General features: G+C 33.2%; 8 protein-coding genes and 2 long non-coding RNA genes across 22 annotated transcripts; 7 read left to right on the plus strand and 3 right to left on the minus strand.

Annotated features, from left to right (window-relative positions):
• Positions 1-23,904: 23,904 nt before the first annotated feature.
• Positions 23,905-42,180, plus strand: LOC105338484 (uncharacterized). 2 transcript variants are annotated; one of them, XM_011443747.4, is made up of 3 exons: positions 23,905-24,224; positions 34,311-39,286; positions 39,374-42,180. In XM_011443747.4, exons 2-3 carry the CDS (start codon positions 34,536-34,538, stop codon positions 41,397-41,399), a joined length of 6,777 nt encoding a protein of 2,258 aa, XP_011442049.3. In that variant the 5' UTR covers positions 23,905-24,224; positions 34,311-34,535; the 3' UTR covers positions 41,400-42,180. The 2 variants fall into 2 exon arrangements, with proteins under 2 accessions (XP_011442049.3, XP_011441975.3); XM_011443673.4 differs by lacking the exon at positions 23,905-24,224 and adding an exon at positions 24,426-24,589.
• A 15,435-nt stretch (positions 42,181-57,615) lies between these two features.
• LOC105338405 (mediator of RNA polymerase II transcription subunit 31) lies at positions 57,616-62,496 on the minus strand. The gene is made up of 4 exons (XM_011443554.4): positions 62,342-62,496; positions 62,065-62,145; positions 58,260-58,356; positions 57,616-58,106 (listed from the first exon to the last, which is right to left on the minus strand). The coding sequence occupies exons 1-4, from the start codon at positions 62,379-62,381 to the stop codon at positions 57,902-57,904; spliced, it is 423 nt and encodes a 140-aa protein (XP_011441856.3). The 5' UTR covers positions 62,382-62,496; the 3' UTR covers positions 57,616-57,901.
• Positions 62,497-62,515: 19 nt separating this feature from the next.
• On the plus strand, positions 62,516-80,444 carry LOC105338331 (integrator complex subunit 2). The gene is made up of 21 exons (XM_066080629.1): positions 62,516-62,802; positions 66,682-66,820; positions 67,680-67,896; positions 68,220-68,350; positions 68,554-68,748; positions 69,094-69,260; positions 69,609-69,734; positions 69,824-69,895; positions 69,992-70,106; positions 70,241-70,309; positions 70,757-70,891; positions 71,122-71,428; positions 72,735-72,861; positions 73,188-73,321; positions 73,693-73,894; positions 74,210-74,338; positions 76,504-76,729; positions 77,501-77,611; positions 79,262-79,369; positions 79,564-79,669; positions 80,065-80,444. The coding sequence occupies exons 1-21, from the start codon at positions 62,516-62,518 to the stop codon at positions 80,397-80,399; spliced, it is 3,438 nt and encodes a 1,145-aa protein (XP_065936701.1). The 3' UTR covers positions 80,400-80,444.
• A 288-nt stretch (positions 80,445-80,732) lies between these two features.
• LOC105323732 (apoptosis-inducing factor 3) lies at positions 80,733-104,527 on the plus strand. 7 transcript variants are annotated; one of them, XM_034482556.2, is made up of 18 exons: positions 80,733-80,895; positions 87,722-87,843; positions 93,265-93,947; positions 95,453-95,652; positions 95,942-96,161; positions 96,254-96,380; positions 96,651-96,763; positions 97,038-97,124; positions 97,434-97,525; positions 97,789-97,919; positions 100,218-100,333; positions 101,536-101,671; positions 101,757-101,833; positions 102,083-102,200; positions 102,406-102,504; positions 103,049-103,124; positions 103,849-103,953; positions 104,118-104,527. In XM_034482556.2, the coding sequence occupies exons 2-18, from the start codon at positions 87,810-87,812 to the stop codon at positions 104,170-104,172; spliced, it is 2,469 nt and encodes an 822-aa protein (XP_034338447.2). In that variant the 5' UTR covers positions 80,733-80,895; positions 87,722-87,809; the 3' UTR covers positions 104,173-104,527. The 7 variants fall into 7 exon arrangements, with proteins under 7 accessions (XP_034338447.2, XP_034338432.2, XP_034338434.2 ...); XM_034482541.2 differs by lacking the exon at positions 100,218-100,333 and adding an exon at positions 98,839-98,954 and having other exon boundaries at positions 80,738-80,895; XM_034482543.2 differs by lacking the exons at positions 80,733-80,895; positions 100,218-100,333 and adding exons at positions 82,370-82,392; positions 98,839-98,954.
• Positions 104,528-106,058: 1,531 nt separating this feature from the next.
• On the minus strand, positions 106,059-118,470 carry LOC105323736 (probable 18S rRNA (guanine-N(7))-methyltransferase). 2 transcript variants are annotated; one of them, XM_011422822.4, is made up of 11 exons: positions 118,357-118,470; positions 115,238-115,275; positions 115,010-115,102; positions 113,937-114,019; positions 112,708-112,804; positions 111,986-112,082; positions 111,681-111,731; positions 108,555-108,640; positions 107,990-108,091; positions 107,251-107,340; positions 106,059-106,324 (listed from the first exon to the last, which is right to left on the minus strand). In XM_011422822.4, exons 1-11 carry the CDS (start codon positions 118,399-118,401, stop codon positions 106,270-106,272), a joined length of 837 nt encoding a protein of 278 aa, XP_011421124.3. In that variant the 5' UTR covers positions 118,402-118,470; the 3' UTR covers positions 106,059-106,269. The 2 variants fall into 2 exon arrangements, with proteins under 2 accessions (XP_011421124.3, XP_065936704.1); XM_066080632.1 differs by lacking the exon at positions 118,357-118,470 and adding an exon at positions 116,037-116,075.
• A 1,967-nt stretch (positions 118,471-120,437) lies between these two features.
• On the plus strand, positions 120,438-122,511 carry LOC105323738 (uncharacterized). The gene is made up of 2 exons (XM_034482557.2): positions 120,438-120,570; positions 121,108-122,511. The coding sequence occupies exon 2, from the start codon at positions 121,108-121,110 to the stop codon at positions 121,795-121,797; it is 690 nt and encodes a 229-aa protein (XP_034338448.2). The 5' UTR covers positions 120,438-120,570; the 3' UTR covers positions 121,798-122,511.
• Positions 122,512-127,444: 4,933 nt separating this feature from the next.
• On the minus strand, positions 127,445-130,269 carry LOC105323739 (sigma intracellular receptor 2). Of its 2 annotated transcripts, XM_066080633.1 has the most exons (4): positions 130,117-130,269; positions 128,288-128,432; positions 127,610-127,863; positions 127,512-127,528 (listed from the first exon to the last, which is right to left on the minus strand). In XM_066080633.1, exons 1-3 carry the CDS (start codon positions 130,225-130,227, stop codon positions 127,613-127,615), a joined length of 507 nt encoding a protein of 168 aa, XP_065936705.1. In that variant the 5' UTR covers positions 130,228-130,269; the 3' UTR covers positions 127,512-127,528; positions 127,610-127,612. The 2 variants fall into 2 exon arrangements, with proteins under 2 accessions (XP_011421127.1, XP_065936705.1); XM_011422825.4 differs by having other exon boundaries at positions 127,445-127,863.
• Positions 130,270-130,782: 513 nt separating this feature from the next.
• Positions 130,783-132,806, plus strand: LOC105323740 (uncharacterized). Of its 2 annotated transcripts, none has more exons than XR_010712485.1 (3): positions 130,783-130,934; positions 131,901-132,078; positions 132,335-132,806. It is a non-coding gene; the product is annotated as an uncharacterized lncRNA (long non-coding RNA). The 2 variants fall into 2 exon arrangements; XR_010712486.1 differs by lacking the exon at positions 130,783-130,934 and adding an exon at positions 131,022-131,172.
• Positions 132,807-133,271: 465 nt separating this feature from the next.
• LOC105323741 (uncharacterized) lies at positions 133,272-136,894 on the plus strand. Of its 3 annotated transcripts, none has more exons than XM_066080635.1 (7): positions 133,272-133,631; positions 133,763-133,816; positions 134,177-134,305; positions 134,581-134,692; positions 135,028-135,180; positions 135,631-135,783; positions 136,495-136,894. In XM_066080635.1, exons 1-7 carry the CDS (start codon positions 133,532-133,534, stop codon positions 136,892-136,894), a joined length of 1,101 nt encoding a protein of 366 aa, XP_065936707.1. In that variant the 5' UTR covers positions 133,272-133,531. The 3 variants fall into 3 exon arrangements, with proteins under 3 accessions (XP_065936707.1, XP_065936706.1, XP_065936708.1); XM_066080634.1 differs by having other exon boundaries at positions 133,283-133,631; positions 134,581-134,707; XM_066080636.1 differs by having other exon boundaries at positions 133,482-133,816; positions 134,581-134,707.
• A 3,992-nt stretch (positions 136,895-140,886) lies between these two features.
• Positions 140,887-143,245, plus strand: LOC117692942 (uncharacterized). Its single transcript, XR_010711621.1, has 5 exons — positions 140,887-141,233; positions 141,372-141,659; positions 141,994-142,123; positions 142,278-142,327; positions 142,453-143,245. It is a non-coding gene; the product is annotated as an uncharacterized lncRNA (long non-coding RNA).
• The last annotated feature ends 934 nt before the right edge of the window (positions 143,246-144,179 follow it).

Consider the following 144,179-nt stretch of genomic DNA (forward strand, 5'->3'; position numbering starts at 1 on the left):
ATATCTATGACTCTAAATGTGATGTTTACACTGCAAGCCAACATGAAATCTGATTGAGTTCTATGTCAAAATTCATCAACGTTCGCATACTGAAAAAAAGAGAGTCTTCCTTGGGGACAGTGCCTTAGACTGATTTTTCAAAATGTGTCTATGCTGATGAACGTAAAAACATGTTTATACACTATACATGATACGTTACTACACTTTGTTAAATAAATATTTCCTTATATTGATAATGATTGAACAAGTTTTTTCTAGTCTATATAATAAAATATTTTTTAAAAAGGTGCAATTCATTTTTATGACCGACGGTAAACCTATGCATATATAGTTTCGTTAAGTGGCGTTTATTCGTTTTACTTAAACGCCATCGATCATATGACTTATAAAGAGCACGGACTTTGTACCATTATCTACATCACCAATATGCTATTGGCTATGTGCCAACATATTTGTATAAGCCTTGGCTAAATACGAACCTTAATCTATGCATCTGTTTCGCATTTGTAAGCCTTTGATATTATTGCTATGATGTAAGAATGTAAGGAGAAAATACATACATTTATCATTTTCATAAACACAACTGTCTTTGATAAATGGTGAATCAAAGTTGCCATTCTTAAAAAAAAATCCATTATCAAATTAAGATTGATTCAAACTGTTTGAACAGTTATTTCTGACCCTTTTCTAATGACAAACCCCATGAATTGGATATGTATCCATCCTTCATTGTCATCTTATAATCTATAATCGATGTCAAATTTCTTCTTAGAATATTGTTTCTGCTAGAAATTTGACTTATATTTGACTTTTTTTTTTATCGCAATTAGCATTTAAACTTAACTAAGAACAATATCAGAATAACTGCTTAGTTTAATGCCAAACTGTATCCCTCGGGTTATTTTAGATTAAAAATATAACACCTTTCGCCATATTTTTCTAAGTGTAGCTTAGTACCCTTTGTTACCCAATTATTGTTCTTCATGTTATATTTTAATGTAATAAATCAAAAAAGCATAGCTGTTTTTTGCATATCTTTATCACAAATTGAAATGATGTTTTTAAGAAATATCTAAATTAATTAGTTACAAATATAAGCTATATCAGACAAATTTCTAACGAATTTTTCTTCTGAAAAAATATTTTTACAACACCAGTCTTATTTTCACTTTCTTAATTATGACCCCTCTAAATCGGGCTCTGGTTCTTCATTTCAACAATAATAACACCTACAAATACCTTATGACAAGTGCAAGTCTGAAATTGTCCCGCATTTTCAAAGAGGAAGTCGGAAATATAAATTATATAAATGGAAGAAAAACCAATGTTGGACGAAATTTAAAACAAAGCACTGTATTGTATTTATAGTAAAGGTAAGGTGAAATAAGTTATTCTTTTCAAATATTCGCCTTGGTTGAATAATAACAAATCAGCTAAGAACAACAGGAAACAATCATTTAATAGAAAGATGAAAAAAGATAACAATACTTTATCAGGAAATAAACACAAATTTTATACGTTTAAATGTCAAACACGCTCAGGTGGTAGATACAATGTGGTCAATAGATTACACAGTATTAGTTTATATGAAAAATGTCTGCATGCTTACTGTTATGCATTTATATTTTACTTTGCTTCCAATTAATTTTACCATCTTTCTGTAAAAAAGAAAAAAAAACAAACAACAAAGGATATGTGGAATGTTTTATTTCAAACTAATTCTACATTCTTTCAAAGTGTACGCTATTTACGCTGCTTCTGTTGTTCGACGTAATTAGAGCAGCAATGCATTTGTGAATTGCAATCTTTAATGGAATATGTGCGAAGAAATTTACCTTTTATAATAGTTATTTGAGCTTGTTTAGCAATAAACTCGTTCTCTGATTATTGAAAAATATTTAATCATCTCAATATATAAATCAAGTAGATAGGAAAAAAAGACATTTTAAGTTATTTATGCCTTTAATATTCTCAATACATCACGGTTAATGGTTACCCCCCCCCCCCCCAAAATACTTAAGAGGATCTATGGATTGGTTGTATTCATAAAGATAAATTTGCTGCCGTTATGAACCTAGCTCATTTACAAGAAATTATAACGATATTAAACTAAAGAAATGCCTAACGCAATATCAGATGCAAACTTTTGGAATAATCAATAAATAGATAATTAGTTCTAAAGCAACTTTAATTTCTCTACCGTTGATTATGCTGTCTCTTTCCTTTAAACGTGGTTTCGTTGCGATAAACATGTTTTAAGCACATAGTATTGATAACTTGCTTTTGCCCAGACAGAGTTCGTTTTGAAAGAAAATGTAATGGAAAAGTTTGTTTTTTAGAAGCTTTCTTCACGATAAAGTGCTGGTACCTGTCCACCTTTTTAACAAACGATTACAATCGCATTATACACCTTGATAAATAAAATGTAGTGATTATGCGACACTGAAATGAGAAATATACGCGTATTAGGGGTACGTTGAACGTAGCTGGCATATCATGTCGATAAACTAAGCACTTTTTAAACTCTGAAATATCAGTAACATGATATAGTGAAAAGGGCATGGTTACGATTTTGGTCAAAACTCATATTCCTATTGAAGTATCTACAATGTTTCAGAAATGCTTTCCTTAGAGTCAACCACAATTTAAGTGTCATTTGTTGAGTTAAAAGCGAGATACAGAGCTCACAATTACTTGTTTTGTAAACAAAGCTTTGGTCATGGGTTTGTTTTCATCTTGAAGGTTGAAAAGAAAACTTCAAATTTAGACCTAAAATGATTGTGGCAAAATTTAAGAACTGTAATGCTCAAAATGAATGAGCTGATAAAAAATCAGTTAAAAACGAACTTTTACTTGTTTATTAAAACAATGTAAACATAAACATAACACAAGCCTTGCTAAGATAACTAAGTACTTTGAGCATCTTGCTTATATCTCTACGACTGAACTCAAATAAGTGTTGATCATTAGTAAGACATTACTTAAGCATTGTAAACAAAAAATATAGAAAAAATGTGACCAAAATCGTGGCAATGCCTCTTATGCAAATTTCTATTATCTTTAATCTTGAAAATATGTTTAATGATTACGATTCTTGAATCTTGGAAAATTTCCTTTCAATGTTCTGACGAAAATAACACGTTTAATTGTGCCATGAAAACATAATTATACCAAAACTTTGATCTCAGCTAGAATTAATAAATAAAGAACGAGTTTTCGTAAAGATTGCAGAATAACCTCCGAGGTCGAGAAAAGAAAAGATAATGAGAGTTTCCTTTCTATTCTACTAACAGCTCAAATTTTCCACTGATCGTCTCTCCTACAGAGACAGGAACTAACACATTTACGTGGCTGTTCCATGTAACCCCAAAGGTTTTGTAAAAAAGCCTATTTACCACAAGTTTCCAATCTGACTGATACGCAGACGACATATTATTTTCCTCGATTTTATATAAACTTCTCTTGTTTATAAAATAAGTTTAAATCATATTTATTTAAATTTTAAGGGTAACTTAATACCATTACTAATACTGTTCTTAATTTATCTTATAAACAGGCAGTGCAAATATGATAGGGGGTCCGTGGAACAGCCACACTAAGCTCTTCGAAATAAACATTTGATGCAATACTCATTATTTTGGGTGGAATTAAGACCTGAAAATGACATGGTGTTAATTTTTTTTACCGTTTGCAGTTATATACTTTCGTGATTAGTGCGAAAAAAAGGTATTTTAGGCTACACACTCATAAGACATTTGCAAACTGTCTTATTGCTTTTAAAATGTGTCAAATCTTTAAATTTAATTTAATTTTCAAATAGTTACAAATTTTGAGCGTTGTATAATGATAAATTATAATTTGATGAATGATTGAAATTTTGACTGAAGTCTATTAATGTTTCATGATCTGGAGGCCTGATCTCAAAATTTACGAATGACATTCGTGATACATTGGGGAATAACGGCCGCAGTATCTCTTTGATATCAACAATTATTGTAGAAGAATGTCTGTTTTTGATTGATAGAGTATATAAAAAATGCAGGCTTATTTCAATCGAATTAGAATTAGACTAGTCTTCAAACCAAACATTGCTGTGTTACAGTTGCAAACAATTTTCGATGATATATATATATATATATATATATATATATATATATATATATATATATATATATATATATATATATATATATATATATATATATATATATTTTACGATTGTTAATCGGATTTATAAAATGTCAAATTAAATATAGAACAAACTGACTCCTTCACAGATATTTTTGTTTCTTAATGGGAGACAGTTAGTAGCAAAAGGTATTACCATTAATTCTTTAAATTCTTCACGTTATATTAATTGGATCTGTTATAAGCAATTAATATATATTTAGCATTTAAAGCATTGAAAATAAATTCTTGCGTTAGTCATACGAAGCAGTGGATTAAATTTGATATTATGACTGTACAACAATATTACCGAAAAAGTTTAAAGAGCCATAGAAAGGTATAAGAGTTATAACTTGTTATCATTGGTCACCTTTTAACTGGTTGTCGTTCTATACTATCGTTTGTACAATTACCATGTCCCAGTTAATGGCACTTAAAGGAAACTTGAGCATTTTACTTGGCGATTTAAATTGATGATAAAATTGAATTTTAAAACAAACGTAAAAAAATTAAATAAATTTACCTTATCAAAGTGACATTTTATGATTTGATAAAATGAAGAGTATTTAACGATCAGTGATAAGTTTGATTTGAGCAGTACGTGTGTTACGGTAAATCAAATGAAATTAACATTCATGAAAGAAAACTGAATTTTAAAGAAAATATCACAAGGTCAAAACAAATTTTAACTGGTAAGAATAGAGCTAGATTCCTGAAATCGTGTGTTGGCAGGAATGTTATGTACGCATATCCTGTTTGCCGTGTGAATGTTGTAAGTGCGCAGCTCCCACTTACAGGTGCTCTCAGTCATAATATCTCATTACATGAAGTAATTTGATAATGCCTTATTGGACATTTTATTACATTCTTTTATTGTCACATGTATGCATAATTACGCATGAACAATCCGTGGTTTAAGTGAAGCATAGAACAAAAATAGCGTATGCTGATTTGATAGTGCATTGTCTGTGTACAGCTGTGTATATACACAGCCACTTGTAACAGCTTTGCCAGCCTGTTTCGTCACCATGGCAATAACAGGAATCCATGGTTGTTGACGGACATTTACTCTTACTTCCGAGATAACCTCACATATCTGCATGTAGAGAGTATTTACCTCAAATTGATTCAAGACAAATTTGGTCTATCATTGATTGTCTATTTACTGAGTCAATGATCTTTTCGGGAGATTTTATGTTGAACTATCGGTCACGCACTTCCCTAGGCTTTAATAAACAAGGCTATTTATAGCCTCTAGAAGATTGATCACGTTATGTACACCGTGAGGTAAATTTTGGGCTTGTATTCATTGTGTTGACAATGAATACAGCGTTTTGTATTATGTAATTTTGTAAAAAGTACCATAGTTGTAAAGGAGCGTATTTAAATCTCTATCACAATTTATTTGCTCGTAGTTAAATATTCGGATTATAATTGTTAAGATCCGATGAGTCTTTTGGGGATAAGATACATGATAATTGGACGAGAGATTTAGTATGGAATCATTGTGCAACGTTACAATAATCAACTCTTAAACTTAGACTTAAACATGCACTGATAGTTACAAAATATATCTTAGTACATATGTAATAACTTAGGTTATCTTAAATCAACTTGTGGGAATTCAGAGGCGTTTATTTTCTTCAAAATGTTTTTTTGCTTATCAACATTAACCCAACATTAGGGAATTTAACTTTTGTTTAGTTTGTTTGTTTGTTTGTTTTTTTATTTTAAAATTTGAATATTGATTTTTTAATATTCATTATCAAATGCTTTGATTCAGTATGACTTTATATATTTACTCCCATGCTTTGTGATGAAATCTGATTTTTATTGTAAGACCTGTGAGATTTCTTTTTGGAAATAAACAGGTTTTATCTGACAAATGGATTAGATTTATTAACTATGGAAGTTTCTTTTATGACGTGTTAAACCTTCTTGGTAGGATTTTAGACAAATGGGGTTAAGATGCAATAAATATGTATATTATTGTTGCTTTGTTTGATATGTCTTTATGTATCATTTGTATGGGATTTCCCCTCTTGTATGTCTACTAGTAAATAAGAAGCATTTTTGTGAATCAAAAAGTAAAACGAAAACTTTTTTAGGGAAAATGAGAAGAATATATATTTTTTTGATGGACTGTTTGCAATCTTTAAAAATTTCAATGCCTGGCAATTCAAAGCATTCCGGTATCTTAAAGCTTATATCAATCTATCCATTTGTGATTGAAGTGCACTCTAGAACAAAACATCTCACCTCTGTTTCCCTAAACACAAATACATCATATATGACTAACACAAATACATCTTATATGACTAACACAAATACATCTTATATGACTAACACAAATACATCTTATATGACCAACACAAATACATCTTATATGACTTACACAAATATGACTAACACAAATACATCTTATATGACTAACACAAATACATCTTCTATGACTAACACAAATACATCTTATATGACTAACACAAATATGACTAACACAAATACATCTTACATGACTAACACAAATACATCTTGCTTGACTAACACAATTACATCTTACATGACTTACACAAATACATCTTACATGACTAACACAAATACATCTTACATAACTAACACAAATACATTTTGCTTGACTAACACAAATACATCTTGCTTGACTAACACAATTACATCTTACATGACTAACACAAATACATCTTACATGACTAACACAAATACATCTTACATGACTAACACAAATACATTTTGCTTGACTAACACAAATACATCTTACATGACTAACACAAATACATCTTTCATGACTAACATAAATACATCTTTCATGACTAACATAAATACATCTTACATGACTAACACAATACATCTTATATGACTAACACAAATACATATTACATGACTAAAACAAATACATCTTATACGACTAACACTATATAAATAGTGCCTGTTTGGGAGGGTAACAGTTGAAATTGACACCCCCGAGGAAACCATTGTCAACCAACGCGAAGCGAAGGTTGACAATGGTTTTCGAGGGGTGTCAATTTCAACTGTTATCCTCCCAAACAGGCACTATTTATTTTATTATACTGAATGTCTTAATTTTAGAGATTCTTTTTTACTGCTTTTATATAGAAATGACGTGAATTCCACGGCGAACCGTACGCGCATAATTAACGCGCATGTAACAATTCATTGTGTTACCCGTTGCTAAGTGTGTTGCTAACGCTGAGGGTAATAGAACGGATTATCAACTGCGTCTAAACCAATCAGATTTCAGTATTTAACATGAAAGTATAATAAAAATACATCTTATATGACTAACACAAATACATCTTACATGACTTACACAAATACATCTTACATGACTAAAACAAATACATCTTATATGACTAACACAAATACATCTTATATGACTAACACAAATACATCTTACATGACTTACACAAATACATCTTACATGACTAAAACAAATACATCTTATATGACTAACACAAATACATCTTATATGACTAACATAAATACATCTTATATGACTAACACAAATACATCCTACATGACTAAAAAAATACATCTTATATGACTAACACAAATACATCCTACATGACTTACACAAATACATCCTACATGACTAACACAAATACATCTTATATAACTAACACAAATACATCTTATATGACTAACACAAATACATCCTACATGACTAACATAAATACATCTTTCATGACTAACACAAATACATCTTATATGACTAACACAAATACATCTTATATGACTAACACAAATACATCCTACATGACTAAAAAAAACTACATCTTATATGACTACACTTTAGAGTTTAACGCTTCGTTACAATAAATATAGTTGGCCTTTTTCATTTTCTATATCCGCAACTACCAAAATTGCACAATATAAGGAAATATCTATAATGAAGTCACTCTCAAATAAAATCATTGCATAAGATAATGTACACATGCATTGTATTATGAAGATCTATTGTTATGACGTCCTTTCAAATTATTTAGTATAATTGATTTTATTCAACAGTTTGTTTTTTAACTCTACCCAAAATAAACCTAGATCATGAAATTCATAAACAAAAAACACGATTGTAACTCATTTTAAAAATCAAAATCAATAATTCAAAATACTTCCTACATATGATCTAGACAATCACGTGTTGGGTCGATTAAAATTTTGTGTCCTGCTTAATATCATATCCAAAACCTCGTAAATTTTGAACACGTAGAAAATTAAATCGATTATGATAGGAATATTTACTTTTTGTTTAATCTTAGTTTAAAAAAAACTGATTCACCTTTTTATAAATCGAAAGATAACAAGAGGGTGTGGACTTTAATAGATACATGATTTCTTTCCTAATGTTTTGTCAAACTGTTTCAACATGTATATCGTTTAGGAGAGCTAGTGGGTCAGAGCCATTTATACGCTGTATTGATATCGTTTAATAGAATAGCTCTTTAGAAAAATATGGAAAAAAAATCCCGAAATTAAAAATGTAAAATATATGATTTGTTCCCTTACTGAATTTCGAGATTTTGAGACAACCAAATCATATCTCAAAATTGTAGGTAGGTCTGATGGTTAATTTGTTGATCATCCAGCCTCCTTAGTTGAAAAAGCCGATAATAGACGCCTTCCGGAGGATATCCTTTTGGAATAAAAATAATGAATAATAAACATCCACCAACATTAATGTTATTACATCATTAAGGCAATAATGTTTTAAAAAATGACTCTATTTGTTATTACTTGATTTTTTAAATCATTACTGGAAAAAAATATGTGTTCTTTGAAAATTCAATACGATGATATTCTTTTGCTAGTTCAAAAACATTTTACATCTATTCGTCAGGGTAAAATTCATACTTAAAATATACTGCAATGCAACTGATGATAATGGGGGAAAATATTGGCACATGGGAAGAAAATGATTTTTGTTACGTTGCTTATCTACGAAAGCCCAGAAGGTAAAATGTGGGTAACACATTGCTATCTAAATGTTCCTTAAAAAACTACTGATAACCAAACTCATGACAAAAATAAGAAAATACACCTAGTGGCTTTAACTAAATTAAGATTGATGAGCTATTGGATACCGTTTGAATACATTCAAATGGGATACAAATTGGTTGCAACATAGTAGTGCAAGAAACTGTGTTCCTGGCGTATCTACATGATTCGATGTGAGACTTCTGATATTTTGATGGCTTCATTGTTGGCGATTAAATCTCAAACATGTCTGATTAACAGAACTGTTTATTTTTAAAATCATGAAGTTCATTTTGGTTAATAGGTCGTTAAGATTAAGTTTTTACTTTGAGTATATTCAGTGTGATTCAATAAGTATTAAACAGCATACTGAGGGGTTTGAAGATTAATTATCAACTTGCCAAATAGAATTATATTACTTAGTTAAGTCATCACGGAATTTACATTCGACCCTTAAAACACATGAATAGATCAATTGCCTCTGCACAGAGTTTTAAATATGGATGTGTGGCTGATTGCTATCGTCCTCAGATGCAAGAATCTGCCTTGTTTTTCTGGATATACATGTACGATTGCTTAACATCAGAAGAAAGAAGAAAGAAAAGGTGCACTTTTCCCCTTTGTTCACATGCCAATAGTAGTTTGAACCTGTGTCTGTCATAGGTTTGTCGTTTTATATGCCATTATACCAAAGAGCCTGGAAATAAACTGGCTTGGCAAGTCTAGACCAACACAATTTACTTAACATTTTGTAACATGTTCTTGTAAAATTAGGAGAGAGAAAACTTCAGTGCAAATTGGTAACGTTTTTTTATAATGTAATTGCATGATGCCATTCGATTAAGATAACGATAAAGCAAAGATAAATCAATCAAGGGAATAAAAGTGCTCTCTCTGATTCTCCTTTCCTTGGTTTTGAGTGTAAATGGGATATCTGTGTCAAATTGTTTTATTTGTTTGTTATTTTTAATGCACCTAATATAAACTTGAAAAATTGAATAATTATAGATTCAGTAGCTGCATATTAAATTTGATTTTTGATTTTCCATAAATGTAAAACATATTTTTATTTTCTTAAATTGACATGATTTATTTTCTCTTTTAGAAAATCAAACACTTTAATTGAAATATGATATAGTTGGTCATAGAAAATAGACTGGCCACCTCAAATCTTCACGGGACTATGATAAAGATTTATTTGTTTTAAAACTTTTCTGGTATATTGATCTATCATAATGCAATAAAGAAATGGTATATGTCATTAGTTTATTAAGCATACGCATTCTTATCTCAACAAGTTGATTTTGAATGTCAGATGATCTTACCAGGACCTTGGATAAAGTGAAATTTAGATTGGCAAATGATCTTCACAGAACCTTGAATAAGATGAAGTTTAAAATAAAAAGTTATTTACTTTATTGATACTGTTTCCTGAAATATCATTTGTCCTTCTTTTGATAATGAACAAATCTTAATAGCCACAATCATAGGGAGACCACTAGATCAACGTAAGCTAGCCTTCATTCTGTTATCGATGTTTAATGTCAGAGTGATAACACTCAATTTACAAGAACATGGAAATTTGCTTTTGTCTTAATAGTGATGAAATCGTTTTTATTAAAAAGTGTAATAGACATTTTATATATCAAACACAAGTCTTGTAATGAGAAGGAACCTAATTATCTTGGAATGTTTCATGCAACTTGAGCATGTTTCTGATGCAAACTGTTTTTGCTTGTATAATGATTTAAAGTGGATGGATTATTTTTGGGTATTTTGTAAAATTGACAAATGAATCAATAATTGATTCAATTATCTAGAGAAATTTTGCTTTAGTGCATTTTGCTGTGGGAAAAAAATAAACTGTGCATCACGCAGCTGTAGGTTTTTTTTAATTGAACAAGTGTGTTTTATCTTCCGTGTAAATTTGCATTCGTGTAACAGAGTAAGCTGATCTTCTCTGTCTGCGTTCAACAACAGGAAATGGAATACAAGCGGGAAATAAGATTACAATGTATATACCATCCTGTTTTCTCTTGATAACTTATGAACGCACGATAACATGATACATGACAATGTTACACTACATGACGGTGCTTCCTTACTTATTTACTAACATATACTTTTTACACGTACACAATTTCCACACCGTCTTTGCTCCAATTGACCTTGCCCTTTTGTATTCTCCAAAAACAGATAAGCGCCGTTGAGTAAAGAACAATTAGAATTTATGCAAATAAAAAAAGTCAAATATTTCTTTAATATATTAGTACGTCCCTAAAGAAATCTGTGAAAATAACAGACATGAAATAAATTCCTTTTGAGGATATTTAGTGGAAAATGGGGTTTCTATTGTCCATCAAACCTTTTCACAAAACCACCTCCTCCGCCACCATCGTCGTCATCATCATCATCATCATCATCCTCATCATCATCATCATCATTTCACAATTTATCTACATTTTATTCTTCCACAATTTTAAAAACAATATATTTTCTACAATTACTCATTATAATGATTTTTTTACACCTTCTAAAGTATTTTTAACGTATTGACGTTTTTAAACATTATCAATTTAATTTCTATTTTAAACGTTGCTTGCCATCAATCTATATTTTTAAAAGATTATCCTTCCAAATTAATTCTACATAATCATTTTCATGGGTTTTTTTTCAACATTATCAGGTTATAACATTTTATTTTTCAACATTTTCATTAACAATAATTTATATTAACAACAACAACATTCAACAACATTTAACATATCATTCCTCCAAACTTTTTCAACAATAATCATCCTTCCATGATGTTACCAGAGTATCATTCCAAGAGTTTTTAACAAAATTAACCCTTCACATTCAGTTTTTTCCATGTGTTAGCATTATCAACCTTGCACATTTTTTTTTATTAAGTAATATTTTGCATACTTTTCCAATAAACTTACCTTTCATAATTCTGTAACATTTTCATTCTACTCTATTTTTTTTAATATTTATATTCTACCGTATTTTTTTCCATACTATCAACCTTCGACAAATAATAACATTTAAATTCTTTCACACTTTTATACAGTAACATTCTTCCATATTATTTCAACATTATCTTCCTTCCACATTTTCTCATCGTTACTTTTCGGCAAGTTAGAATTATAGCATATTATTATTATTTATTTAGAAATACAATCTTATGTTTTGTCTTTCAACCTGATTTCAACCTGATTTCAGTTATATAGAAAAAGACAGATTGAAAATTAATTTCGTAAGCTGTAGTTCATGAAAATGTTTTGCAACTTTGATCGTTTTGAAACTCTTTGAATGTTATCAACATTTACATTTTTTAACTTCTCGAATTTTTCTTAAACAAAATTGTATTTTTTTAACATAACCATTGCTCATGTTGTTTGCACTGAAAATTCCCAAAACAAAGCTCACAACCATTCAAACGTTTGATACACCTTTAATTTTGCAATGTTAAATTCATTTGTACTATACATTTTTTCTCTGTATTTTGTCACAGTATTCTGTATATGTTTTTCATGTTAATTAAGAAATTTAAACCGAATGTCTTTTTTTAAATAAGCGAATACTGATTAAACGCAGCTTAAACACTCATTGTTTTCGCTCAATGTACTTCTGTCTAATCTTTTGATATCACAGTCCGGCCTAACATCCAACCCCTAAACTCTAACATGGCCACAGCACGATCTTTGCCAATTGTTTGTCAAATCTCTGATTGAGTTTCTCAGCCATCCCCGTTGTAGCTAAAACATTATTTGTTTTTGCTCAAGGTTAACCTACATTGTCTTCTCATTTATATCTCATGGCTCTCCTATGTGACAAATTCGCCGTTAAATGATATTGCAAATGAATCCATAGGATCTGCCATACCATAGTAAGAAAAATCAAAATCAAGCAACAGTTGGCACGATTGCATTCTCAGAGTCAGTCCTCAGGATATCATTGAACACGTTGTATAGGGTTTTTGATTGCGCAATATACCATATGACAACATAAATTATTTTTCCTTACTTAACGTAAATATTGTTGAGACATAAAATTTGTAAGAACAACCAACCATTTGAACAGATTTTGCTTACATATAATATCATATATGTTCGGTTTAGAAATTGTTTTTATTAGGAATATCAAGAATTGTGTCTGTGTTGTAGTTTGACGTTTTATCGGTCTGTCATTTTTTGTGTATTTATCTTCGTATCTTATCAAAAACAAGAACCGTCCGACTTACTCCGTTTAATCACCATTACCCTCTCCGCTTGGTGTGTGCTTCGTCAAGTTATGTTCTTATGACAGGAGTGTATTTTCGTGTACCACTACATTATGCTTCTCACAATCCTGATGACGAATTACTGTAACTCTTATATTAGTTATAAGCTATTGAATATCTGTCAAAATGACCGACTTGTAAAATAAATCAATGCATCGTATTTAATCACAAATGAAAGACTTAACTAACAGTTACATAATATGTTGATCAAAGATCCATTGCACAATTTAATGGATATTTTTGCCGACGTTGGTATATTATTATTCTTCTACTAAACAATTATGATATATTACAAACTTGTGTTAATTAAACAAACAATACCTCTTCGGTGGTTATGAAGGTAGCTAGCAGTTCAGACAAATTGCATAATCAGCGGCAACGGTTTATTTAGATAAAGTACATATAATATTGCTTTTTTCGATCAGTTTACTGCATAATATAGACATCCAAATTTTTTTTTATATTGATCATTTATTGATGTTAGTGTGTATAGTCTATGTCCTTAGTGTTTTTAAGTTCTGATCAATTACGAAATTATCCCCTTAATCAACATTTGAAATAAAACAAAGACAATGTGCATATCTTATTAATTATATAGAATTTGAATATACATTGATATTTATGAACTGATAAAAGGTCATTTGAATGTATAATTACTTTATGGAATTCGTATATAGTTTTGTACGAAGGCAAATCGATTAAAACTTTGAATTCGATTCAGTTTTATCATTAGGGAGTACAACGAAGTCGCGTTTTTCTTAAAATATACCATGCACAAGATCTAAACATAATGCATATATGTAATATTTACAAACACAGATATACATGTATTTGAAAACTCAAATTGAACAATACTGTCACTTGGGGGTTTTCATTAATGAGATGAAAATAATCGAGTTTAAGTAACAGTCGTCTTAATTTGAGTTTTTATAACATATAAACTATAATTGTTTAACAAGGATGTGAACATGTGATCTTATTGTACAGACTGATAAATCAAAGCTGCACCACAATGGTACATGTACCGTAAAGTGGTTATTTACGCGTGGGAGAAATTTACACTAGTTACGCGGATAGTTTAAAATCGCGTGAAATACCCCGGCGCGTACGGTGAAAAAAATTTTTTTTAGTGTTGTTAATCACATATACGCGTATCTATTACCGAATCGTAGTGTTTGACCATAGAATACGGGTACTTAACCCCAGCGTGAATAAACAGTATGTCAGTATGTATAAATTGATAAAACGAAAACAATTGAGTTGAGATAACAGCAATTAGTTATTTGAGTTTTCAAAAACACATACATTCGTAAACTGTTTTTATTTTATCGTAACATGTTTTAAAGAAAACACTTCCAAAATAAAATAAGAAATGCTCACCACATGTATCAGCTCAATGATATAATTTCAGTACTTATTATGCAAGGGATGTAAATCATAATTTTTTTTGGCTAACTAATGAATACACTTTGCTTTTTCATGCGCCATGAGCACAAATATAAATGTCACCACGTGTTTTGAGTATATTAATTTTTGTTATATTAATTGAAACGTTCAACCTTACATAACCAATTTGATTTTTCTCTACAAAGTTTCTGGTACTATATTTTAGCTGCGGAAGCATACGTACTAGATAACGTACATGTTAATATGGTTGCTTCATGTATGTTTCATATCCCTGACTGAGAGCTTATAAAGTGGTTGTACAGCAACGATACACATATATTTCATTAAAAAAACATCATTATGAGTATAAATATAATGAATATAAATATAAGCATTGAATGCTTATTTTGGGATGCCAGAGGACCGACGACATCCAAAAATAGCATTCAATGCTTAAATAAATCACATCAATTAATTAACACACCCTTCCCTTTTGTTACTAATAACAACACCAGAAAACACTATCATATGTTTGCCAATAATATGATATTCAAATTGATGAGAATAGTCGGTAGCAAATAAAAATGGAACAATACATGGTTTTGACAAATTAAACATATTTAATCTTTCTGTTATTGATCCATGAATTTGATGTATATATGTATCAATTATGATAAAAGCTTAATTTAAAAAATGTCCATCAATATGTATGAGTATGATGGAAACAGGTCTTGAAATGTTGTCATTGTCATTTTTATTTCACAACACTGAATGTTTACATATTGTGAATATTGCAGAAGACAATCTGACTCATTGTTAAGGGTTTTCCGTGTAACAGCAGCCAAGGGTATAGCATTATGATCCTCTCGTACTGAGAACAAAAGCTAGACGCTCGGCTACCCACAGCCTTTGTCTTCTGGCAGTGAGGCGCAGCATACGTATTAGACATATGGGAACTATTTACGCCTACTGCATTATCAAATATCAAATAAATGTTTTAGATATGTCGAGTTAAATATTGCATTCACAATGTATTCATTAAATTTCTATTAACATTGATGTTGTTCGATTCTTCGTAATTACCTTGTGAACTTGGCTAGGAACATGGTTTTTTTTTTAACTTAATTCAGTTTAGGTTAGCATTTTGATCACACAGAATTGTGTAACCAGTTACAATTTTGATTTGCTAGCATCATCCATTTTCTTAATTTTTTTTAAAAGTAACTCCATCATATTTATTTGTTGGAAGATTTTAACCGTACCTTGCGCAAGACAACTATATCACTGATTTTGCCCATTATAAACTAAAACGGTATAATTTTAAAAAACCTATCGTTTTTAGTTATATTTATTATAAAGAGAACTTAGAATTCACACCAGTATAGATATAAAACACTGCATGTACAATCACCTAAAACAAACGATAACACAATCTAGGTTATGATCCGACTCTTACAATTCTTATAACAGATTTTAATTGTTACAGCTATGCGAATGTCTGAGTTAAAGTTCAAAACAAACATACAGCATAGCAGACAATGTTATTGATTTAAAATACAGTCTATGCCTTTGTAAACACACACACACAAAAGCGCACACTCAATCGTCAGACTTGTTTCTTGCTAACTTGTGAGAGCTTGTGATAAACGTGTTTTAACACACCGTTATTGGTCGATTCAAATTACTGGTTTTTTAAACAACCGACCTAGGAAAGGGAAGCACTCTACATTTAATAATCGACTAGCCTTAAGGAGCTTTGGTCTTTTTCTTGTCTGCGTGCTCTAAAGACCAAAGAAGTCGCCATACACTGACTGACGAACCTTATTTCATGTCGATGGCGTGGTTACTTACACGACTGGGGTTTTTCTGTATAATTAGGTATATGAACGTTAATGTGGGGCTCCGTCATGCATGGGTGATGTGTAAGATAAGAGTAGGGAAAATACCTTAGACAAGCGCCCGAGGGTATGCTCAATTCAACGTGCTTTTTTCGTTAATGGTATGTAACTGAACTGCGATCACTGCAAAGTGCATAATCTAATCATAATGTATCGTTTTTTCGATAAGTCAATATTTGCCAGTTTGTTTACAGATCATTTAACACAGCCGCTTTTACATTTCAGTTTAAAAACATCATTTATATAATTAAGTAAAATGTAAATCCTTTGATCGAGACACAGATGGCTGACAAATGGTCGGGGTGAATACAACAGTTGTTATCCTGGGAAAGGAATAAAAAGAGGATTATTGCGAGCATCATTACACATACATTTAAATATGTTGTGAATTCATGAGTCATATATTCATAACAACTTTACAACCACTAATTCATGAGACGCACTAATGTAGAAACCGTATAATAATTGATGTAAGTGTGTGTGTGTGTGTATATAATATATGTATACTTTTTGCCCTGCCTATATGGCCGAGTGGTTATAAAGCGGTGACCGCTCACTGCTAGGAGAGTGGGTTCCAGAGGTCGCGAGTTCAAGGTTTGGTCCGGGCGGAAGGTGGAGCTCCAATATAGGGAATTTCCTTGTGCTGTTATATATAAGGAATAAGGAATCATTCTTTGAGTATTATGAGGTGATAATTTTGGTCGGGGCGTGATCAAATCCAATAAAGCCCGAAGGGCTTTATGATAGGTTTGATCACGCCCCGACCGAAATTATCACCTCATAATATTCAAAGAATGATTCCTTATTACTTATATTTATATAATCTTAGGCCATCGTACGATTAAATATTTAAATATAAATAAACAAACCCCGCTGGCGCCTCGATTTGGCGTCGTTTGTATTATGAGTTATATAGTACAAAATCGATAAGTAGTGTTATCACAGGCAAAGACACTGGATAATGTAAATATATATAAATATACAATTCAACCAAATTGATTTTTGATAGACTGTTTAGTAGTAGTTAAAGAATATGTAGATATCTATCCGTATACAAATAGCAACCTTGAACGATTTTGTTTGAAGAGAGAATTCTTTCACATTGGACACGACTGAAAATATTCCAAATATTTCTAAGAACATGTTTGCTCCACTATCACTCTGACAAACATACAATAAACTGTGGTAAGACTCGCCGTAAATTGGATCAAGTTCACGCTGTTATCTGAGTATGCCATTTAGTGTAGGGCAACCTAGACTGTTGATTGCTAGAATATTGCTGAAGAAACATCAAAGGTTCGTGCTTTAATAATAAAATATCAATAAAAATTGAAATCAATATTGCTTGTGGTTTTTACTGATTTTTTAAGAGTTTATGATTCTAAATTTGTCTTTTGGTCCAAACAACCCAGTGGTCTTTAGAACCTGATACTGTTGTTGCCCAGAATGATCTCTGCAAAATATGTAATATGATTGTCGTTAACCTTGTAGAAACATTGAATATGAAAAACATGAAAAATAAATTCGATAGTTAAAATAGCGGTTAAGTGACGAGAAAATAATCGACTGCTAATGCATACATCATTGATAACCATCCATAAACCATAATTTGACCTAGATTCCCATTGAGAGCAACTTGTGGTAATATGCTTTTACAAACATATGATTTAACGACACAATTGGGTGAAATACATACGGAAAAAGAATGAATTTAGGTATATTAGATGGCCATTGCCCTAGATCATACTAAAACTATGACATGATCTATTTTGATTGATCATGCGCGGTTATGAGGTGAACGAATGAAAGAAGCCCGTATGACACACCTTAGAGAAAAATGTATTTTTATATTTTTCTTGGAAACAATAAAAAAAGTAATAAAAATAAAATATTCATTGTTGTCTACCAGCAAATTAAAATTCTTATAAAGACCTTATATATGGAAGTTACCATGGTTACTGCAACTATTTGAAAGTCGTCTGAGGTCAGTCCGTGCTGTCGTTTTGATCGATTTTTAAATATCGACGGATTGCAAACTTCATAACAATGAAACAAGCCACCAATGAAAGATCTAAAATTACTATTATTGGTATTTGAATAAACGTTGAAAGTCAATGAGCTAAATAATGCATTTGAAAGCAGTTTTAAAAAGTCAAAGAAATGCTTATATCAAAACGAGGCCGAGTAGTTCTAAGATCGTGACAAGGCACATTCATGGCAACATGAAACGCAATCAGGTTTCTGAAAAATCAAAGAGTTTACAAAATACGCAGTGAATATAGATATAATTTATGTTGTTGAATAGGGTACTTCACAATAGGTTCACCTGTATGCTTAAATATGGGCACCAAACAATTACATTTATATGAAAAAATTTAACATTTTATTCTTCGCTTTTTAATTTTTTTTTTTAATGTTTCGTATAATTAAGTTCATGAAAATGAGTGTAAACAATCCTAAAGATGAGTACTTAATTAGCCAACATATCGTCTTAATTCAACAATATATTAGTTCAAGATTATGAATCAAGATTAGAAATCTACAGGGTTTTTTTTTATCTTTATTGCCAAGTGCTGTACATTTTTCACAGTGCATGCTCTTGGGCGCTTCGAGATGTCCATCATATATGACAACTTTTGTGTCGATTAAAGTACACCAAATTCAAACTACAATCACCGTTAAAAAAATTCCAATTGCGTAGCATAGAAAATATATATAAAAGTAAAACACTATTTTAAAATTCTTAGAAATGTACTGAATTGTAATGCCGCCATCTGATGCGAACGAAATATTTTGTAGATTAAAAAACAGCTGCCAACGCCTACTTCATTTTTCTACGCAGTTTAAGGACAACATCTTGATAGATAGCTTGTATAAGATTAATACAGATTTTTGTATTTATTTGTTGTAAGAAAAAGTAATATTTTTTACCGCATAGGTACTGCATTGCACTTTTTATTTTCAGAGCGTTTATCATATGGTAAGATTTCTGTTTCCATCATATTTAACTTTGGCTGTTCAATATTGATCGGAACGGGTCGCAATGGCCTTTAACACAGATTTAAAAAAAAATGTATTAATCTGAAAACACGCTGAAAATGATTGCAAGATAGCTAAATACCACACTGTTAAGTCATTTTGGCTGAATGTGATGGCAACGATGGTATTTTTTTTAATAGGCCAAAATAATCACGTTCATTTAAGGTGATATGGGAAACCTCCATATTGTGAGGTAATTCTAATACAAAAACCCATAATAAAATCAAGTAGGATTTTATATTATTTTTTTACTTTTCCAAACTCGCTTTCTATAATGTTTCGCAGTGGGTTAGAGCGTTTACTACGAATCTGTAAGTTATACGTTCGAATCCCGCTAGGTAATAATTTTTATTTGTGCAAAAATTTTAATAACATTTTTTTTTGGTTCAAATATTTTGAAATTTGAAAATTCTAAACCTGTGAAAGTATTTAGATAATGATGTACTTTTATCCACATTGATATCGACAGCTGGCCTATTCCATCTGAATTTAACTGTTTAGCTTTACTGTTTTATAAAATGATTTTATAAAAAGTTTTCCCGAAACTAAATTGTAAATAAATTTGATGAAACTATGCGATCTTCTCTCGTGTTTTAGGAAAGAAGTTATGCTTCTCAACACGTCTCTTATGATCTTTAGATTATACGCATTAATTATTCTCTAATATGTTAATTAGCATGATCAATTTAGAGAGACCGTATTAAACCATCAGTTATAATTCTATACAAGCACTGTGTATTGGTGCTGCTTTCTAAGAATCACCTTAAATATGTTTATATATTGCTGTTACTTTACCAATATGGGAAATCAAGCGGAAAACAACTACGCTTTTGGAATTATGCTTTTTAAGGCAAACTTGTTACGGGTACTACGTTGTTGAATTGATATCAACTACCAGTAAATATGTTGTTACTTGATGAACAATGTTATATTCTATTTTATTATACTTTTAAATACTGAAATCTGATTAGTTTAGACGCAGTTTACAATCCGTTCAATTACCCTCAGCGTTAGCAACACACTTTGCAACGGGTAACACAACGAATTGTTACACGCGCGTAAATTATGCGCGTACGGTTCGCCATAGAATTCAATTTAAAAGCAGTAAAGTTTTCTTTAAAATTAAGACATTCAGTATAATAAATTAAAAAGTGTCTGTTTGGGAGGGCAACAGTTGAAATTGACACCCCTTGAAAACCATTGTTAAACTCTACTTAGCGTCGGTTGACAATGGTTTTCTCGGGGTGTCAATTTCAACCGTTACCCTCCTAAACAGGCACTATTTATATAATGTAGGATATAATCCAACACTAGTTATATATGTCAAATCTAGACTGTATTATTTTTCTACTGTCAAATTTTCCGAGACAAACCGCAGAATATTTACTTGAATCTTACCTTTACAGACAATGAGTATTGTATAAAAAACGCGATGCGTAATATGTGTATACATGTTATAATTGTATTTACAGTGCCATATAGGCCCAATGGGCCGGGTGTTTCATTATCTATTTTGTATAACATTTTGTAATTTGTTATAACACATGTCACTATAAATAAATTATTTACTTGCTTACTTACTATTTTAGTGAATTTGTTGACTAGTATATCAGATATATCTCCCGTCAAAAGTTTGTAGGAGGTAAACAATGATATGTTAGATTATACTTATATATACAATAAATAGATACCATAAATATAGTAAGCAAAAATCTAAATGTATTATCATATATCGCGATCTTGTCTATAAAAATACAAACTTTATTGTTTTTCAAGTGTCATCAATTGTAACGTATAATTTCACAATTACAGAATTGTTTCTCCATTCACATACATTGGTAAAGCCATGGGACGAAATGAAAATAGGCCCTAGTAAAGGCATTTTTTTTTTTTTTAATATTCACATTTTTTTTTAATATCAAAATTTCAAGACCATGTTTTATGTTTATTTTAGAATGATTGACGTCTTGTCCAAAAGAATAACTATGCTTTACGTGAACAGTGCGCAGCGGTCATTAACCGGAAGTCATCAAATTCTCAGACACCACACCAGACCGGTTCTCTCTGTGATTCATCTCCCAATGAACACCAAACGTCTGTCTAACATAGCTCACCGGAAGTAATTTTTAAACGATTTTTAAAACGCTACAATTGTGTACGTAAACGATTAGTTAAAGGTTAGTATATGACATGTTGTATCGTTAACGCCCATTGGACAGACTACAAGATGTCATGTGTTTATGAAACGTCTTGGACATTTGGGAAAATAGTAGATAATCATGTGATTGATTTTTAAAGAACTGTGAATTGCATATTATGAGAACCATTTATTTTCAGAGTCATTTGGTTTAGAGACTACTTTAAGTTAATAATTATTAAATCAAGTAATTTATTAAAATTCAATTAATTTATTGAGACTACTCATAATCATGCAAACTTGACATCTCTGAGAATACTAGTCTGAGTATCTGAGATCCTGAAACGAAAAAGATAACAATAAACACAATGTCAAACGTGTAAAACAAAGATACCAACATGAAAGATTGAAAGTAGTTGGGTTTTTTTAACATTTGAAATTGTCTATTTATAACGAAACGAATACTGTGTATAAGAAGAGAAAAAAAAGCACATAAGTGGCATGTGTAACAACGCTGAAAAGAAATAAAGTTGGTTGGTTTCTTATTTTTTTTTATTTACAATGGAATGCTGAGCGTGTTAAGATATCAATACTTAAATTTAAATTAATCCTGGAGCCACGTTACACGATATTCAGTTCAATTTTACTACATTTACATCGAAAGTTTACGACAAACAAACATTTTTGAAATTCTTTTTAGATATCGAAATAGCTGAAAAGCCAACGTTGTGCGTCTCAAGACCCCCCTTAATCAATAAATGTACAGACTGTACTATTGGATGATTTCGGAACTTGTTGTTCTACGTTGGTTTTGGTGTTGTTCTTTGGTATATGAAGAAAAATCAAATGACACATTTAGACTGGCCTGGTCAAAGCCAAAACAAACAGATCATTGCTTGTATATAAAGACTGGTAAAACGTATGGGGTTATCATTTCTAGCTAACGGTTAATTTAGATTCATCGATCTCGCTATACTACTCGGTTGTTTGATTCATCGATCTCGCTATACTCCTCGGTTGTTTTCACTGTTTAAACCCAAACTCTGTATTCCAATCAAATATAAATTTTGCATTTTTATAATTACACCATGCATCTGTTATCAAAACGATAATGAGGCAGCGTCTCAGTGATGTGAAGTTAATATCATCAGACGAATTTTCGAATCGATTTTTATTAATTGACATTAAATATGTTGCATTCAAGTTTTGATAGTTGTTATGGGACAATAATTCATTTTCAAGTTTGGCCACAAGTGGATCGTTGTATACGTATAGTTGTAAAGAAAACAATAAAATAAACCTGTGTAAAAGCTGTGTAGGACATGTAACTACATCTTTGTAGCTTAAAGTATTGTAGCCGAATGTTTTTTTTTCACGAACCCTGTTTGCTAATTTGCACTACTATTTCAGAGTTGTATTTGTCTCCTGAAACATCGCCCCCTTCATCCTTGTCCTTCATGAATGCTTGTTATCAGGACGTATACATTCCATTCGTTGTATCAATAACGTCCGTGTTGACTGGCCTAATTTGTTTTTCCAGCAAACCTTTCCCCCTGTGTGTATGTTATCCTTCCTCGTTCATATCCTTTCTTATGTTAACTTTATTCTACCCTTCCTTTTTGCTAGTATCCTTTACAAAGCAACCATCCCATTATTATCAAAGCAAAGAACCCTTGTCTTATTGTAGGCATTGTCATGTATATTAAGCCAAACATTTGACAGGATTTTTGTGAAGCGGAAGTTAAAAAATAGCATTTCAAAATATAAGCAATATAATATCGCTAACAGGAAAAAAAACATGTGTAGTGTATAAATTTTGAAACGCTGCCAAATTAATTTTACTGTCACTTACAATTGCTCCTCAAACAAAGGGTTAGATAGTTACAAATCGGATACCGGTTATAAATACTGTTAACAATTTTTTTAAGGTCTATCATAGTTGACTGACGAAACAAAAATGCGTACTTTAATGACTGAGACAACTGAAATGATAATTGTCGGCAACAGACTAAGACACAGGTCACTGGCGCGTTCTATCGTTTTAAAGAAGCATCGCAAAAACAAGAAGCCACAAGTTAAGATTAGGTTGTAGCGACGAGTTAATCCGTGGGCCATATACTTTATCACTCATGAATGTCGAGCGCTAGAAGAGAATAATTTATTTATATCGGGACATGCGACCAAAAATGTTCGCACAGAGTTAAATGTACGGCCAAGCTTGCACGAGGGAACACATAACTGATAGATGGGGTTAGTGATTGCATGCATATCCATACATTAGGAGAGTTTGTTCCTACCACAGGTAAGGATTGCTTCGAAAGGTCAAAACGGAACATTTATATGTGTCTTTAATATATGCCGCTGTTTGGTGTTGGTGTTTATTTGTTTGTTTATCTCTGTTGTTTCTTTCCATTTTAAAAGACCCTTAACCATTGTTCCATTTCTGATTCCAAAAGCACTGTATAAAATAAGGCACAAAAGATTAGAGTGACGTCACACGCACCGACTCGCTTCGCTTGACAGACGGCGACCGCCATTACATTTGATTCTTAGCAAAGAGTGAGCGAGTGTCATGCTTTCAAAAAATCTCTTATTTTCCACTGGAGATGTGTGCAGTAAATAATAACGAAAGACTTAAACTTACATAGGAAAGCCATGGAAGATAAGGTTTGTTCATGATTTTCCCAATAAGCACACTTTTTCCAATTTTGTTTACTTTTTGCGGGTGTGTTGTGATGCTACGCTTTACATCGGGTTCGGTGTACCAGGCGCAATAACTCGTACATTGTCTAGAAAAAATATAAGTTTAATCACGTATTTAATCATCATGTGTTTACTGGAGAGTTGTGTTATAAACGACTATCGCATTTTTATTACACAAAATTAAATATTATAAATTATATATACGCCGACAACCCTTTCATCTCCTCCCCCAGAACAGTCAATAGTGTATTCAAACAAAACAATAACTTAATGTTTATATCGTATACATTTGTCATACAGTTTTTAAACTTTTCCAATGTTGTGTAGACTCTCCAGTAATCCGTGTAATGTGTAAATTATGTGACATCATTGCCAACGTGATTGATTTTAAAAGTAACCACTGATTTGTACCAGTTTTCAATTACCTATTGGGCGAGATATTTTTATGAACGCCACCCTTCCTCTACCCTTCCTTTTTACTTTACATGCATTCCTATTGATAGTAAGAAATATTGTCATTGTACAAGGAAAAGGAAGATGACATGATTACGTTAATTTGCATGCATGTTTATATGGGTATAATTGAACTATTGATTAAACTTGCCAGTGGTGTGGGTCTTGTGGGATGTGCTAATTATTTCCTACAGACAGGGCAACTTGATGCTCAGTAAAGTGCATCTCACATTATACCTGCTACAATTAATCCGCCCATTTTTTTATGAAGATATGTCATATAATAGCATACAAAATCAATATTGTCATACACGATACCAATAAAATTTGATGTTATTGGTAAAAATGGTTAACCTTCTTGACCAGAATTTTTGTTGTGACTGAAATTACAAGTCTCAACTGTAAAACACGGAGGTTTAATTCCTCACGTCTCATCAATAATGTCTTAACAAAATTCTATTAAAAGGTGAAAAGATCCTGACATATTAGGGTAGATATATACATGTTAGAGGCAAATCTATCATTATATCTCACTCATCATAATGGCATATAAATGTTGGTGTATGTAGTTTGAGTTATTACATATTTTTACACTAAAACAGCTGAAGTAATTCAAAGAAAAAAAGCCTGAGTTCCATGCAGTCATAGTCATTATGTTTTACAGTGATATTGCCAACATAGTAATTTAGGTTTTGTAAACATGGTAAAGATAATGAAAAAAAGAGGAAATTTTTTTTTTTGTGTTTGCAACATTTTGAAAGCGTTAAGGTTAGAGATAATTAAGATCTAATTGGTTTATATTGGTTTATACAAAATTTTGTTTCCTTGAAATAATCCATACAGTGTTTTCACAGAGCGCTCAGCCATTTTCAATTTATTCATCATTTACTTAATTCCTCTTAGGTATTGCAAAATTTAACAAATTTAGATGAAAAACATACTCGGTGCGTAAATGAAATTTCCAAAGATTATCAATGAAATGAAAATGGATTGACATATTTATCATCTCAGTTGACAAGGTCACAATTATATAACTAAATTCAAACCTCGTTATCTATAACTAGATGGGACTGGTTAAAAACTTCAAGATATCCAACTATTCGAGATATCAAGGGTAAAATACTTAAGTTAAATTTTAAGTGTTTGGGATTTAAAATCACTTCGACATATCCATGGTATTCGAGATATCGGTGTTCGAGATACCAAAGTTTAACTGTATTATACTATTTCTATGAAGTTGATTGAATGTTAAGAAGATTATAAACAATTAACATAATTCTAAGAAAGTGTAATATTCATATACAGCGTAGATGTCAATTGGAAATATGGCTGCAACATGTGTACCTTGTAACCACTGTATGCAGGGAAATATTTGCCTCCATTTTATTTTTGCCCCTTTTGCCCTCATTGTCGGCAGGCAAATTTAAGACTGGGCGAAGTCTAATGTCTTATATTATCTGTCTTTAAACAAAGCTTAAGCTGGGCGAATTCAACATGGGGTGAAACCATTTGCAAGTGAAGAAGGGCTAAAACAACATGGGGCAAAAATAACCTTGCTTACAGTATATAATTACTAAATAAGTTCATTTTATTACAGATTTATTAAAGTACATACTTTGATACCAGTCTTGAATCCAGGAGCATTTTTGCCCTTTAATTACTTTTTATCTTAGTTTCCCTATTATTGGAAGGTCAGTTTTAAACAGGCTGATTTAAAAAAAGCTATATATTTTTAAAATAAAACTATATTGAATTTAGGCTGATGATAATGTCTGGCCTAATTAATCTAAATGAATTTGGGAATTTTGGGAAAGTTCCTTGTTTTTCAAGTTATGCAAGGAAGAATCCTCTGTTTTAGCACCAGTTGCTATTAAAAAGCCATAAATCCAATCATCTTATTATTATGTCACATTATACTAATAAATCACATCAATAATAATTGTTAATTGCACAAATCATTGAAATTTGCCTCAGAGATTGCTAAACACTTCAGTCATTTTAAAATTTACTAATAACTATCATCTTAATAGTCACAAAAATGATTATCGAACAATTTTATTTTATTTTTTTTCATTTAAATCTGTCCATGCATTGGTCTGATATGTAATTAAGTAATGATTAGTATTAATCACCATACAGTAGTGTACAGTGAACCACAGGTACAGGTAACACCTGTAATGAATTCATTCGTACAGCAAGGTCAGTTTTCAACAGTCATATCATGTAAAAAAGTTAACAGTTATTGCAAGTTACTTTTAAAATGATTCAAAATTGTTTGTTACTAGCACTTCAGTATACAGTACCGATCAGACCCAACCTAACAGAAAGTAAACCCCAACTAAACCCTGGGTTTACTTTTGGGGTTTACTCTCGGTTTGCTCCAGGTTTACTAGAGTGGACCCAGAGTAAACCCAGAGTGATAACAGAGAGTAAACCCAAATCAGAAGTATGTCTTTAAAAGCAGACATTACATGTTTTTTTGGAATATACAAGAGACGGGAAGTACAGACAGTGACATGGTAAGATAGAACTCCAGTCTGCCTCACATTTCAGTGCGTACAGTGGACCCCAAAAGCAAACCCTGAGTAAACCCAAAGAAAACCCTGAGTGGGCCCAAAGTAAACCCCTAGTGGACGCAATTTTTTAAAAGCAGACCCAGAGTAAATCCAAAGTAAACCCCAAAAGTAAACCCATAGTTTGTTGGGGTTTGCTCTGGTGTTGTGTTGGGTCTGATCAGTATTATAAACACTGTGCTTAGTTGTTTAGTGTTATACTAGTCCCCAAGATGGCACCCATATGAGGTGCACTTTGTGAAAAATTCAATTATATTATATGATAGACCATCGGTTGATGAGTTTATAACCACTTTTGATAAGGATGTAATCTCTCCTGTAGGGTGAACTATTTACCTAATCTATATATAGAATATCCTACTAGAATCAAAGAACTTCTTTGTACAGGAATTGAATTCATTCCAATAAGATTTTAACAAAACTCTAATAAAAAATAAAATCTTGAGGGAAAACTTTATTTACAATAAAAACACCTAAATACCTTGGTGAATTCAATTTTTGTAGGGATAATTTCATTCTATAGGAAACATTATTCCTGTACAGTAGGATTTCTTCAATATATCCTACAGAATTTTCTATATACCCTGTACAAAAAACATTTCCCCCATGGTAAATAATATTTTAAAACACACTAATAATTAACCATAAGATATTGACAACATTTAGAATTGAGGTAATGTTGTCATTGTTTGACAGTTTTGAAAATTTGTCAGTACAATAAACAATAACAGCTTTTTGATTCAATAAAGGACAACTGAAACAGATCTGCTTGTGATTTCAGTTACAACTTAATGTTCAACTTAAAAAAACTTACAAAATAATGAAAATGTTGACTTTGCATTTAGGTTTGACTGATTTATGGCAAGGTATTTATGATTACCTTGTTTAAGAGCTTTGGGTGATAGCAAGTTTTTAGATAAATATTGGACATTGAAACAGATTTGCTTGTAATTCAGATAACAACAATTTTGACCAAAAAAAAAAAATTAATAAAAAACTCCAACCCCCACCCCCCCCCCCCAAAAAAAACCACAACAATAAAACCCCCAAATGATAAAACCCATTAAATATTGACTTTTGACTTAGGTTTTTATATTACAGTACATTTTACACCCCCACAGCAAAGAAGTAAAAAAAAAACACAATAAGGGCCAATGGTCAAAGTTAGGGACATTGAAATCTCATGTTTGAATAAAATGATAGTCAATCTCTTGTGCTTTGTTGATGGGTTATACTTAAGCAGAAACAACTTTTATCCATGGAGACTTCATGGAATACTTTTTTAGCTCACCGAGACGAAGTCGGGGGGAGCTTATGCTATACCCTCGGCGTCGGCGTCGGCGTCCGGACCTGGTTAAAGTTTTTGTTGCAGGTCCTGTATCTAACTTATTACTTGTCCTATCTTCACCAAACTTGCATGAATGATGCATCTGGACCTACTAATGGACTTGAGAGACTTGGATGCTGAATCTGGGCCATGAATTTCAGATGCTGGAGGAGGTTAAGGTGTTTTGAGCAGGTTAAAGTTTTTGTTGCAGGTGCCCTTTGATAGCCATTTCTAAGTTACTACTGGTCCAAACTTCACCAAACTTGCATAGATGGTGTGTCTTATGATACTGATGCACCTGACAGGCTTGAATGCTGAATCTGAGCCATAGGTTTCGGATGCTGGATGAGGTTAAGGTTTTTAGAGCTGGTTAAAGTTTTTGGAGCAGGTGCCCTCTGATGATTATATCTTACTTACTACTGGTCCTTACTTCACCAAACTTGCATGGATGGTGTGTCTTATGATACTTTTGCACCTGACAGGCTTGAATGCTGAATCTGAGCCGAAGGTTTCGGATGCTAGATGAAGTTAGGTTTTTCGAGCAGGTTAAAGTTTTTGTTGCAGGTGCCCTTTGATAGCCATTTCTAAGTTACTAGTGGTCCCAACTTCACCAAACTTGCATAGATGGTGCGTCTTATGATACTGATGCACCTGACAGGCTTGAATGCTGAATCTGAGCCATAGGTTTCGGATGCTGGATGAGGTTAAGGTTTTAAGAGCTGGTTAAAGTTTTTAGAGCAGGTGCCCTCTGATGATCATATCTTAGTTATTACTGGTCCTAACTTTACCAAACTTACATGGATGGTGTGTCTTATGATACTGATGCACCTGACAGGCTTGAATGCTGAATCTGAGCCATAGGTTTCGGATGCTGGATGAGGTTTAGTTTTTTTGGAACAGGTCACATGTTTAATATATGTAGGTAATAGCACTATTTCAAACTTGCATATATGATCTAACTATAATATAAATGAATGGCAGAGGTAGCTTCAGATGCAGAGCCTGATCTCCATTATCAAGGATGCTAAAAAATATATCTTAGTTATTTCTGGTCCTAACTTCACCAAACTTGCAAGGATGGTGCGTCTTACGATACTGATGCACCTGACAGGCATGAATGCTGAATCTGAGCCATAGGTTTCGGATGCTGGATGAGGTTAAGGTTTTAAGAGCTGGTTAAAGTTTTTAGAGCAGGTGCCCTCTGATGATTATATCTTAGTTATTACTGGTCCTTACATCACCAAACTTGCAGGGATGATGCATCTCATGATACTGATGCATCTGACAGGCTTGAATGCTGAATCTGAGCCATAGGTTTCGGATGCTGGATGAGGTTTAGTTTTTTGGAACAGGTTACATGTTTTATAGATAATAGCTTGCATAATTGATTTAACTATAATATAAATGAATTGCAGAGGTAGCTTCAGATGCAGAGCCTGATCTCCATTATCAAGGATGCTAAAAATTCTCCTACCTCACTCAAACCTGCTTGATAGATGTGTTTGTTGTTAAATGATTTAACATGATTCCTATGATATAGTATTCTATGATATGATACACTATTGTTTTATATGATACAATGTAATATCATACATTATATTGTAAAAAGTTATATGATATGATATGATATTGTATCAATTTTTTTGTACATTATTATATGATATTGTATTATGATATTGTTATGTATAGTATTGTATATTATTATACAATATTGTAGAATATGATATTGTATAATATATTATTTTATCGAATGATATTGTTTCATATTATATTGCAATATATGATATTGTATCATATGATACGATATTGTATATTATAATTATAGCATATCGTATGATACAATATTGTATAATATGATATTGGTTTATATAATATATTGTTATATAATACATGAAATTGTATTATATGATATTATAAGATATCATATAATATGATATTGTATAAAATGATATTGTATCATATGATATGATATTGTATAAAATGATATTGTATTATATAATATCGTACTGTATCAGATGATATTGTATCATATGATATGAAACAATGTTTTATCAAATTATATTGTATCATATGATACAATATTGTGTATCAAATATGATACAATATCATACAATACAAAATTATACTATATTATACAATATAATATCATATGTTACAATATTGTGATGTATTATGTGATATGATATAGTATCAAATAATGCTATATTGTATTTATATTAGATATTATGATATTGTATTATGTGATTAAATACAATAATGTATAACACGATACAATGTCATATTATATGTTACAAAATCATATTGCATCAATATTTATTACAGTATTATATTGTATTAAATGATATATATTGTAAGTATCATTGGATGCAATATCATATTTTATATTATTGTATTGATAAACATTGTATCTTATAATAATGTATGAAATGAACATAGGATTATCATACAATTTTTTTACATATGATATACGATATTGTGTCAAAACAGTATCCATGAATATCCAAGATCATTAACTATGATTTTCATATCATATGATAAAGGTGGTTTTAAAGGTGATGCCTCATAAAGTTGATGCCTCGTCTCGGTGAGCTTTGTAATCTGTGATTACCTATGTTTCACTTCTAAAATCAAATCAGTGACATTTCATTATACTTCCATTGTAATTCTCATAATAAAATTGCCAGTAAAAAAACACAAGTAATCTGAAGAAAAACATTTTATTTCAAATGTGATTCACTATTTTTTTTTAAAATGAAGGCTACTTTATCTGCCAAAAACAATGATCTTCCTTTTTAAGTATTTTTGGTGTCCTCTTGTAAGCTATAAACACACCTTTTATGAGAGAAAACATTGGCCTTCAAATTTTTTAAAATATTGATTACTAGTAAAGTCTGCAACATGACTAACAAATTAATCAAAAATGACACTGGTATTAAAAAGATAGGTGGATAAGGCGTGTAAAATGCCTATATACGGATGAATAAGACACTGAAAAATTAATTTATCAATAAATTTGATATTTTTTGAAAAGCATTGATCAAAACAATATATATTTAACATATCATCGATTTTTAACCTTAAAATATGTTTAATACTTTGAATATCTTGACTCAAACAGGCGTATACGTATCCAAACCTCCTAAAAATGTCAGCTTTTACAACTTCAAGGCTTATTTTTATTACAGAGTGAGTCTGTGCTCCATATTTTCTCATAGTCTAGATGAGGTTTAATGGAAAACAAACCGATTTCAATCAACAAAAACGTGGAGAGATGACCCACTTTGCATACAAAATATCATTTTATATCCCAATAATTGATCGTTTTGAAAAAAAATTTAATACACAAGCCCTTAAATTTGTGGCCAAAGTCACACGTAGTATTTAAACAGCCTACTTTGTTGTTTCTGAAATGGCCCAATGGTTAGAGCATCTGGCATAAACTAACCTTATATATCTAGGGTTTTTATGTTATGGGTTTGATATCACCAAAATTTAAGGCAATTCTTTCTCTTATCGTTTGTTCAATATAATAAAATCTGAATATAGTCAGAAATTGTGCTTTTTTAAACTCGGGTTATAATATATTTGAATAGATTTAATTGAGAAAAAAAAAATCAAAATTGCATTTCACGACGAAACGTAATGGGCATTTGCGTTATCTTATCCCCCCATTTTCTTTGTTGCTGTTTTTGAATAGTCATACAAAATTAGGTATGCTGCCCTATACATGATATACTAGAATTCAAACATGAAATAATGATTGTTTAATTAAAGGATCTTTATGAATCAGAATTTATATATTTCAATAAAGTCTAATTACGAAAACAAGAACAATGTAGCTAAATGCGCTTTGTAATACCAGTATATTATTTAATTGATTGTAAGTTCCAGTTGATAACACTTATGAAAAATCCTTTGTCCTTTTTTTTTTGTAAAGAACAATGCATTGTAGCTGCCAGGAATGAGGAAGCTGTAAGGAGTCAAGTGTTCCAACTGTTAACAAAGCTCAGGGCACACAATGGATTCAAACTTCCTTATTTCGTAATCATCGCAAAGTACTCTTTGCATTTTGCAACATAAACATTATTTAAAAGATGAGAGAGAGAGAGAGAGAGAGAGAGAGAGAGAGAGAGAGAGAGAGATGAATTGAATCTTTAGAAAACTCACATTTAAAGAAGACTCAATTAATGAAAACATCGTTTTCAGAACAAAGTGTTAATCTGTCATTTAGCAAAAAAGAAAAGCACTTAAATATGACATGCAATGTTTGTTTTTTATATAAAAAAAAAGTATTCAAAGGGTTCGATGGTCGTGGCCTTTTTAGACTGTAGTGATCTCCTTTAAAAGAAGAGCTCTATGTGAAAATATGGGAAAATACCAAAATTTCAGAGGTCAAATATATGGATTTTTTCTTTACTAAATAATAGTTATAGCTTAGCAAATGATATCTTAAAAATGTTAGGTAAATTTGATGGGTAAGAAGTTGACCATCCAGCCTCCGTAACGGAACTTTGTAGTGATTTTAGGAACTAAATGCACGCACTATACTGTACTGACATTTTCTAAAAATACATTTTTGTGATATACCATATTTATTCTTAAATAATTAGCAGATAAGGGTTTGGTTCATTATCAGTGGGCAGATCACTACAATCGCAACAGCACATTTAAACCGGAAGCCTCTTTAATGTATAGTGCGTAGAGGGCACTTAGGACTTTATCAAATTAACAAGCCATTTCAGTCCTGATCATACATAGTTATACTTGAATTCTATAGTTCCTCGGCGTACCGTATGCTATAAATTTGAACGATATCCGTTAATATTTTATCAATGAAATATTTTCAGTAAAATTTTATTACTAAGTAATTTTTTTGCAAGTAATTAACATTTTAATTGCGTTCATAGAAATATTTAAAATTAATACGGATTGATAGATTTAATGTAGAGCGCTCATATTGAAGTTTCTTGGTCTTGTTTTGATTGACAAAATGCACTACTTGGAAAGCAGAGTAGCAAAATATTTGGCACTTGTCTTAATTTTCAGAAATAGTCTTTTAGATTTTTAAAAGTCGCATATTACCTTTTCTTATTTTTCGATAGTGCAGTAACAATAAAAGTCATATTGATTTTTGTTATTTTCTTACATGCTACATGCACAATAGCCCTTTATGTATAAATAATACATAAATACGACTCTCATTATCACAATTCTATACAACTTAAACGTGGCATTGAATTCTTCATACTTGTACGGAATTCTTTTTTCGCTGAATTATTGTGTATTGTCACTGACTTTATATATATTAAACTCATTTATAATGTCTTTCCAGGGAGTGGCGAGCGCTCAAGCTAAGCTGATTACGAGAAGCAAAGCAAAGACGTCTGTGGACCACAGAAAGATAGTCAATTACCTGGAGAAAATCAGCAAAGACGAGTCAGGCGCCCCTGTCAAATGGAAGTTTAGCAAGAAAGGAGTTAAGTATGCTCAGGGAATAAGTAAGCACATTACAAAAGGACCCACCGGTAAAAAGGTAAAGCGACTTCAAGGTCGTCCAATGAGAACAGACAGCAGAGACGCCAAGAATGAGGACAAAGCTGAAAAACCCTCAGTGGTCAAACGGAAAGGAGGCAGAAAAAAGAAAATTGTTGACGCGACTGAAACTGACACAAAAGTAGAAGGAACAGACGATAACGATGATGGTGGGTTACAGACAGACAATCTTATTATCAGCATCAGAAGGGTAGGCTCCGAATCAGCCAATCATGGCACAACGGAGCGGATTGTCACCATACATCCTGTGGACAATGTCGCAGCACCAGAGGAAACGACTTCGAGAGTCATTACTGATACAGCATCAGAGATTGCTCCTAAGAAAAAACGTGGAAGACCAAAGAGTATTCACAAAATAATCCAGGAGAAGGTCAAGGCTAGTAGATTAAAATTGTCAAGTACAAGAAATGATGAATCTAGCAAAGGAGAACCCAAGAAAAAGTGTGAAGCATTGCGGAGTCTTGAAAAGGTAGTAGCTGCTAAAAGAGGACGCCCAAGAAAAAAAGTTCTTGAAAACACAGAAAAAATCTCAAAGAAAGAGGAGGAACCCGACTCCAGAGAACAGTCTGTATCAAGATTTGATTCAGATATCGAAAGCATAGATTCAAACATCAGTGGTTCATCATCTAGACAGAAATCAAAAATAAGAAAAACGTACCAAGGAATAAGATTAGGGCCAAGGAAATTACTTAGAAGTCAAGATAATTTGATGACGAGGAGAAAGAAAGGCACGTTGTCTTCAATAACTGCGCCAAAAATTAAAAGGAAACGTACATTGAGTAGTGATTTTGAACTTTTAGACGAAGTGTCCTTAAAGCGTAAAATAAGGAGAGAGGAATTAGATGATATAAGTCGAGAATCTTCTATAGACAGAGACGACGGCAGATCTAGATCGGTTCCAAAAGAGGAACAGATCATCTTGCCCAAAACATTAACTGATGAAAAAACAGAAGAAGATGAAAGCTCTAAACAACCTGAGACATCATCTGGAAAGAAAGTGGTTGACAAAGATTTGACAAAGGAAAACACAGAGCATGTTGAAAAGAAAACAAATGGATCTAGAACTATGGGCCCTAAATGTAAACGACGAGGGAGACCTCCGAAGAACTCAAACATTGTAAAAGAAGAATATGGGGGGAATGCAAAAGTGGAGGGTGATAAAAAAACACTTCTAAAAAAGCAAAGTTTAATGGAAAGAAGTATTCCAAAATTGTCAAAAATTGAGAAAGAAGATGACATGAGATCCGCAAATCTCAGTCTAAAGAATCCAAGTTTCATAGAAATTGCAAGTGATGAAAGTGCAGCAACATTCACAAACACTCGTAGTGTCTTTACTTTTGGAACTCTAAAGATAATTGGACCAGGTGGTGTTAAATTGAAGGGAAATTCTCCTTTCAAGCAAGTGATCGATTCTCCAAACGAAAATTCACATATAATTTATGAAAAACGTGACAAAAAGGAGAAACTTGTTTGTGTTGATACGAAAGATGGGGCATCTACAGAGACAAGTAAACAAGAAATCGTGTTAGAAAATAAAGAATCCATGATAGAAGACGATGCCGCTAATCGTGATAAACCCGTTATACCAACTGAAAACAATGACGATAGCGAAATAGAAAAGAAAGATAGCAAGTCTGTAGATTCATTTGCTTCTGAAATAAACAGTGTTGATTCAAAGCAAGCAAGAGGACCAAAAGAAGATTCAGATTTGATAAATGAGCAGGTTACTGAAAATCGTAAAGATCTAGATGAAGACACACCAAACTCACCAGCAGAGCTAAAAGCAACTGAAGACAATCTATTAATGAAAACAAAGGATATTTTGACGAATGAAAAGAGTAACATTGAAAAAGAAGTTGGCACCTTGAATGATTTTCCGATGGATGATGATCATTCAACAACATCTGCAAGCGAAATCGCTAGAGAGATCAATGTTAGTGAATCCGAATGTCTCCGATCTTCTACACAAATGGCTGCTGATGATAACAGCACTGTAGGAAAAGGTACCGAAAATGATGCGCAAGCTGAAAGTCGAATTGAGGAAGAAAAAGTAATAAATGCAGACGTACACTCATTAGTATCAGAAAACTTGGATGAAAAAACTTCAGTTCCAAGTAAGGACGATATTGAGATTGAAGAAAAAGTAACAAGTAAAGATTCTGTTGAAAGTCACATAAAACAACTTATTCCGCTAGAGGATAACATAAAAAGACATGTCGAAACTACATCGGAAAATCAAGTTTTTGAAAATAATTTTACTGAAAAGACTGAAAATCAAGAAAAGCAAGGAAACGAAACAGTGGAGAAAAAGGAAAATTTGAAGGTGGCAGGTAGTGAAAATAACGCCGAGAATGGTGAACAAAACGTTGCAAACATAGCTCTTCAAAATACAATCCATGAAGAAAATGAAAATGAATTGAAGGATCATTCAGAAGTGGTTGAAAACGCAGAAATCGTTACAGAACCAAACACCTCTACCGTGGAAGAAGAGGATAAAAATAAAATGTCTGAAAATGAAAGCAACGATTTGGATGTCTCAAGAACAAGCGATTTAGCAACAGTTTGCCTAACAGAGTCATTGAAGAGCGAGAGCAAGGATTCTAAGACAGAGGATGAAAAAACTGAATGCCTTGAAACATCTGAAACGCCACTAGAGGAAACTGAAATTCCTGGACATTATTTTAGAAATATCGAAAAGGAATCTGAAATTTCGGATCAAGAACAGAATCTTCTGCATAAAGACGAGACCGAGACTTCAGACAAAATGAATCTTGATAGTTCATTCGATGACAAGCCAGACCCGAATATTGAGAAGGATGAGAACTCAAGTTCCTCAGATCTTAGTCTTAATAACAGCGGGAGCTTTACTTCACTAAAGGATGATTATTCGAAACTAACAGAAGAATCAAGCCCTGAACAAGCTGAAAAGACATGGAAACGGAAAGGAAATAAAAAAGTTTCACCTACCCAAAGAGTATTTCAACTACGTCAGAAAGCATCAAGATCACCACTTGAAATAATTGCGATGAGACAAAGTAAAGAGGAGAGAGAATACTTGCTGGAACAATCTCAAAAAGCATTTAAAAGGGAAGAGAAACAAAGACGAATGAGAACAAAGCAACAACGGCTTGAACACAATTTTGATCAAGGTAACCCATTAGATGCTGATCTGAAAGATGCATCCGATACAGATGAAAAGATGACTGCAAGTGGCCAAGCAGACATTTCTGTTGAAGAAAGTACACACAGTAATGATGCAGACAAGCATACAAACATTGAAGATCTGGAGCATCAATGCAAGCCTTGTAAGGTTATTCTTATCGATTTTATGAGGTATTTGAATGTGACCGAAAAGTTAGACCCTGACGCTGATGATCTACAAGGCGAAAAATCGCCAGTTCCAGAAGATATCGCTTCCCAATCTTTAGAGACAGCAGCAGAAGAAAACGAACAAAAAGATGACGAAACCAAAGAAGCAGCCAAGGAAACTGAAACAAAGAAAAAGCGCAGGCCATCAGCTCGTAAACAAGCTACAGGCTATATCTTTAATAGAAAACTTACTGCAGAAATCGTTCGTTATCCTGAGGACGAACGAACACCGCAATCAGATTTTGTTGTACCCCCTCTAAGACTGAAAATAAAACAAAACCTTATTTATGAACCAAAGAAAAAACTGAAACCTGGTCGTCCAGCAAAGAGAAAAGCTAGGAAAAGTATGAGTCCTAGAAAACGAGCGAACAATGCAAGTTACCGCCGACCAATCCTTTCCTCGGAAAGCCAAACCATTCAGAACAACACTGATTCTACTCAATTCGACTTACAAAGTTCTGGGGACGTTAATGATTCGGAAATGTGTGAATGTATCTATAATCAATGTGGATTCCAATCAGATCGTAAAAATATTGAGAAGCATATTTATCGTCATCTTAAAGGCACAAAAATGACATGTCTGAAATGCAGAATGACTTTCAAGAACAGTAGTACAGCATACGCACATTCGGGAAAAGAACATCCAAATGAAGAGGTACTGATAGAACCTGCTGAAAAATGTGACATCAAACAGTATTACAAGGTACATTTACCTGCGATTACATCCGCTACAAATCAAATAATTCCGCAAGTTGAACAGTCCCCTGAAGGAGTCATAATTAAAGTTGTGCTCCCAGGCAGTCGCCATGGAAAAGGTTGTTACTGTTGCAGCTACTGTGATTTCTCGTCATCATTGCAGCAAGATATTCTTGATCACATCAATGAAAATCACAGACCAGATATTCAATACACCTGTTCAATTTGTGAACAGCGATTTATTGGAAGCAAGGACGGTATCGCTGAGCATTTCAAAACCGAACATCCAAACGATCCAATTTCCTTCAAATCTATGCCTGATTTTTATGATGCAAGTAAAGGTGTGGAACAAAGTCTATCTCTGGGGTCAACTGATAAAGGAAATATATTTGAGAAATTTTCGGACATGTTTCCTCGTGACAAACAAAATATCGACCGGTTCTCAAAAGCGGATAGGACACGGTGGCTAGAAAAAACGTCGGCGGAAGCTGACAGCACGACAGCGGAACACGATGATTTACATAAAGGGTCAGATGAAAGCCAGAAAGGAAGCAAAGAAAGTGAAGTGCCTACCCACGCTAGTGACTTGGAACCAGTGGAAGACGGAATCGAAGCTTTGGCAAAAGAATATGGAAAAGAAACTACTGAGGAGAGAATTGGAAATGAGGATCAAACTACAGGCGATAAAAGGTATGTTAAGCTTATTTTTGTTTATTAATTAATGAAATTTTGACAACAATATTGCCATAGATTAAAAAATCTTATTTGTCTTTTTAGTGCCGGTACAGACATCGAAGAGTCAAATGATATGGGCTTGAAGATTGTGGATGTTGTGAGTTTGCGAGATCAATCAAACATTGATTGGCCTGAAACTCCTCCATCTTTACCACTGTCGCAAACAGTTACTGGAAACTATCCTTTTGCGCAGATGCAAACATTAAATCATCAAAGTATTGCTCAAAGCAATGTTAGTATTGTGTCTGCCTTAAGTACGCCCCGACAATATCCACACAACTTCACGCAAAACCTACAACAAAGACATGGTTTAGGTCCTCAAGCAATTTTACCTCAGAGAAATCAAACGCCTTCATCCCAGTCATCTATGCCAAGAAAGAAGAGTGATGGAAAAACTTGCACGACATACAAATGTGAAAAGTGTAATGTACATGCACCAGTTCTAGCTACTATGGTGGAGCATTTACGTCTTAGCCATAAAGATATTGAAAAACTTTTCTTATGCCCGTACTGCAGACAGTATGAAGGAGCGACAGAACCAGACATACATCGACACATTAAACAGTTCCACAATCAAACGATGCAACAAAAGAGTCCACCCGTTGCTTTATCTAGCGCTGCAAAACAACATCTTAGAACAATTCAAGTTGCATTAGGAGATGGTTATACATCAACAGAGAAAGTAGTAATGGAAAAAGATATTTATAAATGCCTAAAATGCAATGGCCATATGCCTTCACTTGATTTTATTTATTCGCATCTAGAAAAGCAGCACAACGAGTTTTTCGTTAATGCATGTCCTGAATGCAAAAGGTTTAGGCATAAAGATGAGCAGGTTGTGTTTCAACACATAAGAGATGTTCACGGAAAAAGCACAGAAAATATTACCCTTTCTGTGGCCATTGAAGAAAATCTTTTCACAAGAGTGCAATGTTTGACAAAAGGGAAAGTAGTACCGTCAAGGCCACAGTCGACAAATGTCCCAGTTCAAAGTGCTAATGTTTCAAAAACAACTTCTTTACCACCCGATCATTTCCAAAACCAATTTCCACAGTATTCCGTTGGCAGATCAAACATCCCACCTGTCTCATTTATTCGGTCTTCTGTCCCGGCTTCAACATCAGTTGTGTCTAGTCCTCAGCAAACACCATTTCCAAGTAAATCATCACTGCGCAAATCACGGCCTGTACACAGGGATTCCCCTCGTTTATATTCATCAAGAGTAGATGCAGATATCAATCAACCAGGACCTGGTAATGCTTCGGAACCCCCTCCCCTGATGAGAGCTCCCCCTCCTCTCATTAAATTTCAGCAAACGCAGTTTGGAAAGTCATTACATCCCTCACAGGATATTCGAACTCAATCTCCCCAAGGTGATACATCAGTCCGTGGCACGTCCTTTGGAATGACAGATCGATTACAAAGGTTACATAGTCCAAACTCGAGTAGAATGGGCTCTCCGTTACCACCAGCTGCCAGTTCCCCGCCCATTACTAGTCGTCCCGTATTGAAGATTCCAAATGTTCGTCATAGTTTGTCTTCTACCATTTCCTCCCCACCTCCGCCATATTCGGTTGCTGTAAACGCCCGAGGTCATACAGCAAATGTTCTTGATTTGTCACGCCAAATGGCTAATCCTGGTATCAGATCGACAAGTAGAACTACTCCCGACGGCGAAGACGTCTCTCCTGACGCATTCCAGATATTTAACATTAGACCAGGTACTCCACAGTCCGACCCAAACATTAACAAATATAACCAGTTTCAGGTGAGACCAACTAGTGCTCTAAATCCAAGAATGCTTGTTGGTATGCAATCAAGTCCAAGAATGCAGGCGCTCAGTCAGCGTCTACAAACTGTAAAAGGAATTATTCCACAGAGACAGTTTTTACCTAGACAAGGATTTGCTTCGCCAAACGTAGTTGTGGGTGATAACAATTTGCCAATAGAGGGTAGAATTTTCAAATGTCCCTATTGTCCACAAATAATTCCCTTATTGATTTCTGAAGTCGCTGGACATATTGAGCAGAAACATCCTGGTTCTTCTATCGTTTTCCATAGAATATAAATGTATCAAAACTCTGCAGTGTCGGATTGTGAAATGGATATTGAATTTAAATTAAACGTTTTCAGAGACTTGACGTTTTTAGCGATTTTTCCTTTTTGTCGGAAGGAAATATGCTTTAAGAGTATTGTTCTGTAATGTTAACATTTTATTTAAAAGAATGAATTTTGCAAATTATGTATTGTCGTGGTTTTTTGTGTATGTAAAATCCTTCATGAAATTGTATAGGACGTATTGAGTGATGATGCCCTTTGTTAGGTATAATGAATCCATATCTGTATGCATTTGTTTTCAGTGGTAGGTGGGTTTGGTTAGGAGGACAGTACATGTAGCTATTGGTACTGAAGAATTCAGGAAATGTTTTAATGATCTCCATTGTCATGTGTTCACTTAAGTTATTGATGTAAGATACAAATGCAGGCACCATAAGTTATATTAAAAATTTAAAATCAGATTTTAAGACCAAAATTAGATTTATTAATAAAGTTTAATAAGATAAATTGATTTACTTATCTCTGAATGAATTTGTATCCTGATAATTGTCCAATTAATTTTTCACTTATTTTCGTGTGTATGTGTAAGGTGTATTTACTATTATGCAATTGAACCCAGAATTGCATATTAAAAGAATTGTCAGTGGCATTATTTATTTTCTCCATTTCATCCAGTGGACCACTTCTTTATTCATTATTTGTACATACTGTGCGTGTAACATATTTTCACTACTTTATTGTTTTTCATTTTAATAACATAATTTTCAAAGAATAAAATTGTTAAAAGTTTCCTTATGAATTTATTTTTCTTATGTAAAAAAAGGAATGTATATTTGATAATGAATGTTTCAAGTTGCGATATATATAATTTTATTCTATGAATTCAAAATATCGCGTGATCTTTTTCAAATTAATTCCAGTCGTTTATATCTGGAAATAATCGAAAGTAAATGATATTAGATGTCTCACTTCTGGAATTACAAAGGATGTAGAGTTAAGCTCAAAATATTGATTTACAAGTGTATGTTATTCAGGAAATTTCGAAAAATAGAAATTATTTCTATGAAGGTAAAAAGTATAAATCGGTGTCAATCTAGTAACTTCAAAATAAATTATGCCCCCTTCAAAGGAGGGAGGTCATATTGTTTTGCTGCTGTCGGTCGGTCCACCTACAGTTTCCGTTCATTTTCTTCACCTAGGATGCACATATTGAAATGACATTTAGTATACTGGTTAATCATAATGATATCTAGGTCAAGTTAGATTTTGGGTACGATCGGGCATTTTTCGACAGAGTTGTGCCCCTTGGACGTAGAAAAATTCCAATTATTTGCAGTTTCAGTTCCTTTTCTTTGCGTAAGAGGCACATATTGAAATGAAATTTGGTATACAGGTTCATCATAATAATATCTATATCAAGTTTGATTTTGGATTACGGTCAAGTATTTTTTGACAGAGTTATGTGCCTTGGACGTAGAAAAATTCCAATTATAAACAGTTTCCGTTTATTTTCTTCGCGTAGGAGGCACATATTGAAATGAAATTTGGTATACAGGTTCATCATAATAATATCTAGTTATAATTTGCATAATATCTAGATATACAAAAATATACATTATTTTATTTTTTTTGTACAAATTATTAAATGTTTTTTAAGAAAATCGAAAAAAAGGTTTTATTTGCAAGTGAAACTCTGTAGAATTTAAGATGTGTTGTTAATAAATACACAATGTAAATATCTAATGAAACATCAATCAATGGCAATTAAATGTTTTAGCTTTTTAATTAAATATGATTTATGAAAAAGAATAAACAAATCTTTTCATATTTTTTTTTTTATCTATGAATAAAATATTTTAAAAATGTATCGTAAAGAGAAGAAATGTTAGGCAATCATTTTTAAAATAGAAAATGAAATGAAATATTACAATCATTTTAGAACATTTGCTCATTTTCAAAATTAATCACCAGATTAAAATCAAGCTGATCACGATTCTAATAATAGACGTGTGTTTTCTGTTCGAACTCTCCTTTCGAAGACGAAAAACACTTCCTATTAGACTGTCAAATTTATGATTATAAAAGGGAAACATATTTTTGATAGGTAATATAATGAAGCGAACTACATAACATGTTTTTGTAGTTGTTCATGCAACTCTGACATGCAACTCCTGGAGTATGTACAAATTAAGACACTTCTCCAGAATCATTCAAGGATTTTCCAAATTTTCTCCGTCGCTCTCCAATATCTCAAATATTGGACTGTGGACCATGCAAGGCTAGATTGACAAATACAACTTATTGTTTTTAGGCAGACTACACCAATTAGACCAAAACTCTTTACAAAATCGGATTTATAGGTTTATTTTTAATGTTCATGCAACTGAAAAAAATTTTTGCAACTAAAAACTTGTAACGAACAGCTTAAAAGTATAAGCTTTTCAATGTGATTTTTAATGGCTGTAATATTGTTTTTAACAAAAAGAATATTCGAAATTGGTTATCAAAATAATATGGACAGAGGAAGAAAAACAATGGCATGACTCTCTCTGTGTTAACCCTGAACTCTCTTTTTTTTAGTAGAATATAAATTTGAGCCCTAATCAGCTTTGTCAGATGACTAAAGAGGATACTTCAAAACGATTGTTGATCAACTTTTTAGTTCAATTTTCATCAATGAAAACTGTATAGAAAACTTGTTCTTTATGTTATAAGGATACAAATAGCTATAATATGTACCATGTTTTAAGCTATTATAACCTTTTAGAAGACAGAGAAATTATGCTTGAAAACAATTTAGAATTCAATTTCTTATGTCAACGAACCTTAATGTTTGAAAATCAAGATACAGAATTACAGTTTTTATTCTTTATGTGATATGTCAATGGTACAAGTTTTGAAAATATATCGTATACAAAATGGAAACAGATTATGTTAATTGTTGCATCTATGTTGTATAAAAACAGAGGTTTCTTGGCAATAAATTGCCGTTATCTATAAATGTCTATCGACATATGTAATTATATAACTATGTTTTGTTTCTGTTCTGTTTTCACATAAGTTTATGATTTGATTATGGAATACTCTCCATTAATTTGGAGGAAATAAAGAATATCTTAATCATTGACTGCTTACATTAGGATGTCGCCGGTCTTATAACATACCAGGCCGTGCAGACAGATTGTCGTACCGCGCTATACTATATCGTGCAGACAAATTATCATACCTCGCTAACGCGCGGTGTGTTCATTTGTCTGCACGACCAGGTGTGTTATTGGACTGGCGACACCCAAAAGTAAGCATTCAATGCTTGATTAAATGAATTTATATCACGGCTGTAACTGCAGAAATATTGTTTAATTTTAATTTTTCTTGGCATTTAGACTGGGTTCAGTTTATTTTTATTGAAAAAAAAAAAAAAAATTTAAATTACAAATAAAAGACATTTGTAAAATGAATTTTAAGTTAATTTGATATTCTTAAAACAAGATTGCTATAAATAATTGTCTAAATTAATTTTTGTTATCTAAAAAAGAATTAGATCACGGACTCAAATGGTAAACATAAGTAGTAACAGATTAAAACGGAAAAAGGATTGACTTGTACCCGGTAAATAAATACTGATTTATACATAAAGTATGCTCATCTAAATATTGCTCATAATTTTATAGGAATAATTATGTTTTTAGATTAAGAACAAAGTTTGAATGAACAACTTTTACTTAACCTATTTTTTAAATATTGCTGAAGTATAATAAAGGGCTTACTAAATAGCAAACCGTCAGACATCATATTAATGTAAATTTGATATCAATTTCTCATTATGAACAGTTATTTTTTAAAACACAAAGGGGAAATGTTTTAATAAATATTGTAATCATTGAAATATTTATTGTACAAGTCAGGAAAAAGTTTTGATCTGCATGCAAATAAGAGAACTAACGAAATCAATATCTGCACGATGTATTTGATATCTAAAATAAATTCATAAATAGTAAAGTGATCAAGATATTAAATATTCTTTAAAAAATAAGTTTAATTTTTCTTGAAAGTTGCATACACATTGACTTATTTGCTGTTTTATCTTGTTTTTATTATTTGCTTTGTTTCACAAATTCTGATTTCGATTGTTGCTTATCTACAAATTTTTTTTTAGACTATTTGAATGATTACTTTTTCTGTAAAAAAAAAAAGTTATCTACATTTTTCACCTAGATTTTAGAGTCATAAAATCATAATCAATATTTTCAACAAATTCATTAAAATAAGTAAATATCTATTAAAAAGACATGTATATTACATAGTACATGTACATGTAATCACAAAATTCCTTTTATAAAAATACAATCATGCACCTGGCCCAATGGACCTATACGTCACTTTAAAAACTTTATAAAGTAAATAAAATGTGCATGTTGAAGATGTAAAATGGCTTCGATATATTCCTTAAAAAATTACAATTTGAAATTTGATTTTATTGTAAATTATAAAAATTAATGTTTTCTGTATCTCATCATCATTGTGTATCACATTCAATACAGCAGACTGCAGGATTCTTTAAAATAGTAGATTTTTTAAAAGACATTTCTCAGAGCTATTGCTCAATTGAAAACAATAACTTATGTTACATTTCCCAAATATATAGAAGATACTTGCAATTTTCTCTATAAAAATTAAATACTTAGTACATAGAGAATTATTTTGATCTTATTCTATTTATTAAATGACTGTTCTTCTTTTACCTTTTTTTATAATTGGGTAATCCATGCTATAAATCGGCTGGGTTTAATGGATCTGGCAAACCTCAGATACTAGTATAACATTTTAATTTATATAAATTAACAAAAGATATTTTGTGATATTGAAAATATTACCACTTGTATCGTTGCAAAAATTCTAGGACAATATCAAGCGATAATGTGTTGTAAATATTGTAATAAATGCAACCATTTACTTTAAAAATATTGACAAATAATATGTATTTGGGCTTGTTTTTATAAAAAATGACAACATTGTGAAAGCAAGAGTTTTACATTTTTTTATTGCATGTATTTATAGAGTTTAAAAAATCGTTTCTATGTGACGATTTATATAGAAAAAATAAAAAGTCCACAAAAGTATAAACATGGCTGGTCACGTGATCAAATCCTGTGAAGCCAGAATATGCTTTCATATTCATAAACTTAACCTTATTTTTATGCTTATATTGATGCAATTGTCAAAACATAAGCTCGTGCATTAATCATTGTGACCATATAAATATGACCTTTTGACCTGTAAAAAGTTGACACTGTAACAAATAAACATATAAATATTTTACTTGATATAATAAATATGTTTTCTACAAATAACTCATACGCATGTAATCAAAAGCATATTTTAATTCTTATATTTTTTCCAAGAGGGCCTTTAATAGTATGCTTCCATACTTCTTTGGTTTATTAAACAAAATCATAAATAGATAGATTAGAGGAAGAAAGGAAGAATGAAAAAAATTATCTATTGATAGAATTATTCATATTGTGAAAGAGCTGTTTTTCTTTTGATAATGCATTTTACAAGTTATCAATTTGTAAATTCTTAACCTTTTTTCTCTTGAATAATCAAAATTTACAAATCATCATGATAAAACATCGTGAAAAATATTTCAACCTTCTTAATTTATTAAAAGTAAAACAAGACCTAAAATAATTGAATTTCCGAATACTTTTTTCTGATGTATGTAGAACAATATAACATTTGTGTTAGAAAAGAATGTTCAGTCGATTAAAATCTGAAATTTAATGAAACAATGTTTAATCGACTTTATTTTTTCCAAGTATATATTTCTACATGCTATTTAATATTTTATTTAAAAAAGATTATTATCAATTTAACGATCTTCGATCTTCATGAATGTTCGTGTTTTTTTTTTTAATTTGTTCCATAAATCTGCCTTTATATAGACCAATTTAATAAGTCTTGCAATGTATTATATTACACACAGCTGCTCAACGAACAGCTTGGCTTAGTGGTTCCACGGAGACCTACTCCCAAAAAGGAAGGGGGGGGGGGGGGGGTAAGCCACCGATGTACCGAAACAACTTTTTTCCTTATTTAATCTCAGCTTGTATATGTTTTTTATTCCATTATATCCATTTTGGCCGAAATTGCAATAACTTCGTAAAATGCAGGGATACCATAAAAAATTCTTTTTATTTTATTTCATTTGTAAAGTTTGAAGGAATAATAACATTTTTACGATGATAAAAATACTTTGAGGATGAGGATTGGAGAACCTTAAGGTTTGTTTTAAATCTTGGGAAAAAAAAATTATGAAAGTAGTCTTATTCTTTTGAACATCTGCATTCTAAGACACAAAAGAAAATATAAAATCAACTTACCAGTTAATCCTAGAATTTATACAACTTTTTCCTCCTCAACTTTGTTCTTCATTTTTTATTTTATCTCCCATTCACTAATATTTCTTTGTGTGTCTGTGTAAATATAAGAACAGTTTTCTTTAATTTAATAATTTTTGGAATATCTAATTTTTTAAAGAATACATAGGAACGCAACCAATGTTTTTTAAGACACACACTGTTGAAAAGAAAGAAGCATAATAAAGGTGCTATGGGTTTATAAGGCTTACTTTAACAAGCACAGATCAAATTTTATTGGAGTAGTTATGCTTATTAATGATAAATGTAATATTAAAATACCTGATGAACATAAAAAAAATAATGGTATACATAAATAATCTTCCTTTTTTATTAATGAATATATATGAACCAAATTTATAATCACCAACATTTTACATAAACCTTCTAAACAAGATTCAGGATATTAATTTAAAGCAGTATATACTCATATAATTATATATATCATAGTTATCGCTTATGCTTTTAATTAAATTTTGATAAAATTATAAAAGCCAAAATAATGCTAAATTAAGACTCAAAGTCTTAAAGATAATGAATCTAATTAAAAAGTTGTATTTTTGGAATATAACCTTAATTTTAAAAAAAATCACTTAAAGGCCGAAAAAAAACAGGCTGACTTGATTTCCTTTTGATATCAGAATCATTACTTAGTATATCTCTCTGTGTAAAATATAAAAACAGTTACCGCTCAGACCACTGTACATTAGTCTTTTATGTTAAAAACAAATTAATTTTTAAAAAGAGAAAGATTTTTGTAATTTAATAATTCTCTTCTTAAGGATAAAAAATATGCAAATCTGATATAAGAAAAGATAAAGTATGTAAAACTACAGTATGCCTGCCCGTGCAGTGTATAGTTTTGAAAATATCGAAATAATAGATGATAATACTATCTAATTTATCCAGTGTAATTTACAATAAGTGACCAATCATTTGTAAATAAATTGCTAATGGAAATCAGTGGAAATACAATATCCTATTCAACTTATGTGAAAAGAATAAAACAGAACTAGAGTATCAATTAAAACAAGAGAGTTTGGTTCTTGAACAGAATTATCAAATAAACAAAAATAAATAGAACTTGTTACGAAAAAAATAGATTTTAAGGTCAATACATGTACATTAGATCAAAATTTAAATGGATAGAAGATGGTGAAAAACATTAAAATACCGGTATATCAGTATTCTTGAATCAATACGTTTTTGAAGCAAAATTATACCAAACGTTGAAAAAGAATATGTGCCTTCTGTCGTTAATCATTTTAAAATACCAAATGAATTAAGAATGTTATAAGAAAAACTGTTAACCATGCATGTATGATATTCCCAAATAAAAAAAGTGTCTGATCTTCATAAAGGCCCATTAACTTATTTATATCTCTATGCCTTTTTGAAGAATATGTTTTTTTTCCAAGACATTGGCATATTCATTACAAGAGCTATAAACAATTATTATGAGTGACTTCACTTTACAGAATCAAATAAACTAGGTATTATTACCTGCTTACCAAAAGCAGGAAGAGCAAATCAATTTAAAGAAAAACCAGGTGCCCAATTAACCTTTTTGATGTATAATATAAAAATTACTTCAGGCTATTAGAAAAAATCCTGTGTTGTATGAATTAATTAATGTAGTTCACTCTGGGTTTTTAAATGGTAGATTTATTGAAGAGAACGTAAAAATGATATATAATACATTTACAATGCAACATACCGAACAAAACCAGATACCTGCCCTTTTAATGTTAATTGATTTTGAAAATGTTTTTGATACTATTTCTTGGAAATTTATTTAGGAAACATTAAATGTGTTTTGGGACTTTGATCAAAAAGTGGTTCCGAACTTCTTACAATGATATTAAAATCCTATATTATACAAAATTGAATTGATAAAATAGGTTGTAGGCAGGGTGACCCAATTTCCCCATATCTTTTTTACTTTGTGTTGAGGTTTTAGGAATTTTAATTTAGATCAATAAAGACATTCAGGGAATAATAATTGATGGTGTAGAATAAAAACTTTTGCAATATCCTAATGACCTTTCGATAATTTTTTACTGATCGCCTTTGTCCATGGATGGTAAATTTGGAGAACTCGGTTATTTTGGTCTAAAATTATTTTCTTTTTTAAACTAAAATGGAATGAATTGGAAGAAAAACATCTTTAAAAGAATTTTTTACCACTCGCGGTGGAAGCTGAATTGAAACAACCCCTCTTTTAATCTACTTTTTTAAATTCTCTGTTTATTTAAATGAAATGGTTGAACAAAACTCCTCGTGAAAATTTCTGAAATAAGCCATTTACTAATGCAATTAAAATTAAGATAGCTCACGGCAGTGGGAAGATTAACTGATGTTGAAGGCAATTTGTAAGCATGAATCGCTGAGTAAAGCAAATATTAAGACAATTTTTTTCAGCATATATAAGTTTAAAAGAAGCAATTTTGGAAAGACTGAAAACCTCAAATAAAAATAAGGTAGAATATGGACTTTTCATTCCGATTTCTCTCAATTTATTTGCAAACAAAGCAAAGAATGTATGGAAATGTACTTAGTTTAACAAATATTCAAATATGTTATTGTATAAAAACGCAATTAAAAAATATTAGAATAAAAATTACATGCTCATATTTCAAATAAGAAACAGTTTTAATCTAATTGCAAAAATAAAATCTGCTAGTTTTCTTTTTAATTTATGATGAAACAAATTCTTTATACTGTTAATAGAGAGTTACTGGATTACTAGTAATTATTTATTACTCTTTAATATTCATCGACGTTATGTTCTAAATTTTCTGATGTCCTTGTTTGTGATTTAGTGTTTCCATAAAACAATAATTTATCATTTAATTTCTACTTATGTTATACAACAAAACTTGGGGCAGTTTACGGTTTATAAATTACAAAGCAATCTATTAAAAAGCGTAAACTGTCCAAAGTTTTTTTTATACTCCATACAAAGGTGGAAATTGATTTTTTTCTTTCATATAATATGATTTTAATGTGGTAGAACAGATTTATTTCCATTTTTTTTAAATATGTATTTATTCATTTCTGGATATTTCTATTTTCGTTTTGTGCAGTATATTCTTTAATATTATTTATCTGAAGTTCTGTTACGCGCGTATGGTCAACTTGAATTTTATTGGCTAAATTTATTATCCAATAAATTTGATTCCCTATTAGTATAAGTAACCGTTCAAACTTAGGAAAATTGTGCGGTACTTCATTTTCAACATTGAATAACTGCTGCATCTTGTGGTAAGTTGATATTACATTTACTTATATACTTCTTTACAACAATAATAGTGATTAGGTCATATTACTTTGCAAAGTTTATATATTATCGTATTTTTGAAGTTAAACATGCAAAAGTGATTTTAAAAACTTGTTTGTAAGTTCAGAAATCAAATTACAAAACTTATTTTTATCTTATAAATGAATATTGGAGTAACGGTTCTTATTGTCAAAGATTTATATAAACTTAAAATATTAAACGTGAATTTTACACTGTATATTAAGTCTAAAGTATTTTATCTTTATTTATAGGTCAATGCTTTAAAAAGATTAAAAAATCTTTTGAATGAAACGGCTGTCATATAGATTTCCTTACTGCTCGGTTACATTAAATAAAACTAGAAGGACTATCATTTCATAAATTGACATTTATCTATAAAAAAAATAATTATATGTTAAACGTCAAGCGGATTAATACGTTTTGGACGCGTGTCGTATTGCGACGAAGACAAGTTATGATTTAAGGTGGAATAACACATCGTCACAAAATGGCTGACCTCTGATCGAAACGACATTTTGTTTTATTTAAAGGATTTTATCGACGAAACAGATAAATTATTCCATAGTCGAGAGGATAACGTGTCGGACTTTTGATCCGTACATCCCGAGTTCGAATCCTGCAAGATCTTTTTTTGTTACTTACTTAATTGAATTTTTTAATATTCATTTTTATCCCCAATTTGCAAATTTTTTGCTTATTTTACATATGTATAGTTTATTTATCATTGTATCTTTCATAATCAAATAGCTTACTGTTAATTTGAGTGACTTTTCCGAGGTGTGTTATTCCACCTTAAAATATATATTAATTTGTTAAGCCAATCAGAATTAAATTTTTATCATTAAACATACACAGTCAATTATTTATTGAAAGAAAAAAATCATTTGCACACCTTTGGTATAATATTTTTGAATTGCCGCAACTGTTTAGATGAAATTTGAGATTTGAAATATTTTTCATGTGTAAAATTGAAGGGAAAATTATTTTCAAACATTTTTGATTTGTGTAAATAAAATTGCCTTCGAACTAGGGATCTACCGTTGATTTGCCTGATGTCACACCAACTGAACTACGACTTTGGACATGCACCGTAGATATCCATCGATAAAATGAGTTCACTAGTACACTTCCAATTTAGTTCATTACTGTCATACATTTACACAAAGTGTAGAGAACCCGTGAGTATAAATACAAATCTGGATATTTGGAAGGCTCTCAATATTTATAACAAGGTAAATAAGTTTGATATGGTTATTATCAAAATAAGGTTTGCGGCCTGCGTTTCTATTTTTTTTTTGGAAGCTACAAAAAATTACATATTCTTATTTTGAAAATAAAATGATTTTGCCCTACCGTTTTATTACTATAAAAAGTCGAAATTTATGAATTCAAACTTTCATATTAATGAAACGTAAAAACCATTTCGTAAAAATATGACTGTACCTTTTATTTGTTGCTTTTGTTGAGGCTTTTTATGTTAGAAATGTTCAAAAACTGTCACTATTTATCTCAAAATTCTTCTCATTAACTTCTAATGAATCTTAAAAAAATGCACATGTACCACAATTAAAAATTTTGGACTACTTTCGTGTAAACAAATACATCTTAATTCAAACGTTTTCCAAGTTCACCTATTTCATAAAAAAAATTCTTATAGTATATTTTATCTAGTGTTTCTGAAACACTGTTTAAAACCATATATTTTAGACATCGCTTTCTATAGGAATTAATAGAATGCTTCTAACATTTTCACGATAAACTACAAAACTACAAAACTAAATAACTGGAGTCAATTTTTGCGTCATATAAAACTTGATGGCATACGTAAAATGAAGGTCACATCGGAAATGTGAGTTTTTTTCCTTAAAGTTCACATTTAAAAATTTAAAAGCAAATAGCATCATTTTTGTAAATAAATTCTAAATCTCTTTACCCCGATAGATGTGCATGCGATGGATTTTTCTTAAATTTATAACAAAGGACTTTATGCTGAAAAAAGAACAAAGAGAAAATGCATAGAGTCAATTAAACTTATAGTTTTGTCCACTAAGTTTCATGATTTTTGTAATTATCTGTCCTTTTTTGGGGGGAGGGGTGTTTTGTTTTTTTGTTTTTTGTTTTTTATTTACATTCAACGTATTAACAATTCTTTGATTAAAGAACGTTTGTTTAAAAAAATGAACCACTTTTTAATAGTATTTCCAACAATTTACATCTAAGCTTGTAGTCCCTCATTTTACTTGCATTTTCATATGTAAAACAAGGTACTTATTATGTCAGTATTTGTTTTATTTGTCGATGAAAATTAATTTCTATCCAGGTTAATATGAACTTTATATTTATTCTTAAAACCTTTCCTGTCATTCCATTAAAATATTTTAAAATATATGCCATCGAAAAAAGGATTTATTGTCATATGAAATAAAAGTATCAATACGGAAGCATATTTGTGCCACGTTGTGATTTTTTTTCCTTTAAAATTCCGACTTTAGGGTTAAAATTTCCAACTTAAACCTCAGAAATTCTTACTTGAATTTCAAAGTTGATTTTTCATATTTAAAGTTGATTTTTCCAACATAATAGTGAAAATTTCCAACTTTAATTTTAAAAATGCCAACTTTAGAGTTAATTATGATCTCCTTTCTCTTCACTTTATCTGTTCTATATTTCAATGAAAATTCAAAAATATTTAAGAATATAATCGTTTTCTTTGTAGAGGAAGGAAGTGATATAAATAAATGGGTCAATTTCGAAATAAGCAAGTTTAAATAACAGTATCACGACTCATTGGATTTGAAGGCCAAAGTTTATGTCAACGATTTTATCAATTTCGTCAGAAAACTGAGCTCTCAAAAAAATTAAATGTTGTTGATTTTCAATCCAATTTCTATGTAGTTTGGTGAAAAATGTGGTCTGAATTTTTTTTAACCAATCCACACATTTATCTTAAAATCAGAAAAGCTGGAATAAAATGTTGTGGTTTGTATTGCTCTTTGTTATTTATGAGAATGCCTGCCTTTTATACCTTGGAAGAATTTCCGCACGTTTAAAAAAATAAATAAAGAGCAACTGGTTTGTTATAACACAAGAATATTGTTTAGGAGGAATGGAAATGGTTGATGTCATGAACTTTTTTTTACATATGTCAAGTGTTCATGGATTAAAAGGTTGACTATTTCTCATTAACCTTGGATGGACAAGGTAACCACTAACCACTCACAGTGTTTAGGGTAAAATGTGTCAGTATGTGAGTAAAGTTTACATGTATGTAACAGTGTTTTGGATGTTTCAGAGTTTTGCTGTCAATAAACATGATATTTTACAGAAAATGTATAATTTTGGAGACAGGTTTATATTGGAATGCCTGATCATAGAAAACAATGCATTTTGGAAAGATGTTTTATTTGTTGGGCTTATGAAGTCAATTTTCAGTCTTTCAAATATTGCTACCAAATTTCCTCTTTTTCCACTATGATTTCCAATAACAAAAGCCAACAAACGTGTGTTCGTCAATAAAGAATTAAAGGTAGTGCAAGACTTGTTTATGAATATTGTTAATATTTTTTAAAGTACACACAATCTCAGTTATGTGTATTTGCATTACACTTTTTAAAGACTTTTTTCAAAAGATTTCTTAATCCAAATATTCCTTCATTATTTTTTAATATATCTATTTAGCTAAAAAGTGAACGAGAGGCATTTATAAATCGTTGAATGATAATGAGTCTAATAATTTATCCCAACTTCAATTATCAAAGGAGAGGCAGAACTAACTCCATATTAAACAAATGTTATTTCAGTTCCTGAAGTTTTTAAATTTGTTTTAAAATAACTTCAAATGACTCCTTTTCAGAATATGACATAGAATTCTTCTTATCGGAAATTATTTTAAGAAAATCAACATCAAAACCTCTGATTTATGCAGTTTTTGTATGGAAAAGGTAGAACCAGTTTTACATATTTATTGTCATGTGTTAAATTGCAGACTTTATGAAGTGGTTTAAATGTGTCTAATATCATTGTTGGTGAACTTCCAATGTAACAAAGTTAGTAATAGTATCATTTTATATGCCAGCCAATACGTTTACTTGCTTGATGCAAAGAAAATTGCCAAATATTGCTGGATTATTTTGTTATCTAAAAATGAAATAAGATAAAGATAATATTCAGCTATTTAAAAACAAAAACTGTACATTTTCGAAAAACTATGGGTCAGATGAAAAATTATTTTTTGAATATTTCATGACTCTTTTTGGTCATACATGTATACTTTTTTTGAATTTTTCTGTTTTCTTTTTCTACGTTTACAAGGTAGCCACTAACCACTAACTTGCAGAGTTTAGGGTTGAATGTGTCAGTGTGTGAGTAAAGTTTACATGTATGTAACAGTGTTTTGGATGTTTAAGAGTTTAATACTTTAACTATAATGTTATAATGATTGTGTGTTGAGTTGAACAAAAAATACAATGAATTATATTTTTTACCGTTCTTGTTTTCATTTAAATTTTTCTAATAAAGTAACTTACCTTAATTCTTTTTTTGATTCTGCAAATGCGTCAATATGCTTCCTTGTAACTAAACGTAATCGTACTGCTTGTCGCCAATATCAAAACCAAACTGTTTTGGCTTTCCCGATTTCGGTATTATTATCGATGTAAGAATTCCTAGTATATACATAAGATTCAACTAAGCTTAAGCTTGTTGATTGGAGTTGTTTATAGCTCGTATAAAAAGATCGATTTTACACGTATCTATAAAAAATTGTATAACTATCGGACCCTGGACCTTTGTCGTTTCTTTTTTTTTCAATATTAAAAGTAGCGTACACGTATATCAATTATAGTGGGCCTTCTGATTTAAGAGGGCTGGCCCTGGCCATTTTTAGTTTAAATCATTCTCCTTCTTGAGACGAAAAGTTCTGTATATGTATACAGAAATACAAAAAAATATTTAAATGCTCAAGCCAAAATATTTGATTTTTTTTTTTTTTTTACCAAATAATAGTTTATAGCCAAACGTATCCTACTGAAAAGGTGAAGTTATATCTGATGTGTAATTTGTTGACCATCAAGTCACCCTAGTATATTTCGTCTGTTCTCACTTTTGCTAAAGACATACTTCATTAATATATCGTATGTTGTGTTTTTAGTAATTTTTGTTTTAGTTAAAATTGTGGTAGAAGGTTTCATTTTCTTTTAAACATTTATAGCTTTTATATTATCAAGTCATTTGCTTTTTCAATTTTTGGTATTCGCATTGTATAAAAAACATACATGTAAATTCTTGATTATGGTTATACAAGTAATTTTGAGAATTTAAAGCATTTTTCGATCTTATATAGTACCTTTTTATTCCTGTTTGTTTGTCTGTAAGTGTATCACTGTGTTGGATGAAAGATTTGTTAAAAATATCAAGTTTCTTTTTCAAAAGTATTCTCTCTTGAATGTTGAAAAGAAAATTGTTTTCCTCCTTATCCCATACTCTTTTTGCATATACTAGTACATGTATAATAATTTTAAATATTTAAAAGCAGATCTAGATCCGATTGATGTTTTAGCAAAACAATCCTCAATGCATCAATTCCATTCTTTTTTAAAGAAAAATGTTCAAAATATATTCTGCAGCTACTTTACAAGTTAATACTGTAATGTGGTTTTTTTATTTGTACTTTACAAACTAGTATTGCAAAACGTTAACTTTATGATATATTTCTATATCAACAGTAACAAGACTAAATTAAGTATCAGGAATACTGGCTTGCGATCAGTTCTCGCCGAGTATCATTTCTCGCCAGTGCATTGTAACGTCATTTTATCAACACATAAAATAATAAACGAAAAATGACGTAACAATGCACTGGCGAGAACTGGTCGCACGCAAGTACAATCTTGAACTGTACGTGGTTGTCCATCCAAATTTTTTTCTGGCCATAATTTACAGACCTGCATCTACTTATAAATTAGACCAATGATGATTCAGAGCCAAATATGAAATCTGATTGACAAAGGAAGCAATAACTCACATTTTAGTTTAATCTTCAACTGATTGGTGTTATCATAAAATAGCATATTTAGAGCCAAGCCTCAGCAGAAAAATACTTATAGCAAAATGATATTGGTGAGCAAATTTGATGCTTTATAAATTTTCAAATACTAAATCAGTTAAAAAGTGAATGTACATGTAACCGTCTTTGCTGTAAGAATAAATTTGTTATATTCTTGTTTGCTATAATCACGTTTTAGTGTATGAATAAACATGTACATTGTACTTGAAGATGATTGAAATAAGCTTAAACATAATATGTAGTGAGACTTAAACAATTTTTGGTGATTATTTACTTAAATTTGAAAATGCAAAAATCTGCATAAAACACAATTTCTAAACTTCTAGTGATTCACTACTGCATCAATCTCTCCAATCAGTCTGGAGATATTCGGCATTTTTACCACAGGAAAATGTTAAAACTACCAACTTATTGCATTTAAGAGAAAAAAATAATATAGCAATTTAATATAAGGACAGTTTATTCTTATTTTCATATAGAATACATATAAAGTAATATTTTGGTACAGTGTATTTTGATGTGATACAAAAATATACTTCAGAGTTTTATGAATTTCCACCGTGAACATAAAATGCACTGTTGACACATTGTTGATAGGAAGTAGACACCATTGATGGAACACAACACTAAACAATAAAATGGCAGATCTCTGATGCGGAGACTTCCTGTCTGGCAAGTGAACTAGTTTGACCCGGCTTGAATTTGGTTGCTGCAATAATCATGATGCATTATCCCGGTTTCTCCTTGGGTGGCTGCTGTAGGGCCCGCTGAGAGGCCATCTCCTCCTGTAACAAAGTCAGTCTCTTCCTCTGGTAGTGCTGCCAGTGCAACAGTTGCTGATCGTCAATAAACTTAGCACACTGAGCGTTGACAAGCTCCTTACGAAAATGTTCATACTGTAACAGTTCAAGGAAAAACAGACACTGGGGGTATCTGTAAAAGAAAATATAAGAACCAAAGTCTATAATACCGGTACATCGTTGAATTTTTGGCAAAGTATGTGGAAAATTTATCTTTTAAAGGACAGTATTGAAAAGAGCGGTTATTTGTAAGTAACACAAACAAATAGATAAATAACCTCCTTACTTCAGATATTTAGCATACTTGGGTTCTTTCCAATACTGCAAATATTTCAAGTAGTTGACAAAAGTTGGATCCTTAAAATATCCTCTTTGGGCTAAAACTGAAAAAAATGATGTATACATGTACAATGTTATAGTATTTATATGCACAGTTCACCATGTCAGAAGCCAACAGTCTTGCATAGGCTAAATACTGTGGGCCAACTCAATGATCTTTTTTTATTTTCATGAATGTTAATGGTTCTCACTCTACCGATGAGAGACCAAAATTTTTGGAGCTATGAAAAATAGATATTGTCATAAGTTTGTATTGAGCAAAGTGAGCTGTATGGACGTATGTGCAGAGGAAAAAACACCTATTATAATAGCTATGCTTTGGACAAAAATATTTTTTGACTGCATCCCAGAATTCCTTTGCTTCGAGTTGTCCAATCCAATAAATGATTTATTTACAGTAAAATAAAGGTTATCTTGAGTATCACACAAGCTATAAATCAAAACCAAGAGAGCTCTTTCAAGCCTCTTTACCTCCTGTAAAAGGTTCAAGCCTCTCTACCTCCTGTAAAAGGTCTACAACTGTTTTAAATACAATTTATGTTAACATAACTTATAATTTAATTTTCCCTTATCTGATGTACACAAAATAACAGTAATAAAATTTATTCTATAGTTCCAATACTTCAATCGATAATTGGGAAAGAGTTTATACAGGTTTAGCCTGGTATCTTATCCATTTGTTTATCAATAAAATACTATAAGGTTTTGAATCAAAGTTAGATATTGGTATTCAATTTTTTATCTGATCCTTTCAATTTCCTGAATTTGCCACTGTTAAACTGCAAAAAAGCATCTTCACAAATTTTTTAAATCTTGAGTTTCTTTTTTGACAGTTCATAGTATATAAAAGGACTATATATGACATGGGCCTAAAACGGACCCCTAAAATGAACATCAGCATTTTACTTTAATTCTGTGTTTTCTTTGTACAGATATATATGTGATGTTTTTATATTATGTTCATTATGATTCAGATGCCCACAATTTAGAAATATGATATCATAAAGGTTGTCTTTATGATATCATATTTAGAAATATGATATCATAAAGACAACCTTTTCCCACTATTTTTGCATTTTTAGCATAAAACAGCTTGTTTTCCAGCAGTTTTTCTTTCAGAAAACATAGAGCACATGCTTGAACAAACAAAATATTTTAATCAGAGATGTAACTAGCCAAGACTAATAACTGACAAAAAAAATTCCCTTGTTCAAACATGCGCTCTATATTTCCCATTCGTTAAAAGATAAGATAAAGGTCAATTTTTGATTGATTTTGATTGAATTATAGAAACAACATCACTTCTGACGCCATATACTGCAAGTGAGTGCAAATAAATCAAATAAATGGGTGAAAAATATTTTTTATATCAACTCTTCTAAAAAATAACAACATTTTATTGTTCCCGAAACACTTTAAAAAATGGCGAAACATGGGGGCCAAATTCAACTCATATCATATATAGTTCTTTAAAATAGAAATGTTCAGTGCCCACGAATCAAGGGTGCTTTCCACTTTACTGGCATCACCGAGTTTGCCAGTGTTACCTTCTTTGCCGATTACCAGAACTTGCCTCGCCAGTGAGCGACTGTGCAATGCATTTTTACAATGCCAATTAGGATAAAATATGGCGTTGAGGTTAACATAAAAAACAGGAATTTCTTTCACTACAATTTGTTCTACTACATTGAAATACTGCTTAATGCAAAAAGCCAAAATTTCTGGACCTTGCGGGCCAGGCAACGTGAGTGGAAAGCGCCCGGAGATTCGTGCAATTTTGCTACAAACTTGATTATACTCTGTCCCGAGTTTTTGCTTCCACCACTTTTTGCTTGATATTTCAATAATAGTAAATACCTTTGTGCTCAAACTACGTTCATCCACTAATATGAAAAATGTCCAGATTATTTGTTTTGAAACGCCCCCTTTACCACTTCAGGTTTCAATACACATCCAAAAATTGAGAGTCTACGGAGATTTTGCATTGCATCAACCATTAATAAGCCCGGATGATAATGTTAAAAAATTGTGCGATGTATTCCGAATGGAAAAAAGATGTAAACATTTCCCATTACAAAAATCCGTAAGAAAATTGTTTTCGTTCCTGTGAAATTTTATGAGTGAATAGGGATAATTGTTCAATGAAGATATCTTGGATATATTCCCTTTCATCGATTTCAATTATATTTCTTTCACAGGTATGTGTATTTTTATTAAAAATCATCAAAAATTGATGGAAGCAATAACTTGGGACAGACTGTAGGAATCACTACATTAAATACCCAAGTAAAATAAGAATTCTTCCATGCAACACAGAGAATAGCATGTAATCATCATAACTAAATTATGTTATAATAATTATTAGAAAGTGCATTTTCCTTATTTTGGGGGGGGAGGGGGTTGGGGGGGTCTTTACATTTTTTAACATCATGAATATATCTGAATTGCAGTTTCAATTGCAGTTAAACATCTGAATTGCAGTTTTGAATTGGACTATTTGCTCAGAACTTCATCATCTTAATCTGATAATTGTACAACTACTGGGTGCGTTGATTTACCCAAATGGAACGTAAAATGACCCAAATGGAAACCCAAATGGAAACCCAAATGGAAATTGAATGGCATTATTGAAGATTTTATCTAATAATTTCAATTATAGGATGAAGAATCAATAAATATGAATTCTAAAACGACAATTTTCTTGTGTTGTTAATGAATTTTTATTGATATATGAATTTATATATAACTGTTAATATAACTGTTGATATATAATCATTTCGAAATACCTTTTTAATCATAACAATATAATACAAATATTTATTTTCGATATTGGAAAATGAAGTACCATATAGTTGTCTTCTAAATATAGATGTATATAAGTAAGTTAGATGGCAAATTCTTGTAATGCATGTTAAATAATTTAGGTGATGTAAATACAGTGCTGTTCGGTTGTTTCTTCTAATAGTGCATTTAATAAAATAGTAGCTCAAACCAGAGACATAAATAACGTTATTTATGTCTCTGCTCAAACCAATCATGTAGTGAATGTTTTGATATGATGTTTTTTGTTTGCTAATACATGTATAGTATGTTGTTCATTTTCCATCCATCAAATTTTGAATTACTTTTTGATTTCTAAATCGATTTTTAGGCTGAAATTTTCTTTAAAATCATGACAAATGAAATTCTAGGTAAAAAACATTTATAATTTGAAAATACATGTACATATTTTATGCATATTTTAACATAAAAATCTTACTTTTTTGCTTATTCTGCTCGGAATCTATAATTTTTACGTTTAATTTTTCAATCTGATATTTTGGCTTTAAATATTTTTATTTCAAAATTATTTCAATTTGTACTTTTGGCTTGAAATATTTTTATTTCAAAATTATGACTCTTATATTGGGATGGCCTCAACGTGGCAAGAGTTGGGCAATGTTATACAACTTATGACGGCTAACAATCCCATTAATAGATTCAAGAAAAAAATATTTAAATCATGTATTTAAATCATGAAACTAATTGATAAGGCTACATTATCAAATTCTTTTTCCATTTTGTCAGAAATTGTTGTTTTGTTTTCTTTGAAATTTTTCGATTAAAAAAACTCATTATATTTAAAAAAAAATGATTGAAATTATTAAATAAAATCTTCAATAATGCCATTCAGTTTCCATTTGGGTCCATTTGGGTCATTTTACGTTCCATTTGGGTCCATTTGGGTAAATCGACGCACCGCAACTACTTACAGTTGAGATAATTAGGATTGGCCAAACACTGCACAAATTCTAGTTCTGTTTGAAATCTGATTCTTTGTTGCTCCTCAGATTCTGAAAGATATAAAATGTTTGTGTTAACGTTAACGTTAGTCAACTTGAATTTCCTCAGACAATGAACACGATAAACTAATTCCCACTGCTCTGTCTTAATTTGAAATCTTGCCATTCTCTTTTCTTAAAAGCAAATCACATGTACTCCATTATCTTAACAATTTGATTGCCTATTGATCGAATAATGACTCGAAACCTTGTGAGCCGGGAACCGCACTCTGCCTGATGCTCGCCATATTTACTCCATTCGTTTATATCCGGAATAAACATTTTAATCTGAGACAAATAAAAAAAATGGCGGCGCCCATGGCCACAGACATCAAATTCATCAATTGACGATAAAAGAAGTCATACGACAAATTGCGACAAAATGAGTAGATTGAAAAGTTTTGTAAAGTGCGAGGTTTTCCATGCCATGCAAAATGTTGATGTCGCGGCGTTGAATAAGTTGCCGGAGAAGGATTTACGACCAGTGCTCCCATGTTTGGTCCGAATGGCTCTCTGTAAACCTCTGGATGAAAGTGAATCCTGGTCAGCGTCCAAGAAGGAGGTCCTAAAAATTCTGTCGGGAATTGAAGTTGTCAATAGCATTGTGGCGTTACTGTCGATAGATTTCCATGCTTTAGAGCAAGATGTCAACAAGGAACAACAACTCAGGTGATCATGTTATTCATTTTGTACACAATTTATTGCATTTCCTACTGAATACTGATTAATATGTTTTACGATGCGACCGTTGGGGCGAGCACAGCATGTGATCAAACAATAAATAATAATAAATCAATAAAAATAGAATAAACAAAATAATAAATTAAATAAAATATTAATAAAAATAATTTGTTATAATTTATTTATTTATAAGTAGTTTGATCTCAGATACAATGTTGTTGAATAATAAAGATTTTAATAGCGAACGCAGCGAGGCGGAGCGAAGCCCCGCTCGCGTAGCGAGCTCCATAGACAACGTGTACGAACGGAGGAAATTCGAGTTGAAATCTGTACATTGTTCAAAGAAAATTTTGTGGACCCGCGTGAAAACGTTCTACTATCCCAGTGATCCTTTGCGGTGCATAGCAACATGGTGGAATAGGAAGTGTTTCTACGGAAAATTCTTATCTCTACATCGCATACATCATTTTCATTTAACAATAAAAAATCCTTCTAAAACATTACAGTAAACAACACATACGCTTACGTAAAAAAAACCTGAACTTTTGCTGACATATGACGTCATTTCCTTCTCCGAATCTGTCGAAAACTTGTCGAGCGCAAAAGAATGTTAACTATGACGTCACAAAGATCTCGCGTTTTAATTTCCCGTGGTGGATCAAACATATGTACTGGATCATGTAGGAAGTACTCAGTATCAGTGTTAACGGTGACTCTTTGGCCGATTAGTTTTGTTTTGATGATTTTTTTTTTGCTTAGTAAATACACATGCAAGTTCCATGCTAAATTTATTGTCATATTGATCCAATCATATATGCATACGTTAGGTAGGTGACAAAAAATTATTAAGAAAGAAAAGTCTAATCATTATTAGATCTACGTGCAGCCACGTCATTTTGTAATGAATAGATAAAAGAGAAGAATTAAACTGTTAAAATATCTACCGGTACATGTATTTGTTATATAGTTGCATATGTGGTCAAATAATATTGGATATCACACACTAAGAAAGGGGTGAGGGCACATGTCTACAACGCTTATATAGCGTAAAAAAATTAAAAAGATTTAAAACAAAATTAATGTCACAGAGGAAAATAATTAAAACACAGGTTACAACAAGGAACAAAATGAGAAATAACAGACAAAATTTATTTTTTACTGATTTTAATGATCATTATTAAAAGGTAAAGAAAAGATAAAACATAATTGTATCTACATAAAAAAAACGGCGTTGTATTTATCAAAATATTTTAATACAGTGTAAGTCTGTTTAAAATTTTATTAATGCTCAGTGGTAGTTTGTTTTCAAGTGTATAAGACTAGGAAGGGGCCATTGGAATATAAGTTTGATAACTTCGGGTTCCTTGCGGTGGTAAAAGTTTTCGCAAAGCCAATGTTTTTTGGTTAGGGCAAGTCCACGGGTTGCATTTAACAATAATGACAGATGTGTGGTTCCTTCTGCGCTCGCTCCAACGATCACACCGTAAAACATATTATATAGATATTCATTGCACTGTATCTCCTCTTTTAAAGTGATTGTAACGTCAGTTCATCCCCCTTTTTTGCAGTAGACATTTTTTCTTAAACCTACATAAAAAACTTGACTCATCATAGAGCCCCCCCCCCCCCCCCCCCCCCCCCCCCCCCCCCCCCCCCCCCCCCGCATGTAATAAATGAAAATAAAGAAACCATTGAACTGCTAGAGAGCTGAAGGATTAGAATTTTCATGATTATTTTTTCTTTTTGCTTGCAAAGATTTTTTGGATGAGGCTGCCATCCACCCATCCACTCCCTTTTAAAAAAAAGGCGATGCTATGTGTACGTTCCAGGAATTTACCGTAATTATAGTGAATAAAATAAATGTGAGCATTCATCCAAATGAGTGCAATTTACAACTGTTTCCTGTATCTGAAGAAATGTCCTTATTTTTCAGCTGTTCTTTAGCTAAGCTTTTGCAAGATTTTGAGAGGATTTTGGTCATTTCAGCAGATTTACAATAACTTCAATTAGAGTAATTTCCCCTTATCAGTGCTTATTGTGACGTCAAAGCTGACGTTGGTTACGTGTCGCCTGACTCTTTAAAACTCTCATGAGAAATAAAAGTAAGCAAAGTATATTGTTTTATTTACTTAAAAAAGCATGATGTTCTTAAAATTAAACATCTTATATATTCTTCTCAAAAGTTGTACTTTGATTCTCGCGAGAACGTGAGGATGGAAACCATTGGTACTATGAATTGTGGGTCAAAATTTACTGACGCCGAAAAAATCTATCGGATCAATGTGTAAACCTTTGTGACGTCACTCGATTATTTCTGATTGAGCGTGTACTGACGTGAACTTTAGAGGTAGCACTGACTGTATGTTGTAACATCGTTATTGTTTTTATATTGTCTTGCTGATTCTCGTGAGAGTGTGAAGTGATAAAAATTGCCATGATTACAGGGAACTACTGGGACGATTAAAACAATGCATTACTGGTCCGATTTACTGACGCCAAAAAAATCCGTTGAATGAATGTGCAACTAGTCCGAATTTTCTATTCACACATGCCTTGCCGGTAGAGCTCGCTTCGCTCCGGCGCTGCGCGCCAGCGAGCTGCGCTCGCTATAATGCATTCTTCCCTGCTCTAGTTTGTGAGTTTACCCTTTAGCATGATAAGTATACTGCTGGAATTGTATGCCAGAGGACCGGGTTCAAAAGCCGGCAAAGACAATAACCATCTCTGTTATAGCGAGCGCAGCGAAGCGCCGCTCACGTAGCGAGCTCCATAGACAACGTGTACGAACGGAGAAAATTCGAGTTGAAATCTGCACATTGTTCACAGAAATTTTTATGAGGCCACGTGAAAAAGTTCTACATATCCCAATAATCCTTTGCAGTGCATAGCAACATGGTGGAACAGGAAGCGTTTCTAAGGAAAATTCTTACCTCTTAATCGTATACATCTATTTCATTTATAACAACAAAAATCCTTTAAAAACACTAAAGTAAACAACACATATGCTTACGTAAAAAAAAAACTGTACCTATCTGAACTTTTGTTGACATATGACGTCATTTCCTTTCCCGAATTTTTCGGACAATTTACGAGAACTGTCGAGCGCAAAAGAAAGTTAAGTATGACGTCACAGTGACTTCGTGCAATATAAATTTAGAGGTGGATCAAGCATATGTACTTGGTGTAAAGTGTAGTAAGTACTCAGTATCAGCGTTAATGGTGACTCTTCGGCTGATTAGTTTTGTTTTGATCATATTTTTTTGCTTAGTAAATACACATGCAAGTTCCATACTTAACTGACTGTCATATTGATCCAATTGTAATATGCCTGCGTGTGGTAGGTGACAAAAAATTATTTAAAAAATGTCTTCAACGCATATATATATAGCATAAAAAAATTAACAAAATTATAAACAAATTGATGATACAGAGGAAAATAACAACAAGGAACAAAATGGGAAATAACACACTCAGACAAGCAGTTTATTGTTTACTGATTTTAATGATCATTTAATATCAAAAAGTAAAGGAACGATAAAACATGACTGCCTTGTTATAAAAAAAAATCAAACGGCTTTGATTCAACATATTTTGATAAGTCTGTTTTACATTTAATTTATGCTCAGTGGTAGTTTGTTTAAGTGTATTAGCCTAAAATGGACAATTGGAATAAATGTTTGATAACTTCGGGTTCATTGCGGTGATAAAAGTTTTCGAGACAAAGCCAAAGTTTTTAGGTTGGGGCAAGTCAACAGGTTAACGTTGCATTTAACAATGATGAGAGATGTTTGGTTCCTTCTGCGCTCGCCCCAACGGTCACACCGTAAAACATATTAAACAATTGATAATGTATCAATTGTTTTACAGAACAAAGCTTGGTGGGAACCAGTCGGAGAGCATCTTGATCTCTCAGCTACAGAATGGGGTGGCCCTGGAGTTTGAGAGGAGCGACCCCCCAAGGAGACTCCGCCTGTTGCTGAGTGAACTCCTGTTTGTCTCCTCACAGGTATCACATTGATCCAAACACAATCATCACGTCATTTCTGACAATCATTGCTTTGTCTCCTAAGTGGATTACATTGCCTCCTCACAGGCAAAACATTGGCTCAATGAAACCAGTTAAATGTAGTGCATTTTCTTTATTGTGTCATAACTGAGAAAACCAAGTGTCTTTACTGTAAAACATTGACTTCTTGCAGGTATTACATTGTGTTCACACAAATATTACATTGTCTTTGTCTGCTCTGAGATATTACTACAATCAGATCTCATTTATTAGGCCATTCCAAGTTTTTTCTATGTTTAGCGTCCACGGACGGATTAGTTTTGAGATGTAAAAATTTTAAAAAAAACACAATTGTTGTTCATAAAATTAGATCGCTTTTCATATGTCGGGCTCAGGATCGCAGTTTTAAATCCGGATCAGAAATCAAATATAATAACATTCAAAATGAAAATCATATCGTAGGTATTTGTTATTTTTGTTACAAAATGAAGAAAATACTTCAAAATATATAACAAATTTTATTTTGTTGAACTTTTAAAGTTGTGTTTTTTTTCTAAGGTTTGTGTTTTTTTTCCTGATAGAAAGATAGGTTTTCGAGTTTTGGGTGGACGCTAAACAAAGAAAAAACTTGCAATGGCCTTACATTGTAGCTTTACAGGTTTACTTCTTTTGTTTGCATTTATTTCCTTGTCCGAACTTTAGTTTTATGTTGTTCAATCACAGCTATAACATTGTCTTACACTGTTACATTAAAGAAGTAACCCCATGTTTTATTTAATTTATATCATGGAAATTGTTGAGTATAGTTTGACTTGTATGATGCATTATCAAATCAACTGCAATTTACACCTTTTTTCAGATGAGAGAATCTAAGACTGAGTTTTACCAGAAGAGATCAGAGATGTTTGAAAGTCTTGTTTATTTGGAAGAGGTGGCAGATGTTCTGTGCATAGCTCAGGCAGAGTTACCTTCCCTGCTGCCGATCACTGAGGTAGCAGAAACATTGCTCCACGTCCCTAATGGGGGCTGGATGTTGTGTCGTTTAGTGGCCAACTCTCCCGACTGCTACAAAGAAGGTATTGTTTATCCTCACTATTTGATTACTAAATAATTGAATTTGTATTTAAAACATCATCTGTAACCCAGGTGTGACTCACATTGATTCTCTCCAGGAGCTTGTGTACTCAAAACCGTTGTTTGCGACGATTATATTTTAAAAAGTGTCTGTGATTGTTTACAATGCTAAGTTCATATTGCAGATACTGGTCTATGGGGACCATAATCATTTTAGTAGATAAAACCCATATTTTTTTATTTTCCTCTATCTAATTATACATCTTGCTTTGTGTGTGTTACACTGTCTTGAACTGACTATAGTAAGATCTTTATTCCTTCACAGTGTGCAACAGCTTGGTGTCCAATGGTGACCGACAGGATGAGGAGACGGTCGGCGGTCGTAGACGGCTGAAGGTGTTGATGGCTCTGGCCAGAATGAATCCAAAGGAAATCTACAACATCAGGGCACTGTGTGTAAGTACCTTACAGAAATTTACAATATTAAAACATTTTACAGAGTTGTCCAAACAGTATTTTTTTGTTAGCAAATAAAGAAATGTTAAACCTTATATGAAAGTGTTTTTATTCACAAAGGGAAAAGTAAGATGCCTTTGTTATATTGAGATGCTATTTATTACTGATTTAAAAATGTAAATTGCTTGGGTTATTCATTACAGGTAGAGAAATGTAAGATGCCCGGGCTAGCTGTTGCTTTGACCCTGGAGATGTACAATGATTCCCTGATGTCAGACCCCCCGGGGGAGGAGGGGGGTAGTGACACAGATGTGGTGGGGTTTGTTAGTGGGATGCTGCTGGGAAATGACATCGCGGTAAAGGAATGGTTCTCACATTATGTCAAGATAGGACAAAAGGTGAATACTAGCACATGTACAGGTGTTATGTCCTAGTTTACTATCCTTACAAGTATCATTGTGTTATGTTATCATATAAAGTGAATAATGACTTTGAAATGTTTGCCACTGGTGAGTCCATTTTGTTTGCTCTATTCATTCTGTTTGTTTTGTTTATTTATTCTTCTCAGTTCTTGTGAATTCCATTATGTTCCATTGTATAATATTCTGTTTTATTCTATTCTATTCAACTCTACTCTATGTTTGCCTCAGTTGAAGTGAGAGTGGTCAGTGATCCAGTGACACAGACTATGCCATTGCCTGTTCTATTCTTTATTCTATTCCATTCTATTTTTTGGACTTCAGTTGAAGCGTGAGTCAGCGGTGACCCAGTTACACAGGCTGCGTCAGTGCCTTTTGGAGCAGATGATCCTGATGCTGGACCAAGGACACACCCCCTCGGAGGGTCGCGCCATCAAGGGCAGCGCATTCATCAGGCTATACTGCGCCCTCAAGAGTCTGGCAGCATTCAAGTAAGATTTGTTTGTACTAGGAAACCATCACTGTGTTATTTCAATTTTTTCTGGATACCATGATATACAAAATAGAGTTGTAGATGATAATTGTGGTAAAAAACTGAAAGTATACACAACAAAACTACGACTCTCTGATGTGTACTGTAAAGGTAAATATTTTGTGGAGTAAATCTTAAGAAAATTAAAAATGTGTCATTTATATCGTATTCTGATATTTCTTGATGAAACTGTTTGTAAGGTCATTAATTTTGTGAAACATTATCATCATGAAATTCGGTAAAATTTTCCCAAAGTGTAGATTTCCACATTTATGGAGTTTTAAAGCATTCAGTTATCCTGTTACAGGTTTACAGATGAAGAGATGAAGATTCTACTAAAACTCATCACATCCCGCCCTCCTATTTGTAAAGCTGGTGCTAGATTTGTCTCCCTTGGGTTGTGCATGTTGATAGCTTGTCCGTATTTATTAGGGTAAGAGGAAGCTTATGGTATTCAATGGACATACCATATTATTCATGCCTTTAGGTCCAATTATTCGGACAAGTTTTTTCTTTTGACAGGAACAGTGACCAAGAGAGGGTGGCGGTGGAGTGGATCCGGTGGACCATGAGTGTGGAGAAAGAGTTCAAACAGTGAGTGGAGGACTCGCACAGCACAAGGCTTCAGTCAGTCATTATAATGCTGGCCATTTTTCAAGTCGGTTTAAGTGCATTTTTTGTTCTTTTCAGAGAGGTTTCCAGTAATTGCTCTTTTGGTGAAATGTTGTTCCTGATCGCGATTCATTTCCATAGCAACAACATGACAGCTATAGGTGACCTTGTGTATCTGACCTTGGGACTGAAGGTATCTATCCTGTATGACAATTGCAATGTCACTAGCTCATGATCATATAATGTAATAGTAAAAATTCCAGGCCTTCTAACTAAGTTATGATTTAAGATTTCGTAATCATTAAAAATATGGATTTTGTTTTTCAGAATCTTGTGAAAGCCAATGCTTTAGCCAGAATAAGACAGATATTTACCTATGAGATCTTTACAGAACAGGTAAACAGTATTGTTATACTTTCATGTTAAACACTGAAATCTGATTGGTTAAGACGCAGTTAATAATATTTTCTATTACCCTCAGCGTTAGCAACGCACTTAGCAACGGGTAACATTAAAAAATGTTACATGCGCGAAAATTATGCGCGTACGGTTCGCTGTAGAATTCACGTTATTCCTATATAAAAGCAGTAAAATTTTCTTAAAAATTAAGACATTCAGTATAACAAAATAAATAGTGCCTGTTCGGGAGGATAACAGTTGAAATTGACACCCCGAGAAAATCATTGTCAACCTCCGCTTCGCGTCGGTTGACAATGGTTTTCTCGGGGTGTCAATTTCAACTGTTACCCTCCCAAACAGGCACTATTTATATAATATCAACATAACAGGCTCAAGAAATATGGGACCATGACAAGAGTTGTCTCACTTTGTATCTAACTTCAGGTGATTACCTCCCATGCAGTGAAGGTTGCAGTGACCTCAGGGCTGAATGCCAACATGACTGGGTATCTACCTATCAACAGTATCTACCAACTCCTCAAAAGCCGGTCCTTCTCCAAGCACAAAGTACCCATAAAGGTAACACTAGAAATTGAAAGAACAAAGTATTCCTAAAGGTAACACTACAGAATCATGCACAAAGTACCCATGGATAAACTTGTAACATTACATTGATTTTTAATTAAAAGGCGCACTTTATTTTGAAATTCAATTAATGATGGTCAATCTTTTTCTGATTTTTTCATTAAATGGTTAGTTTACAAGAGAATTATTTCTGATCCTTTCATTGATTGTTTTGTTGTTTGTAGGACTGGATCTACAAACAGATTTGTAACTGTTCGACACCACTCCATCCTCTAGTTACCTCCCTTATTGATGTTTTTGTCACCTCTGTTGTCATCAAAAGTACAAAGACTGATCATCTGAATGAACCAATCACAGAGGAGGAAATTCTCCATGTTTACAAATCCTCAGTATTTCATTGGTCTAAAGATAAATCAGAAGAAGGAGAATCATCCAATCAAATACCAGCATCGGAGCTTGCACCCCAGCTACTTATGCTATACTACCTACTCCATTATGAAGACACAGTGTTGTCACACATGAAATCTCTGAGTATGCATCTATGATTAAATTTAGACTTGTAGTTTGTAAGAAATAAGTTGGACAAGTCTCTTGTTCTAATTACTGTAGACGTATTTTTTTCCACGGGGTCATAATTCCGCGGAATCACAATATCAATTTAATCCGCGGGTAAAAATTTACGCGGATTCTTTGAATGAAAAAAAATTATTTGAATAATTATTATTAAATTTGGTTCTGAGCGACTTTCGTTACCTAGAATTTGTTCAACTTTGGACTTAAATTGTAAGAACTGTTCACTGTGAACAGTAATTATCGGTTGTGAACTGATCGGTAGTCATTAGTTAGCCGTCAAGATGTTACGACGCTGCCTAAAATCGTCTTGTGAAACACAACATCTTTAATTAATAGTAACTGTCAATTTATGGGTTCACATGTAGTTTAAATTATGAGTTGATCAGTTTTATCACTTAAAAGTCAGAGCACAAAGGGATCTAAAAATTGCAGTAAAAACACGGGTCTTAGCGTATAGTTAATTGGGTCATTGAAAGACACACCCGCTTGGGGCTATTTGTCGTCTGACACGTGCCGTTATCTCAAGCTGGGAGAAGTTTAAATTTCATGCAAGTAAATTTACAGAAAATTCAAATCTTGAGGAGATTAAATTATTTATTAAGTGAATTCTCAATACAAATTTGACAGTTTGCATAGATAAAACGATATACACTGGGTACACGTATATGCAAGTGTTACATGTATAGAATGTAGTAACTTCCAATTATCCTTATTCATATAATGCAATTTTAAAATTTGATTCAAAAATGCACTTTAAGTACACTGGGAAAAAATTCCGCGGAAAATTTGTGCCCGCGTTCATAGCGTAAATTAATACCACGCGGACAAAAGTACGTCTACAGTAAGTAAAAAAGAATTAAAAAAATGGCAAAGGATTCTTTAATTTGTATGAAAGTGCAGGTAATGGAATTGATTTCCATATTTGTAAGATCATATTTCATATGTATTTGATATTCTTAATACATGTACATTGTGTTTTCTGTGGTCCCCTGAAATTGGCTAAAAGTGAGTTTTGTAGTACATTGTTTAAGTAGCTGTTAAATATTAAAAAAGAATCAAATTCTTTATTATTTTAAACTTACCGGATTTTTTTTTAATTTTATCAATTTCTGTCTACAGTTTTAACATTTCTGTTTACCTGAGAATAGCATGATAGAGACATTATTCTAAGTTATGCCAATAGTAAGTGTCAAAATTTGGTAAAACTCTGGATTATTTATCAAAGCCAAATTCAAGACTGATTTGAGATGTTTCTTGTTTCCAGTGATGGCAAACAGGCAAGTAAAGTCTTACCCAGACACCCTACTGGCCCAGATCCCCATCAACTTCCTGTTACAGACTGCCCAGCGTGACCAAGAGAAGTTTGCCGGGCTCTTCTCCCCGCTACTGAAGTAAGGAGTGGTATTTTATGATATTTGAATAAATGCATGTTTATCCAACAAAACTATGAATTTTTTTACTGGTCTTTTCATGAAATGTATGAAAAGTTGTTAATCAATTATGTTACCAGTAATTTGTTCATATAAAAAGATGAATACTTAATGACTTGTGAATGGGATGAACTTTATTATCTTTTCAGTTATTGATACATAAAGCTATTTAATCAGTTGTGATGCAAGAAATTACTTGATAAACATTGTAAGATACACTGAGACTTGTGATCCAGCTGAATGAGATGTATTGTATGGTGACCATAGTCTGTTTTGTGTATTGACAGGTTACTGGTGACCCACTACCCCCACCTGTGTGCGGTGGAGGACTGGCTGGAGGCAAGTCTGGTGCAAGACTCGCTGGTGGCCGAGACCTCCGTGATTTACAATGTACCGTGTACCATAGAGAATCTCAATGACGGTAAGTGGAGAGAGAGAGAGAGAGAGAGAGAGAGAGAGAGAGAGAGAGAGAGAGAGAGAGAGAGAGAGAGAGAGAGCTATATACAGTATTTTTATGTACATGTATATCATGCGAGGGAAAGTAAAATTCAATATTTTATTCTACTGAATATTAATTAAATAAACATTTGATAGACATGTTTGATAATATGTAATCTTTAAATGTTATTGATATTGCAATATGTAATGAATACAATTATTATGTGTAGCTTAAAATCCCTCCTTTTATTGACAGGGGTTGTACATGTAGTTAGTATGTATTGTGTACCTGTGTTAGGTATACAAAGTTAAGAACGAACATTGAGACACTACTGAATGTTGATTGTGTTACAGCTCTGAGGAATCTGACCAGCTGTCCAATGAAAATGATTTCACAGCTTCAGTCAATGCTCAAGATGTCCGCCCCAGACCTCCTACAATTCTCCGAGCCAATCGTCTCCTCCCTTCCCACCATGCTTGATGAGGCGGTCCCCAGGAAAATCGTAGACCTTGTCAAGAAGGTCTGGTTTCTTCTTCACAGCGTCTCGCCAAGAAGGTAAAGCTTTAAAGATTGTTTTCCAATATCAGTAAAAACAATCTGATGTCTCTATTTCCATCTTTAATAACAAGGATTTTATGTATCAATAAAGTGACAAGGCTATGTTTTCTTAGTACATTATGAACAAACTTCTATGATCTTTCCATCCGGTGTAAAATGTCAAGTTTATATTTAAAACCTAAACAGTTTAAAAGCTTCCTAGCTATGAATTGAATTTATATATTTTAATTCATCCGTGAACTAATGGAATATCAATAAATGGTTGCATGTTGATAGATATCTAGTTATATGTATTTTGTCTTTTGATTGCAGTTTACGACTTGCCACAGTGAACTCTCTGCGACTTACGGAGAGAACGACCTTTAAAATGACTCCTTACACGGAGAACGACATCACAGTGGATCCCCTGGTCATCCTCAGGTGTGATGAAAGAGTGTTCAGGTGAGTGGTCATCCTCAGGTGTGATGAAAGAGTGTTCAGGTGAGTGGTCATCCTCAGGTGTGATGAAAGAGTGTTCAGGTTAGTGGTCATACCCAGGTGTGATGAAAGAGTGCCCAGGTATTTCTTTTTGCCCCATTGAGTTTGAAATAACAAGGTTATACTCTATATTGTATGGTGGCATCGCGGGTATGTTAAGGCAACTGCGAGTTTAACGACCGTCAAAATTATGATCAATTTAAAAAAATGTTTATTTTTATGAAAACAGCACATGATATTAATACCAAGTGAAAGAGTTCACCAAGATATTATTTTTCTACTTCGGAATCGAGTCAATCCTTGAAGCTGCCGTGCCATGGTATCACGTGACAGTTAAAAATAGATCACTTTTTTACCTTAACAAAAAATTAAAAAGTGTAACACTACCCCGAAGTTCATTTGTATGTTTGCTACAATAATTCGATTGGCAATTAGTTCATGTTTATAAGTATTACTGCTAGAATCGTATTGTACATCGCATAAAATAAATATTGTAAATATTTATTGGAAACCCTCTCAACTTCTACAATTTCATTGAAAATACTACGTATTTTTCGTTTAAAATAACAAAGCACAGGATTCTAGCAGCACTTTTCAGGTAGTTTAGGTCATATAACGTTGATATTTACCAAAATCATCTTTCCTAATATGCGGGGTAGTGTTACACTTTTGCCATTTTTCGTACACACTGACAGAGGAAAGGCTGGTCAAGCCATATAAATGTCGATCCGCTTACCTTATAACACTTGCTGATTAAACAAAATATCCATGCCTGTATTATCCTGATTATATTCTAACTGACACTCATCTAAATCTTAGGTATCTGTATTAAATAAGTCTTATTTCGGCATTGTTTACACTGCATTCCGATAATTTGTCTCCCGACATGATCTTCTCTTTTAAACATGCTTGTGACGTCATCAATGATAATTATACGTAATAGAGAGAAATCGAAGATATATTCAGTTAGAATAGTTTCTAGTGATATTTTATGTCTGTAGTTTTTATAATTTCAACCAGAGATAAATTTAAAATGACATGTTTCTGAGTAAAATATGACATCATGCTGCTTATTGTGACGTCATATCGATCCGAGGAATTTGATCGCTGTTAGTTGCCTTATCATACCCGCGATATCTCTGCCCCTTGTGTGCAAGTTATTTTTCTATCAAATATGTCGACATGCAAGATAAATATGTTGACATGCAAGATAAATATGTTTACATGCAACATAACTATGTTGACATGCAAGAAAATTACAATCAGATAAGAATTATACAAAATCTCAAAAAATCTCATATATCGCCCACCTGTGACATCCAGGATGCTAGATGCTACCTTTTCATGTCGACATGCAACTTATTTATGTTAACATGCAAGATAAATATGCTGACATGCAACTTATAAATGTCAACATGCAACTTATTTATGTTGACATGCAACTTATTTATGTCGACATGCAACTTAGTTATGTCAACATGCAACTTAGTTATGTTGACATGCGAGATAAATGTGTTGACATGCAACTTAGTTATGTTTACATGCGAGATAAATATGTTGACATGCAACTTTTAAGTTGTATGTCAACATAACTAAGTTGCATGTCGACATAAATATGTTGCATGTCAACATATTTATCCTGCATGTTAACATAACTAAGTTGCATGTCGACATAAATAAGTTGCATGTCGACATAAAGAAGTTGCATGTTAACATAAATAAGTTGCATGTTGACATCAAGATGTAGCGTATCTAGCCTCTTGGATGTCACATGTTGGCGATATTTGAGATTTTTTAACTCTTATTTGATTGCAGTTTTCTTGCATGTCAACATAGTTATGTTGCATGTTGACATAACTATCTTGCATGTCAACATCTTTATCTTGCATGTCGACATAATTAATAGAAAAATAACTTGCACACAAGGGGCAGAGATATGCCACCATAGTATTGAAATGGGATTGGACATATGTTTTGATAAACATTGACCTGTGTGAGATTTTGCCAACAGTGTCTTAGGTTTTCCAGCATCAGTTACAAAGAAGAAGACACCATCTTTGATAGTTAACTTCATGGTGCCCCTAATGGTGAACATTGTGTTACATATGTTGACTGTTACTTTTTGACAGGTGCCCCCCAATCCTAGACATTGTGTTACGAGTGCTATCAGCCTACCTCCAGGCGAGTCGCGTGTTTTTACACAACCACATGCTGTCTAACCCGATCCTGGAGAACGCTGCACAGGCTGAGCGAGAGCGCCACGACCTGAAGAGTGCGCTGATTGCCGCACAGGAGAGTGCCATCATACAGATCCTACTGGAGTGTTGTCTACCCAGGGAGGACGAACAGAGGGAGGTAAACACTCACAAAGCTTTATATCTCTAATGATAAAGGAATATGTGTGGATTGTTTCCAGTTACACTGCACCAAAGCTGTCCTGCTCTCTCTCATGCTGTGGTGAACCACTTACGGTAGTTATCTAATATGTAAAAAAATTTTGTCCCCCGCCGCAACCCAGAGCGGGGACATAGAAATGCCGGGCGTCCGTCCGTGGGCCCGTGTGTCCATGCGTCCGTTCGTCACACTTTTTTGTAAGCGCTCTCATTCCTACAAATTTTGACGGATTTTCATTGAATTTATACCAAATGTTTATACCACTATTACCTTGGTCAAGTTTGAAAATCAGCTATGGTCAATAGTTTTTGTTGGAGTTATGGGACTTTGACCAAAATAATGACTCCGTTTTATCCAAAAATTGACCTTGTAAGCACTCTCATGCCTACAAATTTTGACGGATTTTCATGAAATTTATACCAAATGTTTATACCACTAATACCTTGGTCAAGTTCCTTAATCAGCCTTGGTCAATACTACCGGTAGTATACTGCTTGACCGACAGGGGACCCAGGAATTCTATTCTTGTTCAGAGAAAAAGTTTAGAGTTAATTTATTATAAAGTGTTTATATAGGGTATTATATTTGCATAAAGAATCTATTAATATTTATAATGAAAAAACATTTCCATTCAAAATTGAATGCATGTATGGTTTGTGTATTTGTGGTGTTATTTCAAGATCTGAACACTTATGGTGAAGTGAGTGTAAGAATCAATGATTTGATTGACAGGGAGAAGAAGGCCTGCTGAACAACCTGCGTGAGGTTCACTGCATCATCTGTTCCTTCATCCACCAGCTGTTCATCACCGAGCCTCACCTGGCCAAGCTGGTCCACTTCCAGGTAACACAATCACACCTTGTCTAGGTATTCTGTAACACAATCACACCTTGTCTAGGTATTCTGTAACACAATCACACCTTGTCTAGGTATTCTGTAAGTTAACACAATGACAGGCAAATTTTTTTTTTTAATGAAAATTGATTTCATTTATATTTCGTAAATCTTTAAACTACTGTACAGTTTAGTTAAAATAACTTTGGACCAATAGAAAATCAGTTATCAGCACTATGACTTTATGTTTATTTACATGAAAATCATAAAGTAATTAAATTCTGTGAGGTCCCAAATTTTGAGAATGAAAGATCATTTAGAATCATGAATCTGCTTTTATATACTTACTAGACTTTGACCCGTGTGTGCACGTGTTGACATTGCATATGGTATCGGGCATGTACAAAATAGATACATCGAAACACCGTATATTGTTGACATTTGCATAACCAATCTTCAAGCCTACAATAATGCTATTAATTTCACTACACTCTGCTTAGTTAGACTAATCTAACTGTGCCTCGGGAAAGGCCATCATCACAGTTGAAATGCCTCCCATATACCCGTAATGTAGCAGAAAATTGCAGAATCGCTCCAAAACGATTTTGGAGAAAATTAATAAAGTTGCATTGAAAATAACAGTAAAATCGTTCACAACAAACCATTTTGAAGCTGTTATACCTTTCTTCAATAAGTTTAATTCTATAATTGCAGAATTCAAAATATTTCAACGTTTTTTACACACCATGTTGACATTCGAAACTCTCAGGATTTTTTATAGTAAATGCACTGTGTTAGAGTTATCTCCCGTATTTTCTTTGATGAACAGAAAAATTTCCAATGGAAATTAACATGCATTTGTTTTATCGTTTCCAAGTTAATCCATGCAAATGTGATATTGTGGAAACATAAAATAAAGAGCCTCCCGTGATTTAGCTTGAATGTAATGCGCATGCGCAAGATTGTAAAAACCAAAAAATCCAGATATTTTCCCTTGATTGAGAAAAAATAAAAACAAACTGGTAATCTTCAAGTACCAATGATGTTTAAAATATATAAAACAAAAGACAGTACTCTTCTGATTTATCGGTATTAAAGCTCAAATATTAGAGTCTATTATTTTAATATAGTAGTATAGATAAAGCAAACTATTTTAAAACTTGTGTGATGATCATATAGTGTCATTAATATGATCTTTTGATCTGTAAAAGCTTCCATAGAAATGTATGTATTGCTTTTCCATGATAAATGTGATCAAATATTTAATGTGTTTCATGATTGTGAGAAATGAGGGAGGTAAATGTGTTGTACAGTTTAAATTATCATATGGTCAATTTGATGCATTAGGGACAATCTATCTCAAAAATTCAATTCAGTAAGTAACTACAAAACCCCTCCGGGATTCGAACTCAAAATGTACGGAACACAAGCCATACACTTTATCTGCTCAGCTATGGAGTAAGTTAATGTTGTTTTAGTCAGAGGTCTGCCATTTTGTGTTAATGTGTTATTCCACCTTAAAGTGTCCTTGAACCGTCACATGCTTTTCAAGGGTTAAGCTCTGTTGTTTTTAGGAATACCCCGACTCCCTGCTGCCTATAACCACCACGGGAATCCCCCTCTGTTTTGTTCATTAGATGATATCTTTGTTGATTTTAGGGATACCCTGACTCCCTGCTGCCTATAACCACCACGGGAATCCCCTCCATACACATCTGTCTGGATTACATCCCAGAAATCCTCAGTCAACCACAGCCAGAGAAACAGGTCAGGCTCCTGTCTTAATTCTCACAACCCCAGAATTTTAGATTGTTTTATAGAGTTTCATGACATACATGTACACTACTTTAGTAACGTTATATGTACAATATTTTATAAAGTTATATCTAAACTTATTCATGGTCTTACAATAGTAAACAGAACTGCTGAGCTAAATAATGAGTAGGCTTCTGTCCCGACAGATCTTTGCCATCAAGCTGATGTCTCACCTGTGTTGTCAGTACGCCCTACCCAGATCTCTCAGTGTGGCCAAGCTGTGCATCAATGTCATGTTTACCATGATCGGAGGTAAGAGTGCCATATATACCATTATAGTCATGGAGGGTAACTCATTCAGATTGTAGTAAAGTATGTTAGGAATATTTGTATGACTTTTGTCTATCTTTCTTAAAAAAATTTTAAATAATTTTTCTCATTGATTTAGAACTTTATAAGTTAGATACATTGCAAGGTCAAAGTGAAAAGAATTTATCAAATTATTTGATGTTAAAGGTCATTTGTCACGGTCAAGGTCCAATTTTACCAATGTTGTCACCTTGGTATCTGGATCAGTATTGGTACCAGTGATCAAGCTGATAATAGTCCAACAAGTGGTTTTCATTTGTTTTTTTTGATAATCATAAAGCTTAACCTTGCTTACATATTGTGATGAAAATAAACCAAAGATGTTTAATTTCTTACAGTGCTGGAGAACAAGGAGAGAGTTAACTTTTTCCTGGAGACGGTTCCGTGTCTGACCAAAGTGTGTCAGGCGTTCCCCCCGCTGTGTGAGGACGTGACCTCGTTTCTCCATCAGATCGGCCGTGTGTGCATGTCCCACCTGACATCCGCAAGCAACCTGAGGGAGACCGAACTCTCGGATATAGACAAAACTTATGTGCCATTGAAAAAGAAAGTGAAAGTAGACACTTCAACGCAAGAGTTGACAATGAAATATCAATCTCTTTATCGGAGTGTGCAGCAGACCTTTGCCCGTGTCATTGTCAAATCACTTGTAACGAAAAATATTTATGCATAATGAGAAAGGATCAACATTTCACTCAGAATAAAATAAATCATTTAGTTTTGTTTTCATTGTATTCGTCTGTATCTAAGATTTTAACTAAAGCATCATTATAGCACAGCAATCAGGGCTTGAGTATCTACAGTAATGGCTGCTTCCTGCTGTGTTAATGGGCATTGAATAATAATTGAATCAGTTTTACTATATATTTTTATTTGTGCAAGATGATTAGTATTTGGTAAGAAAATGGAGAGGAAACATGTTGTGTGTTAGCGGGGATTTATTTGAGTGTGGAGGAAGTGATATGAAGATTTGATGGAAGGACGCAGCGAGCTACACTCGTACAGAAGTGGTGGCGCTTGACAGGCACTCGAGTTAGCAGGAAGTGATTACTGAACAAGCTCTGGAGCCAGAAGGAAGTGATTACTGGATAAACACTGTACGGGAAAGTGATGACTGGATGTTCCAGTGGGATGACGGTCAGTTACAACAGACCAAAGGAAGCAATAAGGTGAGTGTGGCTATACAGCCAACTGTCTATCAGATCAATCAGATCAAACCACTGTAAATGAATGTTGCTCACTATTTGACTTTAATGTGAAGCAATAGGTGTTAGTATTATTTCAACCATTTATGTTTACGGTTTTTTTCTCCAAGAAATGACCTGTACCTGAGAGTTAGTTACATGTACTGTTATTATTTCAATGCATTCAGAAAATCAAATTCATCTCTTTCATCTCTATTCATTTATCAGATTGTGCATATACTGACATATGTCAATGTCAGTAGAGGGTCAAGGTCACTAATAGAGGTCAAAGGTCATATTTGTTAGATTGGACTTTCTGATTGCCAGAGGCATAGTTTCTTAAGCACATCTTGTTACTATGAAATAGCCCTTAAACTGATATTGATTGTAGAATTGACCTATTGAATTGCATTAATGAAGACATAAGTAAACATGGTTTTTGACAAGTTAAAGTTAAGTGACACCAACATTTTTTTTAACCTATTCATAAAAAATAGGACAAAAGGGAAAGATAACTGGGTTGTTAGTTGTAGAGGCATCACTAGGTAGGACGGGTGCTGATGTCAGGTGTGGAGTGGATCCCCCATTCCTAGGTCTCTGTGTAACACAGATGTGGTGGCAGTGTTTGTTCAGGTGATGCAGACCCCGAGGTACACGGCAGTCCATACAACACCTGAGTATACCTGTACTATATATACACTATGGATGCAAGCAAATACAAGGACAGAGTGAGTCTGAGGGGTAGGAACTGGTCAATCAGTCACCCATGGGAACAGGGGGTGTGGGTTACCAGGAGTAAAAAATAGGGAGATCAAGGAATGTGTGATATACATCATGTACATTTCATGTAATTTGGTGTCAGGAAAATTTTGTCAAAGGACTATATACCAGTGTAATAATTGGTAAGAGTCATTTTTAGTCTTCGTAAATCAATGATCATAAAAAGTTTCAGGTCCTTTGGTTAATTCTGTTAATTTGTAGAGGAGTTACTTAAAATATATTTTCATACATTTGTCTAATTTTGATGGCACTAATTGGCAGTACATAACAGAAATAATCCTATTTTGGCAATCAAATCGAATGAGAAGAAAATTAAAAAATCTGGATAACCACTTTGAAAAAGCAAACTTTTTCTGTCAGTTATTAGTGTTAGATAAATACATGATTTCTGGTTGACAATGTACGTACATGGGTGCTTGTAAAAAGGGGACAGCACTTGGGCCCCACCGTTTACAGTGTAGATAGGATAGACAAGAGGTTGTATTGGATGCTTACAATGATAGTAAAGGGGACAGCTCAAGGATTCCACGGCTACATGTAGATGTGACGACACCTCGCTGGTGTTGATCTGGTACGAGGGGATTACCACAGACTGTCACAGAGTGTTCAAGCATATTATGTTGTTTTGCACTCGTCGGTAAGTAGTAAATTCTGTGGTCAACAGGTATTCCTGATTCAAGGATATTTGTGTGGTAATCACTGGTGAGTTTGTTTTATTGTGGGTCTCCATTTTCTGACAATGTTGAGTTGGTTTAGAAATGAATATATATTGGATTTAACTATTGAAGCATGTTATTTATAATTAGTTATGAATAATACATATTTCTTTTTTTAAAACCTCTCTGGGCTGCAACATCAGTTCTAAAATGATTATAAATTCACTTTCTGCTTCTCAGTGCAACATATCCCTCAGGCATGGGATCAGCTGCTCCGTACATTAAATTTACCAAAACTTGGTTTTGAGCTTTTCATCAATCCTGTCTATTTTATTTTCTCACAAGATACTAATGGATATTCTTGAAATGAAATATTCTCCTCTTTATGATGATGGAATTTTCTTTGGAATAAAGGGTCCCAAGTTTTGCTATTCGTGATTGACAGGCTTACCTGTACAGGTGTCATAAATTTGATGACATGTTATGTCACAGATATGCATGCTACAGGGGTCCTGATTACTTCAGTATGCTACAATTCTGTGTACAGCTAGCTAGCTAGACAAGTGTGTGGATGTAGAGGAGACTGTAAGTTTACCATTCTGTGTACATGTTACAAGACATGTGTGTGGATGTAGAGGAGACTGTATGTTACAATTCTGTGTACATGTAACTAGACCTGTGTGTGGATGTAAAGGAGACTGTAAGTTTACCATTCTGTGTACATGTAACTAGACCTGTGTGTGGATGTAGAGGAGACTGTAAGTTTACCATTCTGTGTACATGTAACTAGACCTGTGTGTGGATGTAGAGGAGACTGTAAGTTTACCATTCTGTGTACATGTAACTAGACCTGTGTGTGGATGTAGAGGAGACTGTAAGTTTACCATTCTGTGTACATGTAACTAGACCTGTGTGTGGATGTAGAGGAGACTGTAAGTTTACCATTCTGTGTACATGTAACTAGACCTGTGTGTGGATGTAGAGGAGACTGTAAGTTTACCATTCTGTGTACATGTAACTAGACCTGTGTGTGGATGTAGAGGAGACTGTAAGTTTACCATTCTGTGTACATGTAAGTAGACCTGTGTGTGGATGTAGAGGAGACTGTAAGTTTACCATTCTGTGTACATGTAACTAGACCTGTGTGTGGATGTAGAGGAGACTGTAAGTTTACAATTCTGTGTACATGTAACTAGACCTGTGTGTGGATGTAGAGAAGACTGTAAGTTTACAATTCTGTGTACATGTAAGTAGACCTGTGTGTGGATGTAGAGGACACTTGGTTTTTTTTTTTAATTTAAATCATTATCCTGATAAATATTATAGTGACATTTAGCGGAGAGAAGTTTTTTATTACTGCAAGTTTCAGTCATGTAATACTCTCTTCAATTTGGGTAAAAATATACTACTTGATAATTATGGTCTATTAAGAAATCCAAAATCTCCTTATAAACTTAATGTTGTTGACATGTCAAATTTATGTTCGGATATTTACTGAATGGTGCACAACAAGTTTCTGATTGCCTATTTGTAAATCACATGTACCAAGAACTGACAGAGCTGGTTGGCTTCTCTTTGGATAATTGTGTAATGGAATGTGGTATACCTACTTTTGTTCTGTCTGTTATAAAGAGGTGTTCAAAACCAGTAATACTGGAGACCAGGGTGTCTGTAGTCCTATGAACATCGCTCAGCCCTAGCAGTCTGTACATGTATATTGTGCTTACAGACCAATTGTCAGGTGAGACTCTTCCTAAAGGTGTGTATCACATTGTACTGGTATGGGGAATCAGCATGTAAAACATGTGAGATCACAAATGGAACGATTACAATTATGTTATTTGTTTATAGTTTGAATTTGCAGGAGGGGGAAGAGGTGTGTCATTTTGTAACTTTATTTGTGTTATTAGCATTGTCTAGACATTCTCTTGTAAATTGCAGTGGTATCTTAGTTTTAAGAGGGGGGGGGGGGGGGGGGGGGGGGAGAATTAAAGAAGTGGTGTTTTGTGTTAACTAACTGCATGACCTTGGAGTGACAAGTAAGCTGCCTGTTAGATGTCCATGTGACAACTCTCACCTCCGGAGTAACGACAAGTTTTTACTCAAACATTTCCCTGTAATCATGTCTACCTGTGTATCATGGCCTCCACTACAGGTGTGTCTGGTGTGAGAGGCGAGTGGGAGGCGCCCTCTGATTAACATACCTGGTCCAGGTGAATAAGAAGTCAATTAGGGTGATTTCTGTGAATCTAGCAATGAAAAGAATGTCACTCTTAGCTCTTTTTTAAGCATAAATTTTTCATGATTCCTAAGAATTAGATGATTGTTACCTTAGAAATTTAGATGTCAAAACTGTTTAGCATATTATCAGTGGATGGATCTCATTGAAAAATTCATGCCGAAATGTAAAGAATTAATTAGCCAAGAATATATAGCCATTAGCATACATTTTTAATTTGAGTCTATTTTGACTCAGAATTTATTGCCACAAGAGAAATGATAAAAAGGGACAAGCACTTTGTTTTTGTGGTAGGATAGTGGCTGGTATTTGTGGGAGATCTATTTGTTATAAACCGCAAGAACAGTTAAATGTTGGAGAATGTGAACAAGTTCATTTGTCCCCGCTTTCCAAATTATAATATGTTTCAAGGACTTTGTTTCTGAGCAGGCTCCCTAGAAAATACTTCTTAATAAATACCCCGATTTATTTATCAGAGAGCTGAGTCAAACCCACACACAAACTAACCCACAGACAAACTAACACACAGACAAACTAACACACAGACAAACTAACACACAGACAAACTAACCCACAGACAAACTAACACACAGACAAGCTAACACACAGACAAACTAACACACAGACAAACTAACCCACAGACAAACTAACACACAGACAAACTAACCCACAGACAAACTAACCCACAGACAAACTAACACACAGACAAACTAACCCACAGACAAACTAACACACAGACAAACTAACCCACAGACAAACTAACACACAGACAAACTAACACACACTCAGACAAACTAACCCACAGACAAACTAACACACAGACAAACTAACCCACAGACAAACTAACACACAGACAAACTAACCCACAGACAAACTAACACACAGACACACTAACCCACAGACAAACTAACCCACAGACAAACTAACACACAGACACACTAACACACAGACAAACTAACCCACAGACAAACTAACACACAGACAAACTAACACACACACAAACTAACACACAGACAAACTAACCCACAGACAAACTAACACACAGACAAACTAACCCACAGACAAACTAACCCACAGACAAACTAACACACAGACAAACTAACACACAGACAAACTAACACAAAGACAAACTAACCCACAGACAAACTAACACACAGACAAACTAACACACAGACAAACTAACCCACAGACAAACTAACACACAGACAAACTAACCCACAGACAAACTAACCCACAGACAAACTAACACACAGACAAACTAACCCACAGACAAACTAACACACAGACAAACTAACACACAGACAAACTAACCCACAGACACCAGGTAGTCTGGGTACATTGTTTTAGTTGCTCTTGCTTTTAAAAGAATTCAGGTGTTTTTGTCAAAATTCATAAAAAGATGTGCATAGATAAAATTCAATTCATTCTTTCTCCCCAAACCAAATGGTACAAGAGATACAAATGATGTAACATTCTTTCAAACAATCTGGAATTAGGACAGGTGTGTTGGCAACCCAGACTCCTCCAGTAATGTTTCATTTGTCTCCATGTAGCTATGACAAGTTTGAACTTAGTGACCTTTAGATTATTTGTTGTACCTGGGGGTGGGGGGGGGGACCATTCACATTACTGGTCAATGTACAGAGGATGTGGTGGTGTGTGGTGGGGACTATTTCTCACCGGTCAGTGACAGAGGGTGTTGTGTGGTGATCCTAACTGTTGTCTCTATCTGTCTGTTCTCACATAATACTGGGCAGGTCTGGCCATATATAGTCTAAAGAAGAACATGGTTAAAGAGCATGCATGTTAATACATGTATTGTTTACTGTGCAAGGACAAGATCATTCATTGGCAGTGCACAGAAAACCAGTAAAATGACCTCAGATGCCATGGGAAGTTTATTTCGGAATCAGATATACAGATAGACGGATCAGACAGCATCAAAATTACCAGTAATAAAACCCCTGATGCTGAGTCAGACATTGTACTCTTTATACACCTGGGCTGGGTTCTCCATCATTTACACAATAAGGTATACCACCAGCCTTGGTCCTCAGATTTACACTAATTACATGTATCTTGTTGTGTGTTTGTTTGTAAATGGTACACATAGCCACTGAATATCCTGGAATAGCAGGTCATTATTTTAAGCGTAATCATTAGTTTCAACAGGAATAATAATTTGACAGTGAGGGCTGAACATTAACGACCTGTCTGGTAGTCGCTCGGCCTGACAGCTGACAACTTGCAGACACTCCACGTAGGAGTGCATCCATTTTCCTTCACAATTCTCACCTGGCTCAGGTGTGCTATGCATTTGTGTATTGCCCAAGACTTACCTATGATGTATATCTTTTCAAGACAATTTGTAAGTAATTAAGATATATGGGTGGGTTTTTTTTCCTCCAAACTAATGGACTGTTAAGGAAGTTTTATTTCAATCTGAGCATTTGATAACTCCATTACTGTAGTGAGGAAGGTAAAACAATATAAGTGTGTGCTGCAGTAGGTGTATATTAGGTGTGTATTGATGGAATGACTTGGGGCAGTCACAGTTGTGATTCTCGCTGAGACCTCGTGTTGTTTTCAATCAACCAGTCCGACTGGCCGACTTGCGGGGACTCTATCTACAGACGTTGTCAGCGGTGGGTGTCACACTTAATGGACTGGGCGTTTTGGTGGACAGTCCAGTTACTTTTTTTAGCCTTTGTTATTCTGCCTGATCAGTTTTAATACCTGTTGATTTTAAAGCCTTTCAGAAGCCTGGATGATTCATTAGTCTAGCTTTTTATTTTTATTCACTGCACTGTTGTCTGTTAGAATAGACATACTTTTAGCCGTGGAGCTCACAAAAGATGTGTTATTTAATAATCTGATTAATATATCGTTAGCTTTCCTTCTTTAAAAAGCAAACAATAAATATCTTGACCACATGTATCTTGATCAAGCAGGACAAAAGAGTTTACAGAGGAAGTTTATTTGGATTTCTTGATCGCGTTCTTGTTGAACTGTTTCCTCAAGGAGAAAAACAGAATATTTTGAGGTTCTTAATTTTGTCAGCTTGACTTACGACGTGGTGATTATGCAACCATTATAAAGTGCTGAGGCATCACTCTGGATTTTTTTCTGTATTTAGATGACTGTGAAGCAATCATTGAGATGAAAGAAGCATTGGATCCAGTGATTTGTTGATTTAGAGGAGTACTCAATACAAACACCACAGGATGGGCAAGGGGCAGTCCAAGTCTTATGACTTCAGTAAGTTATTAATTCTCTCTCTCTCTCTCTCTCTCTCTCTCTCTCTCTCTCTCTCTCTCTCTCTCTCTCTCTCTCTCCAGATCACAAGTTTGTTCAAATATCTGTAAAAGGCTCATATAATCATGGAATAATATTGAGTTTCCTCTGTAGATTTTAATTATAGAAATGTATCTCTATTTACCATGTTTACAATTCAGTACTAAATGTGATCCCAAGTCTAAGTCATAATTAGAGAGAATAAATATTGTAATTGTGATGCTGCTGAATTTTGAATTCACTGGGGAGGGAAGTTCTCCCTGTCTGGCCATCAAGCACTGAATGAACTATTCACTGAGCTGTCAGCATGACGGCTGCATTAAGTGAAAATTTGGCTGCGTAAAAAAACAGACTCAATTTAAGACTGCATGAGTTATTACAGGTTTCGTAGCATTTCAATATTAAGACAGTCATACAGTATTCCAAGTCGCTCATCTGCAAAGGTTTTCTTGTTCAAGGTTCATTTGCATCTTTGAATTTATTACATTCGGTTAATCTAGCATACAACTGAAGAGAAGTAAAAAATCATGCAGGTAGACAGCTATAAATAAAGCTATAGACGATGGGGCTGATAACTCCCCTATGTAAATCTTTCAGATCGACTCCCTCTCATTGTATTTGAGATGCTCTAACCCTTGATGTCTTAAATGATCTCTCAAATATTGAAATCCTGTAAAGTGAAGAGTGGTCAAGCATATCGCAATTAACACCTGTAGCCTCACCTGGTCGGGGATACTTGTATAGACTGATACTTATATAGACTGCCGCTTGGTCTGTACATGGGAAAGTGGGGGCGTGGTCCCACTCAAATATTTTTCACTTCTCATTATAACAAATATTTTTCGTGCATCCAAATAAATTATCATTTGAAAGTGATCAATAATGAATCATTATGATAAGATGTGTGAGGCTCCAGAAATGTCCTTCGCTAAAAGGTTTTCGATGTAATGAGGGTGTTTTCGTGAGTGGGACACTTTCCAAGGTGACTGTCTTTTTCACTCATCCTTCCCTGTACAGAGCTTAAAAACACTAGCTGTGTTAACCAATGGTCTCTGCTTATAAGTATTAAAAAAGGTGATAAAACTTTAAAAGAAAAGTGGTCATGTAGATTAATAATTTTTTGTACAATGATTTCTGAGAAAATAAAGTGTGGGTATCATATCACTTCCTTTATTAGTGTGGAATGCATTCATTGTCAATTTGAATGTTTAATCTCTTAACTTTTATAATCTCTGAATTTTACTGTCAACTTTCTTCTTTCCTTGACTAGTTTTAACATTTAACTTACCAGGAGCAAGTTTTTGGTTCTTCCTGTGTTTACTAAAGATATTTCAACAGTGATAAATTTCTATATACATAAAAATTGAGGAAGTGTTTCCAAGTTGTCACATGTATTCATTTGATTGTTTCAACTCTAGGTTTTTGTGTGTGTTTATCTTAAAGGTAAAAAATGCAGCATATAAAGCTTTAAATATACATTGCAAACAATCAATAATGTACCATCATAAAAAAAATAACATGTGATATTGAATTATACAGTAACACAATGAAATTAGACCAAAACTGTGACGGATAATTTGTCAGTCACCAGCCTATATACAGAAACTTGCTGTAATTATTATGAACACTGTAAATTTGAAGCATAAAATTGAAGTACAATGTAGTTACTAGCTGAATATGACAACAAGGATTTAACAGAAATGTCCTTGGGAGGGGGGTGATACAGATCTGGTCATTGAAGCAGTTGATGATACAGGCCACAGGCTGAGATTTAAAGATCAGCCGTAGAGATGGGGAAGCTGATACACAGGCTTATGCTAATGTTTGACTCCCCAAAAATTTCTCATGACATTTTTCAATTATTTTGTAAATTCTTAGAATTCAATTGAGAAACTTCACGTTACACTGCGTTAAGGGGGACAACTCTAGAACTGTTATTTTCTCCTGATGATTTTTAAAAGGATACAATTTTTAGTAGCTTTTTGTTTAAAAAATTTAAAAAAAGATTTATCAGTTATCATTATACATAGTCATTGACAAGAAAAACTTAAACAAGTCTCAAAAGTGTCTTGAATTATAAATAAAACTTTTAAGAAAAGTATTCTTGTTTTAGATTCTTATAAAATAAATATACAGTTAAAACCTTTAGATACAAGCAATTTCATCATGGAATTCTATAAGACTTGCTTTTACACACTGCAAGGTCACTCATTTTAAGATCATTAAAAAGAGGTAAGGGTGATCGCACTGACCCCGGAATTATATTTACTCCTGGCTAGTGTTATCTAGTTAATGATTTTATAGGAATCCTCCAGTTTATGACATTATACTTTTGTCTTGGAAGATAAACCATAGTAAAATCTACCCCACCCTCTATATGTACACGGATGCTATTCTGTATTTACAAATAATCCTACTACAGTTGTGATCGTAAGGCGAGTTACTACATACAGCCAGTAATGGGGACTTGTGCATCAGCTGAAGCAGGTAAAATAATGGCAACTGTTACTGGTACTTAAATTGTTTTTAAATTCTTGGTTTTTTAATGACTGTAATGAATTTGGAAAAGACTAGAATTTAGGAAAAAAAATTAAGATTTTTAATGCAAACGACAGTTACCGATACCCTTTGCTATCGTCTAAATCAATATGGGTAAAAAGATATTTTTTCTTTTCGTTAATGATTTGTAAATGAAAGAAAAGTTAAAATTGGTTTTGACTTAACAGTACAATTTTAACTTATTCACTTTTTCAAAATGTTTCCCCCTCACTAATGGATAAGAAATAGTTTCCAGTAATTTTCCCTAAAAATTTTTTGAATTTTAAGTTAGTATGCATAAACTGAATGAACAATTTATTTTCAAAGGCACAGCCAACAGAAAAAAGTTCACATCTTTTTTCATCTTTTACGTATTTATCTTCAACAGACATGTTTTGTAAGGGATGTATTACTGCAAAATGCTGGAGCAGCAATTTATAAGATAGAAATATTTTGTAGTAAATACAAACAGGCAAAATTTGGGTTTACACATACAAATTCTTAATTCATATCACTTTTCTATCATTTTATAATTATTTGTTTATCATTTCATAGCAGTCTTTACAGATTTTAATGAGATGTGGGAAGTTTATTCCGGCGCAGAGAAACCTTGCTGTGTTATGATGCTAAAGATCCCTCTAAGTTATGACTGTAAAGCTCATAGGATCACAGTAAAAAAATCTCCTACAGAACTTTGTTTGTGGTGTAAGGGCAATGTAATGCTCTCTGCCTTCTATTCAATAGATAAAAACTATCAAAGGTTCACTTTTAATGGTATGTGGTATTGTGCCCCAATGAACAAACCAACATATATTATTGATAAACCCCCAAAAAGTGTTCAATACAGACAACAAAAACAGGTTCAACATTCCAAGACCACGACACTTAATTGTAGAGGTATTGACAAATATACTCTGGGAGACATGTTATGTTACTAAGGATAGCGCTCCGGTTCTCGGGAGAGGTTGTTGTTTATGAGTCTTTGATACCTGGAGGAACTGTCAGTTTTATGATCGATGGAGAGGGGCGAGCATTAAATAAATCACGGTCCCTGCGAGGTGCCCGAGTGGTTCCTGTCTACTCCAAGTGGTGGGACTCTCCAGCCCAAGGCCACACAGGCTCCTATATCACAGCCCGGACAACAATTACTGTTTATCAGCTCCAGACCTGTACAGGAGAGCCCCCCCCCCCCCCCCCACCCCCCCCCCCCCGGACAACCGGACAAGTACATCTGAACACCTCGGGTGTGATTCAGAGAAACACTGAATGTACTATATGTATGGTCAAATATCTCCATCCAAAGAATATTTACCTTCTTTTTTTAAAAAAATTTCTGCTACAAACTGTGTCCAAACCATATTTAGTATTTCTGAGAAAATTCAGCAATTAAGTTCTTGTTTGGTATGGTCAGCTCGTGAAGTCTATTACCTTGGCATTTGCCAAGTAAACTTTTAACCTTAAAGCAAAGATATGGAAATTATGTGTCATATGTTCACTTCCCTAACGACCCCTACATCTCAAAGAGGAGAGAGAAGTCCGCCCAACACTAACTGATTCTCCCTGGGCACCTGTTTTATCCATTTGCTTGTTTTAATTTGCTCTTAAGAATAATTTACATTTATCAATAATATATGTGAATATATTTGGTTCCTATATTCTTGATAAATATTTCAAGAAACTTAATTACAGTAAATTGATTGAATGAATACCGTACAAATCATAATCAATATTTGGTTCATAACAGGTGAGTTTGCTGTGAAAGATATTTCAGATATAAATTATATGCAACTTAATATTTTCATATATACGTATTATCAGTTTACATGTAAATACTTGCATGGGATTTTAAATTTCAAAGTTTCCATATAGAGACTTGATACACAAAACGTGACTGATTTACTGATGTTTGAACAGAACATACTGCTGTATATATATATATATATCAATCAAGAGGAACTTCAATGTTCTAATTTATGTCCCCTGGTTGTGTGATTCTATATCATATTTAGCCATGTGACTGGCCGTGTTTGTATACGGCCGGGTATTTAAAGATTACCCTCCCCAAGATTACTGGTATCTTAACTCTCTATAAGTGTACGCAGTGCTCAAAGGGATTTATTTTCTGCAGGTACTAATTTAAGTGTGTATCGATAGAATTTTTACAGTTAGAAATGTATATATATAGTAATATTGCCTGATATACACATAGTGGCTGTTGCTCTTTTGAAAATTTTGTTTTTAAATACCTCTGCAAGAAATGCTGAATGTAGTTTATGAAATGTTGAAATTTTATCAAATCTGAAGTCTCACGGTGAACCTAGCTGTTGTGGTATGCATTTCCACACTAACTATATAACAGATGAAACATTGATATTTCACAAGTAGGCAAATATTTGCTGAAGTTTTTTTTTCAAATTCATTTTTGCTCAGAGAGAAAGCATTTAAGTATTGATTAGTTAATGGATTAAAAGGCATTTAAAGGACCTTGTTACATTACAGTTATAAACATAAGGCAAGAACAGAACAAAGTTTCAAAAGAGAAAATTTATGAAGTTTATGAAAGTTTATGAAAGTAATACATTCCAGAAATTGATTACTGTAATTGCATTAGTATATTGAGTGCAAGGCTTAGGTATGTGCACCAGTATAGCTGTTTTATTACTAATTGCTATAAAATCTTACACCTACTCTCTGATAAATAATCTTTTGTACACTTATTAATAGTCCATCACAATGTGATATACATAAAGTTGGATGTATTTGTAATAACTGTATCAGGATATTGATGTTCATATATCTATCTAGTCAGTGATTTGTTCATTCATTAATACCATAACCTTGTTACAGCTGGGGAGTCAGTGAAGAAAAGGTCAGGAAGTAAGAAGTCCAACGGAGTCGAAGCACGGACGTCCAAAACTTTTGACCCGGATACAATAAATTCCCCGCTATCTGGGAAGCCAGAGAACGGGAACGGACAGTCCCCGACAAGAACCAGTCTGCCAGTGACCAAGGAAGAACCTACAAAAGACACTAGTGCTGATGACAGTGCAGTAAACGGTGAGCAATCCCCCACAGATAACAAACAGTCTGAGGGGTCCAGTGACACTCCCCAGGAATCTGTGACAGAGACTGTTGAGAAGTCTGACAGCAGTCAAGTTGTTAACTCTGAGGAGAATACTCAGCAAACATCTGATCCTCCTGTAGAAGAGGACAACACAGAGGAGGAGCAAAAACCAGAATCCACGACACAAGGTCCCCTAGAAGAAGAGGACCTTGATGAAAAGATCCAAAAAGAGGCTGAGGATTTGAAGGAGAACCAGATTGAGGAGTCAGAGGAGCTTGTTACAAAGGAGGAAGAATCAGCTTTAGAGAAAGACACTTCAGAGGAACCACCAAAGGAAAGCTTAGAGGAGCCAGCAGAGGACCACACTGAGGAACAACCAGAGGACCAGATTGAGGATCATACTGAGGAGCCAGCACAAAACACAGTAGAGGAAGAAGTTACTGCTGAGGAAACTAAACCTGAACAGGTAATTGAATTAAACCTTCTGTGCGAAAAAAAAATCATATACTGTAGATTCCTTATTGTTCGCTAGTCTTTCTCTCTGCATTTCTCAAAGAAATCTTAGTCATGATTTTTACTCAAATTGAGAAAACTTAAGCTACCTCCATAGCAAATCTCAAATATGAATATGACATAAACATCATTAATACAGTAAATTATATTGTCTGTAATATTCATTTCTTTACTTAGATCTATTCCAATCAATACTCAGTGTAAATGCAATAATCTGTGGAGGTTTGATAAATAATTTTTTTATAAATAAATAATAAACTTTGGGGAGTTATCTCCCTTGACAAAGGGAACTAATTCATATGTCTGTGTTAGAAGGAACAACTGTGCAGTGATTCTACTTTTTAACGATTTTTAAGGTAGTAATGATGTTTTTAAAATGTTTTTGATTGTTATATGGTTTATATAATTGTAAGATACCGTTATGTAATGTATGTTTAACATAACAGAGTGTTAAATTTCAATGCTGATCAACATTTTATAACTCTTCTTAATTTAATCTGATTTTCCTCTGTTTAAAACATAATGAGACGATTTTTTTTCATTGAAAATGAAGTTTGATTCGAGAAATGTATTTATGAAAAAAATCTCGACTGAGTAAATTCTCAGGATTTGAGATCAAACTTAAGTAAAAACTGAATTTTTTTCGAGAAATTGGAACCACTTTTGATACTCATTTTAAAACATGCATGCCTACACTATCATTATGCAAAGACTTCTTCACCGACAGATATGTATGCATCAAACAGGTGTGATCAGTGTTAGGAGGTTTACAGACATATCAAAGTCACAACATGCATGTTCATTAACATGCACTAAAATTACCAAACATGAATAGGGTTCCTGGTTAATGTACTAAGCTTTGATGATGTTTATGCAGATGATAAAACCCCGATATAGTAATGTGGAAGAGTTGTCCATTCACAGAGCAATATCAATGTATTCTGAAAACCGTGGTTAAAGTCCTGTCACTTCAGCAAGGCTATCTGTCACTCCCTGACTGTACTGTGCAGTCTGGTCTATGTGCACTGTAGGACAATGTGTGTGTTATCACTTGAATGCATGTTTGATGATCAAAGAGACGCCATTACTTTACATCATGTTAACATTGTCATCTCGACAAAAAGGTCATAAAACATCAATACAAGTACATGTGTGATCTGGGGAGGAGCATTCTGCTGTAGAGGAAGTTTGTGTCCCTAAATCTTGTTAATTCAACATCAGTGTGTGAGTTACTGCACCTATAAAGGAGTCAGGTGGTATATCATTCATTGTTTGAAGGTTGTTTTGTACCAGTGTCATCAATATTGGCATACACATGTTCAGAATGACCTGACCTTGCAGGTTAACAGGGTTATAGAGTCCTATGTTCTAAATCTAGGACAACCAAACCTAGCTTATTTTCAATGCATTGAAGTTTTTAATGTTTTTGTCAATGATGAGACGACATTTTTCCTTCAGACTGAAGACAGTGACAAAGAGGAACCAGACAACAGAACAGGGGAACTAGTTCAGCAAGCCGCTGTCAGTGTAGAGAGTGAGCAGAATCCAGAAGAATCTGTGGATAAACCCGAGGACGAACCTGAACCAGAACCCGAGGAAGACATGGCCGACACAGTGTCAGGGGTGGTCTGTAATGAGTCCGATCTCAAGGACGGGGAGTAAGTTACCATTAATTACTCTCTGTATTGCCTGGGGTTCCTGGGTTAAAAATGAAAACTTTCATCAGTGGGGAAGTTGTCAATAACTGGTACAGAAAATCATCAAGTAAAAATCACAGGCATTCTATTTGATTATTAATTTTATTACACATAGTTCATAAACTTAAGTTATTATTTGTTCAGAGGTGAAAAATACTATAAAATGTCCACATTATGACTTCTAAACATCCTAATATCCTAGGTGTTGAACTTTTATCATATTTTCTCTATATTATGTATCTCATTGCAGTATGAAGGAGTTTGATCTCGGTGAAGGAAAAGTACTAATTGTCAGGGAAGGGTCAGAGTTCTATGCCCTCGGTACAAAGTGTTCACACTATGGGGCGCCACTGGTCAACGGGAGTCACTGCAAGGGCAGAGTTCGCTGTCCCTGGCATGGAGCCTGCTTTAGTGTGAAGACGGGGGACATTGAGGACTTTCCTGGCCTGGATAGCATTCCAAAGTTCAAGGTCAAATACCGCAGAACTCAAAGCATGATCAAGTAAAATTCCTTTGGTTTAATGGGCTTCTTTGTGATGTTGATGTTATGATGTCATTATAGGTTGAAGTTGATGGTGGTAAGGTTAAGGTCACAGCTAAGAAGTCTGCACTGGCTGACCCTAAAGTTCAGCGTACTATGTGTAAAGCCTCGAAGTCTAGCAACAAGAAAGTCTTGATCATTGGAGGAGGTATATAAGATAGCATCTACTTACAAACATCATTCAGTTCAATAATTTTAAGACATACAAGGGAAAATCAAATTGATATGAAATTTGTGTATTCATTCTATCTAATTCACCTTGTCAAAAATATTTTGACTGATGTCTTAATAATTTGAATATTTTTGTTCGATAAATATTAAGTATATTATTATAGACCTACTATTTTCAACTAAATAAGGTTATACAGTAATTGTTTTTGGTGATTTTCATTACCATCACCTTTGGTATTTGTTTCAGGGCCGTCCTCAGTTAAATGCGCAGAAACGCTGCGACAGGAAGGATTCACAGGGGAAATCACCATAGCGACACAAGAAAACAACCTTCCTTATGATAGACCAAAACTTAGCAAGGTTTGCCATAGAGTTCTTGACTTGATGCTCAAGATTATAATATAGGTGTTTTTTTCTGGATGAACGTTTTTTGTCTGTCTCTAATTTAACATTTAATCCCAAGTTGTGTATGGATTGTCATCACAATTTTATGGCATAGCACTTGGACATTCCACTTTTTCAAGAGAAAAGTCAATTCTTGGCATGTTAGACTTACTTATTTAAATAAGTTGGGCTATTTGTAATCAGTGTTTACTGAAATATTAGCATTTAGACGACACTGTATCTTACACAGGCAATGGATATCACAGCTGACAAGATAGCTCTCAGAAGTGCTGATTTCTACTCCAAGGCAGACATCACCATTCTAAAGCAAAAACAGGTAGGAACTCTGCCATTATAGCACGATATGTTGACATTATGCGCAGAGACTTAATGTCTTATTTGTTGTGACCTAAATGACAGCTTTATATCTTTGACCAGATTTTGTAACACAGGTCATTTGTGATACAGAATATATATCCATATAACTGCATTTATTATTCATAACCACAGAGACCGTATTTATAATGTAAAAAATGGAACACAATTTTAGATGTACAGTATTCCGAGGTTATTTGTCCTTGAATTAACTATACTAGCTGGCTTTGATAATCAACTGTATAAAGTTATCCTTGAATTTATTTTCAAGGCTACTGCAGTAGATGTTTCCAACAAAACAGTGACTTTCCAAGATGGCAGCTCTGTACCTTATACTTCATTAGTCATTGCCACTGGAGGACGGTATGTTTGTAATACCGGTAGTAATACCGGTAATAAACAACGACATATTTTTGCAACCAACATTGTTCCATTTAACAAATGATAACTCAAGAATATCTTGTAAATGTTATTGAAAGTTTAAATGTTTGTAACCTTCTTCTAACTTGTAACTAAATACCTTTGAGTTTTTAATATTTTGTCAAAATTTTCTGGTCATAAACTTCATCAAATACTTTGGATAAATTTGCTGTATTTCCATTATTTATCATCTATGTTTTCTATAGTCCCAGAATGTTGCCTATCCCAGGCACTGATCTACAAAACGTGTATCAGCTCAGAACTCCAGAGGACGCAAATCAGATCGCAGAACGAGCTGCGGGAAAAAATGTGGTCATCATCGGGTCCTCATTCATTGGTCGGTTATTTATAGTATCATAACAAATTATAAATCTTGATGATAATTTGATGAACTTACGTAACATAATGTACTACATGTACCAGTGTCTGAATTGTTTGATTGTTTACAATATATTATACTTGAATCATCTTTAAAGAAATGAATGCAAGGAAACATAGAGTACATGCTGATAATTTATCAATGCATTTACTTGTATTTGGATTATACGAATATTTGAAAATACACCTTTGTTTAAGCTGCTTGGAATATTAATGGTCACTGTTCCTTGGATTTTTAAAATTACTTTTAGTATATAACATGAGATTATGATAAATGTTATTCTAGCAACCAATTTCATAATTGTACCTACCTATTACTTACACTGGTTATACACGGGTATTATTTCTGTTGTTGACATCATTTTTGATAGAATCATGTGGCTTTAAGTAAAAGTAGATCATCATCATGTAGATTTTAGGAAATCCATTTTATCGGCGAAAAAATGTGTTTTGGGGAAGAAAATAGAGTAGATGCTTTTGAGAATGGTGAAAATGTTGACATTGCCTAGCTTTCAGTAGAGTTCTAGAGAGGTGCAAGAGAGGATATCCTGATAGAGATGTTCACATTGTGTAACATTTAGTCTGGTTCACGTTGTGTAACCTTTAGTCAGGTTCACATTGTGTAACCTTTAGTCTGATTCACATTGTGTAACCTTTAGTCTGGTTCACATTGTGTAACCTTTAGTCTGATTCAAATCGTGTAACCTTTAGTCTGGTTCACATTGTGTAACCTTTAGTCTGGTTCACATTGTGTAATCTTTAGTCTGATTCACATTATGTAACCTTTAGTCTGGTTCACATTGTGTAACCTTTAGTCTGGTTATATAGAGAGGTTACTTAATGCTATGGCTACATTCTGGGTTGACTCTGTTGTACAGGGATGGAGGTGGCCTCCGCTCTTGCTGGCACCGCGACCTCAGTGTCGGTGGTGGACATTATCAAGGTCCCCTTCCAACTGGTTCTGGGCGAGAAAGTAGGATCAGTGTTACAAAAGGTAACCCGCTGCTTGTTTGTAGGGGTTAAAGGTCATGACCTCAGAGACAGGGTGTCACTTATTACAGTAATATACCAAATACATTGTACTGAAACTATGACAAAATTTTATTCCCCATTCTTTGATAAAAATCTTTTATAAATGAACTTGATCCAGTAAAAAAAGCATATTGTAATCAAACTTTCATCTTATTTTGATTGCATGAGAAAACTAAATTTTGCAGTTGTTAATATATATCCAAATGAATTTGAAACTTATGATATATCGATTTATAACTAGTAAGTTATAATGGGCAAAAAAACCCCATGAACTAGGATTACTTACACCATAGATATTATATCCCTAATCCTGTCACTGAGGTTTTGATACTTGGTGGTGGACTCTATATATGCTTGTATGGCTTGGGCTATGGTCTCTGTTCATCATACAGTCTCACTCCTGTACATATCCTGTAGCTGTTACATGTACTATAATCATTGTAGACAGAGTATCATCTAACACTGAATGTTCATGAGCACAAGTCCTTCAGTAGATGTTTAACACTGCCACTAAGATGTATTTATCGTGTTTGTGGTTGCACAAAATAAAAATACCCTGCACTGGTATTATAACAGTTGTTTCGTTTCTTCACTAACAGCTAGCTACTACTTTCCTGGAACAATATTGAATGTACATGTAGCATGCAGTGCATCTTGATTTATTACAGATTGGATAACATTAAAAAGAAGACCAGCCTAGTCTCAGATTTGGCCTTGTATTCTGTTTAGTGTTTATGGCAGAATGCAGTCACAAATGTAAACTGATCCCAAACAAAATACAATGCCAGATGTCAAACATATATAGATAAATAGGTATATTCAATAAAATCAAATTCACATTCATCTGTTGCAAAATATTTCTGCAAAATATTGTACACGCAAAATATTATATGTATAGTATATAGTTACTATAAACATACCGGTATGATATTTAGCATATATTTGGTAGAAATTGATTTTTAACAAGTTAGTGTACTGGTTGATTTGAGGTAACATATATTTAAAAGTACATGTACCTATTTTTATACAGATATGCAATGCAATTCGCGATATGCCTGATTTAGCGGGGATAGCTTTCCACATAAAATTATTAATATAATACACAGCCAAATGTAATACGTTTACAGTATATCCATCCATAAAATACTGGACGGTTAGAGTTTCCTTGCATTCATGTTCCTTGCTTTTGACCTAATTCTGACCGTGCACCACCTCTTATGTGTAGGAATGGAGGTAGCCGCTTGTTTAGTAGAAACCGCTAGATCTGTCTCGGTCTTAGTTAGAGGGAAAGTCCCATTTCAAAATATTCTAGGACTTAAACTTGGTGCAGTGCTAAAGAAGGTAAACAGTTACTTCTTGTTAAAGGGACTTTGACACGATTTGAGATCAACATTTTTATTTTTATTTTTTATGTATAAAATGGTTTACTGGTGCATTTTAATTGATTGGCCAAAATATTGAATGTTAAAGTAAAGTTACAAGCGAAATACAGAGGTAAGAATTGGTTGTTATGTAAACAAAGCTCGATTCTTATAGTTGTTTACAAAAGATGAAATGTGGAGATTTACCATTTTATTCTTAGACAAATGACATGTAAAAAATAATTTAAACTAACTCAATATCTTCATAAATACTGGTATCAACAGAAAAAGATACATTTGATTGAAACTTACACCAATACAACACATATGTAAAAAGTTACAATACATTGTATTCGAGTTTTGTTTACATAGAATTATTAACTCTGTATCTTGCTTATAACTTGATATTTGACTTTCAAATTTTGATTAAAGGAATGAATTCAATATTTATTTGTTTTATACGATATAAAATGGTTTGGGGCAGTTAACGCTTTATAAACCATGAAGTGGTTTATAGAAAAGCGTAAACTGTTTCAAACCATTTTATATCATATAAAACTAATAAATATTGAATTCATTGCTTATAATTTAATTTTTCTTCTCTTCAGTGTAGATAAAAACGTCATTTGACCTTTAAAATAATGTAAAATTGTACAAAATTCAAACGTAACGTCAGGCGTATTGATATGTTTTTGACGTTAGTCTTACTATGACGTAGGCAACATTCTTTATACGATATAAAATAATTTTTTAGCCAATCAAAAAGTGCGTTACAACCAGAATTAAATTATATAGAATTAAAAACTTCTATAGTTATCAGTATAAACATTGAAAATGGAAAAATAAAATTTGAAAATTTGAAGTCAAATCGTGTCTAAGTCCCTTTAAAAAGCTGATATATGGGATTAATAAATTTAATTCTCTGTTAAAGTGACTAACAACTCATCTGAATTTCTATTTTGTATCTTCATATATATAGAATGTTGTTATACATAATTATCTACAGTATACTGTTTGCAAAAACTACAAAACATAAAAATACAATAATTATATGTTTATGAATTGCTTTATTTCAATTGTCACTTGGGAGCTGATTAATATATTATATAATAAATGGGGATATGCACCATGTGTCAGTATATATACTTAGTTGGGTTTCATTTGAGAATCATTTTTCTATAGATGCATGAAGACAATGGAGTCAAGTTTTATTTTGAGCGGGGAATCAAGGAGTTTGTGGGGAGTGATGGGAAGGTCACTGAGGCTGTTCTCTCCGATGACACCCGCCTGCCGGCAGATTTGTGCATTATGGGAGTTGGTAAGGGAAATAACTCTCTCAAAAAATGACCCTTTTCTTCTATAGAATAATGCAACAAATATTTAAAATATTAGCATTTTTATAGGAGTTGTTCCGGCTACCGACTTTATCAAGGGATCTGGTGTAGAAATGACCGATAGAGGATTCCTTCCTGTAAATAAAGTAAGTCCTCAAAAGTGGGTCAAATGGTTCAATTTGTTAAAATCATTGAATCACATTGCAAGTCCATAGTTTTCTAAACACAAGTGCATATCATGCATATACCAGGTACATTAATATTAAGTTAAAGATAAAAACATGCTGGTTTTGTTAAGCATTGCAAGTTGCATGATCTTCATTTAAAATCTTCTTTGCACATTCTGACAACAATTGTTTTACTGACCATTCTTTTAAAAATCTAAATTTTTACAGATGATGCAAACTAACCAACCTGATGTGTATGCAACTGGGGACATTGTAGAGTTCCCACTCTTCAGTGTTGGAGACAAAAATGTTAACATCCAGCATTGGCAGATGGCACATGCTCATGGTACATAATAACTTGTATCGTATGCTTTCTTAAACAATATTTTATGTACACATACATGTATAAAAGCCTTAATTCTTTTGTCATGTGGAATATTTGACTTTATTGTTTTTGTTTCCTTCAGTCTTTTTTTAAAATCATGATAGCATTTGCCTCATTTTGCTATTAATTTTTAATACCTAAAAATACTAATTTTTTGGGAATATAGGAAAAACTGCAGCTCTTGGAATCCTAGGTAAAGATGAGCCAATCAGAAGTGTTCCCTTTTTTTGGACAGTGCAATACAAGAAAAGTATACGTTACACAGGTAATTAATCTGCTAATATACATTTATCAGAGTCGGCCAAGTTAAAGATGCAAGAAGGATAAATACAGAATAATCTGATAGATTGTATGTCTATATATAGAAAATCTATTTTCTACTGTGACAAATTACAAAAGAACAAATAAATATGGAAAACAACATGTATGTATTTACAAGAAGAAGTTATCATAAATTAAATCATATTGCAATTTATCTATGACTGGGTCACTGCAACTAATCTTCAAAACAGGGACTATGTGGGTTTAAACAGTAAAAGATTCATGGTTTACTGTGGGCCGGTATATTTGATACAAGGAGGTTAATTCTCACTAACAAATAAGACTTGGTTGGTATTACAGTAAAACATGATTATAGCAAACATTCTTATAATGAATTGAAGGTTACAGCTAACTGATTTTTCATTCCCTGTGATTTAATTACACATTGTAAACTTGATGGATAAAACAAATTACGCTTATAACGAATCAAAATCGCCAATCCCTGGTTTTTACTGTATTTGCTCCTATGTGTGCGTGCTTGTTTGTAGGTTACGGCCCCGGCTATGATGACATCATTGTACATGGTGACCTAGAGGCTCCCAAATTCATCGCCTACTACACAAAGTAAGGGTCATATTTATAAAATACATGGTCACTGTCTTGAAATATAAGCGGTATTTAGGCGAGGGTAAGAAAACATCCCAGTGGGTGAGGCTTGCCGAGCCCTCTTCATGTTAATGACCTGAGCCCAAATATCACTTACATTATATTTCAAGACAGTTAATATGTATTTAGTTTATCTTGTAACAAAATTTCATGATAGAAGCTTCATAATTTTGACAAATAATGGTGCACATCATGAAGCCATGATGACATCACAACGCATAAAATTTGAATGTTGGATAAATGCACGAGGCTATATTGGGGCGTTGACCGAATATAAGTTTATTGGGTTACCTTTCTTCGATCAATGCAAGGGGTAGTTGCAGGATAAATTACTAAAAACTGCCCAATTGATATAAGTACCTGCAACAGGGGGGAAATAACAGCCCTGCTGTATGTTATACCAATATACTGTTTAAAGATTACAAAGAAAAGGGATGTACAAGTATATATAGTTTCATGTAAAAAGTGCGGGTAACAGCCATATATCAGCTAAATTAATCATCAGTGCATTAAAGTTCAAATTTATGACTTACCAAGTTTAGAGTTTACTAGTTAGTAAATGTATCTGAAGCTGTGAATATTAGGTTCACTAAATTCGTTGAATAATGAAGACTTTTAAGATATTTGAAAATGTGTTGAAGTTTTCAAACAGAGTAAACACAATCTCTCCATTGCTTTGTAGAGGAGACGAGGTCATCGCTGCTGCCAGCCTGAACTTTGACCCCTATGTAGCCCGATTGGCTGACTTGATGTTGGCAGGAGAGAAAGTCCTGAAAAGTGAAGTCCAGTAAGTATCATATTATGTTGCATCCAACATTACCGGTATTAGGTTTCTTATAGGTTTCAGATCAATGCAAATTTACCTCTGATATTTTAACTTCTTTTAGTTAATTTGTTTTATCATTGAAAAGATATAATGAAAATTTCAATACTATTATTATTGTCTTTTAGATCAAGTGCAGATGGATGGATGTCAAAGTTTGAAAAATTAACCATAAAAGCTTGAAGAAAGTGTTACATGAACAGACATATACTGTTGGACTGTATCATGTTACATCCAGTGTGACTGCGCATATATTCTTGCTGGCATCAAAGTTTGCTGCAAGAAGAAAATTCCTCATCCATTGATTTTGTTTTTGGAAACTTCTGTTTTAGAATTCTATGAATTTTCAGCATATTAGAAAGAGCTTATTTTTCAAATATTGTAGAAAGAGTTGTGCATGGTTCGTGGGATCAGACTGTTTTATACATGTAGACTGTGAGCACATGTATGCATCTATTAGTACACATTGCAATGTTTTCTATTTGTAATATAGCTATATATCATAGAATATGTTATTCAATAAATTTATACAAGTAAACCAGAAGAGTTTCTTTATATACACATTTCCATAAATGCAAGAGCTATTTATTATTTGATTCGTCTCCTTTAATTTTTGTTGTGTTGGAGTGAGAAAGACTTCAGGTTCTTAGGATGGCATTATATTTAACCAGAATATAAGGTACCGGTATCCTAATCAGAATGTGTGGTACCTTAACCAGAGTAAAAGGTATCTTAACCAGAATATATTTACATTCAGTGTATATTTCCCCTTTATGTTTGCACTGGACATCTGCCACATTCGATTTTCTATAAAATTCAATACACTTTGCTAATTCATGCGCCATGAGCACAAATATAATCGTCCTCACATGTTTTGAGTATATTTATTTTTGTAAGTAACATGAAACTTTCCATCTTACATAACCATCTTGGTATGTACTTTTGAAAATAATCATTAAACTATATATACTCCTTAAGGACGAAGGACCTAATTCACTTTGCGCACCTAAAAGGAGTGATCGTTACGAATCATTGAAATATTGCGTCACAATCACTAACACTCGATGAAAAATTGCTTATGACGCAATGTATAGCTGTTCAACGTCATCAATACTCACTTCGATATTGCATGTAGAGGGCAATCTTGCATTTATAAAACATGCTGAATTACGCTTTTCAACATTTTTTAACATGCACAAATTTTGCAAGGGAATGTTAAAGTTCTATAGCAAGTTTTATATTAGATATTTTTAAGCATCTACATAGATTATTTAATAGAGTTTGAGCCAGTAAACAAATCATTTACATTTCGATTTGCATCAATACTTGTAACAAAAAAATATATTTTACAAAAAAAAAAATCTATAACTTATAATTTTGTAATGGTCCCTACTAAAAATCTAATTCGATTTTCTTGTTATTTTTTTATTGATTTTGATATATCTTTAGTAACTGTAACTCATATAAAATTTCATAAAAATCGCTATTGTAAAAGTGAATTGGGTCCACTATCCTTAAAATTTTTTTTTTCTCTACAGTCTCTGGTACTATATTTTTAGTTGCAAAAGCGAACTTTATATTAACATGTTAATATGGCTGAGAGCGTATATATTGGCTTTACAGCCACAATTCAAAATAATATATTTCATTCAAATATACATCAGTATGAATATAAATATAAGCACTGAATGCTTATTTCTGGATTTCGTTGGTCCTGTAACACATCAAGCGGTGCAGATAAATTATCATACCGCGCTAATGCGCAGTATTCAATTTGTCTGCACCGCTTGGTGTGTTACAGGACCGACGACATCCAAAAATAAGCATTCAGTGCTTAAATAAGGTATCTTAACAAAAATATAACAAAAATGCTGTAATCATTATAAACCAAAAATTGACCACAAATCTTCCTTTAAAATCATGGTCTTTCATGTTGCATGTTCAAACCTGACCCATAAAGAATAGAAAGTGTATTTGCTTCAGAGCACTTATCTTTTCCATCTTAAAATAATGACTGTATGATGTCTGGATAAGCCATTCTTATTCTAAAATCATTTATAAAAAGGAGGTTTAAAAGATTTGACATTTTATTTTAAAACTTAACAAAAAGCACATAACATCCACATTATTGACTCATTCTCTCTAGTTCACACTTCACCACAACCCATTACAAGTGGATCACATCACTCGTCTGAAATGTTTTCCCGTCTTTTACAGGTAACAGTTAGTTTGTCTGGGTACAGATACTATCGTTTTCTGTAGGGGTCACAATGACATCACTCAGAACTTGTCCTTTCTCTTCCTTCCAGTATACTTTGAGTCTGCTCTAACTTCCCTGAAATTAATGACCACACAAGAATTAGTTTTTTAAAGGAGATTATGATCATTCTTTAAAGAGAAGCATTTAATAATTGCTTAAATGAAACATGAACAAATTGAGGTTGTAGAGAACCCCTTGTATTATTTTACATATATATGTACTTTTTTATTACTGTGTCAATAAGTTGATAGATTTGATTTGACTTTGTTTGCTAATAGTTAATTCAAATTTATGAAAACATTGAAGTTTGGACTTGCGGTCTTCAGGTTCATCAACATTCATACTACCTAGTCACGAAACCTCAAGATTTTACTGGCAATGCCATTCCATGTGTGAAATTTAACCTTGGAATCCCACCCACCCCCTTTCATTGGTAAGAAATTTAAGAGAAGAGACCTCAGTCCCCTGTGAGCCCTCTGTGGGCCCCGCTCCTACTACAGGTGAGCCCAATGATCCACTGCCGTGCCGCAACAGTTTTATTGTGTTACAATATAAAGCAATGTCTTACCTCCCGCTAATTTGTAAGGAATTCATTGGTTACCAGCAGTTACGTGGAGATTATGTACTGTGGAATCATTAGAATTCGTGTTGGCTCAATTTTCGTGGTATTTGTGGGTAGCCCTCCCCCACAAATTTACATCCTCGACGAAAATAAATTTTGAAGAGTTTGTTATCTTATTGAAACTGAAAACCAACGCATCCATGAAATTACATCCCCATGAATAAGCAAAAAACTCACAAATCACGAAAAATTGGCCCCCACAATTTTAAATGATTCCACAGTATATTCCATGCATAGTCAATACGAAATATTACTCCCTTTGAGCATTATGACGTCATTCTTAGAGTATTGTGACATCAGGTTTTGTACCCAAATTGAAACTTGTAACTTTGTTATAAAATGTTATAAAACGCTTGATTATCTTGTGAGGGACACTCACTTTCCCTGGCGCCGTCTCCGCTCTTTTTTGGACAATATCCAGTCCTTGTTTGTCTTAGGATTTTTCCCTCTCATATTTTTCATTCTCTCTCTATAAAGATAAATAAAAACCTCTGAGCAAAAGTATAAAGCAGCAGGTTACTATACCTCTTAGCAAACTGTTTTTATAAAATGAAAGCAGATACGAAAGGAATTCATATAATTAAAGTTTTCACAATAATATGTATTTCTGTTGAATGGAATAAATTAACTGAATCAGATGAGTTAATAATTTAATTGAAATAACTTTCACTGTCTTTGCATGTAAACATTGTGACAATTAGATGAATCTGCCATAGTGGAACAGAAAAGTAACAGGAGTATTGGATTTATTACTGGATACACCATCAGACAGACAAGATTCCTTCTCTCCCGGTGTACGAGGGGACATCTTGGTACAGGTGTTACCTTTCTGTACAGGTGTTACCTTTCTGTACAGGTGTACAGGTGTTACCTTTCTGTACAGGTGTTACCTCTCTGTACAGGTGTTACCTCTCTGTACAGGTGTTACCTCTCTGTACAGGTGTTACCTCTCTGTACAGGTGTTAACTTTCTGTACAGGTGTTACCTCTCTGTACAGGTGTTACCTCTCTGTACAGGTGTTACCTCTCTGTAGAGGTGTTACCTTTCTGTACAGGTGTTACCTTTTTGTACAGGTGTTACCTTTCTGTACAGGTGTTAACTTTCTGTACAGGTGTTACCTTTTGTCTGTGAAAGAGACGTGACTGGAAGATGACTGCTCCTCCCCCAGCCCCTTGGGTAGCTGCTGTGGCTGACCACCGGCGAACAAACACAGAAACATCCTACAAACAATTCCTCAGATTAACCTAGTGAGTCAATTAGTAAATTACAAACTACAATCTACAAGTGATTCTCTCTTGTTCATCAGGTAAATGTTTGATAAACAAAACCTTTCATTTTTCAAATTACCAGGTATTTTCAAATAAAACTACATTTTTTAACTGTTATTATCACATACGCACACAATTATTTTAAATTCTTGAAAAAATATACATAAATTTTTTTCTATCATCTTTTTAATATCATCATTTACACAAGACACCCCAAAACTAATGGAACAGATGCTGTCTTGTGGATTTTAGAGTATCTATGTAAATGTAACACAACTGTATCAGTTTCAGCAAGAACACATGCATGATATATCAATATCAAACTGTTTATGTCTCTTCTTATAACCGTATGTTACATTGAAGTGGAACACATTTTAACTTCTGACCAGTAAGCCAGTGCTACAGAGTGACTCACTTTTTGGCCTTGGTACTGTTGGGGTAGTCCACGACTAGTCCTCCTGTCCACCCTGCCTTCATGGCTTGTTGGGTAATTAGCTCCAGCTGTAAAGAAGCTATTGTTATAAGGAATCAACAGAATATGTACAATTGTTCACAAGCCTAACAGTGCAAGACTTCAAGACCAGAGAAAGAGTGATCCACGTATGTATGGGCCTGATAAGTGACCGATCTCGCTTCACACAAGAGAAAAATTCAAATCATTTGGAACAACAATAACCCAGAGTTGGTTCCCTTGAAGGTTGTCAGGTCATAGTTATCAACTTTATCATTTCAATGAAAATGTTCTTGTTTGTTATGTAATTTGCCAATTGCTGAACTATTGAGAAGTGATTATTGTTTTGATGCTGCTCAACTGTCATATATAGATAAAATTTGTAATTGTGTAATTTAAAAGAAACAAGGGGCCCATGGGCCACATCGTTCACCTGAGCAACAATAGACGGAATCATATACAAAATATCTGAACAATGTCATACAATAGATCCTGTAAAAAAAAATATTTCCCTCCACATTCTTATGTTTATCATTGAGCCCCTTTGTAACAGGATGATTTTTCAATCATATTAGACATAGCATTGCAGTGCTCGAGAAGATGATCAGACTTAAACAACTGTTTATATAAGGCTTATAAACCTACTTCAAGCTTTCAACTCCTCATGAGGCCCATGAATTGTTCAGGGGCCAGAGTCTTAACAATTTTAAAGAATCAACAATATCTCAAAATGTTTACAAGTAAGTAAAATCATATAAACAAGAGATGTTTGTAAAACACTTATGCCCCCCTCACTTTGGAAACCTCCACAAAGAAAATGAACACAAACTGCAAAATAACTGGAATTTTTCTAGGTCCAAGGGCCATAACTCTGTCAAAAATTGCTCCATCATACCCAAAATCAAATTGACCTAGATATTATCTAGATAAATCTGTATACCAAATTTCATTCCAATATGTTCATCCTCTGCGAAGAAAATGAGCGGAACCTGCAAATAACTGGAATTTTTCTACGTCCAAGGGCCATAACTCTGTCGAGAATTGCTCGATCGTACCCAATATTGAACTTGACCTAGATATTATCATGATAAAACCTGTATACCAAATTTCATTTCAATATGTTCATCCTCTGCGAAGAAAATGAACGGAAACTGCAAATAACTGGAATTTTTCTACATCCAAGGGCCATAACTCTGTCGAAAATTGCTTGATCGTACCCAATATCGAACTTGACCTAGATATTATCATGATAAACCTGTATACCAAATTTCATTTCAACGGAAACTTTTGGTGGACCGACTGACCGACAGATCGACATACAGCAGCAAAGCAATATGCCCTCCCTTCTTCAAAGGGGGGCATAATAATATTTAAGTTTTTGTGAATAATTTCAATGTTTTCCTTTGTAAAATTGGACCCCTATTTGGCCTCACCCTACTCCTGAATATTATGATTTTGACAAATTTTAATCTACACTATCTGAACTGACTAAATTTAGAGATTTTTTAGGCAAATTATGGTTTGGAAGTTTAATTTTAAAGATTTTCCCCCTTATACTCCTATGTAAAAATTTGAACACCCCCCCCCCCATTGCCGCCCCACCCTACCAACAGGGGTTATGATTTGAACAGACTTAAATCTTATTTACCTGAGGATGCTTCAGCACAACTTACAGCTTTTCTGCCCAATAAGTTTCTGAAAGAAGATTTTAAAAGATTTTTCTCTATATATAATTTCAATGTAAAAATTCAACCCCTCCCCCCATTCTGGCCCCACCCTACTTCTGGGGATCATGATTTGAATGAACTTGAATCTACACTACCTGAGTATGCTTCCACACGAGTTACAGCTTTTCTGGCTGATCAGTTTCGGAGAAGAAAATTTTTAAGATTTTTCTCTAGATGTTCTCATGTAAAAAATTCCATCGAGGCCCCACCCTTTACCTTTGGGATAGCGATTTGAACAAAATTAAATCTTACTACCTGAGGATGCCTCCACACAAGTTATAGTTTTTGTGGCTGATCAGTTGTTTCAAGATTTTTCCTTATATATTCCTATTAAAAATTCCATCCCCACCCCCCATTGTGGTCCCACCCTACTATGGGGATCATGATTTGACCAGGGTTGTCTCTAAGACCCTTGGGGCGGGGAATTTCCCGCCTATAATGTCTTTATTACCTGGCTATTTTTGCATTTCAAACACAATGTAACTATATGCAAGACCCCCAGACCCCCCTTCTACTTTTTTATTTCTTCCTTCTACTTCAAATTTTTAGAGACAACACTGATTTGAAAAAAACTTAAATCTACACTACCTGAGGATGCTTCCACACAAGTTACAGCTTTTCTGGCTGAGCAGCTTCTGAGAAGAAAATAATTTTTCAAGATTTTTCTCTATATTTTCCAATGTAAAAATTCGACCCGCCATTGTGGCGTCACCCTACCCCTGGCATGATTTGAACAATCTACATTACCTGAGGATGCTTCCACACAAGTTTATGCATTACTGGCTGATGAGTTTCTGAGAAGATTTTTAAAGATTTACTATATATATTCCTATGTAAAAATTTTGACCCTCCATTGTGGCCCCAACCTACCCTGAGGACCATGATTTGAACAAATTTGAATCTACACTACCTGAGGATGTTACCACACAAGTTACAGCTTTTCTTGCCATATGGTTTTAGAGAAGATTTTTTTTTTTAAATACAGTACTAACAAATTTTCAATGATTTTTAGTTAGCGGTATCCCCCCTTGAAAATGGATGTGGCCCTTCATTTTAACAAACTCAAATCCTCTTTAGCTAAGGATGCAATTTGCTAAGTTTGGTTGAAATTGGCCCAGTGGTTCTGGAGAAGAATTCAAAAATGTAAAAAGTTTACAGACAGACCGACGCCGGACGAAAAGTGATCACGAAAGCTCACTTGAACTTTCAGCTCAGGTGAGCTAAGAATTCAATAATGTTGCCAAAAAAGCAGATTTTTTTCAAAAGACAGGTTTTACACTCCAAATAAAACCCAGAATCATCTGTTTATAGCATGAATTTGCTACTCAGCAACACTGAATGTTCTAACAGAAATGTACCGTACCTGGGAGCTGTTCTCTGGATAAAACTGAAACACGGCTTTACCTCCTCTAGCCTACAAAAAAGACAGTCATATTAATAAATATATTGCTCTCAAGGTAATACGTATTACAGTTAGTATTTAAAAATCTTCTATCAGATTTAAAAGTTCTCTCATAAAAAAACACAAAAAACCCAGGTGCCATTTTGAAATTTTTTGCACGTTCTCCAAATAATACAATTTACAACCAGTACTTAAAAAATTCTACAGACTCTTGAAATAGAACTTTGCTGTTATTTTAAAAATGTTAATGATTACAATTGACTCACCACTGCAGCATAGAGCGAGGTGAAGAACTTGAGCAGTCTCTTTGGAGGATGGTGGTATTTCTTGTCTGCATTACAAAGCCACTGTAGAGCTGATATACTGTAAACACACACATACAATCATTGTGAAGCCAAGATACTGTAAAACACACACATACAATCATTGTGAAGCCAAGATGATGTAAACACTCACATACAACCATTACAGAGCCACTGTGGAGCTGAGATACTGTAAACACGCACATACAACCATTACAGTGCTACTGTAGAACCAAAATCATGTAAACACACACATACAATCATTACAGAGCTATACAGTGTAGCAAAAATGTTGTAAACACTCACATACAACCATTACAGAGTGACTTTAGAGCCGAAATGCTGTAAACACACACATACACTGTTGAGCCAATATACAGTAATCACGCACATACAATCATTACAGAGCCTCTGTAGATACAAAATGCTGTAAACACACACACACAAAGCAAAGAGCGGAGCAAATTTTTACAGCTGAATCATTTTATTTTACGGGGGTCATGTTCATGGGTAATCAGGAACCTATTTGAGTAATTCATAAACACAAAATCACTGAACTACAACAAACTACTATTTTTGCACTGTGAAAAAAATAAATTAATAAAGATGTACACACATTGTAAAATGAGATATACATTTTTGTGTACTGCTTTGTTTTCCATGAAGATTACCACACCTTGTTTTACCTGATTACTCCATCAAAGGTGCCGGGTTTGAACGGGATGCCGTAACCCATGTCCCCCAGAATTAAGTCTCCTTCCACTTCCCGGTCAACAGCCACATCTAGGCGAACAAAAGAAATTAATGTACTGTGTAACAATTTACTCATAAGGACAAGCAGACACTGGCAGTAATTATAATTTTTGTCGGCAGAAAATGCTGTAAACAATAGATGGTAAAATGGGCCACCTAAGTCAACAAGAATAAACATTTTATCAAAATGATCAACAAATGATCTGTGGAGTCATCATACAAAGTATTTTCAATGGGAACATTATTCCAGGGTATGGCTGGTATGTTCCCTTGCTCCCTTACTAAACTCATTGTATTTATTCAATACAGAATGTTTTATTCAATTAAAATATTTTTCTGCTAGTAAAATGAATTTGAACGAAAAAGTGAGCAAGCTCACATACCCCGCGCTCCTCCAATACTTGACAATACTACATATAATGAGTTGAATTGCATAATTAAAATAATTGAATGAGAGAGAATTTCTCCCAAAACAACAACAAAATTCTAAAATCAAAAGTGCCAAAATTCCTGGAAACAATTAAGAAACCAGCATTTCCTCTTAATATGCATATCTATATATACCATATACATTGTGTCGTAATTTACAAAGTTTAGGTAAATTTTTGTGCAGAAGTTAAGAAGTTACACTTATAAAATGTTCATTACTACATATACATTCAAAATATGGCCAAAAGCCTAAGTGGAAAAGAGTCTAAATTCCAAGAAAATAATGAAAGCAGAATTTTCTTGTAATATGCAAATTTATTCAATGTGTACTAATTCCTTGCAAAGTTTTGGGAAATTCCGAGCAGCAGTTTAAGGTCAGACGACACGTTCCTCAATTTTATATAACTTTTTCCAGGAATTTGTTAATGGTTTACTACTACTCTGACAAGCTTTCTTGCAACAAATTAAGGTACCTTACCAGGCATTTCTGCAAAATACTAGAGTATGCAATTTCCTATATAATCTTCTTGAAAATACACTTCAATTTAAAAAAAGACAGAACTGACTGACTGATGGGTCAAAAACATATATACTCGTACATGTAATACCTCCCGCGACAAATTGTGTGGGGTATCAAAAACTGACCCCGATGAATATGCTTATGATTCTACAGTGTTATATTTGAAAAATAGGTGTTTGATTTTACACACAGAGAAAAAAGTGAGTGACTAACCTAGCATGTGTGAGCTGATGTCCATACCGACCCAGTAATGGCCTTGCTCTGTGATGCTCTCCCCACTCAAACCAGACCCACACCTGTCCAACAAAAAAAAGTGTCAAAATAAAACCAAAAAAAGCACATAATGGGTTTAAGCACCAAGAACAAGTACATGTTAATCTCTGCACGCATCAACAGTGTCTGTACCAAGGTGTACATACAACATTAGCCTGCTTTAGCAGCCACTCTGGTATTAGATATTGCCTTTTATCATCTAAACTGTGACTGAAACCTTTACTAATGAGTCTTGTTCCTCCGCTCAAAAAATATGCTTCTCAAAACGTAATCAATATCAGATTTCAATACATGTAAGGCTATTGCTCAAGTCAGCTTAACGAGTCATATATCAAAAAATCATAAGCAAAGGGACATTCATTAATATAAGTAACCAATCAATAAATCCACATTCATTAATATAAGTAACCATTCAATAAATCCACATTCATTAATATAAGTAACCATTCAATAAATCCAAATTCATTACATGTATTACAATAAAACTCATTTAGTAGGAACAAGAATATGGGGAAATTTTTCTAAATCCCTGTTTTAATTCTTAACAAATCTTTGCAAAATTTTACAATAATAACGAATTTGGACATAACGAATTTACAGATATAGCAAACTGATTTTGATTCCCGTAGAGGTGAATAATAACGAAAATTTAACCCTTTCATGACAAATTTCTTTACAGTTTAAATAAATTTGCACTACCATTTAACAAAATAGTTCAAAGGAATTTATTTTCATATTAATCTTTTAAGGAATTTATATTCATATTAATTTTTCAACTCACAATCCGATTAGTAAAGGTATCAAAGTAAATAATGTATTTTAATTGTAAACCTCAATTAGCAAAAATTTTAGTCTGGTGAAAGAAAACATGTATATAGTGAATTCGCTATACTTATTATAACAAATCTGTTATACAGATATAAAAAATTATGGATATAACAAAGTAAATCCATTGATCCCAAGGACTTTGAGATAACCAAATTTTACTGTATAAGTAACCAATCAATTCATACCCAATATCTAAGACAAAGCATGGTTGATCAGGAAGCTGAAGAATCTCCAGGGCTCGCTCTGACAGCTGACTCTGTATCTCTATCATACGCGTACTGAAACGATAATCACAGTATAAAGAGCTAGTGCCTCACTTTCATATCGTGCACAGTCCATCTACCACAGTATCCTTATTTCAATGGCTTAAAGTATCTCACTATTTGAAATACATGTATTGTGAAATTTCTTACTTTGATGAATACTTCTTTGCTTCATCTTCATTATAAAACTGAAAAGATAATATATCTAATCATAATATGTTTGACAGTGTGACCATTTGGGGGCAATCTGATCATTAATCAGCTGTTTGGCTATGCTACCGCTCTCAAACATCTGAATCAACTTGTATATATGGAGGTTAGTCAGGTTACACACAAACAACCCAATAATCTTGATAATAAAAAATAAGAGGCTAACAGACCTTAATGGTCACCTGAGTACCAGAGCCCATACAAAGACCTTTTGAGGATTCTAATATATGCATTAAATTAAGCTTCATTCTGGAGTTCAAAACAAACCCTAAAATATGGTCATGATTACCACCTTCCTACCTGAAATCTTACAAGGACATTGATATGATATAATTGTCCCATTTTTTGTTAATTTTCAAGATAGCTTTTATGTTTATATGTTTTCATAGATCAACTAAAGATGGCTAATATACAGCCATGCTTAACATTTATCAAAAACAACAACCCCAAAGTAACATGACACCATCTGGTATTTAATCAAAAATTATTGTACACATACCACACTGCAGTATTTTCGGCTTGCCAATTTCTATTTACTTTGAACAAGTCTATTGTTTATTTAAAAACTTCAAAAACTGTTTTGGTTGTTTTGTTTTATATAAAACTTGTTTAACTCTTTAAATATTTTAACTTCTTAATTACATTATTTAACAATGATTAATTGTTAAATATGAACAAGCAAGAGAACTCTAAATAACTAAATAAAAAGCATAATAAAATGTATATTTTATTCCCTTACCAGTTTAAGTGACTTTGCTTTCATGAAGAATCATATTTTATTTAAAAAAAAAATAAAAACTGTCCCTTTATAACTGAACCAGGCTTCCAGATTTATAATGCCGCGTTACAAAGGAACTCTCCAATTTTTAAGGTGAATAAGACTTGTGATTTAAAAGGTGTGTTCCCGTTTTGCACACATTTGATAATTGGGTATAGAACAATAGGTGTGAATTGTGTTGTGATAGCAATTATAGTCTGCTTTAAGTCAAAGATTTTACCTGGATTTTTACTTGTGTTTTATCATTCATTCATAGCGCCATAAAACAAGAAGAATATAGGTATTTTGTTGTGTTTCAGTCTAATAACTATCACCATTTTTTTTTTCATTTGATAAAATAAAGATGACATATTAAATAATATTTTTAGTCTTAAATTTCCGCTCACTGGTAAGAAAGATAAGGATTAGATGATTTGACTTTTACATTTTTGCCCATTTACTTTTAATATAAAACTAAAAAAAGATGAATTTAGGAAACATTGCCTGTCCCAATCCAAATGGAAGCTGATTCAGTGCATGGACACATTTATGATAAAGGGGAAAACTACACGGACAGTCATATGGGGTACTCCGTGTCTCTTTTTACAACTTACATTGTAGCTGCAAAATATGTAAAACGCATGTTTATAATTGGTTGTTTGGTATCAACAGAAATATTTTCATAAAAAGAAACATACCTATATCACAAAATATTTCAATCTTTGAATTAGCAGCCTTCACAGTAGATCTTAGGATCGACATCACCGATTTAGTATATTGCGGGTTCACTTTTCTGGTTTTTCAAATCAGTAGCTCAAAAAATTCCGAGAAAAATGATAATTTAAATATTGATTCGATATGCCTCAAACATGGCTGAAAATCTATGAATTAGGTGTACATTTGATAGGTTTTGTGAAAATATCTGAACAAGAAGTTTTGAAGCATATATACATAATTATAAAATTGCCGATTTATCGTCATACCATCATCCAGTTTGTCTATTTTCTTCGATTATTCAAACCACAGTATAAATGAAAAATATTTAGCAGCGTTTTCACTAGACACATTTTTTGCATTTATGTAAGAAAAAGCAATAAATAAATATTATAAACATATGGAAGTTTTTCTTCAAACTTGTAGCTTGTACATATACTTCCTAAAGGCAGGAAGTTGTACAAAAGAACTACATACACAATATTTTTGCAATAATCTGTTTTGTTTAAAGAAAATAAATGAAATTGTTCGTGACCAAATCGATGTTTGAAATTAAATTCCAGAACATGGATGTCAATTATTGTGTAAATGTGTTTTATGCAAGTTATATTGTAACATAAAATAAATGTAAATATCATTGCGAGTAGATACTTTTATTTATTTCATTGTCAATTGCCGTTAAAGGAACTGTGATATAGACTATAGCAATTAAGCAATTATCTCACCTGGTCAAATTCCCGTTTCGCACACATTTTTGCGATACCTTATTTTCAAATGTGTGCAAAACGGGAACAAACCATTTAAAAATAGCACACAAAAAAACCAAAGTAAGTTGGGAAATCGATGTTTTTCAGAAAAGCTAGTCTAATACTAGCTGCAGGTCTGTAGCTCCCGGTCTGAAAAAATTCGGATGGACGACCTGGGAGCTACAGTGCCTACCATAGTAAAAACTGCAATTTACGGCGCACAAAAAACTGCGCTAGTTTTGGACTGATTAATCTCATTTCCAAACATATTCTGTACAAATATTTGATTCCAAAAAATTCCTCGGACAATTTACTACAGATATCGTCACTTCACTTGCCTCTGATATTCTTCTAAACACGGTCACCAGCCCTGTAAAGTGAAGTGGCGCAGCTTGTTTACATGTAAAAATGGCGACTCTCGATCTCGACGTGAATTAATATAATTTATTTTCCGAGGTCGGTTAGCATGTTTCAAAGGAAGTCTGAGGCAAGTAAAGTAACAATATCAGTAGTAAATTGTCTGAAGAATTTAATGGTACTAATTGTTTTGCCAGAATTTGTGTGAAAATAAGGTTAATCAGTCCAAAACTAGCGAAGTTTTTTGTGCGCCGTAAATTGCATTTTTTTACTATAGTAGGCACTGTAGCTCCCAGGTCGTCCATCCGAATTTTTTCAGACCGGGAGCTACAGACCTGCAGCTAGTCTAATACAAGTTTTTTGAACAGCAATAATGAGAAAATGATAACTTGAAATATATTTTCTAAGGGGAAAAAATAAGTACCGCGATATTATGAGACACCAGTATACATGTATCTATACGATTAAGCAAGCAAAGAACATACAAATTCAGGGGGAGCTTGTCTTTCGGGTCTTCCTCCTGATGCCATGCTTCTAAATGTAACAGGAACTTGATATTGCACACTAAAATTAGTTAATTTCTTTACAATCCGGAATATTCGGACAACCAAAGCATGCAAGCGTCGAATTACATATGTTTAGACCCCAAGATGTTTAGGCACCAATTTCAAAATATTTAGGCACCTGTTGTTTTTAAAATACTAGTTCATTGTGTATCTCTTGAGCAGTTTTAAGCAAATAAATGCTTTTTTGTTAAATCTGGAGATAATTAATTATATATATAATAAATTAATAATATATTGCCATTATGAGATTCATGACTAGAACACATATATATGAGGGTATGCATTATAGCATTCATATTTGAAAATTGGTTTGTTGCCTAACATCATTAAAATTATACAAAGTTTGAATATTTAAAAAAACAATCTTTTATCATTGATATTCTTCACACAGCAGCAGAATTACCGATATATAACTAAGAATAAAATCCCTGAAGCAACTCTCTACTCAAACACAAGTTATTTCTGTAATCATTCCAGTAGAAAGATATCTCAACAATATTATACAACTTGGCTGTTATAATTACGCTTATTCTTAACTGTAGATGCAGGTGATGAATATTTATTTCTTAGAGATATTTTTGGAATATTCTTTTAATGAAATTTAGAACCATTTTAACAAGAGCTTGGACTTTGGGTAGCAATGTGACTTAGGCCTGTCTATTTCTCTGAGGCCACTCAGGCATGGCTCTTTGAAATGAACAAGATTTGTCAACAACAGTCTGGATTTTGAGCGAAGACTACGCAATCGGTGTATATTTCGCTTGAAACCAGCGTCATTTTAACTTGTTTTGACGCAAGGAATAGATCGTTGCATCCTACTGAAAGTCCAAGGTCTTGTTAAAATGGTTCTAATTAAAAGGCATGCAAAACAAATTCACATTTAATTAATGTTTGAGTTAATTTATTATTTTCAATGAAAATATCCATACATGTATAGAATATGTGATATTTTTAACAGATTTAGATAAATCATTGTGTAAAGATTCTTCATAATTTACTTCTCAAGAGTGGTGTGAAACCCCCATTGTATTGCAGGATCGGCTCTTCATTATCTCTCCTTATTAGCGCCTATCCAGCTGTCCAGAGAGGGAGCAGGATATTAAGGTGGATGTTGTTTTAACAATTTAATTAATGGTAATGGTGGTTTAACACTATATGGTAAAGAAATGCTCATCATTTTATCTTTGTTGAATAAAAATGATGCAATATTCAAATATACCCTTTGAGTGGAATTAAGATCTAATAAAATTAAGATTCTGAATTTAAAAAAAATTGATAATTATAATTAAATATTAAACACATAATATGGACTTTTTAATGTAGATTTTATTAATAAAAATTAAGTAAGAAAAAAATATTTTTAAATTTATATACATACAATTATGAATAAAAGATTTGTCAAGAGATAAATCTCAATCTCAGTCTATTAAATTAGTCAATAATGTTAAACATATAAAAAAAAAAAAAAGAGGTTGGTGCTTAAACATCTTAAGACAGGAGCCTAAACATCTTGGGGCCTAAAGGCATCTTATCAATTAAGGGCCTAAACATCATGGGGCCTAAAAGTCCTGCTACCGATGCCAACATCGAAATAACTACCTGGCTTATTTTTCGCCAGCGGAAATGGCCGAGTAGTTACGATTGCGAAGTTTAGTCTCGTTCAACTAGACTGGCTGATGTATATGCCTGTCTGATATCATCTTCTCACCAGAGGTCGTGCTACACAACCTTTGGTGAGAGAATGGTCTGATATGCACGATAGACGATAGAGACAGAGGACCAGTCTATCGTTCAACCTGACGCTCGGCTGTCTCCGTAAATCTCCGACGAGCAAAACTTATTAAATTTAAGATAAATATATTACATTCGTAACACGTTACATAATAGAAAGTTAATGGAAGAATGTTACAATATAATGATTTTAAAAACTTGTATTTCTTTGGTTTGGTGTAGGTAATATATATTACAATCGCAACTTCTCAGAAGTTGCGATTGTAGCCTCGGCTAATTCCGCTCCATATACAAACCTCGGATGTGATTGGTGAAGGAATATCGTGTGCGCGAGACATCCGAGTAGTTCCGAGTGATCGAAAATTCATAGAGGACGTTGGGGTTATCGCTTATGCTGAAAAGGTAAGCGCTGGCAGATTCAGATTAGTACCGCTTTAGGCTGTCCCAAGATATTTATGCAGCACATTTGGACGATTTTAAATAAAAAATACATATATCTGTGAAAGAAGTGCAATTGAAATAGGCCCCAGTTGAAAGGGATAATTTCCAAGATAATTTCATTTACACATTATCATCTTTACATCTGTTCTCCATTCGAAATGCACTCGGATTACATCGCGCAATTTTACAACGTTATCATCCGGGCTTGCTGCAATACAAAATCCCCGTAGACATCACTTTTTTAGCATTGCATTGAAAACTGATAAGCTAACAGGGGCGTTTCGACTGAGAAATCTTGGAAATTTTTTCATATATTTGAATGAACATCGTTTGAACCCTGGGGTATTTATAAATATAATACAATTAAGCAAAATGTAAATCCAGAATATCTTGGGACAGCGTATAGATCAGGTTTGGAACCAGCATATAGTTAAGGAAATGTGTAGAAACACACTGCAGATGTTTTCAGTGACCAGTGGGCAACCATTTCTTTTCCAGATGCTGTCAAGAAGCTTTCGTTTCCTGCAATCCCGTTTGTTCGCCACCAAACATCGCCACACGCGGAATTCTTTTTACTATGATGTTCTGAAACTTCCATCTACCGCCAGCCAAACACAAATCAAGGAAGCATTCTTTAAATTGTCCAAAATACATCACCCAGATGTCAGCGACAGCGAGGATTCTAAACTACAGTTTCATCTGATAGCTGATGCCTACGCCATCCTAGGCAACGTTCACTCCCGGAGAATGTATGACAGAGGCCTGATATCAGAGGCTACTTCAGCCCCGCTAGCAAAACCCGAGGAGGAGGAATACAATCCATTCAAGTTACCACCAAAGCCAGTGAAAAGCGATTTAGACAAAGAAGTTCTGCAAAAATACCAAGATATATCAGTCCAAAGACGACGGGAAAAGCAGTTAGGTGTGGCTGTAAAAGAAAAAGAAAAAGCAAAGGATCATGACTCAGACAATTTTAGTCATATTGGGTATGGAACACTCAAACTGAAAAGAAAACGCGAAAAATTGAGTAATCTTGAGTCAGGTTTAACATTTGCTTTCGTGTTTTTAGTTGGTGTTGTAATGTTCAAGGTTGGATACCATGGATACTTTTTAAAAGATATTGATGCAAAACAAATGGGATATGATAAGGAAGCTCAAAGGGGGTCAGTTCCTAAAACTCTATATTAAGTACACACTTTATGGAATGTGTTTGTTCTGAGTTGATGAGATGAAAGCAACGGGTTAAGAACTTGTATTATTATGAAATGAGATTAGGAATTTCAGTTAAATACTAATATCCCACTATAGAAATGATCAGTTATAATTAAATCTGAGGGGTTAACAGTAGGCTGTCTTCTATCCAGGGCACTCCTATAGTACTTCAACCTCTTTATTATCTGCCTGGAAATTTGCTTTTCTTTGTTTGGTATACCATATTTCATTGAAAATGTCTTGACAGATTATTTTTAATTACAGATCTTCCTTATTTTTCACAGCAAAAAACCCCTTCTAGATCAGTGGATAATTGAGATGATCTGTATAGCACGTTAAATTTCTGTAGTTACCAATACATGCTTCTTTTGCTCGGTGAATTTTGTCTTGTGAGTGAAGTGACTCATTTTAGTCATTGTAAGTGTAATCAATATACTGTAGATTGATTGCATCATTCAAGTAATTTAATTTGTTGATAATATCTATCATCATCATTTGATTGATTGTTTAATTCCGATAATTTCATTTGTTGATGATATTTGTCATCATTATTTGATTGATTGATTTCATCATGCATTGGGAAGACTACTGAACTATGAGAAAGTCCAGTTAATTTCTGTGAAACATATATTGATATGTGTATTCTAAATGCAACTGTAAAATACACTATTAAAAGTTTAAAAAAAGTTATCTGAATTCATGCTTATTTCTGCATGTTCTAGAAAAAAAAAATTTCAAGCAGAAGTATTCATTTCATATTGACAATATTTCATATCCATTATCGGTACCGTAAAAACATGGTTATAGCAAACATGCTTATAATGAATTGACGCTTACTGCGAAGTGATTTTCATTCCTGGAGACTTTATTATCTAGGCCTATAAAAAAAAATTGTGTGTTTAGGGTAACACTGATGAAAAAATTAGGTAGTTAAGGATTTTTTTTAATTTTATCATATTGTTTTCTGCATGAATCCTAAGAATGTTTGTTTGTTTCATATTTAAAGATGGATTTTTTAATAGAAATAATATAAAATTCACAATCGGATAAACACAGACATCTAAAAATGGTAGGATCGGGGCATTTTTGTAGGTTAGGTCGGTTTACCTTAAACACACAACTTTCTTTTTTAGGCCTTATTGTAAACTTGAAGATATAAGGAATTACGCTTATAAAAAAGTAAAACCGCCCTGCTCTGGCACTTCTAAGCCTCAGGTGCTTGAGGATAGGATCGACCCCCACTTCCACCCCCCCTCCCCCAAGTATACAGACCTCCGGGACTTTATTCATTTTTTAAAAATTAAATTATCCTTTTACAACATATTTCTAATCTAATTTATACATTCAATGCATAAAATTACCTAAAGCATACATTTTTTAAAAAATCAGACCCTCTACATATATAATACAAGAGGGTTGCTAACTTCGTCTGCCAGCAAGGCACTGCTGATGAATATTTGTTGAAATGTACTATCAAACTACATCTACCAGTAAAAACGGTGACTATATGTAGTAGCCCAATAATTCCCTTCACCGAATATCTGCATGCCATGCCCGTGTAAATACATTTATTGGGTATATTAGGACAATTTTCACCGACAAGTTTCAAGTTTTGAACCATCCATCTAGAATCAACAGAAGGGTGGGTTTATCGCAAGGAAGATAACTCCGCTCTTAAACAGAGCAATTGCATGGCAAACTCGAAAAAAGTACAATTCATTAGAAGTATGAATTCTTATCAAGCCACGAAGACATGAAAACTTCTTTATCGTCTTGGGTACTGGAAAATCTGAAAGGCACTCATACTGAGAAATAAAAAAATTAATGTTATGAGTTATCTTCCTTGCCATAAACCCTTACTTCCTTTGATTCTAGATGTTGTATACACAGAGGGTCTGATTTTTTAAAAATGTTTGTTTTAGGTAATTTTGGGCAATGAATGAATATATTAGATTAGAAATATGTCCTAAAAGGATAATTTAATAAAAAAAAAAAGAATTAGGTCCCGGGAGTCTATATACAGGGGGGGGGGGGTCGATTGTCCTCAAGCACCTGTGTTCTAAGCATGTTTTACTGTATACAGATAGAAAATTTGATTGTTGTTATCTTGCATGTATAATTATGAAGGGAGCACTGGGTCGCCATATTAGATTCGATCGCTCCTCTACTGCCACTGGGGTATACAGGTATATACAGGTTGAGAAAGTTACGGTTGGTTGCTTTCCGATCGAGGCATTCATGTTGCACAGACTTCTAAATGCATGAACTACACAAAGCAGTGTTTGTAACAAAGAATAAGGGAAACAACAATAAATAAAACTCAAAATATATTTATTTGTAGAAAGAATTTCCAAGGCACCCGTATACTTTTGCACAGATAGTGCCGTCTTACCGGTACTTCCCATGCACATCAAACGTGTGTCCCTTCACAGTAACAAAATGATAATAAATCCAAGATAGTAACAACCTGGTATCGTTTCCATCAGTTTCTACAAAAATGTTCCGTTTCTAAAATCCATGTGACATTGCTTGATCTGCCACAGTGTGTGGTTTGCACATGTGCGATGTTATAACAGACACAGGAAAGCAGTCTACAATTATCGAGAATTTTTAAGTATATGTGCCTGGATTTCAGTCTGTCTTGTTTTGTCGTTCATTGGATATCCTTGCCAATGCAGTGGTTGTCGTATAATTTTTGTTCAAAACGCGTCTCAGCACGTCTTTTCGTCAAAGTATGAACGTGTTAGGGTGTATGAAATACCTTAATGCGGTGGAGCTTGAATAGTGCTCTCGGCCTTATATAGGAGGTGTATATCGATGAGCAGAACAATAGAAATCCACAACTAATATGGCGTTAGTCAGAGATAAAAAGGGAAATAATGCGTATTTATGAATTCATGTCAGCTTTAAATGCAAATGATTCACAAAGTCTCTCTACTGCCTGATTAATCATTTTTTGCAGTTTTCATTGAGTATTAGCTACATTATTGCAGCTAATTGAGTATATACATTGGTATAAATATAATTAAATCATACATTCCACACAGTCAAATAGCATATATGATTTATAAGGTTAGCAGTTAGGCCCAAGGGCCTCTTGCTTTTTGTTATAATGTGGAATTGAAGGGAAATCAAGTTGTCAAGTAACAATTTCACAACAATCTAATTAAAATTAGATCTTAGATCCGCTCACTACGATCGTGATCCTAGTGAGCGGATCTAAGATCTAGTTATATTGAGACTGAATTTCACACCAAAAAAAAAAAACCAAATAATATTATGACTTTGGCATTTGACATAATTGCCTTCAGAAATCGTAAGGATATTCTCTATATGCCATAAAAAGTCATCATGATTAAATTTCACAGCAAAAACTTCTAAAGGATTTTTGAGAAATGTACAGTACCAATCAGACCCAACTTAAACAGAAAGTAAACCCCAACTAAACCCTGGGTTTACTTTCTGGGTTTACTCGGGGTTTACTTTGGGATTACTAGAGTGGACCCTGAGTAAATCCAATATAAACCCAGAGTGGACACAGAGAGTAAACCCTGTCAGAAGTATACCCCTGAAAGCACACCCTAACTGTGTATTAGGAATATACAAGTCAGGAATTACATGTACAAGTAGTGGGATGGTAAGATAGAAGACAGGTCTGCTTCACACTTCAATGCATACTATTGACCTCAATAGCAATTTCCAAGTAAACCCAAAGTAAACCCAGAGTGGACACAAGTTTTCAAAAAGTAAACCCAAAGTAAACCCTGAAAGTAAATTCAGGGTTTAGTTGGGGTTTACTCTGGTGTTAGGTTGGGTCTGATTGGTACTGTACCATCTGATTCGTGGAGATCACAGACAAAGTGACAGATAAATGGACCCTCGAAGAGACCTCAATAACTTTCTTATTTTTGTTTTTTGCTAAAAGTGTGGAATCCAGTGTTCCACAGTCTGCATGCGCATGCTTCCTAACATGTATATTATCAATATTTAACTGGATCTGTTGGACTAATATCACTGCAAGACTAATTTAAGATGGGACAAATATGAATTTAATGAATTCAAAGTAATCAAAATATATACAACTGAATGATTACGCTTTGTAATACATTAACTAGAGGTACTGTGAGCAAGCTCACAATTGATACCCCCCGCTAAGATAAAAATCATAATGCGTGTATTTTTCCAATTACAGTAAATATTGGATGAATCTATTTCACCGTCTATTTTCATTAAATAACAACTGCTCTATTTTTTTAAAACTGTTGGTCATAAGCAATATTTGTGTGAAGTAAGAACATTCAATGCTTCTCCATAAGAAAGATAATGACCAGACACGAATTTTGCACTTTTTATGCCAGTGACCTTGACCTTGCCCAAATTACCCTGGGTCAAGGTCATGACACACCCTTTGGTCCTAAGCAATATTTGTGTTAAGTAAGAACATTCAATGCTTCTCCATAAGAAAGATAATGACCGGACACGAATTTTGCACTATTTTCCCAACGACCTTGACCTTGTCCAAATGACCTTGGATCAAGGTCATGACACACCCATACGTCATAAGCAATCTTTGTGTGAATTAAGAACTTCCAATGTTTCTCCATAAGAAAGATATGGGCCGGACACAAATTTTGCACTTTTTCTGCCAGTGACCTTGACCTTGCCTCAATGACCTTGGGTCAAGGTCATGACACACCCTTAGGTCATAAGCAATCTTTGTGTGAAGTAAGAACTTCCAATGTTTCTCCATACGAAAGATATGGACCGGACACGAATTTTTGTATTTTTTCTGCCAGTGACCTTGACCTTGCCCAAATGACCTTGGGTCAAGGTCATGACACACCCTTAAGTCATAAGCAATCTTTGTGTGAATTAAGAACTTCCAATGTTTCTCAATAAGAAAGATATGGACCGGACACGAATTTTGTATTTTTTCTGCCAGTGACCTTGATCTTGCCCGAATGACCTTGGGTCAAGGTCATGACACACCCTTAGGTCATAAGCATTCTTTGTGTGAAGTAAGAACTTCCAATGTTTCTCCATAAGAAAGATATGGACTGGACACGATTGCACAGACAGACGGACGGACAGACTGACGGACAGACGGACAAGGTGATTCCTATATACCCCCCCAAACTTCGTTTGCGGGGGGTATAATAAATAAATAACCCTTCTCTTTGCAGTAAATGTAAATTGCCATACACTGGGTTTTTTTGTGGATAAAACCTTGAATATGTTCCTGAGTCTTGAAAGATATGCAATAAGTTGTTTAAAAATTTCCTCACTTTGATACAATCTTCGTTTGCGGGGGTATAATAAAGTATACCTACAGATCTGTACATGTGAACTCTTGCACATCAACTATCAAGCTAATATAGTATGGCACTGTAATGCTAGTTCTCTCTTTGATCTAGCTGGATCCAGGTTTTTGTGGCCTGACAATTAACTATTGTTTTCCCCACAGAATCCTTTGTTAATTACGAGTACCTGTAAATATTTTTGGTTTTATAAAAATTTATACAAAATGTATAACATTTTTCTCTTATATTATTGTAATGGAATACCAAATAGGTAACACAAGCTGAATAGTATATATATTGTTATTCAATTGATGTTTACATTATGAAAAAAGTTACAACTAGTTGATTTTACAGGCAAATCAGAAAATACAAGATGTCCCCAGTATCAGGATTATATTGACTGTCAGGCTCTGCAGGATTCTATTGACTGTCAGGCTCTGCAGGATTCTATTGACTGTCAGGCTCTGCAGGATTCTATTGACTGTCAGGCTCTAGGACCTTTTCACTTTCTTTGTGTACACGCCACTAAAGAGTGAGTCCAGAAGCATCAGGAACGGTACGATGAGGTAAGGAGCATACACGGCCAGCAGTGACAGTCTCTCCTTGAGAGTATCCGGCCCTGGATATTTTGGATGGTTAAAGGACTCCATCAGAATGTGAAAGCAGATGGCTATGGTTGTCGTGGTAACATGAGTGGAATACACAATAAATGGCACTCGTATCCACTGACAATTTTGTACACCTGCAAGTACTCAATTACATCAGACATTTGTTGGAACACATTCCTATCACCTTAATTAGATCAAACATCTGTTGGGACACAATGACCTTAACATTCAAAGGGGGTCTGGGATCCATACAGAATAAAGTATAATAAGGCAGGAATCACATTTGCAGACAAGGTAAGAAGTTAAAAAATGTAAATATAAGCATTAAATCATGATTTTTTGAAGTATACACTCTCATAACTGCAGCGGTGTGTGCATACAAATATTCATAACGCGCTAACGCGCGTTACTCAATTTGTATGCACACACCGCCGCAGTATGAGAGTGTATACTTCAAAAAATCATGATTCAATGCTATATTAAGAAAATGTGTGGCATACTAAAATATCTTGGGACAGACTTATATTTCACGGTACCTAAAATCATCAAAAGACTAACCTTTCCATAGAGCATATGTTGCCACAAAGAAAAAAGGAAACTGTACAAGGATTTCACACAGGCAAAAGGATTTAAACCAAGGAGGGGGGTCAGCCATCAGAACATCTTTAAAACTCTCACAATAGTTGTTCTTCACATCCACCAGCTACAAACATGACAAAAGTGAATTGAAACTGAGTGAGAATTACTGGTCAGATTATGTCCATCTAATGATAATCTCTGTGACAGTTTTAGAATAATCCAGTTCATCCATCTTAAGAACATTGGTAGAGCAATTAAGCTGTTTCTGTGTAGGAATTTCAATTGTAATCTTCCCAAAAACGTTGAAACTGTCCAATGGATGATTAAGATTTGAGACAGGTGTCATTATATGGCCATAATTTTTTGCATTAAGAAATGATTCATTTTTTTATTTTATATAAACCTATATAATAGCGAAACTGTTCAATTCTGTATGATTTTTATCATGGCGTCACAATGATCATGGTACGCATCAAATCTTCTGAGAAGCCCTTTGGCTTCACAGGATTTGATCAAGTCACCAACCAAGTTCATAAGAAATGAACTCAATGTCTACCCAAGTTATACAAGTATAACCAGGGATGGGGCAATTTATGCTTAATAATCCGCAAAGCGGATTATAAAAAAGCGTTAATTGCTCCAACCCAGGACGTTACACAAGTATAATTTCGATAGATATTGAGTTCATTCCTTATAATTTAATTTTCTGTAATTTGCTGTACAAACTGAGTCCGTTTTACTTTTAAAAATGATGTTCAAAATTCAAACGTAACGTCAAGTGGATTAGTACGTTTTTGACGTTGGTGCATTGTGACGTGCAAACCAGGTTATACAAATTTAACTAAATTTTTCTATCCAATCAAATTCCGTGTTACAACCAGAATTAAATTGTATTCCAGTGATTCGAACACCTTAACTTGGTGTTTATTGTGATCGGCTTCGGCCGATCACTGTTGTGTCCATATGAGGCATCCGGCAAATGCTTCCACGTGCGTGCGCACACATTCCGCTTGCATAAGTAGTTCTTATAAAAACTTGAAGTTTGGTTTAGTATTTATATAACATTTTACCCAGTTTTATATCAGTTCATTTACCTTAAGAGATGCAAACATACATAAAATACAGTTCGACCTGCTAATTCAAGAATGCACATTTTGTCTCATGTGTAAGAATTTGATCGAAAGATTCATTCAGTAATGCAGTTGACCTTGATGAACTGACCTCAATCATAAGAAGATGCTCCATGAACTGACCTCGATCTATTGATGTTGCATAATAGTCGCTAGGAAGATGGCTTGATTTATAAACAAGTTTACGTTATAATGCGACCTCAATAGCAAGTTATGATGGCATTCAATGTTTTTCAGTCACATTAAATTATTTTAATACAACTCTTTCTTTGTATACGTGTTAATGCTCTTTGAAGAGCCCTACTCAGTATTCTGAAGAAGAAGATACATTAACATTTAATAATTACGTTAAAAATATAAAACTAGACAAGGAGTTAACGAACGGCTTTCCCCAAATTTATTTCAAAATTATATTTGTTGACGGTTTATAGGATGATGAAATTATGGTGTATAGATTCAAAATATTCTATATTTTGTAAAAATACAGTGCTTTTTTAATTATTTTACATCAAACTGATCATGTTGATTGCTTTTAGCTATCAATATATCATTATTGCCGATCATTCCTTTAAAAGGAATACTTGTTTCTTATCCCACAACAAGCAAGCTCATCTGGGACGCCCACTTCAAATTAATGTAATGTCTCTTTTTTGTTTTGATAGCAAAATAAATACAAACCATTTTGGGATAAATCCATGATGGAAATATCACTTGTGAATCAAACAAAATGGTGATAGGGATGTGTGATACGAAATAAAACAAAAACACAAAGTCTGCAATTCGAAACATCGTTCTTTACTTTCACTTTCAGGATTATAAAAATCAAACTGGTGTCGAAATTAAATCCGCATAGCCCCCCCCCCCCCCACCCCCTCGAATTTGAATTTACGAAATTCTTGCTGATAATGGTTAACAGTCAATGAGGTATTTGACATTTCAGTTTAGAGATTTCCGCGGACTTAGAAAAAGTTTAGCTATTTTGAATATAATTAAAGAGTTCTTTTATTCTAAAAATAATCACTTTATCGCCTCGATTTATTAGATAACTTTTTTTTTTCCGATCAATGATTTTTCTAAAATAACTTCCACTTATAATTTATCAAGGGTATTAAAATACCAATAAAAATTTAAAGCGCTGTTATAGGCGGAAAAGAAAGAAATTTATTGTCGAATTATAAATTTTGGCAACACGATCGAGTTTTCAAGAATAATTGTCAAATTATTGAATTGTGTAAAGGAAAAATAAGGATATACGAAAGAGTCACTTGAAAGCTTATGTGCAAAAAACACAAGCTGGGTTCGTCGAAACGGAACTATGGAGAAGGAAACGCGAGCATTCTATGTCCCCATAACAAATATTGATATTGCATGTTTCAAAGCATCGCACTGTCGTAAGGAAATTTATAGAAAATACTCAAACTAATGATTTACATGTAGCAACACTCTGTCACGGATATCATGGGATTTCGATTTATAATTTAAAGCAGGGGGGACAGGTGAGTAATTTAATTGTGGATAATTTAGAATATGTACTGCAGTTCCCGGTATTTTTGGTGTTTTCAATGTCATAATTTTCCCACATATATCTTGGCGTTTAAAAATATACTTTTAATACTAACCCAACTTCCGTGGAAAAAAAATGATTCCTGCGGCCAAAAGTCGATTGCGAGCAAAACCTAAAAATGCTCTGTACATGTACATCAGTAGCTGTTCTCGATGCATGATTCTAAAAAGGTGAGAAATGACTTTTCAACTAGTTTTTATATATAATCAAGGGAGTCTAAAATTAAACTCACATGTAGTTTTGTCTATTGAAATGAATAGAAATCATTTCATTGCAGCTGGGTTGTTTCTTGCAGTAATTTCTTGCGATTGAGTATTTCAGGTATTGCAAGAACTTTGTGTACAACAGACATCGTTAAACATTACACATAACTTGTGTATAAGAGATTGTTATACTTTCATGTTAAATACTGAAATCTGATTGGTTAAGACGCAGTTCATAATCCGTTCTATTACCCTCAGCGTTAGCAACGCACTTAGCAACGGGTAACATTACAAATTGTTACATGCGCGAAAATTATGCGCGTACGGTTCGCTGTAGAATTCACGTTATTCCTATATAAAAGCAGTAAAATATTCATAAAAATTAAGACATTCAGTATAACAAAATAAATAGTGCCTGTTAGGGAGGATAACAGTTGAAATTGACACCCCGAGAAAACCATTGTCAACCGACGCGAAGCGCACTATCTATATACTGTGTGTATAACAGAGACTGTTGAACATTACACAGACTGTGTAGCTATAACATGTCTTGGTGTGTATTAAGGAAATTGTTGTGTATGGGATGGACTGTTGTGTATAACAGATCTTGTTTATAAAAATCTATATTACACATCTTGTTATATGTTGGATGTTTATTGCAGAAAATGTAATATATGAATTATTGTGTGATACAGGTGTTGATTGCAGGGCCGTAGCAATGGCTGCCTGCAGTGGTGAGAAGATGGACCGCCTCCTGATCACTCTCTGTTCCTTCCTCGGAGTTTGCGTGCTCCTGTTGGTCTGTGTTCTATCAAGTCTTCTTCACAAACACAAATACATTGGTGGCGTCTCCAAGCTCAAAGATTTTTTATGGTACATCAATTAATATTCAATCATTGGTATTTTTATCATTTTCTTGCAAAAAAAAACAATCGATGTTTTGGTAAAGTCAGTATAAATTTATTATGTTATTGTGATGTGACTAAAACCTTTAATTTTTTTGTCCCAATTTAATTAAAATTAGACTTTTACAACCGCTCCTCTATGATACGCTATTGACGTATTGGAGCTTTTACAAGTCTAATTTTAATTACATGTAGATTGTTATTTGTTTTGTTATATTTTTCAGTAAAACAATTAGAGGTAGACTAGGTAAGAAGACAAAACCCGTTGTGAATCCTACATATGAGGAGCAGGATTTGAGTTCTACAACGGTGATTCAGTCCAGAAATGACCATGTTTACTTGCACGTGGATACACGCAGTTAGAGTGACCACGACATTGCTATTAGAGAATCTGACTTTTTTTGATCTAGAAAATGTGAGAGTGTGTGTATGTACAGGAATTTGTGCTCGGAAGATAACAATAATCAAATATGACTGTTGGTCTTATTGTGATAGTGTGACATGTACTAATGAATAGTTGTGAGAGACAGCAACAGTTGTATAAAAGGTAGACGTAAAAACACTTCATAAAGAATTTTACTAGACGGAACAGTTTGAAAGTAAGCGTGAAGACACTTGATGAATAGTTTTAATGGACGGAATTTTTTTTATTAGATATTTTATCGTGCAAAATTCAGAATAAAATGTTCAAATCATTATTGCCTTGTTGTGTTAGACCAGCCCTTCCCCACTGCATCCCTCCCTTTTAATGTGATAAATAATGTATGAGCATTTGCATGGAATGGATGATTCAGTTCATCAGTTCATCGTAATTAATTTTATTACTACAGTATGTTAGATTAATAGGTTTCATTAAAATGGCAATATTTGATGTTTGATAATTTTATTGTACAACAATTGTGTTCAGACTCAGAAAGTATAAGAAAACGTATTTCTCTTAGAACCATTTTTTTTTTTTTTTTTTTTTTTTAGAAATTAATTCTATTTTGTTGGTTTGAGCAACTTTTGTATGGTTATTCAATTCCAACGACGGATGAAGGAAGTTTAATCATGTTATTTTTTTTTACATTATTTAGTTTATATCACCCTTAAAAAACTAATGAAATTAAAAAAAAAAAAGAGAGGGAGAAGTATAAATTATGCTGCCCCAGTTCATGCAGACAACAGAGCATCTTAGATTTTTTTAAAGAGCATGAAAATCTATATTTGTTCTAAAAATAAATCGACCATTTGATTTCACTCAGCGTCATATATTAATTAATGCCGGAACGACACTTATGTAATTTGATAGGATATTTCCTTATGGTTTGAGGAAAAATCGAGAATAGCTCACGGAAGCAATATTCCAATAGTACTGGAGTAACGAGGTATGTTATATTCGAATGAAAACTTGTTTAGATTAGTCCGATGGATTCGAAGTCATGAAGAACACCTGCCATTTTTGTATAACCAGTTTTTATGTTTTTCTTTTGGGTTGCATTATTTGCATCAAATGTCAGGAACTCAATGACTGCATTAACAGGTAACACATCATAGTGTGTTTTAAAAAAATGATTTACAGCAACATTGAAAGAAGTTACCTTTTCCTTGCAAAATGCAAATGTTTCTGATAAGAAACCAGATAGTTGTTGCTTGTTGCTTTTTCATTGTATGGACCCCTCCGAGGTGCTGTAAGGATTACTACCAGGATGGCGGTCTATGTAAACGTAAGTCGAACGCTTATCTTAATCCTCTAGTCGTTTTAAAAAAAAAAATTAAACATTTATTATCATCCTTTAGTCTTAGGTAAGTCAATCGCATCTTAAAGTAAAAAATCTGAATTATTGATTTACCGATGTTATAGATTTTATTAAGAATACAATCTATTGAGTTTTTCGTAATCCGTCTGGTTTTAAAAGACTATATATTGGCAATAACTCCTTACTGAGCTGTGTAGTTTTTGCTCCTATTTTACAGCTTGTTTACTTTATTAAGAGTACAACGTTATTGTAGTTACCCCTATTTCAAAGATTGGATGGTTAGATAATAATTGTATTTATTTAATTTGATATCCGTTTCCTTTTAAGCTTGTATTGGCTCCTACGGCAACAATTGCTCTAGTGGAGTTTGTTCATCCGGGTACTTTGGACATGGCTGCAATGAAAAATGCCCATGTGGAACGGTGCTTTGTGATCCAGAACACGGGTGTCCAAAAGGTATGGACTTATGGCTTTTGGGAATTTCCTTTCGAAGAGGTTGGGGATAATGAAAATTAACGTAGACTAACGACAGTGGGAAAAATGAAAATTTATGTAACTGTTTTCTGTCATTGATCAAAGTATTTTATTTCCGTAAAACATAAAAAGAAATTAAGTAACAACGAAAGTTTTGTATAATCACTTCGTCAAAGGAAACTATGTACAGAGCTTTACCAAATTTCACACAGTAATGTATTTTGAAACAAATCCACTGATGTTATCTTTATTGACAGATTACGGACATCAAGTGCACCACTACTGGCTGTTCATCATATTAGGGGTGCTGGCTCTCAACAGCATTCCCATTGTCATAGCATTTAGTGGATTTATCACCAATGAACACAGGTCTGAAACATACAAGTACGTAGAAATCAACCCTGCAATCTACCCCCATTTTCCCTTACTGATGACAATGTTTTATCTGTCTTAACTTGTCCAATACTTTTATCAATAATTTGAATATGATTATATATTTTTATGATTTGTGCAAAAGTACAGCAGTTAAGAGCCAGAACCCCTGTCTGGAGTATTACCAAACTAAGCGTGACGATTCAAATACTTCAATGGTTATTTTCACCCTGAATTACATGTATCGTTTTTAGATAAGACTTTAATATGTTTAATCCAAGAATTGAACTGAACAGTAATTTAAACAAACTCCAAACATTTATTGTTGATAGAGAAACAGAAGAAGATACCAACATCTGTAGGGGTAACGTGTTCTGTAGGATAAAATGGTCAAGTGTGTCTTTGGATTCCTTCTCAAAGTGTTGGAAACGTCCACCTCCTGATGATTCTGATGTAGAGGACGTGAAACAAGGCCTCAGATGGAGGTCTGAATTATATAAATACATTTTAGTTCTACATCAGAAAGGTTCTTTTGTTTACATTTCAAAGTTGTCAACTAGTACTATCTGTTAACAAAAAATCTTTCCAAACTTCAATCAATTTTGAGAAAACCTCTATTTAAAGATACAACAAACATAAGGTTAAAGCAAATATCTACATGTAGACGAATGCCTGGCAATGTAGTTCACGAAAAAAGGTTGATTTCACACGCTGTTTTAAGATCAAAATGGATTTTATATAATATATGATTGGATAATCTGTAGGACATTTATGCGACATAGTTTGGGCAATTTGATTATCCAATAGTTCCAATACTGTAACCTATCGGTCTTTGTTCTCACATGCTATAAACTATAGGTGTTTTCAATGATAAATCCCAAATGAAAGATTAACACAGATACCCCAAACAACATTACAATCATTTTATTTTACAGAACCAAGAAACATGGTACTGAAATCAGTAACGAGAACGTTCCCTCGAGAATGAAATGGCCAAATGGTTTCAGAAATAGTTTCTTAAGGTGTTGGAAAAGTTCGCCCTCTGATAACTCTGCCGTGGAGAACGAAAAGCAAGATCAACGATTGAGGTTTGAATCATTTGAAAACATTTCATTTTTAGACAGAGTAAACCGTGCCTCACATTCAACGCATATAATAGTATTTCTCATGATGTTTTCTTAATATAAGAAACAATAAGAAAACCTCATCAAGATTTGCAAAATACAAATGGTATTGATAAATATGCTATACTTGGCGAGGGTTAAAAAAAAAGTTCTCAACCCGAGCCTATACATCGCTTATATTTCAAGATTAAAAAAACCATCCATTTTGTTTATCCCGTTTCATAATATCACATTTTAGCAAGCAAGCTATTTTAAACCATTTTTGCATCATATCAGTTGTTGAAACCACAACACTGTGGCGTAAACGAAGCATAAAAATGAATAAAAAAAAATAAAAAATAAAAAAATAAAAATAAATGTCACCATGCATGAGATTATATTGGGGCATTGACCGACTATAACTTTTGTTTATTGGGATTTCGTTATTTGTTCAATGCAAGGGGTAGCTGCAGGATAAAGAATCATATCTTTAGATCATGAGGAAAAAGACTTGTAATAAAACATTATTATTTTGTAATTACGAAAAACAGGTATCTTAATAACTATAAAAAAGATTCTCTAATTACAAGAAAAGATACTGTAATGAGATGATTATTCTTTCTATCTTATTATTGTTTTGTGACAATAAGTTATAAAATTGAAACCTAAGGTACTTTTTGCTTTTATTATTTACAGCAACACGGATCATGAAACTGTTATACGAGAGAACGTGTTTCATAGAATAAAATGGCCAAATGTTTCGTTGAATGGACTCTTTAAATGTTGGAAAAGATCTTCTGGTCATTCTGATGTAGAGGACGTTGAGCAAGATCTAAGTAGATTAGAAAGTACAAATAGAGGCGGGGTGTTGAATCTATACGTAGACACACAAAATAAACACGTTAAGAAAGAACAAGTACAGACTGATACAGATAATACAACAGACACGTCAAAAGAAGACTACTTTGTAATGCGCATGTCCACAGCTCCACCAAAGGAAGCGGTCCACCATTTCACAGGGCGGGAGGAGGAAGATGGCGAGGATGATTTAGACGATGATCAGGAACTAGTCTACGTAGAAATGAATTTACAGTGACGTGAATAAGTAGATAAAAATTGGGTTGTGTATTTAGTGCCTGTCACCTTCAAATGACTGATAGCGACGTGTGTTCATCCTAATAGATTTAAGTATCAGTTGGTTTAGTTTATTCAATGGTTGGTGTATTGAGATAATAAGGTTAAGTACGTAAACGTTTTATGTATCATGCGATTAAAATAAATGAAGGGTTTATAAATTGAGATAATTAGATTTGATTTATAAAAGCAATTAAGCTTTTCCCTAATTCAATAAGGAACATTTTGATTTATTTAAACAGCTGAAATTCAATACATTATTAAATCTAATTAAAAATTCTAATAAATTGATAGCCTCACTTGCAAAATTACCAGGTACATGCATGAATTATATGCAAAGTTGTCCCTTTTATAACAATCTTCACTTCTTTTAAAATTCCATTAAAACAGTCATGATATTTGGTGTCTTTAGTTCAAAACATTATCATTAAACATTATAACAAAACAAAACTTATCACCACATATCATTTTTTCATTTACTTTTAGGAACATTTCAACTGTTCCAACTCGATGTTTGTGCCAAATATTTGTTTTTAATCTCTGTGTAAAAATTTTGTCTAGATCATTTGTTTACATAAAGTAATTTTGCTTCGATCCGCTTATGTAAGGTTGAGCTTAATTTAGAGAAATTTAGTCAAAATCAAATTAACAATGAAATCAAAGCCCACCAAGATGACATACTTCAAAGTTCACTGATTCAATTATTGTATTCGGAGGTAAGTTATTTCCGAAAATAAGATCAAACGCGAGAAGAGAAATCTAAATCTAAAGATGAAATTTGAGCTGTTTGAAACCACAGTCCGTGCGACATTGAGAAAATACATTTAGAATTCATAAAAATGTACTGTGTGTTAGAAAAAATACAAATACGTCTATGGTGTATTTTGAAACCGGCAGGATGCCTTTGAAGTCTGTACGCTATTTTCGGATTTTTAAGTTTTGGTTTAAAGCACTACAAAGTAGAAATTGTATCATAAGGTCATGCTATGACAAAATGTTAGAAGAGTGTGAACACAAATGGAAAAATATATCAAACCGGGTGTCAAATATCAAAGACAAATTGTTTTAAATTAGTTTAGGCTACATCTGGGCTGAACAAGACAAAATATGTTACAAAAGCAATTTTTTTTTACGTATAAAGCGAAGAATAATTGAAACTTTGATGCAACATTTTTTATAAATAGTTCATCTATATGTATGTTATATAAAAACATTATTGAATATTTTTCACTGCAATATTATTTGGTTAAACCCATTCCCTGTATTTACAAAAAGATCTCAGTAAAATCAGAATGCCATTTCATAATCTATCCATAGAAACTGAACGCCATAACAATATTTTGCAAAATAATAGAATATGTGAATTTTGTAGATCCGTAATTGAGAATGAATATCACTTTGTCTAAATTGTGTCCACCAGCAATTACTAGCCAAATTTGTCAAAAAATACTATTGGAAAAACAATCAATGTATAAATTTGTACAGCTATTATGTGTAACCAATGTTAGAGAACTCTGTAACTTAGGGAAGTTCTTGCATCATGCCTTCAAACTACATGTTGATTGATAAACTATTCAACAATTGTTGTAATTTAATCAATGTGTTGAATTTTACATTCTCCAATGTTATTATTACTGTACTACATATTCATTGTTGTTTTTACCAGTTTGTTAGCAAATCCATGCAATGTGCTGCATATATTCTGTTAAAGACATTTCATGCAATAATATGTAAGTCTTACGCAATAAAGAAAGTTGGAAGTTGATTATCCCAAAAGGCTTATCAAAGACATTAATTCCATAAACACACCGAAACTCGGAATGTCCGCCGCTTGAGTTGAGCTCAGTTAAAGAAACTGTATTCGCTTTTGAAACTGAATCATCATCATCATCATCATCATCATCATCATCATCATCATCATCGTCATCATCATCATCATCAATATTATCAAACTGCGTATGAAACAAGTATGACGATGGATTACGATATTTAATGAGAGCAATTACAAAACATATTTTATGAGGGGTAAGAGAAAACCCTGCATTTGTAATTTATTAAATAATAGTTTTCCATTTTGGTATCAATAATTTTGAATTTGATAAATTTGTAATTTTGCTGGTTATATATAGACTTAGATATTTCCGTGCATGATTTAAATTCTTCCCACAGCGATCAGGAAAAGAATTAAAATGTCCATATGTAATACTTGTAAAACTGTTGTCCAATGCGTGAGAATTCCAAACTAAATCAATGAAGTAATTCAGTTGCATTGGATAAAAAACAAATGTTAGCCCTATTTTAGGGAGCAAAGAGGTTAAAATGAAATAAAATTGATTTATGCAACCTTCTATTTACTGAATGTGTTTGCCTGACGATAGCACATTCTTTCCGTGGAGACCAGGATGTATTTATTCATAAAGCCCCTTTCACGATTGGCGCACGAGCAGAAGCGACGAAATATTCGTGCGAATTTTGCACGATCTAAGCGAGCGTTGTGCGATGTAAATGCATTGAATCTTGCGATATATCTTGCGTCTGTATGCGACTGTTGTACAATGAAAGCATCTGTTGAAAGATAATACGATAGGAACAAGCGAGAGACTAGGTGATCGGACGATTGAACGTACGCCAATGTGATTTGACGTGCGATTATGCGTTCCATGGTACGAATGATCGTGCGAGTCAGAGGGGGCATATACACCGCCAATATTCAGTAGACATAGTTGAAAGCGAGAAAAGATGCCGCCCAAGAAGATACAGATAAGCAGCAGCATTTAGTATTATGCCTCAATACGATTATTCTATTATATCTCATTGGTTTAGAAAGTCACGTGACAGGGCGATGTCATGGGAATGAAAAAGCCGATATGAGATACGATGTAGACAAATATGATTGAATCAACAATTTTTAATCATTATAATTCTCTTAATATATCAGAACCAACTTAATTATCTATGATTTATGAAAGAAAAGTGAGACAGTTACATGGGAAATCAAACAATCACGACAATCAACGTATTTTCTGTAATTATATGTTGCTTGGTATAATAAAACGTTTATTGCATTAATGTTCAGGGAATATGCATTAAAAACAAATTTCTCTCGGACGGAGCTCTTGGGAAATTAGATTTTTCTTGAGGGAATAAATCTTTCATGCATTTCCATCACTATCATGCAATAAAAGTATATTTTGTTCTGAAACAGAGATACTTATACATGGTGTATAAACTAGTAGCAAATCATGGCATATTAAGGCTGATAAGTCGTGCAGTGATAGTAAAACGTTGCAAGATTACATGAGACACGTTGAGCAACAGTCTCACGGTCGCAAAACAGACGCATAAACGCCAGCGATTTATCTTACGAACTTTATAAATCGTGTATCACTCTTGCGAGTACACAACACGTTGTAAAACGTTGGTACTAATATTCGTGCGTTGCACTGCGATGATTTGGATCGCGTTGGGTTGCGTCTGAATAGTGTGCATGTCCACTGTTCAGAGGAGACTTGATGCGACCAGTAAAACGTATGCAACGAATGCGAGAGCTCGTACAACTTAAGCGAGGGCTCGTGCAACGTATGCGAGAGCTCGTGCGAAGCTCAAAAATTTCGATCGCAAAGTGGTGTAAAGTGGTCGTGCGCCAATTGTGAAAGGGGCTTTACATTTTTATGGCGAACATGTGTTAACTATCAAAAGGTCATTAATCTCCAACTACAAATATAATTGCAATACAAAATTTTGAAGTACAAATTTAATTACGTCTTAATTATTTGTAATATGAATTACAAAATATTATTCCAACAATTATAAATAGTTCTTGTAGAAGCAAATATGTATGATAAAAAAAAAACTAGCTAGTAATATAAGCAGAATCAATTGATGTAACAAAACATTAATTTCAAATGAGTTATTGTGGCCTCTTATACAAATAAACACATTGATTTCATTTCTGTCATTAAAGAAACAAATCATCAAAGATCATTACAATAAACGCATAAACACCCACAAAACCCTTCCCCAGCCTTACCCATTTTTACCATGCAGAAAATCAACAAAACATTAAGATAATTGATATATTTGAAAGTTTTGAAAACAGATGAACCAACAATCATTATCAGGTTAAACTCTCTAACTCTCAAAGTTCAAAATAGAGATCAAAACCATCTAACTTATTACGTTTCTTCCTTCTTTTCCAAAATGAATTCAAAATGCACGGTATTGCATTTGATCGTAATTTTTGCTGGAGGTATCTTTTGTTTTGCTGATAAACATAAGAATGGAATCTGTAACAACAGCACGTATGTTTATTTTTTTTACTCAAATGTGAATTTAAAAGTATACGCTTTATCTATCTATCTATCTATCTATCTATCTATCTATCTATCTATCTATCTATCTATCTGATTTTATCGGGCGTTAAATATCTTATTTTTAAGGAGTATTCCAACATGCTGCCCGAATTATATCTACAACGATACTATGAAGCAATGTAAAGGCTAGTATGGTTGTTTAGTTCACCTTCAAACTTCACAAAACTGTAACAACAAACCTCACTTTAACGTTTACTGAGGATGTGTTCTCTGTTCTAGCTTGTGTCGGACGGTTCGGTGTCCACTGCAACAACACTTGTCCTGAAGGTCATTATGGGATTGGTTGTAACAACAAATGTGCTTGCGATAACAACTTATGTGACAAAGTTTCAGGATGTCCGATAAATGCAACTGGTACACAACTTAAACGATCTAAAGTCATCATTTTGTTTGCATTGATATATTTAACTTAAATTAAATCAAATGTTGTGATGCCCCCATTTAGGCAAGCGTGAAGAAATATAAATCATGTAGATATATTATATGGCGTTCATGTGTTCGAATTTCTTGAACCATTCATCTTAACCAGACTTTCACTAATCTGTTTTGTCTATGGCTCTGTCCCAATCTAAAATCTGTACATCAATTATTGCTTGAAAACAATTTCCTATGTTAATAATAAACATTGTTTTAACATTAAAATACTGTTCACGAATTTGCAACTTGACTTACGTGCATTTTTTTTCAGAGAATGGCAATCTTTTTCCTGTCATTGACAAAAAAAGACGATATTTGAGAATGATTCTACATCTTGCATTGTCATTATCAGCAATTATCACTATTGTCTTGGTGGGCGTACTTTTAAGGATAGCTTACAGGTATGGTTGAACATGAACACATTACTATAATATATATATATATATATATATATATATATATATATATATATATATATATATATATATATATATATATATATATATATATATATAAAACAGATACTTTAACAATATTTTCAAATTAACATTTAAGATTAAAAAGAGGCGAGGGGACAAGAAACGACAGAAGCATTGGAACAAATGGTATAAAAATTTTATTTATTTATTTCTTGCTTGTTTGTCTGTCTGTATTTTTGTGTCCGTCCGAATGTATTTTGGCTATCGTTATCTGTCTGTCGGTGCAAGATTTTACATCGATTCATTTACAGTTGGAAACATGATGATGCCCGATTCCTCGGCAGTATACGCTGCAGTAGTGTGTACAAATAGAACACCGATACAGGGTGTGCAACAAAACGATGAAATGTATGGAAATATTATAATGCTACATGAACAAAATGGAAAACATTAAATAAACCAATAGGAGAGTAGCACGTGACATTTAAGCAAAGTGACCTTCGTACTATTTTATATAACAATTATTCATATATCTGCTACTGAAAGAAAAGAGAAGCAAAATCTAGGAAACCATACTTAACGTAAAATATATGAATGGCATTGTCTTTAAAAAATTCGGATTACAATATTAGTTTGGGTTTGATTTTAGAAAACGCGTTATATTTTGTAAACTTTGCTTGAGTTTTCATTCTAGCAATTGTGACATAATTCTTCTATGATACAATAAATGTTGAATGTTGAACTTGAAAATGCCAACTTTTAAGAGAAACGATTTTTTGATTGTTATCAGCTATATGCTATATTTTGCAAAATTACAAGAGATTATTAGCTATCTATTAATGATTACATGTATATTGAAAGAGTTTCAACATGCAATTATTTTTTATATTTGATAGACGCTTTTCATATGCTGGCATGCATTATAATCTGACTTTTGGTGTTTATTTTCGTCTCATTTAGTAAAGTAGCTGCCTGACATGATAATCACAGGCATTTTAGTTACCAAACATGCCAATAATATTATTTTGAAATAGTATTCTAATTACCAATAAGTACACTATATTTTAAAAATATGTTTATGCTGTTGATGACTGTTATGAATAAAATATATAGCTATGCAATGTCTTTGTTTTTAATCCATCTTAAAATTAACAATTCTTTATCTCATCATCAAATTTGCACTTCAACATATTCATGAGCAGTCAGGGAAGAAGAAGTATTTCAATGTCTAGCAGGCTCAAAACATGTATTCATTCTGAAGTTTTGGCCAGCACTGGCAAGAGAAATAACTCCAAAATTGCAGCCATACAATGTGAACTGGAAAAGTGTTGAAGCAAGTAAACGATTGGAAGTGTATTCATAGACCATACACAAAAAATAAAATAAAATATTGTATAAACGTTGATAAAGATAGTCAAATTGTTGTAAAAGATATTTTTGGTTCAATTTTAGCATTGAATGTGTACACGTTAACTGTATTAAACTAAAAGCAAAATAGGAGAACTTGAAAGATGTCCCGTCCTTTCACGTCATCGACATTAGCCTAAATATCGCTTATATTTCAAGACAGTGCCCACTTTTGTTTTGTTAACCTGAAACAAAATGACACAATTGATGCTTCAAACATGCAACTTTCATTTTACTCATACGAGACCGTGGAAACTTTTTTGTTCGCTGCAAAAGCACAGGTTTGCAATGAAACATCCATATGTTAAAGTGAAGTAAACTATTATGCACCTGTATTATAAAAACATTGCAGATATCCACATACACACATAGAACATTCGTTTGTTAAGAGAAATTAATTTTAAGATAAAACATGGTATTCGTGGATTTTATCATTTCTTACAGTGTCATCATTTTTTTTAATGAATTAATTTTTTTTTATAACAACCAGGATGCAATTATAACTAGAGTTAAAATTTATGAACACTTGTAAACGAATATAAAACGTGTTTATGTTTTCTTGATCTAAAATAGATCTATTAAGTTTTAATTTACAATAACAACCAGGAAGTCATTATTGTTAGCAGTGATA

Source organism: Magallana gigas, chromosome 3 (genome assembly GCF_963853765.1).
Source record: "Magallana gigas chromosome 3, xbMagGiga1.1, whole genome shotgun sequence".
Lineage (NCBI taxonomy): Eukaryota > Metazoa > Mollusca > Bivalvia > Ostreida > Ostreidae > Magallana > Magallana gigas.

Excerpts from the sequence above, each read along its gene's own strand:
- LOC105338331 (XM_066080629.1), top strand. The coding sequence starts at position 62,516 with ATGAGTAGATTGAAAAGTTTTGTAAAGTGCGAGGTTTTCCATGCCATG. Across the intron at positions 70,892-71,121 it reads AGCACAAAGTACCCATAAAG|GACTGGATCTACAAACAGAT; the intron begins GTAACACTAGAA and ends TGTTGTTTGTAG. Across the intron at positions 79,370-79,563 it reads AACCACAGCCAGAGAAACAG|ATCTTTGCCATCAAGCTGAT; the intron begins GTCAGGCTCCTG and ends CTGTCCCGACAG.
- LOC105323741 (XM_066080634.1), top strand. The coding sequence starts at position 133,532 with ATGAAGAACACCTGCCATTTTTGTATAACCAGTTTTTATGTTTTTCTT. Across the intron at positions 133,632-133,762 it reads ACTCAATGACTGCATTAACA|GGACCCCTCCGAGGTGCTGT; the intron begins GGTAACACATCA and ends TTTTCATTGTAT. Across the intron at positions 133,817-134,176 it reads GGATGGCGGTCTATGTAAAC|CTTGTATTGGCTCCTACGGC; the intron begins GTAAGTCGAACG and ends TTTCCTTTTAAG.
- LOC105338405 (XM_011443554.4), bottom strand. The coding sequence starts at position 62,381 with ATGGCGAGCATCAGGCAGAGTGCGGTTCCCGGCTCACAAG. Across the intron at positions 62,146-62,341 it reads TGCGGTTCCCGGCTCACAAG|AATCTGAGGAGCAACAAAGA; the intron begins GTTTCGAGTCAT and ends TATATCTTTCAG. Across the intron at positions 58,107-58,259 it reads AAGTATGCTAAATATCTGAA|ATACCCCCAGTGTCTGTTTT; the intron begins GTAAGGAGGTTA and ends TTTCTTTTACAG.
- LOC105323736 (XM_011422822.4), bottom strand. The coding sequence starts at position 118,401 with ATGGCATCAGGAGGAAGACCCGAAAGACAAGCTCCCCCTGAATTT. Across the intron at positions 112,805-113,936 it reads CATCAGCTCACACATGCTAG|ATGTGGCTGTTGACCGGGAA; the intron begins GTTAGTCACTCA and ends TTGTTCGCCTAG. Across the intron at positions 108,092-108,554 it reads AACAGTACCAAGGCCAAAAA|GATGTTTCTGTGTTTGTTCG; the intron begins GTGAGTCACTCT and ends AATTGTTTGTAG.
- LOC105323738 (XM_034482557.2), top strand. The coding sequence starts at position 121,108 with ATGCTGTCAAGAAGCTTTCGTTTCCTGCAATCCCGTTTGTTCGCCACC.
- LOC105323739 (XM_011422825.4), bottom strand. The coding sequence starts at position 130,227 with ATGTTTCGAATTGCAGACTTTGTGTTTTTGTTTTATTTCGTATCACAC. Across the intron at positions 128,433-130,116 it reads CATGGATTTATCCCAAAATG|CTGGTGGATGTGAAGAACAA; the intron begins GTTTGTATTTAT and ends TCATGTTTGTAG. Across the intron at positions 127,864-128,287 it reads AACATATGCTCTATGGAAAG|GTGTACAAAATTGTCAGTGG; the intron begins GTTAGTCTTTTG and ends GAGTACTTGCAG.
- LOC105323732 (XM_034482556.2), top strand. The coding sequence starts at position 87,810 with ATGGGCAAGGGGCAGTCCAAGTCTTATGACTTCA. Across the intron at positions 96,162-96,253 it reads ATAGCATTCCAAAGTTCAAG|GTTGAAGTTGATGGTGGTAA; the intron begins GTCAAATACCGC and ends ATGTCATTATAG. Across the intron at positions 100,334-101,535 it reads TTGGTGCAGTGCTAAAGAAG|ATGCATGAAGACAATGGAGT; the intron begins GTAAACAGTTAC and ends ATTTTTCTATAG.
- LOC105338484 (XM_011443673.4), top strand. Across the intron at positions 39,287-39,373 it reads CAAACTACAGGCGATAAAAG|TGCCGGTACAGACATCGAAG; the intron begins GTATGTTAAGCT and ends TTGTCTTTTTAG.